The sequence below is a fragment of the Centroberyx gerrardi genome, chromosome 13 (assembly GCF_048128805.1).
Source record: "Centroberyx gerrardi isolate f3 chromosome 13, fCenGer3.hap1.cur.20231027, whole genome shotgun sequence".
Classification (NCBI taxonomy): domain Eukaryota; kingdom Metazoa; phylum Chordata; class Actinopteri; order Beryciformes; family Berycidae; genus Centroberyx; species Centroberyx gerrardi.
The window spans coordinates 14,753,297-14,879,629 of NC_136009.1; the positions used below are offsets into that span (position 1 = coordinate 14,753,297).

Sequence of the window (126,333 nt, forward strand, 5' to 3'; positions counted from 1 at the left end):
GGTTGGAAGTTGATGTTTTGAGCGAAGGACCTGCGTAACCAGAAGAGATGAGATGATTTCTCTTTCATTCTGAGGCTGTCTGTCCAAACAGCTCATAGATAACCAGCCGTGACAACTAAGTTAGTGTCATATGATCCTGCTGGCTTCTTGGCTCAAATCAAATTACACAGAGCCATCGCATGCACCACGGCCACACAAATGAAATCTATTCATCTTTTTTCCATTCTCTCTCTCTCCTCCTTTTCCTATACAACGCTTCACTCTGACTTTGATTTTTGTTGTTAAAGTGTGTGATCTTTGGCCTAGGATGAAAAGAATAACAAGACTACTTAAGAGTATGATGAGACTGGGGTCATGTCCTGTGTCATGGATTCCTGGGGGAGGACAGGCTGTGAGGCCACTTCCCTGACAGTGTACCATCTTTCTACATGGTTAAGAGGAACTGTGTGTCTGTTGCAACACTTTACAGATCTGAGGTGAAGTTACCGCAAGTCAGGAAGTGCCCCACTCATCCACCCTTCCTTTCCTCCACTCTAAAAAAACACAACACAATAAGGGTAGAGCCTCAAGCACTAATGTTAACGTGTTACATGTTATAGGCATAGAGGCAAAATGGCTGAAGACTAAATGGCTAAAAGGTTAAGGGTTGCAGATAAGCTGAATGGCAAATTGGCTTTGGATAATTGGTGTACATGTATTGTACTGCCTCAGGCAGTTCATAGAATTCAGGATATGGCAGTAGAGTTTCTCTAATATTGCAATAAGCAGAACATATTATACTCCAGGCCCTGGGGTGTAGTAATATGGCGGCAATAATGTAATAATATTGTAACTATATGTTTTACAGTTAGAGTAGTATGGTCAAAATCCTAATTGCTCAATTTTTGCAACCGCAGGAAGTTCAGCAGCTTTTTGCTATCACAGAATGGGAATTAAGGCATGCGTATTTCCAAAAATTAGCAATAACCAACAACACAGGAAGAAGGCAGGCTGCATGTGTAGTGCCCAGATGAATGGACCTCTCACTAAACATATTTAGGGATGTGGCAGTTTTCATGAGGTGATACGCAATCCAGGTCAGACCAAATTCATGCAAGAAGACATGCTTTTGCTGATTTCGGAGGATGGAGTAATCAGAGATTGGCTTGCATGTGATAATTACCCCTTGCCTCTCATTCACTTCACAATGTCCTTATACCAAGCTGACAGTACACTGCTTGGTGTCACCAAGATTAACCACTGGTGCTGGTAAAGGCGAGGGGCTAACATATTCCTATATAGCCTCTTACATCAGCAATGCATCACTGATGGGATTTTTCTAGATGCGGAGATATACGGGGGTTATGATGTATATGGTACTATATGTCTATACAGTATATAGAGCATGTCATCATGCATTAGACAGAATGTGAGGGTTACTGGATTCATCCAGGAAGCTCCACCATGCTGATGCACACGCCAAGTCACGTGACTGAAGCCCTGCAGGCGTGGAACCCATGTGAGATTCATGGCCTGATGGAAATTCTTGTGAGGAGGAAGATACAGAGATTAATACTCCTTAACCTTTGTTTTTCTCTCTCCGTCCTGCTAACAGACTTAACATTCTTGTATACTATGCCTACATCACAAAATAAATGTGCAGAACATGTTGTCATTAGGGTACCACTCCATTGTACAGCATCCCCTCTCCCTCCCCCACATTATGACCTTATATGGTATCTTTATGTAAAGCCCTGTTTTTTCAAGGGACAAAGGTGCTAAACAGTATCAAATACTGATTTATTGGCTCATATAACAGTGGAACCACTTTTGATGGAACATATAAATACCAACTTTTTAAAGATATTTTACGACCCATTTACAAATGGCACCACACAGCACCATCTGAGACAAATGCTATATTATTCCCTTTAATTCCCTTTTAGTCTGCTGACGACCTATTGCACAATCACTGAACCACAACCCATAAATTTAGAACTAATAGGGACTCGGCATAAGAACATTAGGCTACTTACCCACCCTAGGTACTCAATTCCGGTCCTCGAGGGCTGGTGTGCTGCAGGTTTTTGTTCCAGGTAGATACAGACCAGGTGTGGCTCATTAACCACCAGGGAGGAACAAAAACCCACAAGACACCGGACCTTGAGGACCGAAATTGAGTACTAGTGGACCACTTGGTTCTATAAGGAACCACTAGATCAGGTTGTCAAACCATGTGCCATGGAGGGTCCAGACTATGCAGGTTTTTGTTCCAACCAAAAGATTACACCAGGTGCAGGTGATTTCACTGCTTAGCTCACCTTTAGCCAGAGAGGAGGGAACCAATCAGTGAAACCACTGTAGCGATCGGTTGCACCTGGGATGCAAGGAGAACCAGGTGAACACAGTTAACTACCTGGTAGGATAGAAGACCAGCAGTGTTCTAGGTCCAGGACCAGGATTGAGAAGCACTGCCTTAGAGCGTCTTCAAATTGCGATGGTTTTCTAAAGCACCATTTTGCCATATCTGCGTGTTATCAGCTTGTTTTGTTGTCTGTTCCATTGTCATGTTAATGCTGAGTGTTTGCCAAGCCATCGCTGAACACTGGAAAAAATAACTAATCTGAATCTGAGTGGAAATGAGTGGAAACAATGCCTACATTGAACCTCTGTAAGAAATTACTCCACCCAAACAGTATAAAATTGAGGCAGAATGCAATTACCAGTAACTGTTCACACTATTGTGCTGTTTTTTTTTAAACTGCCAGTGCCCTTTTTTATATTTAAAATATATGGGGAGCGGCCACAAGGCAGATGGAAAGCAGCCTCTTTGGAAAAAGTACTGCACCTGGCTTCTTTTTAGGCCGAGTGGAGCGCTTTCTAAAGTTGAAAAAAGTTCTGAGCTTTTTAGAGCACATGACGTTGACCGCTTTTTTTGTGAGGCAACCAATCGCAATGAAGAAGATGCGAGAATTCTCACCATGAAGGCAACTGACAGTTTACTACAACAAACAGAATGAAAATGTAGAAAGTAGCAGTAGTAAAGCTGGTAGTGGTTGTAAACAAAATACAGTAAACTCTGATCATAAAGAGTCAATATAGGAGCACATTGGTGGAGTTGTGGGAGTTTCTGCTGAGTGTTTTAGAGTTGTACCTAACATTGTTTGCTGATAGTGGCAGCACCTTTTCTACCAAAAAGAGCAATAGTGCAAACATGCCCATAGGTTGAATTTGGCAATTTGACCTTGGCTCTGTGTGGTTAGGGGACACTTCAGGCTGCAGCTCATTGGCCAGTCTGAGGAACGGCTTACAAATGCCTGTCTATGTATGGCTGATTGAACTTGGCTGCAGACACAGAAAGCCCTCTCTGTCCTCCACTCCACCACCTAGAAAACATGCGGCGGGAAGAGGGAAAAAGCTCTCCGCAGCTAAACACACTTACTGGAAACCCTGCCCACTACCCAAACATCTGGACTGAGAAGTTTTCATTCGCTTGTGCCATGATAATTTACTTAATAACTCACCAAGTCACCAAGTGCCATGCTCTCACTGCTAACAACTGAAGTCTATCATAGGATGAACAGAGAATGTTAATGGCTTGTGATTATTTTTTTTTTGACAGTTGTCAAGTATGGCATCTATTACCACATCTATTACCACATGACATCTGAATACCAACATTTAATCAGTCTTTAGTTGTGTGTTTGAAACAAGAGCGAGTTCAAGGATAAATTGGCTCCAAATAATGTTTCATTTCAAAGCAGCACTAAAGGAAAAGTAAAATGTTTGCTTTGTCAGCACAGAAACAAGCACAGCACACAAGTGTTACATAAAATGCTTTTTGTATTAAAAGTCTTTCAAACCAGACAGGTGGGTGGTAGAGGGTTTGTCCAAGGAGAAAATTACAATAAAGTCAAAATGTCACATTTTAGAAAAACAAAAAAAACAAAAAATCTAGACAACACAGACATGGCTTGCCATTCAGTGAACCAAAATCCTAGTGGGTTAAAGTTTATTGTGTTGTTCTTGGTGGACCAGTACCTCTAGAAAAGAGAAGGCCTGATTTTGACCTGAAACAGTAGGTCTGTTACGAGCTCAGCTTCCTGACTGCAAGAGAGTAAAAAAGGAAGAGGCTTTTTTTTTTTTTCCACTTTGACCCCAAGTGAAAATAGATAGGTTTAGTGAAAACTGCGAAAAAGTTCTGATTGCCATCAAGACGCACTGCAGAAGAAGTAGGGCTCATCAGTTGGCACAGTCACAGGAATTTTTCTTAGGAAGGCACTTGACATGGGGTCCTGGCGTTCCCCATGCAGCGACAGCAATGCACCAAGGTCCTTGTTTGTGCACACTGAGGAGGGACACCGTCAGCTAAGTGCAAGTTTCGTAATAAATCCACTTTCACCAAACCAGAAAGGAAAAAAACTGTATAGGCTGAATGCAACTCCACAGCTTGAAACACAGTTATTTTAGTAGCCTCTTGGATCATACTCGCTCTTTGTGAACTTGTAGAGCGTTCAGATTGGATTTGAGTGACCTATGCAAGGCTTGAGTGGTGGTTGATAAGTTTATGTTTCACAATACAATGCAAAGAGTTTCGGGCCCCCTCTCTTTCATTTCAGCCAAAAAAGCAAAAAAAAAATAAAAAAACGACGACCCTAAAAAGTGACCAATCCCAGCTCTGCCAGGGGGAGTTGGCAAACCCCATCTCCAAGACAGATGGACCCAGCCCAGAAGATGCAACAGGACAACTCAACACTAACCAAAAAGCATTACACGTTTCCATGAGCAAAAACGAGAAAATAAGTGTCTCTCTTAGGTTTCACAATAAGACATTCCCATTGAGGCACATTTCCAGAGAAGTGTCAAATACAAAGCTATATATATATATATATATATATATATATATATATATATATATATATATATATATATATACATACATACATACATACATATACACACACATACATATATATATATACATACATACATATATATATGTGCATATATATATATATATAAAAAAAAACAAAATCCGAAACATTCAAGTACTTTGTCATGTAAACACTTTCCAGCCTATTATACATAATCGATTGTTGTCGTCGTCGATTTTGTTTGTGTGCAATAAGACAACAGTGTGAGGAGAAAATACTTGCAAAAAAGCCTGCGGTCGATTCAGACAGCGCATCATGGGTTATCAACAAGTTATGAAACAAGGCTTTAGGAATAGTATGCTTGGATTCAGCCCGGATACACAATGTTGTTGTTGTTTTTTTATATATACTTTTTTTTTTTTTTTTTTTTTTAAAGCAGGACACATGAACAGCACTGGTCGCCGCCACTGGGAACAGTAGAATAGTTCATCTGCCTGACTATTTCTGCGAAGAGTTCGTCGACCGATCCTTTATTTTTGGCTGAAGTTTCCATAAACGGGCAGCTCCAGTCCTGGGCCAGCGCCTTGCCTTCCCCGGAAGAGACCTCCCTCTCCCCCTCCAGGTCCACCTTGTTCCCCACCAAGATCATGGGCACCCTCTCGTATCGTTTCACGCGGATGATCTGATCCCTCATCGGCTTGATGTCCTGGAAGCTCTGCTGGTTGACCAGGCTGTAGACCAAAATAAACCCCTGGCCGTTTTTGATGTACAGGTCTCGCATGGAGGCGAACTGCTCGGTCCCCGCCGTGTCCAGGATTTCCAGCACCGACGGAGACGAGTCCACCTCGATTTCCTTCCTGTAGAAATCCTCTATCGTGGGGTCGTACTTCTCGATGAAGGATCCCGTCACGAACTGGACAGTCAACGCGGATTTACCGACTCCGCCCGATCCCAAAACAACCACTTTATACTCCCTCATGGCTGTTCAGCAGAGCAGACACCTCCTTTCCACGAAGCCTCTTTCCCACCCGCTGGCCGCCCCGATGTTTTCAAACCAAGCTGGCTGGGAAGGCAGCCCTCTCGCTCGGATAGGAGTCAAATCCCTCGCCGGCAAATCTTCCTAGGCTTGTCTTCGGTGCCCGCGGATTACAGAGCTGAGGAGAATGGCCGTTGCTGGACATTAGCGGCGTAAATTAAAGCACATTTTGATTGCACGTATTGTGCAATGGTGCTGGGAAGCGTGATCGCTTCTCCTCTCTTGCTTGGCGTTTCCTGCCCACATCCTCAGCGCGTCAAGAGCCGAGGCTCAGTTCCGTTTTCTTAAAGGCGCAGTCATCCAAAACCTCAGTCAACGCAATCAGATCACCAGCTCTGCGCATGCTTGTCTGTGGCCTGTCTGGCTGACCTCTCCTCCCAACAAGAGGCCCTGAGCTGCCTAATGTCCCACCATAATCACCATGCTTATTTAAACATAACAGTTATGCTAATTAGATCATCAATTCAGCCAATTAATGCATTAATTAGCACATATTTCTATGTCAGCATACTTGTATTTACATAACACATGGGCAGTATTAATATGAACTCTCTATCTTAAAGCATTAAGATGTTCTAGCAGTTTCAAGGAAACCTGTATTTCCTCATTAATATGCAAATGTATGCAGCAAGGTGCTCCAAAATCTAATCTGATTATCTAGGGGAACCTCACCTGTGGTGTAAGAATTAAGTTTCTAATATTTATTGCTCTTTAGTTATTGTGTTCACAATAATGTGTCTACACACACACAGCCAGACGCCACCATGATGCCCCACATACCGTGTGCCATGGTGGCAGGACATTACAATGATAAAACTACAACAAGTTAACAGTAAACATGTGCTCCCCCATGAATGATGCAGTTCCCTTCATGACTAATCAGCAACAAATATGCCACCTTGTTTTGACCTGATTGTCTCCCAATCACTCTCGGCCATTTATCTTTATAGGAAAAAAAAAAAAAAAGCATATCTTGAAAAGTATAAAGAGTATCAAAAAGTTGAATACATTCACATGTCTCCTAAAGTACATTTATTGTTGGAATAGTATTTAACTGAAAGTAGGTAGAATGATACCATAACAAAAGTATCAACATTAAAAGTAAATCTTCAATATACTGTCAAGGTAAATCAGAGCTAACTGTGTGTCTCATCTTCAAAACATATTTTGGAAAGATTAAATAGGTCAGCAGTCTGTGATTATTACTCATTGTGATGACTTTTCTCTGACCACATTTTGCATGCTGTGTCTTTGTCAAAGTAACAACAGGTTCTTCCATAGTTGAGTAAATGATAGCTATTAGTTTTGTTCAGAGAGATGAGGGTATAAGGCTTCTTAAAATGGAAATACTGTCTCCAAATGAAGTACAAGCACCTCAATCCTTACTTAAAGGGACTTGAATCTGATCAAGTCTCTCCAAAAGCCAGAAAATAGAGAACTAACACCCATGGTGTCATCGAGTGGAAAATCTGGAACCGCCTCATATGAATGGGAGGCTGGTTTTGTTGAGTATCATCAGTTCTGACCCAGATAATGCATACTATCTGCAGGAAATTGAATGCAATCAAGATAACCTTTCTCATCTGTCCTTAATCATTCTCTATGGAACCGCTGCAGAATTAATGTCTTGATGACATCGCACCCTCAAGGTGAAGACGGTTGTTCATGGTTCATGATCACAAATATCAAATAGATTGTCCTAGATTGTCCCCCTACATGAGAACTGGGCCAAATAATTCTTAGCATTTTAACCCCCCCCCCCACACACACACACACACACACACACACACACACACACACACACACATACACAGGCAGTGACCACACAACTGTTGCATGAGCAAATCAAATATTGTTTTATTCAGATTTTTTTTCATCCATACAGCAAGAGTCAATTATGGAAACAATAAAATGTGCATAAACAAATCTGAAGACAGAATAGTACATTATTGTGTGGCAACTATTAGCAAATACGTAATTGGTGGTTGCACTTACAAGTAAAAAGCAGTCAAAGCGTACATGTGCCCCCAGCAGGGAAGAGAAACCTTGGTTCAAGCCAAGAGACTGAACATCTGGTTTAGAGAAAATGGTGCTTTGGTTCTATAGCAACTATACAGCGACCTCAAGTCAGAAACATGTTGACCTTGACTGGAGACTGTTACATTCATTTCAAAGACTAATTTGCCAATATGCATTTGGTATGGTGAGCCTTCACCTGCTGAGTGCACAGCTATGATAGCAGGAACAATTTCCTGTGAGTCAGTGTCGACTGTAATTATATGGCTATGATGAGAGAAAATATCTGGGGTGGATGGGTGCTAATATCTTGTCATTCTTTAAATAACATGGTTGCTTGGAAAATATTTTATCACACAAGAGTAAGATGACTTGTTTTTGAAGTATTATTTCTCCCCACTGTGGATGTTATTTATCTACTGTATGTGTAATTTGAAAAATATATTACTGTGTACTTTTTAATCTGAATGCGTTATGTTTCCTTACATATCTATGCAGTTTTTTTTGTTTACATGTTTGTTCTTTTACATGCAGTCAAATCAAACTATAGTAGAATACAAATTTTGATAGTTTCATGTATCAACTGTACCATGGGAGCAGCAATACTGCGTGACCAAGTCCAACAACTGATATATGGACATCATCTGATATGTCGTCCTACAAGAGTGGTGGAGTTAGCATGACATGGGGAAATCTACTCCCCTACAACATTCCCTGGCAATACTAGCCACTGATAAAATAAGCCGAAAAGCGCATATAGCTTTCTCTGAATGCATTGGCCAAGAAACTAGTGCCCTTCTTTGCAAGCAATTTTTTAGCTGGTCTTCTAATTTAAGAATTTAAATTAATCTAACAAAATTCCTTATAATTATAGATCTTTTTTATTCAAAATAATATCTCAATATGATACATGTTTTTTCTCTGTTCATTTGACTATATACAGAAGTGCAAAAAGTCAACCTTCGTCCCTTAGGTTAGAACTCATCATCTGCAGCATTACTGACTTCACCCATCTGGGAAAGTCTTTGCTTTCTCACACCTCATCTCAAACATCCAAAGACCCGTCAATCTCACTGTTCATTTTGGCCTGACATTCAGGGCAAACTTAAGAAATATTAAAACAAAAGTACATATCTTTTTGAAATGGATACAGTAGAAAATAATTTTTACTCTAAAACATGGACAATCTATATTTCAATACAATATATTTTCAAACATGATCTTGACATGTTACAAGGAAAATTTAAGTTGGTTAAAACATTAGTCTTTTTGTCTACTCAGAGTTGCTGCAGTTGCAGCAAATTAATTGATCTCATTCCTTGTATCAAAAAAGTCTTTCATCAACAAAATTAATTGATAATGTAACATCAACTGAAAAGAGACATCCAGCTATATGAATGAAGTGAATATTTAAAACTGACTCAACACATTATCATTTATATGGTTTGAAAAAAGTTATGAATGTCATACTACCTCAAAATCTACAACGGCTATATCAATGTTGTCAAGTAATATATAGTAAGGCAAAAAAATCTACAACTACATACCTCAAATAGATTCAAATCCTTAAGTAGTACATAACACATAAGTTCAATGAAATTTAAGAGAGTAATTGTTACTTTTACATAGAGAGAGAAAGAGAAAGAAAAAGATCATAAGCGGCATGTGAGAGAACTATAAAACATCATTGGTGTTCTTTACCTGCATGGTGATTGAAGGTACATTTGATTGGGCTGGGACCCATAATTGTAATCTAAGGCTTTGTTAGGTACATTACAATCGGTAAAGACACACTACACACCTCTGCAAAAATGGAAAAGGGAAGTGATAACTAACAGTTGAATGAAAGACATGTTTCCCTAATTGTTTTACACCTCTTAGGACATGCTTCAGTAACCCTTCGTGAATACGATTGAGAGAAAAACTGTGCTTTGGTTTCCATAGTCAGACCTACAAGTGAAGGAGAACCTCCGTGTTTTGCTAGGAAATACAAGTCAAAGCGATAATGCGTTGTATTTCCTCGAAAGTAAAAGTTCACATAGGATGGGTTGTGAAATTAGAGCAGGGTGACCAGACAAAACAATCATTCAAGTGCACATGTGGTTTAAATGACCTAATAGACCTTTGGGTCTGCTGTTGTTGTTTTTTATCAACACATGGTTCAACAGTGCTTCTTACAGACACAGTTTTCCCTCTTCTTTAAAAAGGGGGAACAAGGTAACACGATCTCAACTGAAGCTACACCCTCCACTTCACCAGGCTTTAGAGTCAATGGACTTGAGCAACAACTTTATCTCAACAGATAAATACGACATTTACTGTAGTCTATGCAAAAGAAGCGAAACAAAACCCTTTAGAAAAAAGAAAAAACTCAGATTTTCTATTTTAGTAGGAGAAATGAAAAAGAAATGAAAAAAACCCAAAACATTTAAAATTTTGGAGAGGACCCCATTTCTAAAACTGATTACTGAGAGAAATGAGAAACGTTAAAAAAAACACTCACAACTGAGATTCTGCAAAGAAAATAATATAAAAAAAGAGCCATACAAAACATTTACCTTCGGTAAACAGAATAACACTGCTGAGATAACACTCTGGTTTTAGCTGTATGGCCTTGATGGCACATGACAAGGTAAGAAAAGCTAGCCTGGCTGTGCTTTCAAGGTACACAGGTACGTTGGTTTACCCAGAACATTCATATGTCCAAGACCCTCATTTCAACATCTAGTTTCACTAGTAGCCGTAAAAACACAATACTGTACATGCTTAATCATTTTGGCGAATAAAATTCCTGTTAAAATCATTGTGCCTTTCAGATTTCAATTCAAATTCAAGGTGCATGTTTGCATTTCGCTTGTAAACCATGAAATATGGCTATCAATTAAAAAAATAATAAAGCACAACAAATAAAAAAGGAAAGAAAAATCTTTCTTGGTCTACTAACGTACCAGCACTGTATGTTGCTATGATGCAACCGCGGTCTTGACCTTCTGTGTGTGCAGTAATGATAATAATTAGAACAATTTGAGTGCTATGATTTAGTCAGACACAGAGGTGTGATGTGAAAGTCCCACAGGGGGAGAGACACACAGACCCTGGCACCAAGATGTCCCCTTCTCTCGGCTGGACGTCGACTTTGACAACAAGGAGGTTGGTGAGGTTGGCTCTTCTTGACGATGATATGTGGGTGAATGGCACAGACCATGTGTTGCACCCTAGATGTTTCCATGCGTGATGAGATCATCATTGTGGACCGGCTAAGAGATGGCAGACACTCCTTGTCCCATTGCTTGACATTCTGAACGTTATGTACATAAAGGCTGAACTCTTTTGGCTTGGACGGCGCCAGCACACATTCATTTGATCTGCAAGAAGACAAGAAGACAGGTATTTCACTTGAAAACCCGCAGCTGTTTTCTGCATTAGACTTCAGGATGAGAGAGACAATAAAGTATAAGGCCTAGACTCTGTGCGCACAAAATCAAGAAAAGGTCATATTCTAACAACAGGAACCTGAATCTCAAGCTGGTGCGAATATGATTCACACAAAATGGACAATCTTTATAATGAACAGAGAGAGAGGATAGAGATTAAAATGGGAACTCACTGTTCTTGAGAGGAACTACATTTGAGTCAAGTACTTGTGACTACTCAGATGATCTGCAGATATTATTGGAATCTGGGGGCAGAGACAGACAGAGATCAAATGAAATATCCCGCACCTAAAACATTTTACTCGGACATTGGCCGACAAAAATATCTAACACAAATCAGCACATTTTTTTAACCACGTCCTCTCACAGTGAGATGTGCTCATTGCTGTAAAAGGATGAAGATGACAAGATAGAAAAGCAATTTGGTTACAGTTGTGCCACAATTCATCCAGGCATGTCACAGGAGATATTATGCTAATACGAATCAACATTCACTTCTGGAGAGGAAGGGAAGGGGAGAGGAGGACTGAAGGGAAGGGAGAGATGAGGGGCACAGAAGGTAACAGTCAGTGAGGTGGCTTCCCCATGCAAATCCAAGTCCTCCAGCTTGTTGACCTGCACCCCTCAATACAATGCAGAAACCTGGCCTTGGACCAACAATAGCGACATGAAGATTTATCATAGCAACTCTTTTCACTGGTCATATTACTCTTATATAACTGTGTAGCTCTGCTTACAAATGCCTTTAAGAGACTTGAAATTGACTTGAAATCTTCTTACAGACTGTAATAATGATTTTGAACTTTTCTGACTGTGACAATGATGAGTATGTCCAGCTTTTAAACACTAGGAATGTGGTAAAGCTATGCCTTATGTGCTGGAAGCGACAGCAAAAAAAGACAAAAGCCAAGCACCAAATGGCACAGATAGCAACTGTTGCACAAACTGTGCGAATGGCTCTTAAAAAATGGAACAAAAACTACCTCATACATACCAATTGCATGTATTCGTTGGTAGTCAACTTTGATAAGGAAGAGTCCTCAAAATGGGAAAGGACAAAAATCGAGGTTAAAATGAGGACAAACATTAGGTGGAATACAGTATGCTTCTCTAGAAAGATTAGATACAAGTTAGATACACCAATATTGTGCTTATACTTTAAAGGATATCAATTTTGGAACTTCTCATAGTATGAAATGTGTATACATGACTCTAATACAAAAGTGTAGGCCAACAAGAGGGAGTACCGCCCTTTCCCCAGCCCACCCCCAGCTGTAAGACACAAGCATCCCCAGATCATCCATGTGCATTGAAAGACAGAGATGAGAGAGAGAGAGAGGAAGAGGGAGAGAGAGAGAGAGAGAGAGAGAGAGAGAGAGAGAGACAGAGAGAGAGACAGAGAGAGAGAGGGGCAGTAGAGGTGCAAACCTGATTGGTGGAGGCAGTTGCGAAGGGAACGCTTGTGGCAGATGTGGTGGCTGCAGACACAGTGGCTGGAGTACCACCGTGCATCATGGGAACTTTTTTGGAGGGAAAATCATGTAAGCAAAAATACACAGAGGAGCAGTGTAGCCACATACGTACCAGGCAAATTGGGAAGGAGAAAGAGGGAAGGGATCAGATAGGGGTTCAATTTAACTGGTTCCCTTCCTTCCCTCTGCCAACGTTGACAAAAGCTCTTGTGACTTGAAAACTTGACGTAGCTGTAGCAGTCACTTGTCACATTTGTGTGGATTAATAATGAGGTGACCAAATAGTTTCTTGGTAAACAGCAGATAAGAGCTTCTTTAAAAAGTGCTAATCCTGTCATAGGGGTCTTGAGAATGGAGTCATCAAGGCAGAGGAGATAAGGGGGGGGCAGGTTATAATTGAACTCCCTCAGCTTTTAAATGTTTTCAAAGGGGTTTCAACAGGTGTCAGGTTAAACCAGCCAAAAGCCAAGGTGGTCAAAAGAGTTGAGAATGGGCAGAGACGTGGGGTGGTCAAGCAATATAGGTGTACATAGAAAAGTAACAAAATGAAAGTCAATTAAACTGACATTATATATTATCATGGCTGTTATAACATACAACATTTTACTATCGCAATATTTGTCCCTGGACACTTTGCTTATGCATCAAATCACACATAATATCTTCACGCAACCAACACTGTGACTCTCAAGTCACCAAAACCCACATCAAAACCGCTAAGTGGTTGTGTCAGAAGCTAATTCTGACACACAAATTTCATCGGGTGGCTCAGGAAATAAGTAGCTGCCCCTTTAGATGTGCCGGTTAGATTTTGATGACGTGTGAGTCACAGACAAGAGGTTACAGGTAACTGAAGAAGGAAAGCTGGAACCTACCAACACTGGCTGCAGGTGTCATGCACAATATTGAGCCTGCCCATCATGCAGTGCAACAGGAAGTGGATTGGATAGGGAAGAGAAATCAAAACAGCCCATCACAAGGTTCGTTAGAGTGAGGGGAGAGATAAGTTGGAAAAAGGTTAATATCTCTTGGTCAACACAGTCATCAGTGATTGGACAAGGCGAAGTGGTGAACTCATAATAAGGTCATCTGTTAATCAAATGATAGATTCTGAATCTTAACTTTTGTCTGAAGTGTAATGCATATGAATGTGTAATACACCAAGAGGGATAGTGGTTATGATTGTAACTATCAAGTATTAAACATTACACACACACTCTAGACAGAAGTGAGAAGAACAGCAGCTGTGTACAGAAGCCAGACTCAGCCTACCATTTGCTGCCAAACTGATGCATTGGGTACAATTAACCAACCCATCCAGCCCCGTTCATCCCAGCCCAAGCCAAAGCCCCAGTGATAGTACGCCATCAAAATCCGAGTGACCACACCGTCAACATTTCAATCTAACTCTATGGAAACAAATTCTATCCCTTTCTCTTCAAAAGATCCATATCTTCCTCACTCATCCTGCATTTACTAGGAGCAGTAAAAAGCCCTATGGAGCGATGTAAAGGCAGTTAGTAAGCGAAGAGACATTCTACCCATTCTATACACAGAGTGGCCATGCAATGCCATACAAAGCGCAATGCACTTTGGGTTGAAGCTTTTGAAGCATTCTCAACTATAAATTTGAAACTGTACAAAATGTACAGTACTGTATCCTAGAATCAAATCCAGCTAGAGCTTTCTCTCCTGTTTCTCTTACTCTGTCTTGCTCTCTAATTTCCCACTGTCTAAAGAATAAAATACTAAAGGTGAGTGGACTGTCTATTTTCTGTATAACAAACTGTACTGAACTGCAGTCTAGTACTCTATGTCCACCCAACCTCAGCCGAGCAGGAGCCGGGTTACACTGATCTAGGATCCTCTGGGTGGTCAGAGCCTATCGGTGGTTGGAGTCGGAGCCATACCTGACGGGAGGAAAGCAGCCTGCTGCTGAAACTGCATGTTGGCCAGGGCCTGTTGGTACTGGAGCATGCCGGTGTTAAACACGGCAGAGGCCCCGTTGGCCTTCTCCAGGGCTGCCCGCTTTGGCAGGGGAGCCATGACACTATGGGGGATGCCCTGCCCAGCCAGACGGAGGGAGGGGAGTGAGAGAGAGAGAGAGAGAGAGAGAGGGAGAGAGAGAGGGAGAGAGAGAAAGAGAGAGGTGCGTGGAAGACAGAGAGGGTGTGTTGGAGAGAGGCAAAAACGGGAAAGAAAACAAAAAAAAAACAAACAATGGTACATACGTTAGAGGACATCATACAAACAGCATCACAACATCCTTGTGTGTACAACAACAACAACAACATAATCATCAACATTATCATCATCATCATCATCATCATCATCATCATATCGTCATTAGCAAGCAAGCAGCAGTCTGACACAAGTACTACACAAGCAGGAGCATGGTGCCTACTGGAGCTACTGGCTAACAAGCATTCATGTCATATCCATCATTTTATCAGGAAGCTTACTGGGATGATTACTTTGTACTCCTAGGGCTGACTAAATGCAACAGAAGCAAGCATTAACTATTAAAACAATAAGGCTGCTAACAAGAGGTGGAACAGATAGGAAGCACAGAGAGAGGGAGGCTGCACTGCTAGCTCCATGATAAACTGTGTAAGCCATGTTTAAGTGATGGTTCACTCCCAGACAGATGTCAAAAATGGTCTCAGGCCAAGGGGGTGAAGCCAGCCGTCGAAAATATTTTGCCAGTTGTCAATATTTACACCATAAAATGCGCGGTACATGGATTTTATCTTGGCATGAGGCCATTCTTGAGGTCTGCGTATCTGTGACAAGGTTTGATGATGGAGTGAACTATCATTTGAACTGTAATCATCTGTTATGGTGGGATCACTCCTGTATGATTTTACAGACTGTTCCCCTTTAGCCCCACCCGTATCCATCTGACATGCACTAGGAACACATACATGCACACAACTGATTGAGCCGCTTCACAACACTGAACATAGACTTTGGACGTAAGACTAAAGCCATGCCACCAGTATAAAAGGTCTACTTCCCTAGCCCTCACTGACTGTTGTTAAATAAGCTAGAGGTGATGAATTGATTGTGGCTCCTATCACAAATTCCATATTTGAATTCGTGTTTTTAGGTGAGTTTTACATGAACACGGTTGTTTGGTGTTGGATGCAACCTAAGCCTGAAAGCCACAATCACTTTATCACTGGCAATAATGACAGAGCAACAGGAGGAAAAACAGACATTGCACTGAGACAACGACAACAAAAATAGCTAGGTATCTTTGGTTAAAACATTGCTCTACAACAAAGCCACATGCCAAGCTAAAAGGTGAAAGGTCATAGTACCAGGTCAAAGGTTGCGTCGAGGGGTCGCTTCAGTGATTTGACAGCCGACTGAGTCTTAATTAGCAGGCAGCGAGCACATGATGGCAATGGGCCAATGGGGTTCAAGCGCATTAACATAAACCAGCAAGCAGAGGTGCATCATGGGGGCAGCAGTGCAGTTTGGGTATAGGTGAGAAAAAACAAAAACAAATAAAAAAACAAATCATTGGAATGCAATATACAAGGGGATAACAGGACTAAGGCATGCACAGTGTGGACACTAGCTCTACTGCTCAACAGTTATATGATCATCAATAATCAATGATTACTATCAAATCTACATTAGTTACTATCACACAAAGATGAATGTAATATAGCAATGACAAAATTATTCAATCAATACTTTAAGTGGATCTCACTAAGCGTATTTGACAGAAAATGATATGAAAGTACAATTGACAGGTTTCTTTTTCACTGTGCACATCATGGTCAGTGTCACATTACAATGATTCACCCCAAGGTCTCTGCCTTGCTTTATCAATAAGAGCATGTAGAAAACACGTTGATCAACAGACAAGTGTAACTGTACTAGTATTCACAGGTGCTGTTACTGTGCGGCAGGACACTCTGTTGCATACTGAAAGCACAATGAATCCATTTATTTATGTCAAGAGGAAGTGGAGTAATGGACAGAAAGGATGGTGTCACAGATAAGACTGGTAAGACCAGGCCATCAGAGAGACAGAAAGGCACCCTCTCTCTCTGCTTGTGGTCTAGGATGAGATGAACAAGGAGCAAGACGGTGATTCTGTCAGACTAGGAAGAGAAAAGCTGAACGCACTCAATGAGATTCATGACCGTTACAATGTATCATTGTCCGATCGTTCTTCATATCATCCCGCTCTGTGGCAACTGGTCTTTCCCTGCTGTGCGTTCTACTCCGAGCGGATTTTACCCAAATCAACATCCCATTCAGACCTTGGGTTAAAGTGAGACCTGAGCAGAAGCAGAACTGGAAAACCTACATAACACCGACCAAGAATTTGAGACACTTTCAAAGATCTGTTGAGTGTGATTCATGAAACACATTCCTTACTGGGTGATGGAATTTACAGTAGATTAGTGTCTATGGGAATCACAGCCCTGGTGTGTAATTGTGCTGATATAGATAAACCACTCTCTCAGTGTTAAGACATGATTCAAAATGGTGTGTGGATGTGTATGAGTGTAACCATGTTCTAAGATGGTGTCCAGGCTGCTCACCATGGCCGCGGCAGCTGTGGCCTGGTTCACCTGGTGCTGGGCGGCCTTAATTTTGGCCTGCAGATGGGCCGGGGGGTGGAAGTACTTGCACTTTTCCCGGGAGCAGCGTCCCTTGATGTAGTCCATGCACACGGTGACTGTGTTGTCGTTGGTGTCGATCATGGTGCTGTCTGCGGGGTGGGCGAAGCGACAGTCGTTCTCCCCCCGGGAGCAGTTGCCCCTCTGGTACTCCCGACACACCTGGAGACAGATGAGAGGGATAATGAAAAGACGTGGAGTCGCTTAAACAGACGGGGACGCTGCAGGAGGAGAGTGGTGCCACACGTCTCCTTTGTGTACAGGCAAAGCGCTTTGTGTATTTTGTGTCTGTATGTAGGACACCAGAGGGCAGCACCTTCTTTCACATTAGAGGTAGCATGCACATTAGTTTTGTTTTCTACCCACTCTGTTTATCTGCTCTGAGCATGCCAGCAGTGCGGTGTATGCTTGGACGTGTATGTACACTATATAGAACTACATCAAGGAAACGCATCGCATGAATACTTTCCTCAGCGCTGGGGGCTCTGCAATGTGTGGAATGCTTTTCCTGGCATGGTTTTAAAGGGAAAATCCTAAAATCCTGAAACACTTGCATTTCTGGGCCCATTTTGTTGTTTGGTGGCGCATTTTTCTTATTCCCGCAGATAACTGGCCAAACAGAAAAATTACATTATGTCCCATTGAGATATTTCCAGCGCAGCAACAACAGAGTTATGTTATTTACGTTATGTGTCAGTCCCTCAGAATCAAAAAGCAACAGTTTATTTCTAGATCATTTTGCAGCAACATTCAACAATCATACAGGGAGAAATCCATCGTAGAAGAGGAACAGATACCAATTCCTCTACCGACAGTGGCCTCAATAGACCAGAATGCAACACAGCTGCAAGACAAGTTGCGTTTTGAGTGAGGGCCGTGAGTCTCACTTCTTCCAAACCAGAAAAACTCGCTCTCTTGCTCTTACTATCACTATCGGCATCGCTATCGCTGCTGCTCTCTGCACCGACATGTAAAACCAGCGGCTGAATGCAACAATTTCAGGCCTTCTGGGAAATGTAGGAAATCACTAACTGAAGCAGAAGTACATGAGGAAGGTTGAGGGAAAGTGGGCCCACCAAAAAAGTAAACACTTCGTCACAAATTAACTGTTGAATTGCACAGTCACATATTGATGATATATAGCAGTGTAAAAGTACAGGGACGGGTCACTGCTTTTACTATTATGATTCAGTGCTCTGACACAATTTAGGAATGTCCCGTAAATGCTCAATGGGGATTGTATCTGATCGCGTAGAGATAACATAACTGTTATGCTTGTTAAGCCACTTGTTAACAACTCTCGCCTTGTTTATAGGCTCATTATCATCCTGGAAGACACCGCTCCCATCAAGAACAAAACACAACATGGAATGAAGTTGATTAGAGTTTGCCTGGGGCGCTTATAAGGATGATTGGATTGATTCCATGCCATGTAATGCATCGTTTCCACAGTACAAAATGTGGAGAAAACCTTTGCCAGCCTCTATGAGCTGTCTGTGAGTCAGTCTGTTACCTCCAGTCTATCTGTCCTCAGCAGTTTCTGGGCGGCGGCGGCGGCGTTGGGGACCTGGCTGATAGTGGGGCTGGAGGCCATGAGGACGGGGGTGCTGGGTAGGATCTCCGGGGGCATCAGGCCTGGTGACACGGGGCCCAGGTAGGGATTAAAGGCCGCCGCTGCTGCTGCTGCTGCACTGGCGTTGGTGGCCAGGCCTGGGGTCACCGAGAACACGGGCTGGGGGTTGGAGGAGGGCATTAAATAAAGCTGGAGGAATGAAATGACAGTGAGTAACATGTACACATCAAGATAAACTGTAAGCTTTTTTGTCTGGGAAGAGACAAGGATCAGCTGAAAGACAAATTGCAAGGCTGAAAGAGCCACGTAGAACGTAAAGATGCTGTATCTTTTCACGCATGAATGTGTAGAGTGACTTGTCAGAGATAGAAACGTGTGAGCAGTGTATGTGTGTGTCCCTGTACATGTGCTTGGTCTCACCATGGGCAGTAGCTGTGGTGTGTTCATACGTGTGTGTCCTCTCACCATAGGTGGTAGCTGCGTGCCGGGCATCATGGCATTGGCGAGCTGCATCTGCTGGGCCAGCATGGCCATGTTCTTCTGCTGGATCAGGTTGTTCCTGCCATTGATCTCCAGCTGGGTCTTTAGGTGGGGAGGAGGGTGCAGGTACTTGCAGTTCTCCCTGGAACAACGGCCCTGAGGGGGGGAAGGGGGGGGGGGGGGGGGGGCAGAAGAGGGAGAGGATGGGAGAGAGATTCATGAAGGTAAGAGCTGATTCAGGCAGAGTTGAATTGTTTCGGTGTCTTCTAATGACAAACCCATTTCACCTTTTGCTATGTGTAATATTCCAGAGAAAAAGATGCATAATGCTGGAATGTGTGCATGTGTGTATTAGAAGTATGAGTATAGGCACAAGTAGGAGAAGTAGGAGTACTGGCACAGTGAACGTGCCTACCTACTCTGTTTATAGCTAGCTCAGTGCCACAAACTCAAATTCATATTAGGTCCGGGCTGAGTCGAGTGCTAATTGTTAACGGCTTGCTATTTCGGTCAATCCTGGTGGGGACGTGTGTGTGTGTGTGTGTGTGCGCGCGCGCGCGTGTGCACTAGCCCCAAGGAGGTCGTGACTGGCACTGTGGGACTGATCTCCAGACGTCCAGCTTGGCTACATGTCTGACAGTCGCTATAAATACCAGTCCACTCATATGATCCATAGATATTGTATCACCAGTCATCTGGAGGTCACACTTCAAAGCCTTCAAATAATTATCTAAGACAGGGATCCCTTTTTGCTGCCTGCTGCGAGTATCCAATTATACCGTCAGTCTGGGGTCTAGGAGCAAGCCTAGAGGATTTAAAGTCAAGATGGTCTGACACACACATACTCACGCCAGAAAGAATGCATACACACAAAATGCATGCAGACTGGGGTCATGTTCATGTAACAGGTGGCTGACATACATCTCACACACACACACACACACACACACACACGTCTGTTCTTTAGGAAAGACGTGTATTTACTTTCAGCCCTGCGGCACAGCTGAGCTGACTGTGGCAGCCGGCGCTCTCCCTCGCTGACAGAGTTGTCCCCACTGGGATTCACCTCAATACCCCATCATGACTTCATTCCCCTCTCCCATCTCCTTCACTTTCACTGACACTGGAGCACTAGACAGGTGCGAGGCAAGGGGAGGGAGGGGGGGTGGGGGGGGGGGATAAGGAGGGGAGGGACACTTAAATGGCTGAGGGCCTCTCTTCAAGACACAGATAGCGTGTCGGTCCAGGAGTCTGAAGTGGCTAGCTCAAGCTCTCTTTGGATTTCCTTCATTTTCACTTATCTCAGATTGTGTAACACAAGGCCGGAGACAGCAATGTGCACTGCATGGAGCGGGACCACGACCTGCCAGAACCTTCTCTCCCATATCGGCTCTACTCTGTGTCCCTGTCATCTTTCCTACTGTCTCAGTAACGGAAGAAAGGGAACTGTTTGCTGTCCTTTAAAAAAAAATGGAGATTATTTCAGTGGTCTGTTTGCACATAACATCCTGGGTGAAGAGCATGACAAAGAGCTGACAGGGACTAATGGGGCGCACATGTCACTAAATATGAGGGGAGACGTTACACAGCAGGGCTATGTGTGTGTGTGCGCAGACATGGAAGAGACAGAGAAGGCAAGACAGAGAGGGCAGTGTGGAGAAAGAGAGAGAGAAAGAGAGAGAGAAAGAGGGAGAGGGAGAGAGAGTTGCCTCGGGACCAGCTTGTCGAGGCTTGAGAAAGACACCCAGAGCCAAATGCTATCAACTCGGTCAAACCTCTGATCCCTGCTCTTCCACTGCCTGTACCATACAGTACATCGCATTATTTACAGTAGAAGCAACTGTATGAATAGCGAAACTGAGAAAAATGACATATATTATTTCATCTCTTGTCCCACCAAAGATTGCAAATTACTGGCACAGAAATGGATAGCATATAATTTAGTAGCATTTACAGACACAATTTTTGCTGATATTAAATCCAAACCGTGGTCATAACCTTTGAAAACAAAGTAGTTGTTGCTGCTTGCCGTTGTAGGGCTGTACGCTACAGTATATGATCATAAGTGGACGACTGATAAGAGCCTGCAGATTGAAGAGACAGATTAATGACTTGCGTTTAAAATGTGCACACAGAGGTTGATGGATTCCGTCCTCAAGGCGGTGTAATAGCTCACAGAGTCTACAGCAGGGCTACTGTGTACTAGCAAGCCGGCACCATGACGAGAAGCAGCGGCGGCTAGTAGCCTACTGTAAACTCCTCTGACAGGTAGACAGGAGAATGGACTACATTAAGCCATCTGGCAGAGACTTGTATACGGAACAACACGTACTGTAAGAGTGAGCTGAAAAAGGAGAGTTTTCCAGCATGTTTTCAGTGAAGGGATAAACTCTTCAGACCTTTTCTAACGCGGTGGCGTGTCTGCCTGCATGGCGGAAATATTTACACTTTTTTTTTTTTTAAAGCAAAATTCAAAAGAAGCATAATTTTCCATGCAGAGGTTTCCTGTTAACGTACATGACTGCCCAGGCTGTACGCTAACCACACATCCCCGAGCCGAGCTGAGCTGGCATTCAGAAGCATTCTGACACCGACAACGCTGAGAGCTGTGTGTGTGTGTGTGTGTGTGTGTGTGTGTGTGCGTGGGCGAGTGTGTAGGTGCATGTGTGTGAGACGAGGGGAGCTGAAAGCAGGTTCTGATAGCACTCATCCAGAGAGTGGCAATGGCATGCAGCAAGGGGAGGGTGTGAGTGTGTGAGTTGTGTGTGTGTGTGTGTGTGTGTGCGGGGGTGTGTGGGGGGGGTGGTTACGGAGGCATGAGGGATCGTGTTGCGCTCACCCCACCTGACCCCGTCCGTTGACCGCTGGATTCACCACTGCAGCGAGGGTGGTGGAGGGGGGTGGAGGGAGGGGGGCGGGGTGTAATCGTGTGGTAGTTTATGAGGAAGAAACATGTGGCTTTGACTCGAGCTAACTGCCGTTGCCATTCTGCCGAATCATGCACAAAAACCCATCAACCGACACGGGCGGCCATTTTGAATAAAGAATCAGGTCCCAGAGGAGGAAACGTCAGGCTGTATGAGTGGAAGAGAGAAAGAGAGAGAGAGAGAGAGAGAGAGAGAGAGTCATAGCGGCTGTGTAGCAAGAGCCTGGCTGCGTCAGGGAAATTTTAGAACTTGCAGGAGAAGTGATTAGTGTGGGTCACCCCATGCAGGGAGGAGAGAGAGAGAGAGGGGGAGAGAGAGAGAGAGAGAGAGAGAGACAGACAGACAGAGACAGAGAGAGGGACAGAGAGAGCGAGAGAGAGAGAGAGAGAGAGAGAGACAGAGAGAGAGAGAGAGATGGAGATGTAGACAGAGGGTATGGGGAGGAAGACGCTCGCTCTCACATGATGTTTTCTGGCTGCTGTTGTGACATCAGGGGCCTTGAGGAGCAGCTAGCGACGGTGTCCACGGCAACAGAGCAGCCCGACACTCCCGTTCTAACAACACACAGATTCCTGGAATCTGCCTGATCACTGACAGATACAGGAAATCGGCAACAAAAACACTACAGCCGTAACTACTCCTACAGAGGAGCGGACACGCTATTCTACACACCCAGCCTTTCTGCCTGGTGTCCTGACACACAGGCCTTTCTTACAGATGGAAATATGCTAACATGCTAATGCTGTCATTACAACCGTGACCGTGTCATGGTCATTGCTGAACAATAGAGATACCATCTTAAACATTTCTTATCGCTGACTGGTGAAACGCAACCCTTTTGTCTTCTTTTGTCCATTGAGGGATTCTAAACTGAAACAGAAAATTTGCATTATCTTTTTTTTTTTTTCACTGACACGGTTTAAACCTATTTTCTAATCATGCAAATAAAAAAATTGGACGCGCTGTGAAGGCCATACAATGATTCAAATCACATTTTTCATGGCACTGTGGGAAAATATACCTGGTGAGAATCTGATTAGTGCACAGACTGATTTGCCGCTGCTCTGTGCTTACGCCAGATATTATGAAAACACTGAAGCAAGCAGTTGCAGAACCATTCACTCACACCATTACTTTATTCCCTAATGTCAGTGCAGATACAAGAATGGTGAGCATACAATAGATTAAATTGTAGTGTGTTTTTGGAACAATTTTGCTACTACAATTGATATGGCAGATATGATGTTTGAGTAGCTGCCCTAAATGTATCCTTAAACCTAAACCAGTAAACCTTAAGTAAATCTTACATATAGTATTTTGTCTAGGGCTGGAAAAAAAATGGACAAAAAATGGATGGACAAAATTAATTATCATGATAAAGAAATTATTTTGATTTTGAAAACCTATGCAAAATCATGTTAAATAAACAAATTGATGATTATCGCATCGAACTGCATGGTAATATAGAGTATGATCACTACTTGAATCAAGTCCCTCACTCTGTCCTCACTTACAGAGACATTTATTATATTTATATATAGAGCATATCATACTCTATTTATGAATATACATGAATACAGAGTATGATAAAACTCTAACACTAACAAATAATATTCCCTAATTTGTTGCATAAATTGAAAAGCAAATACTAATTAAAATCTCACAAAATGAGATCATAATTAGTATTTGCTTTTTAATTTATACAGCAGAATCGTGTATCACGATAACTTGATATCATGACTTCTTCACAATGATTCTATTTGAAAGACACTAAATGATAATATTGAATTATTTCCCGGCCCTAGTTTTGCCTTGTCATTGCACAAAATATTATGTTGCATCCTGCAATATATCACGATTAAAAAAAAAAGCTGATCCAAATTGTTGCCTCGTTTTTAAATAGCAAAGTGAGCATTTTTGCGAGCATCACTTTTCTGAACGTCCCCCCACTGCTCCACTGAACTTGCTCTGCCTTCCTGAGGCTGGATCCAGGGTGTGGATTATATTAATAGCAGGAGCCTGTTTCTCCTAGTCAGATCTGACTAGCCTAACTCCAGGCCATGGTATTTGGACAAATAGGGAACAATAATCCCACTGGCTACTGTGCAGTCTGATTGATGATAGGTTGTAACAACATGTCCCACCCTGATCTCTCTCTCTCTCTCTCTCTCTCCCTCTTTCTCTCATATACACACACACCCTGCTTTTGTTACTGTGTGGGATTTAAACAAACAATGAATCAATGTATAAAGAATGCTGGGTGTGGCTGCATCCCGTCCTTTGGAGGAGAGGACATGGAGCATGAGACGAGATGTGTTAATGTGTGTGTGTGTGTGTGTGTGTGTGTGTGTTGCAGTGAAATATATATCCAATAAACTATCATTAAAAATTTCCTACGGGTCTCAAACTGTGGAAGCAGACTTTAGCATTTAGCAAAAATCCCTGGATTAAGCTACTTGGAAAAAAAAGAAGAAAAAAAGCCGAGCAGCAAAATCATTTATGTTGCACTAAAGACCACCAGCCATGTCTCTCCATCACCCATTTGAAGTATCGCCCATGAGTGTATATCTATTTCTCAAATCATACATTTATCGTATCACAATCAAAACACACTAAAATCACAGTTAAGGTTTGCCCATGTCTTGCTTTCCCTCCCATCTCTGAGGCTCCAGCGCTCCGCTGTGTTCGATTACAGTGTAGATCTGCTCTGCTCGCTGCCCTGCGTTCCAGTGACTTCTGTCTAAACATACACAGAGATGAAAGCCCTCTCTCCTCACACACACACTGTGAATGAAGCTTTGTTCTGCTGCAGAGAAGCAGAGACTCAAAGGGCCGGGCCCGGTGGTTGGTCTCTTTTGTCTACTGTGCGCTCAAATATAGCATGAAATATAAAAACATAATAAGCCAGCCCATATATGGCCTATGCGCTGTTCGTGGTACATGACACCCACACTGCTGTATTTTCCTGATATTCAGTACAGGAGTAGTAGTACAGTAGTATCATTACATAAAGCAATTTACGATATATACATTTGCGTGGCGTAGTCTTATTGTCAGTAGATCTACAAGCAATTAAGCTGCCAAAAAGGTAGACAGCAATTTACAATCAATAATACCCCTATAAAGTACTATAGATTTCCATTATGTTGGTAGCCACTTAATTGGCAGTAATTCTCAGTTAAATTGGCAGTAAGCTTTTTGCAGTGTATGTAGAGGATGAAGAAGAAATTAAGCATCTAAGCAGTCTTATTTGATGCAGGGTCGTTTCTGTACTGCGGCCTGCATTTATATATCAGACCTTGAACGCACTCACTCACACACACATACTGACGCACACAAACAAACAACGAATATGCACTCATCGCAAAACCCTCTCTCTCATTCACACACACACACACACCCCCGTGATTACGACTATATCTCTCCGTTGGGTTTCAATGTACACAGTGATCCACACAGTGGAGCTTAGTGGTCAGGGAGTTGATGTGACCGGGGGGCTTATGAAGATATGGAGGCGGGAGGGAGTGTTAATCTATGATAATAGTTATGATATGCCCCCTGTGACGCATTACTACCCTCGCTAAACAATGTGGGAGAGAAACGGATTACGGGCCCGGGCGAAGCCACGCCACAGACCGCATAGGGAGAGATAAGGTTAGCCAGATAAATACAAAAGTTTGTGGGAAAAATTTGGGGAGGAAAATGTCATTGGATCTGAAAGTGCAGATTCTGGGAATATCATCAAATGAAACACTGTGCAAAATTCCAATGGTAGCGGTTAGGGATGGGACGATGTGTTGAAATTCAATATTCAAAATTAATTGCAATATTAGTTACATTTTATTCTGCTGTAGTAATCAAAAACGAGACGGCTTGACCATCACAATTTCACAAGCTCTCCATTGAAATTATATTATTATGCACTTTGTAATGATATTTTTAGATTGTTGTTTACATTCTAGCAAGCCAATGCTATTGCTAGAGAAATGTGTGGCTCAGAAATAAACTCTGCAGTCATACTTTGTTGTCATTGAACTTTTATTTATTAAATCGGTTTGTATCGAATCGTAAACCCCATATCGCGTATCGAATCGTATCATGAGACAAGCAGCGGTTTTAACTGGTGTTCATAAACACACACATATGCATGTGCAGTGAGCACCGATGCGGTGGCACAGTAACAGCCACACAGACCTAGATATAGACTTAAACACACACCTGACACACACTCACACACCCACACACACACAGTTATTCACACTTGAGAGGGTGTTGGTTCTCAGAAATGCCTAAGGTCAGATGTCACGTACACAGGAGCCCTGGATCTAAACTTAGACCCTTCTGTCTTTGCCCCCGCCTCTCTCTCTCTCTCTCTCTCTCTCTCTCTCTCTCTCTCACACTCACACACTTTCATGTCACGTTATTCGCACCAATATTTCCCTACTGTCTGTGTTCAATACGACGTTGCTTCTTGTCCTGTGAGAGGTAACGAGGTTAGTTCCGTGCTGTTCATTATCTGTAATAACAGAGCAATGACGCAGCTATCGATTTGAGCTGCAGCACTTTATGAAAGCCATCCAATACTCGCAGCGCAGGAGTACGTGGCGCGGCCTGCGAATGTTCATTTAATCATCTCCAAGCTCCACCTCCCAGTGGGAGAGAGAGAGAGGAGTCACTGCACAGAAATCACACGATCCACGCGGCAGCGAGGCGTCAATAACGCCACTGTTGTTTCTGAAATGATTGAGGCGTTCTCGTTTCAGGGTGCAGAGTGAGGATCAGAGGTGGGAGGAAATGATTCTGTATCCATGAAATTCTATTGACAAGTGGATGCTGAGTCTCAATATTGATAACTGATACATAATACCGGTGAAAATTATAAAATTATCTTTTTGAAATTGAGAAATAAATTACCCATCTTGTGCTAGTAATTGATTCATAGATTTTTACTCAAAAATATAACTGATTTTTTGCAGTTAAAGGAAAGGGGAAAACAACAGAATAGTAAAACACTATACTATCTAAAGGGAAAATTTTGTGTATTGCAACACATCTAGAATTGCTTTTGTTATACAATGCAAAGCAAAGCAATCTGATTGATCCAAGACAAACCGTGCTGGTGCAGTAATTCCCATAAAGCACAGCTAGCCATGGCATGCCAAATCTTGTGGCCACCAGAGACCTAGACTAGAGGTTGTTCTTGTGTTGTACTTTTTTAACTTCATGTATGTATATGACAGGTGTTGGAAACCGATTTCTAAAAGCCATCGCACCCTTGAGGACATTTATTACTGTGATTATGGTAATTATGTAATTACAGTAAAGAACACCTTCTTCTTCTTGGGTTTTACATTGCTATATTACTGCATTGTGGCCTGTGGTATTGTATCAGGATGCCTAATACTAATAAAGATTATTTCATTGAATGTCAAGACTATTCACTGGCTAAGCTTGAAGTACTACTAATAAATATATCAACAGACTGATATGAGACAGCCTGTCTTGTTAAGATAAGCAGTGCACTACACTCCAATACTGTCCTCAATAATAACAAACAGCAGGTGAACTTTGCAGCTATCACTGACACAGACAGATAAGGCAGAGAGGAAGAAACTCCTACTGTATAGACCTCTGAACTCCACCGATCAATGGAGCGGTCGGTGAAGGCGGAAGTTACAAAGGGCATAGAAAAAAAAAATATCCATGGACTTAGATAAGAAGAGGGTTTACAATACGACTGCCCCATCTTTCTGTTTCTCTCATCTTTTATGCACACTGCAGCCTTGTTTCTGCAGCTTCTGCAGGATGCGGTAGCTTATCTGAAAACTTCAAACGCTGAAAAAAAAAGTTTAGAGGGATGTCTCCATTCCTTTTCTCTTTTATATACCTTTCTTTGATCTCGGCTTTCTATTCTCCCTTTCCAGCCCCCACCACTAGCACGGCCATCCCTACAGTGTTCAGCTCCTGCGCAATTCTGCGACATCTGAATAATAGAAAGGCACACCGATAAGTCTGCTCCATCCGTAGCCAGATAATAAGCACAGGGCTGATGATTAATTTGGTCTGCGGCGCTAACCGATTTAATCTGGCATGTATTACGATAATCTGATCTCACAGGCTGTAATCCTGTCCACGGGTCTAATCCCACTGTCAACTGGCATAATCCTGTTTCTGCATGCGATTATCTCCCTCTAACTTGGCACCTGCTCGATCAGTATGCTTTCACCCCCTTTCTTTCTCTCTCACTGCAAAAAAAAAAAAAATCCACTTTAAGGAGCGATTTAATCTGAGATTTACTCTGGTATTTTTCTTGAAACAAGTGAAAAATTCTGCCGATGGATTGAGATAATTCAATTTATTTCCAAGGCAATTTGACTCATTTCAAGAATTCTCTAGAAGTGTCAATATCATGACACAAGGTGGGAAAAGGCGGATCACTCCACCATCATCGAGAAAATGACACTTGATCCGAGACACTTATCGAAATAATTCGATTTGCATTTGTAACGGGTGAAATTATCTCATCCCACTGGCAGATTTTTTCACTTGTTTGAAGAAAAACAAGAGATTTCAGCTCAGTATTATGTTATCATATTATGGCTTGCTGAAATGAATGATTTCTGCACTCTTTTGCTGAGATACGCCAAGCAGCTCTTCCCTGACCTACAAAGAGCAGTAAGAGGAATCAAGAGAACGTGATAGTGGACACATATAAAGTGGAAAAGGAGAATGCTGTTGATTGGAGAACGCGATGCCACGGGTTTGACAGGCCCAGACACTGATGGGGAGGAGGAATGTGCTTGATCGAGAAAAAAAAAGAAAGAGAGAGAAAGACAGAGAGAGAGATGGACAGCTATTTCGTTCCTTCTCGATTATCCCTTCACATCTTCGTATCGTTCACCCGCCACCCCCCCCCCCCCCCGCCCTCACCCTCTGGCTCCTGGCAGCGGCTCTCTCACGTTAGGTAGCAACAGAGAGATAAGGCCAGGGAAAACCTGAGTGATGGACTAAATAGCAGACGAGAGGGAGGGACAGTTTGAATAGGTGTTGAGAGAGCTGAGCTAAGTGAATAGCTGTGCCCTCAAGCTCCTCTCTCACCTGTCTAATGGCAGGATAATGGCTCTGCTGACTGACTGAATATGTGACTGTTAGCATGTGAGAGGGATTGAAAAAGCACACGAGAGAGAGAGGGGGAAAGTTAGAGGCGGGGAAGAAGAAAAAAGAGTAAAAGGGAAAGGAAAAGCCGGATCAATTATAAGGCTTAAAGTGAAATATATCCAGTGAGGGAGCGTGACATGTAGCCTATTGGTTTCAAACTGTTGAAGACAGAATTGTCCACAGGATGTACTGTAACTTCTGGCTCTAAATTCCTCTGTGACAAGGCTAAACAAAATTGAAAGCTGAGTGATTACCTCCGCTAAACTAATTTGTCTGAAGACATAAAAAGAAGATGATGAGGGTTGATTGGTTTGTTTACATTATGGGTGGAGAAAAAAAAGCATTTCTTACAAATTGTAAAACTTCTCATAAACTCGTGCTCTGTAATAACAGCCTGTCTCTTGGAAATCTAAATGTTTTAGCCAATAAACACCTGTATCCAATAAATCCCTGGAGATAAAACCACCATTGATGTGACTGAGTGCAGATGCAAGTTAGATTTGATTTTTCTGTCACTTTGTTTTACATTATTTAGCGTTGGAATCTTGGCTTAATGTGCAACTTCAGTTAAAAAAAAAAAAAACCTGGTCATTTTTGTTGTTGAAGCAATCAAACCCCCAGGCTACTGTTGAAGGTTTTATAGTATGTGTGTGTATGTTATCTCTGAGAGAGAGAGAGAGAGAGAGAGAGACCCATCATTGTATCAGTGGTGCTATAAAGGGGCCCAGTGTGATGGAGGGACAGGGACGACTGACACTGAGAAGAAAGACAGGCTGTTGTCGTTGATGTGCCGTCACACAACCTCACACTAACGCACAGCCGCACTGATCTGAGCAGGACCCTGCACTGCCACCACAGACAGGCGTGCACACACCATGGAACGAGCAGGCTAATGAATGTCTCTGTGTATGTTTGCGTGTGTGTATGTGTGTGTGTGTGTGTGTGTGTGTGTGTGTAAGTCAGGGTTAGATTGTTCCAGATACAAATCGCTCAAGCATGAAAGTGAGAAAGACATAAAAATAGACAGATCAACACCGGGAGACAGACAGAGAAGATTCTACCCGCTAAAATAAAAGCCCCTCTAATACGATTCTTATCTAGTGAAACCTGCTCATTGTCTGCTGCTACAGAGAAGATTGTGCCAACTAAACAGAAGACACTGTGATATGAACAGCTCTCTTTTAGTAAAAGCCGCTTATTATGGATGGCTGAATCCATGCCTTGTTAACTTAAAGGTGTGAAATATTCATTGTGTTCTCTCGGAGCGTTGGATTTCTACCAGTGGATGCACCCAGCAGATATTCCATTAAAAATCCAATTAGGATGGAGATTCCATCCGTAGACGATAGACGAGGAGGCTCGTATGGATCCACGTCTGATTAAGATGGAGTCAGTGTCTGTCTGTGTCTGTCTGAATTATATCATCACTGCAGCACCCTGCCTGGAGATTAACGTGATGTCACTGAAAACAAAAGCTTGCCGTTCGCCGGTGCGATGGCAGCATAATCCTTAAAACACATTTGTCATGGTCAGACTTTATGACACCGTGCAACAACGTCACGTTTGTTCTTCTTTCCTTGAATATTCAAAGTTTTCTTTGGGCCAATAGTTTTTGGCAGAATATCCAGTGAAGGAAGCAATGTGAGGAAGCATACTTGTTATCCATTTTCTACTGCTGTTCTTCTGTGCAGCTTCCACAAGCCCATCTGTGACTGTTAATTACCGATAAACAACGCATCTAGATTGTGCCTAGATGTGGCACGAAGCGTCCAAGGATTTGTGTCTTTTTCCATTTTTTTAAATCTATTTACACTCATGTTTAATACATCTTGGAACTCTATCTAGACAAACTCTATTTACTGTAAATGCAACCTCGACGCATCTTGTGACTGCATGGGGAGTCTAACCCCCAGCTGTAAACAGAGTTTAAAATAAGACTACGTTCAGCTAAATTAGACACTTGGAACAAGCTAAGCTGTGCTCTTCTGCCTCGGTTAGACCAGCTCATCACTGGACGTCCCACACTAAAACTCCTGTCTACGTGTGGCCGTGTGCAATGTGTGTTTGGATGTTCTATGCAGTGTGTGACAGCTGTGTCAAATACACATTAGCCTTCTGACCTCATAACCATGCACACAAACACACACACACATACACACACACACACACACACACACACACACACAGTAAGACATGCAAGGATTTTACTGACGAGAGACTGGTTGGAAGTTTTGTTTGAAATTAGAAAAAACACTGTCGGCTAGCAACGCTGCTAATATTTACCTCACATGTCTGTCTGGCCAGCCACCACTCAATGTGTGTGTGCACGCGCGGGCACGTGCGCGCGAGTGTGTGTGTGAGCGCGCGCGCATGTGTGTTTAACCCAACTGTTCCGACTAACCACTGAACATAAACACGCTGTCAAAATACAGTCAGCAAAATGAGAAGAAAGAGATAGAGAGAGAGAAAGAGAGAAAGACAGGAAGAGAGAGAGAGGGAGAGAGAAAAAGAGAGAAAGACAGGAAGAGAGAGAGAGAGAGAGAGACCAAGACAGAGACAGACAGAGATAGAGATAGAGGCAGTAAGATAGAAACAGAGAGACAGAGAGAGATAAATAAGAGGTATTTACCCGCCCTCAGTTCAGCAGGAATGTAATCTTGGCTCAGAACATAGTAGTAACACTAAGAAACACACTGCAACAGCACCACTAACAGATAAAACACACACACACACACACACACACACACACACACAACGCACAACGCACACACTTGGTCTCTCTCAGACATTATGACAGTGGGTGTGTCAGGCGAAGAGCTGGCAGGTAGACAAAGTACAAGGTCTAGTCTGTGCGTGTGTGTGTGTGTGTGTGTGTGTGTGTGTATGTGTGTACGTGTGTATGTATTCAGACTGTTACCTCTCCATGCTACACCACTCTCCTTTTTTATGACAGGCACGGCGGTGTGGGGGGGTAAACAAAGACCTGCTGCTGCTGGGTTCACATAGGGTCACGGTTGATGTCACTCCAGCTCACACCACAAAGGCCTGTGTGTGTGTGTGTGTGTGTGTGTGTGTGTGGGTCTAACAGGATGTAATGTGAACCATCCTGTCCAGAGATGGGTGTGGCCTGAAGTAAATGAGGTGAAAACCAGACTGAGCGGGAAATAAGGTAGACGGAGCTAGCAAGATGGGAGGAAAAAGAAAAAACAAACAAGAGAGAAAAGGAAGAGGAGTGGAGGGGGAGTAGACTAGAGTAGGCTTGCATCAAACTAGTACGGTACAGTGTGTCCCACAGGTTGGCAGCCACAGTCATTGGTTGGCAGTTTACCTTGGCGGGGGCGTGAGGCTGCATTGTTACAGTTGATTTAGTGAGCTATGAGCCCGGCATCTCACATTTTTTCAGACTAAAGTCTCTCATTCTAGTATAAACAAATGAGGCTGTTAGCTAAGTTGGTACAGCAACATAAGCTGACTCTTATACTCCCATTTGATTATCGCTAGTACAACATACAGCTGATTACAAATACCTTACTTCTCTATTGCGTTTGTGTCATAAACAGAGCGACTGTCTGACCAATACCAATACTGAGCTGCATCATAGGTGCAATGAATTATCGTCATTGCAGTTCACAGCATTAAATGGTTTTGAAATCTACACCAACAAGAAACAACAGGTTTGAAACCCCCGCTTTGTGCATCACCGCATACAAAATGATTCTAAACTAACTCTCTCGGCTGCTAATTTACCTGAACTTGCCGCCGAAACCTCAACCCTATATGGAAAACACAGTGGTTGCGAAAGTTTCCCACCTGCCTCATTAGTTATTCTCTTTGCCCTCACATTAGTGTATTTCTAAACATTTAGTTGTAAATATGACCAGTTTATACAGATTTAGAATCTGCGTATCTCACCTAACCTATCTGCTTACTAGTTAATCATTAATAGAGAAAGTTCCAAAGCTGACTTTAGATCAGGGAGTGCAGGCAGCCATTATCCCTCTCCAAATATTTACCCCACAGCGACATAGCTGAGCTATCTGCTCTCTACCAGCCAGATACACAGCCAACAGACTGGGCTGCACTCTGGGTTTAAGGCCAAGTGCAAGGCCAGTGCACACCCACGCACATGCATGTATATACGCGTGCACACACACACACACACACACACACAAACACACACTCAATTTTAATTCTATTTATACCGTGGCCTGGATGAAAACTTGGTTCTGATTGCCCTGCCTGATTGATTGTCTTGCCTGGGGGTATATTACCCTCATCTGATTGCCGTCTTGAAACATCTTCCCATGAAAAATTGAGATTTAACTGTTTCTGCTATTTCTGGTACAAATATATTCCCTGCTCTAATTCCCCCAGCATGGACTCTCCCAGCTTGGTTTAGTGCCTGGTGCATGGTGTTTGTGTGCGAGTCTGTGTCTGCATGTGCGTGTGTGTCTGTGTGTAAGTGTGTGTAGCATGAAAAAGGAGGCCAGAGTGAGTGGCTGTTGGGGAAATGACAGGGTTTGGGTGTGACCTGCTCAGCTATGCACTGGTGATCATGTGAGACCTGTTCTAATTATACACTTCTCAAGAAGAAGGTCGATCCTCTCTCATGGGCAGAAAGTGTGTGCGTTATGTGTCCATGTGTGTGTATCCATGCGTTTGTGTGTGTGTGTGTGTGTCTGCAGTAATAGAGAGCAATGTGGCTTGGTGTAACACAACTAAATGGCAAATGAGATCTTTGTCCTATTTCAAACATTGAACACTCAACCAGTTTGCGAGTGAAGTAGGACAAGCGGTTTGTAAGAGAGAAACCTTAACAAAATGTGGTGCACATGTCTGCGCCTGTGCATGTCTGTGTATGTGTGTGTGTGTGTGTGTGTGTGGGTGGGACTGCGCTCTTATCTACTGGTGTGTAAATGCAGGTTTACAGCCAGCATATCAACAGCCATCGCATCTGATTTCCTCCTCTCTCTCTCTCTTTCTCTCTCTCGCTCTCTCCTGCCGTTTCCACTGAGATTTCCGAGACCTGCTCTGTTTTTCATTACCAGTGGAAAAAATGGGGCAAACGGTTAAAAAAAAAGTATCGCCCGTCTCCTTTAATACACAAGCCCTAGTGGGAGGAGAGTCCAAACGACTAAAACAGGCCCCTCGGTTCCCCCAAAAAGCCTCCCTGTCTGCCAGCCGCTCCTTTCCAACGGCTGACCTTTACCTCGGTGTGAAAGAGAATGTTGAAATATCGTTTTGCCACGTTCACATATCTCTCTCCCCCGGCTTCCTCACTTCCCCCCACTCATCCCTGCTTCCCCTCCTCCGCTCTTTCATCCCTCCGCCTGCGGATAACAGCTCCTTTGCTTTGTCCGTGATCGTCTACATGTGGTCGGGCCCTTGCTATTAGGTCACTGTGCTGGACGAGGGCCCTTGGCAGCCAGATAGTCAGGAGAACACTGTACTTTTGATCAGCGTCGTCTGTGTGTGTGTGTGTGTGTATGTGTGTGTGTGTCTGAGTGGGTGTGCACATGTGCCTGTGGGCGCATGTGAGCGACACTAAGCCGTTGAAGGGTTCACTTTAGCCTGTAACTGTTAAACTCACTATTAAACACAAACACACACACACACACACATACATGCACAGGCATTAGCGCATTGTGAGGAAACTTGGGAAGAGTTCAGCGTGGGCCAGACAATGTTCCTCTGTCCACATCTGGCTATAAACAGTGTTTTCAGAGTCAGCTCACACACGCCGGCCTAATCCTAACCCTGCCCTGCTCTCACTGCCAATGACCACGACTCAACAACGCCTGTAGGGGCAGAACACAAGCCGAGGGAAAACTAATATCTTGAACTACTGCTATATAAACTAAACACACTGAGGAGCTGTGTATGTGTGTGTGTGTTTGTGTGTGTGTCAGGGCAGGGACAGTGAAGGGAAATTTAGGGTCGAGGTCCACCCATCTCTAGAGATCTTGTGTGCTGATAGAAAGAGAGATTGTGAGACAGAGAATGAGAGAGAGAGAGAGAGAGAGAGAGAGAGAAAGAGAGAGAGAGAGAGAGAGGTGTTTGCTTTCCTGCTGCCACTTAAAAATAGATGGAAAATTACTGCATACGGTGCCCCCACTCTGCCCCCAACCTCTCGCTCAAACACACACGCAGACACACACACACGCACACACACAAACACGAACCCCCCCTCTAACTGCCCCTAGGCCTCCGCAGAGGAAGTGGTTTGACTGAGTGAGAGCTACAAGATGACGCGAACGCTTCACTCCTCTCTGGCTGCTCAGTCGTGTTGTTGCTCAGGGCGTCCATGTGTGTGTCTATGTATGTGAAATGGTATTTGAACAACCTCAGGTATCTGCGAGTATTTTCCTATTCAACGACTGGCTAAGCTCTCCACGCATCTGTATTACACAGAGAGACTGTGACCCTGAAAATAGCACTCAGCCGCCTTCACCGCTTCCACAGTGTGAGAGACTGTGCCGATGTTAGGCTCAAGTAACATGGAAATTCATGCGACTGTGTTTATGTACGAGGAGTTGGAAGTGTGACTGAAACGAACGCAATAAACACTCGCCAAAAACCTTTAGCCCGTCCTAGAAAATTCCACAGCGCAGTGTTACAACGTCTGACTTCTGCTTCCTGAATCTAAGCAGTTGCAACTCCCCCACACCCCCCCCCCCCCCACCCCTCTGTGCCCTTGGTCACATGTTCCAGTCACCTGACCAGAAATAGGCGGGACCAGAGAGAGCACATGCCGAAGGCAGATGGTGCGCTGTTTTAAACCGAGGCCATGTGGGAAACCCTTTACTGCTTGTTCACCTACACTCTAGCATGATATATAGGCATGTAGACCACAGCTATCCTCTGCTTGTAACTCCATATATTCTCTCAAACTGCCTGTTGGTCTGAGTGTGGTCGGTCTCTTGCCTGTGTCTGTGTCTATTTCCCTGTCCGCCTGCCAGATGCTGTCTATCTGATACTGTTCAGTATTCTTACCTTAAGTGAGTCGAAGCAGGCGATGACCCGTCCGTTCTCCACCTGACAGCTCTTGGCCGGGTGGGCGAACTTACACTCCTGGTCGGAGCGTGAACACGTGCCCCGCTGGAACTCCCTACACACCTCCAGTGTCAGCCACTTTGTGTCACGCATGTGCGCAATGTTCATCGCCATGGCAGCAAGTTGGCAAAAAAGTATTCCAAGCTGAGATGGGTTTAAGCGTGGTGGAAGTGCCCCTATTGTTTTTAATCCACAACTTAAAAGTTCTCTTTTGCTTTATTTGTTGTTGTGGTTACTATCTGTGGATGTTTGTGTTACATGAAGTTGAAATGAAACATTCAAAAAACAAAAGACGGTTCCTATTGATTGAGGAGACTCCTACTCCAAAAAAGGTGAAATGTTGCAGGACGTCGTTTCTCTGTGAATGTTAATGGGTCATTTTCCTGTTCAATCCACCACTGAAGAAGGGAATAAATCCAGCAGACAATTTCACCTGACAATTAACTTGTCACTTTCTGCTTGACTTGTCTCTCTCACTGTTTATTGCTCTCTTACCTACAGCATTCACAATCCAAGGCTGCAAACAGAGGGTCAGGCCAAACCAGAAGCCCTCTGTCCGGGTGCAGTGAAGCAGGCAACACAGAGGCGATAGTCTGGGTGTAGTCTGCTGGAGGTGGGTTAAGGACACTGTGGACCGAGTGGAGGCTTAGAGGGTCGAAGGCGAGGAGGGTTAAAGGCAAGGCGGGTGAGATGCTGCGTGGGCCTGGATGTGGTAAGGCTGGTCAGTCTGGTGAAGAGGGCTGAGGCTGGAGCCTGGCTGCAGTGAGGGCAGAGAGGAGTGGAGGTGGTGGTGGTGGTGGAGGAGGAGATGAGCGGGCGAGCGGGTCTGGGCGTAGGCCGCGAGGAGGGTGTGGTCGCTGTCCTTGTGCTCGCGTTACCGTGGCAGCAAGCGAGCGAGGCAGGGGGAGGGTGGAGCTTCAGCTGTAGAAGCAGGTCAAAGCTGCAGCAGACGTCAGGGAAGGCACTTCCTCTGGGGAGAGAGAGGGAGAGAAGAAGGAGGAAAAGAAAGAAAGAGATTAATCTGATGATATCCCACCAAAGAATACATTCTGGTTTATTTTTTCTTCCATGTAGCCCTCACTGGAGGTTCTGTTTTTGCTCCACTCTGACCTGGAGCGCTACTCCGAGTCATTCTAGTCATGCCACCGCTAAGCTATGCAGCTGTGGGAATGAAGAATATGTAAAAATGTCAGCAATGCAGGGGTGTCAGCTAAAACAAATAAAACTTTCACCCGCCCTGCGCTCTAAACACACATGGTGCGCACACACGTTCATCACGCCACGCCACACACAAACACACTCTCACACAGAGACAGAAGTGCACAAAGCAGCCATTCACCACTTTCCACCACTTCTGGTCGAAGCAGGAAAATCAAATCAAATCCCATATCACTTACAGTTGAGTACGGCAAAGCCGGTCATGGCAAATCTATTTAGAAGAGAAAGAAAGAGAGTGAAAGTAAGGGGAAGTGGAGGCAGGGCATGAGGGAGAGGAGGTTAGTCATTTCCCTTCTTGCGAAGCGGTGTGCGAGTGGGGACCAATGAGAGCCAGCGGAGTTGCAGCAACATTCTGGGCTGAGCGCCAGGTGAGAGCAGGGGGAGGAGCAAAGAGGAGGTTGACCTGCCGCCACCAGGGAGAGCGAGAGAGAGAGAGAGAGAGAAAGAGAGAGAGGCCGAGACCGAGATAGTCCAAACTAATCATTCTCCTTGCTATGACAACTACCTGATTCCTTGCAGACAGATGGTAATACGATGATAAATGTCTCTCTTAGCACAAACAACATTGCACAAAATATCCTGGCAAATATTATTCATTGTGAACTCAAACATTTCCAAATGAGAAGATACCATCGTCATCAGAGCAATACCACGAGGGTCTCAAAGAGATGTGAACTCGCCTGCTGTGATAATATCATGTTTATTATTCTGCTTTCATAAACCAAAATTCCCATTTGTCACCATCACACACAGATGAGATCATGGGTGGAAAAGGTTTTTTTTTTTTTCTTTTTTTTTTTCTTCATGGTTTTGTAATGTTGCCAGTGTTTTCTATTTTTGGTGAAACCATTGTACAGGGTTTGCTAGGGGAATTTGAATGATTGGGATCCCAGGGGCCCATTCCTCTCTTATCACAAGGGCAGGGTAACTCACCACGCCCTATCTAGAGAAATCGCCTTTCCCAGAACAGCATGTGCACCTTCAGCAATGCTACGAACCACCACTCACTACAACACTGCAACACTGTACAGTATATCAGACCCCTGCAGCAGCACTGCCCAGGTCATGATGACCCAGCAACATGGATTATGTTTACAGAGAGAGGCAAGGGAGAGAGAGCAGGAGAGAGAGCGAGAGAGAAAGTGAAAGAGAGAGAGAGAGAGAGAGAGAGAGAGAGAGAGAGAGAGAGAGTGAGAGTGAAAGAGGAATCGGCCTAGCTTCACCTTGGATGACCCCCAGGACAGCAAAAGTAGCGTTGCTGCTAGAAATGACCTTTGGAGTGCAAGCGTAATGGTAACATATACACTCCATATACACACACCCATGTGTACACACACACACACACACACACCAAGTTATCTCCCATGTCATGCACTCTGGAGCAGACACCAGACCATACAAGAAAATAAACGAAAGGTTCAATTAAAAAAGCAACAACTATATATTCACTTTGTATATTGCCTCACTGCTCAATATTTTTAAAATACAGATAATGACATTGTTTTAAATTTTGCTATTTTTTTATAATAACTTCAGTAATGTTCCTTCGTCAGTTTTACAGCACTTTCATGCCAAAAACATTTTGAGTGAGAGTGACTGGATTGGATGTCTTGCTTTGGAATGAGAGTCCTCAAACACAGACCATGCCATTCTTTGTTTACATTACTAGGGGCATGTTTCTATTCCCATGAACTTGCTCATTCATCATTTCATCTTTATTCCTGTGAAAATGTCAACTCAGCCAAGTCTAAACTCTCTGTGTAACTCGGTATGCCCCGGGACGTGTGATTTTAATATCACATCATGTTGATGTTACATGTGTTTATTGCTACAGCGCAGTCTGATAGAGCTGATTGCAACACACACTTTTACAACCCAAATATACTTTTTAATGAGATGAAGTACAAGGGGGCAACGCAGAGCAAACTAAAACTACATTTAGGTGGACTATCTTTGACCTGATCAGACAGAACTCCAACCACAGCTGGAGAGGAACTAATGAGGTGGAATAGTAGCATCCATTATAAAACTAAAGGCGCCATGGGCTGACTTCAATCAAATGAGAGAATGTGATGACTTGATGCATGAAAAGCTGATGCCCCTGTGTTCTGGCTGACTGCCTAATCTGTTTCTATGGTTTCTACTAGGGGGGGTATAACTTAAGGGGAAAACTGAATTTGAAAAAACGTTGTGTTCGTACCAATCTTAAGAGTATGTGTATTTCAATTTGTGGGGTGACTTTGTGGAATGGTCTTGATGTAGAACTCAAGCAGAGTAAAAATATCAAACAGTTTAAGAAGATGTACAAAAAAACAATTTTCGCGAGGTACAGGGATGAGGAAGGGGCCTTGTTTGTCTCAAGAATGTGACGCTCGCTGATGATGACGTTGTTGTTATTGTTTTTTTGTTTTGATTTGTTTTTTTCCCTTTGTTTTCTCTCTGTGAGTGTTGGGACATGCCGGATGGGCACCTACAAGTTGATTATGTATAAAGAGGATGAACAGAGAGTATGTATGTATAAAGACGATGAACATAGAGGTTGATTATGTATGTATAAAAAGGATGTACATAGAGATTATGTATGTATAAAGAGGATGTACATAGAGATTATGTATGTATAAAGAGGATGAACATAGAAGTAATTATTTAAGTTGTGTATGATGGACACTGGGGTGGATAGTTGGACTATAAACATTAAGTTCATTGATTAAGTTTAGAAAAGGGGTAGGACCAAATAAGTATTTTACTTCTTCCTACTCCATTACGGACATGTAATATTTATTTATTTATGTTGTTTATTGAGAATTTGTTGTATATGTTTACTGTTAATTTTATTGGTTATTCTTGTTTTGTTTTCTTACGTATATATATATATATTTTTTTTAACATGTTCGAAATAAATCTATTCTATTCTATTCTATTCTATTCAACTAAAGTCAGACGAGCAGATATGTGCCTGCGGACAGAGAGGCAGTATAGCACGGTATAAGACAGTGCCAAAGTGTTAATGGGCCCTTATTATGATCCATCATGCCTGGACATGGGCATCCTTCCCCTATTGATTGCTTCATCTCAATGGTCTTTCATGTCAGTAAGCCACTCCCTTTATCTAATTCCACTTAAAATGTCTGTGCCATTTGTCTCCAAGGCATCCAACCATTCATTTCAAAAAGATGGCTTTATTTACTGTGGTTTGTCTACTCTTTTGCTTTAAAGTCACACTGCGATGTATTTCGATGCGATGTATTGTTGAAGTGGGATACAGATTTGAGACGTTCGGTTCCGGAAGCGGCCCCCAGCCTCATAGGGATTTTCATTTTAGCGATAGCCGGCATATTACACAACACAGATCCCAGGGAGTCTCCGAGATTAGAAAACAATACTCAAGGTTGCTGCAATGATCTTCGGTACAAATGTTTCAACTTCGTGCGAAACTGTGTTTTTTCTGTTGCTTCCGTGTTTCAAACGGCACCAAACACTACAATATCCATGACCCTTTAAGGCTGTTGCTATGGTCACCGACTGAGACGATGGAAAGCAGTAGAATAAAGTGCAATGTACACTCCTGACCAATGGGTACAAAACACTGGATCATGTTCTTCTTGTCTTAACACTGTAATGCTAGGTCTATCTTGTATGACTAGCTCTAGATATACTATGTCTCTTCCACCTGACAAGATGACCATGCGACAAAGCTTATTATGCTCTCCCAGCTCTGTAATTGGGGGACTTTTATGGCGCAATTCTCTCTGGGATGAGCAGTTTATTTACCCCCTAACGGCCATATGTACACAGCCTTGTACCTTAGCTTTTTTCTCCATTTATGCTAGTTTTTTCAACGCAGCTGCTATTCGTTGGAGCTGATGGGTAATTTCGTAGCGGTTCAGGTCATTCAACTTTTGGAACACTCCAAATGCCGTGTCACGTGACAATGTGAACGCAAAAAATGTATAGGGTTGTTGCTTCCTGGAACTTGGAAATAGTCACACCCATGGGGAGGGATCATTCAAAAGTGTAAACCAATGGGATATCAGTTAGGGAGGGAGTTATTTGATGGGAGGGGCGGGACTGTTCAAAAGTGATGGTTTTCTTGGTTGGAATATTTATGTACGACTCCTGTTACACGATGAAGTCACCACTAAAGATTTTCCATTTTCCAGGAAGTAAAAGTAATGAGATTTTGATAGAATTTTTTGTCATTTTCTTTGGCATAAATTGTCAATTCGGTGTATGGTATGAAAGAATGAGCTGAAAAGGCAAAAAAGTCATTTTTCATTTCAGTGTGACTTTAAGTGTGGAATTCATACTGTTTTAAGCTGTGGATAGCACCGTTCCTCCACTCCTTTAGTCTTCCCGTTCTTTCCACCCTCCCCAGCGCTCTTTCTCCATCCCTCTGTCTTTATGCCCTCAATATGACTGTCTGGCCAGCGCTCTCTGCCAGCATCCTTAGCAGCACTCCCTCAGTCTCCAAGGTCTCGCAAGTTGGTGCAAGGTCAACAACACTGGAGGATGGGAACATGGAGAGAGAGGGGGAGAGAGAGAGGGGGAGAGAGAGAGAGAGAGAGAGAGAGAGAGAGATACTGTGCTGCCTGTTTCCCTCTCTAGGACACGTGGTAGGAACATGACGTGGCTGGGAGAAGAGAAGAGGAAGTAAAATCAGCGAGTCCAAGGAGGCGTAATTAGCACATCACCATCAGCTCATGGTCATGTGACAACAGACGCTAACATATGCCTCAACAGCACAAACAATTTCTGAAATAAAAAGCAACACTGCCTGACTTTTACTTTCTCTTGGTTATGAGTCAGAAAACAAATCTGTTCTGAATGAGTCAAAGACGCTGTCGGAATCCACCCTTCACCTAGACCAAAAGTGCAGACTATGCATAAAATCTGGCAGTGATTTGCACAGTGGACTGTGATGGATGGCGCTCAGACATTATGAGGTATCCTTGAACACAGAGAGGTGTTTTGTTATGAAGGCATGCCCCAACCAATGGAAAGTTACAGCAATGGAGGCGAGGTGCTAGTTGCTAATCTGGGCTGGTCTTGGAGTTGTCATTGTGACTAACTGCTAGAGCTGCTCCCAGACAACAAGAAAGAGGGTGTGGTTCACAGTTATGATAAGGCTTCCTGGGAAATGACTGAGTGCTACATTATTAGTCTAGCCTAGCATAGCCTGACATCACAGGTCATGAGTTACTGGAGGCCCTACTCTGCATAATCACCCTTCATAACAAATGGAACAGGGGGTTAATTGATGTAGCATGGGTAGAAATCAAAGCAGAAGCAAAGTATAAGATGTTTACACTTTAAATAGGCTATACTAGCACTCACTGGTCATACAACCTTTGCTATAGCAACCTAGCTAACAAACCATAGCTCCTAACCAAAGCTTCTATTTTCTGCTTTGACTGCAGAGAAAGAGGCGGCAGTTTATCGCCTTTGGCTTGGTGTTCTTCAGTAAAAGGAGTGGTTTCAGCATATTGACAGAGGTGGAGTCAGGGTGACAGTGTGCTGAGACAGGTCATCACAGTGGAGGACGTTGGAGGAAATGCAACACCACAGCCCTCGCTGCCGCTGCTGCATGTGCTTTGAATATCACACGCCAATACTGCCCTCTCTGACCCTTGCTCATACATGCATGCGCATGCACACACACATACACACTAATGCATATATGGACATGTGAGCACGTTCTCTCCCTGTCTCTCGATCTCTCTCTCTCTCTCACACTTGTGCACACAGAGTGAGAGCTGCTACTCTATCCACCATGTCTTTCCTGTGACACGCAGCCATACATCCCAGAGTAAACAGCGTCTCCTTGACGATAGCACCTCCCGTGTTGGTTGAGAGATCAGGTTGAGAGTTAGGTCTGGATGAAACGACCGCAGTTCAGGCCGAAGACAAGGGCTGGGGCTACAGCACACAGCCTTAACACAGGCAACCAACATAGGCTGGAGCCTTATAAAGAATTGATGCCAGCTTCTCATGGATACACGATTTATTTATTTATTTTGATTTTTTTTCCCCGTATGAATAGAGTTTGACTCAACGCAGCTCACGTGGACAGGAAGATGAGCTCCACAGGGCGCTGCTGAAATAAAATCTCTGCCACTGCGTGCTCATCCAAATATCCTCACCATAGTCGGTATTGTTACCATCCTCCTCACCGTCCTCATCATCATCGTGTCCTCACCTTTTCTTAGCTATTAGTTTAGCTGACTGGTTTGTCACTGGATTAAGTAATGTGGCAGTGAAAGAGAGTTTGTGGCTAGGAACGCACAACAAACAATGCCTATTGATTCCTCTTGAGAGCAAACCTCTGGAGACAATGAGATCTCTTGTGTAGCACGCACACACACACACACACACAGGCCTATACAAACATACACAAACCACCATGTGTCCTGTGTACAGGATTCTTAGGTTATGGTGAATATCTGACTGTGTGCGACACTGCATCTGTGTGTTTTTCTGTTTGTGTGCCTGTGTGTATCTGTGTGTTAGTGTGTGTGTGTAAGGATGTATTAAACTCAATGGACAGTGAGGATAATAGCTGGCCTTATGGTTTAATGAGTGGGTCATTGGCTCACATTTATGTTGTCTGAGTCAACCTAATGAAACATAGTCAGGCTCCACAGCTCAGTGGCTGCTTTCTAAATATTGTAGGACCTAGTTGTGTTCCCTGGTGTGTGTGCCTCCTTCAGCGCCTATCAAACTAGTGAGGTAACACTCTTTTAGAAAAAAAATTAGAAAAGACATCATTGTCAACACATTTCTAGGTGTCATTTGGTTCACCATGCATCTTTTCTTACTTCCAAACACAGCATGGCATAAAAGCAGTTGTTTTGTGCAATTACAATGTGCTGAAAAGTAGCACTCACTGATGTGTTACAATGACAAATCCTTTTCAAGAGCACAGCTTGGCATCTATCAGAGAGGAATCGACATTGCCTAGGACAGAATGTAATTCATTCCTAGACTTATACACCGCATTATCTAATCACGTATGGAATGCATACAAGGGACGTACAGTACAGTATGTTTAGCTTCTTTATCAGTGTACTGTGTGCAAGCATACTTTGCCACTGGCCGACTTTATCTCCTGCATTAGTGATCAATATAATTTTCATTTAGTCAATCATTTTCATAGAGGACAGACTGTGCTAGTGCTTATATCATATCTATTCCCCATTGAGTGTTGAGGCCAGCTTCTAAATTACCAGACGCAAGACAGTCCCAATGCAGTCCCAATGACAGAAACAATGGCAGAGGGAGAGTGGGGCGATAGAGAGAGAGAGAGAGAGAGAGAGAGAGAGTGAGAGAGAGAGAGAGAGAGAGAGAGAGAGAGAAGGAGAAGCAAAGAAATAGGGTAACAGTGGGTATCATTAAATGTTATAGCCTTCTGTTTCTCTCCCTCGGAGGTGGCTAGGTTTAAGATGTCTGGGCTGCATGCAGGGGCTGATGCAACTGGGGTCTAGAAAAACAAGGACAGGCTTGTGTTGACACATGTACCACCTGACAGAACAACAATGAAATAACTAAGCACTTAGAGCTGACTCCGTGACCAACAGCACAGACATGTCGCCGGCGTTGCTTATTAGCGCTGTTCCATGGTTCAGTCTAGCGCCGGACACTCTGTCACTGTTTCCTCGATATTGCACTGCCTGACAAACAGACGCTCTGCCTGGTAAACATTACTGGTTGGTGATGGCAAGTTCGAGACTCATTCAATTGAGAGCATTACCGGTGCATGGGACCACAAATTAACATTAGCCTGACTTGGAATCAGGCTAAGAGGCAGGTCTCTTACATAGCAAGTGCCATCTCAGACTGTGCTCTGATGCACATGTGATTTGTCGGAGGCAGCGCATACTCTGTGAAAGACTTGTTAGAGAGCACATAATGTGGGTGGTGACATGTTGAAAAAGGGTTGAAATGTGGTCGTAACACAGTAGGAACATATAGAGAAGCACTCCTGTAATGAAGGATTAACCTGTCAGCAAAGAAGCAACCACGCACGTAATCCTGTCTGTAGGGCAGATCCCAGATCCTAGGATACACACACATACACACAAACACATGCAGATGAGTTTGCAGCTGTACTCAAAACCCATATACAATTTTGGACATACACAAACCCACATAAAGAGCCATCTCTATCTATCTAGCTAGACAGGAATTGATAGTCTACCTGCACCACAGCTACCCTTGGGGTTTTAGAAAGTCTCAACAATGCACTCAGCCACACATCTGTCCGTATCGCATACGCCTGTATGTGTGTATGTTTGTGATTGTGTGTATGTGTGTGTGTGTGTGTGTGTGTGTGTGTGTGTGTGTGCTACTGTCTGAGCCACCCCCAATCCCTCTAAGTCACAACAACAACATTCCTCATCATCGCCCCAACCACGGACACACCACCAAGAGGAAACCCAGGGCCGAGGGGGGGAGGAGGGAGGAAGAGGAGAGGAGAGGTGGGGAGGAGAGAGAGAGAGAGAGAGAGAGAGAGAGAGAGAGAGAGAGACAAAGAGGGGAGAGGAGAAGGAAGGCTAGAAGTCTAAGGCTCTGAGGATCCAGTGGCTTTGTCACGGCAGCGAACCGTCTGCATTTTACCACGGTATTTCCACCCCGAATGAAGTCAGTCCCGCTGTTATTCAGACGGTTCAGGAGGTAAAGGCTGAGTCCACAAAACAACACAATGCCTGCAGAAAAAGTATACGTTTGAAATCTTCATACCCCATTTGAGTCTACCAAATGGCCAGCTATCATCCTAGGTAAAGGAAAACACTCTCGGCCCATTTACCTTACCATGATCACACAGGCAGACTTAACTGTCGAGACACAGAAAACCATTACAGGACAATCTCACTCCATCTCCCGATGCCTTAACAAAGTACGCAATTACTTACTTTTACTCCAGTTCAAACACGGACAAGTAAAAACCCTCCATTTACTGGCTCTCTTTCTCCCTCTCTCTCTCTTTCTCGTTCTTCCCCTCTCTCTCCTTCTCTCTTCAACTTTCCTCCTCTCTCTCAGTTACTCCCCCTCTGTCAGACGCATGCAAACACTCACTCGCGCACACACACACACACACACACACACACACACACACACACACACACCCACAGACAGAGCCACCCTCTCACACACTCTCTCCTCCCGCGACCCGGAATGCTTGGCAAGGTTCTACTGTACTGAAATACTGTGCTCACCATATAAGGTAGCGGCAGCTTCACATGTCACACATAATTTACATGCAGCGGGGCGGGAGTTCACCTTTTACAGCACACACGTAGAAACAGACACACACATGCAAAACCATGCTGCCCCCTTAGGCTGACGCGACAAGGGGGGGGGGAGAAAATTTAACAGAGAAAAAGAGAGAAAGAGAGAGAGAGAGAGAGAGAGAGAGAGAGAGAGAGGGGGATAGAGAAAGTGGGGAAGACAAAGAAATAGCTGTAGGTAAAAGAGAATCAAATTTTAACATTTGCCTAGTTAACCAAGCCTTGCAGGATAACTCCCAACATGTCCAATGTTGAGTCAGACGGAGGGAATGAAAGCTGAGTGGGCGATCTATTGATCCACTTCACTGCTTCCTGGAACAACCACGGCCCTCCAAACACACACACATACACACGCACACACGTACACACGCACACACACACACCAGCAAATTTTCTTGCTAACTGGCGCTACCCTCAGGAAGTAGCTATTGTGTGACTGTCTGCTTTGAGCCAGGAATGTGCCTTGCTGCTGTGTGTGTGTGTGTGTGTCTAAAAAACAAGCCATAACAAATAGATGTTAACTGTGAAACTGTGGCCCTCATACTGAACACACACACACACACACACACACACACACACACACACACGGCAGACACTAAAGCAAACAAACCCGATATCTCTACCTATGCTCCAATGCACAGGCGCTTACTTTGGAAAGTAAAGACTGCAGCACACAGAGGAGGAAAGATCTAGATAAACCGATGAGAGACCCTTGGGAAAGACAGGGAGAAAGCGAGAGAGAGAGAGAGAGAGAGAGAGAGAGGGAGAGAGGGAGAGGGAAAGAGAGAGATAGAGAAAGAGAGAGATAGGGAGGAGGGTACAAACCAAGCCCTTACCTCTCACATCGCTCTTCAGTTTGTGTGTGCGCTTCCGCGTGTCGATCGACTCTGCGTGTGTGTGTGTGTCTGTCTGTGTGTGTGTGTGTGTTCAGACAGGCCGCGACAGCAGACCCCCAGGCACCGGCTGGACCATTCTCAGGCAGGCAGGCAGAGCGCAGCAAGGCAGAGCGACTGGCAGAAGAGAGCCAAAGCGAGTGAGCGAGTGATTCAGCAGCGAATGAGTGGAGGAGCTGTGCGGAGCCGAGCACCGGAGTGAGAGAGAGAGAGAGGAGGAGTGTTTGTCTGTGTGTGTGCGTGTGTGTCTGTATGTGTGTGTGTGTGTGTGTGTGTGTGTGTGTGCGCGTGTTGCAGCGTTGGCTGTGTGCGCTAGTGTCTCCCCTCCCCTGCTTCTTGAAGTGGCTGAGCTGGGCTGTGCCGAGCTGTGCTGTGCTGAGACGGGCTGGGCTGTGTCTCTACGGACTCCCCAGCCTCTGGATCGTCTGTCTGCTGCCTGAGGAGAGTGCTGCTCGCTGGGCGGCAGTAGCAACAGCTGTGGAGGAGGAGGAGGAGGAGGAGGAGGAGGAGGAGGAGGAGCGGGGGACAGGAGAAGAAGAGGAGGAGGAGGGAGCTCTGACTGCACCGGGCATACAGATCCTGCAGTCCCCTCTCCCCCCCTCCCTTCCTCTCCGAGGGCTAGGCCACGCCCCCCTGAAACAACACCAGGAAGTGCTGGCTCAGTTACAGCAACACTGGCCTTGCCTATCCAGTCAGGCTGAGGAAGGAGAGAGGGAAAGAGGGAGGGAGGGAAGGGGGGGAAAACACAGCAAGAAGGAAAAGAAGGAGAGCGAGAAGGGAAACGAGTGACAGGATAAGGCTAGGAGAGGGGAAAGAACACAGAGAGAGGGGAAGTGAGTACAGCCAGAGAGGAATGGGTGAAACAGAAACAAGGGGGAACAAGGGATGAAGAGAGGTGGGGGGAGGATAAGGAGAGAAACAGCGGTGGAAAGGAGTTGGAAAGAATGAAATGATTAAGGGGAGTGAAGGAAAGAATTACGGAAAAATTTACAGGGAGCTTGCGACAGATTAGGTCTGGCTTCTGTCCGGATCCCCCCGCTCTCTCTGTGCTTTTCTGCTGTGGCATGCAACCCTCAGACACCTCAGTCAGCCTCACACTCACACCCTGCCCACACTGTGAAAGCAAGTCACACTGACCCACACTAAACTGAACTTTACAGGGCTTCCCTAGTGTGTGAGTATACATCCAATATAAGGTAGAGCTTGTAAATATTCAGGGAAGAACCATTCAAAAAGGGAAGATGCAGACCAGTGCAGTACAGTTGAAGGTAAGCGACATATTGTAAAAAGGCTAACTGAGACCACATTGTGTTTGAACTAAAGCAGACGCTGCTACCACCTCTCTTCTATTGTTGTTGACTCAAGGCTTCCGCCTCCACAAACCTCTCCATCCAGGGGAAAGCCAGAAGAAGAACTGGATTTGGACCTGATGCTGCAATATCCGGTAGCCATGGAGATAGCGGCCTTGGCATCTGCAGGAATCTAGACAGACTTCTAGCTGTGTGCTGATTCTAGTTTTTTTTTTAACTGATCCTGGATATTGTCTAAGACTCAGTTCATTTGGTCTTGATTAAGATAAAGCTAAAGGAGAGAGCGCTCGCATTATGCTGCCAGTTTGGAATCTTGTAAAATGGATGGGTGAGCGCTTCACTCTATCTTTTCATTTCCAATGTTGCGGCATGCCAAATTCAACACGCTGCAGTTTGCCTGAGCCCAGATCAGTTCGCACCTGCACCCGTACTGCCGTGCACATGCTGATGTTACGCCTGGCGGTACGGAGATGTACAGTAACTACTCTCTTTCTCTCTCTCTTATATTTATTTGCATAGATAAGCCGGCATGAAATTAACAATGGCTCTTGCATATAAAACTTGCTCTGTCACCCCACTGTCTCTCTGCTCCACCGTCTCCCTCTCTCTCTGGACCAGTGCGTACTGCTGCGTAGCCCTGTTTAATACAGAGCCGGTGATAAGTCATCTCTAATTTACACAGCAGGCCTTTAAACCCTGGGTGACAATCTGTGGTCGAGCCCCAGCTGCAGCGCTTACCCTTTACCTAGCCTATGTTCTGGCACAATGTTTTCTATGCACCCAGAGAGAGAAAAACATGCCGTATACCTCAGACAAAATAAAGGACTTCTCATAGAACCATTTTTTTGAGTTGATCAAATTTTGATATATAGTGGTATTAGCTACAACAAAGGAGCGCATGCCTTGATCCATGTCCATCCATTATATATCTGATGGAAGGAGATCAGACATCAACTGTGGAAACAGCCCTGCTAGAGCAAAAAATGTCTGTTTCAGATTAGCTCAGACTCTGTCGAGGACTGCTGATCAATGGGAGCAGCAGGTCGCTCTGACCCCAAAATGGAGTTTGCTTTGACCCATAATGGAGAAACATAGTGATTGATGCTGTTCTGGGCTGGCTCCACAGGACACACATTAGCAACGCTCCCGAAGATCTGGGCTCTCTGCGAAACTCAGACACTGACGTGGAATTTCCCCTCTTCTGCTGCTGCTGACATCATGCCAGTGCTTCTCTTTCTCTCTGTCCCTGTGTCTCTCTTTTTCTCTCTGCCTTGCTAGTCCCTATTTCCTATTCATTATCATTAATCTTACACTATCTCCGAGCCGCTCTCTCTCTCTGACTATATCTTAATTCCCCAAAATTTCCCCTAAGAACCACAACCACTTGTCTATTTGTCACTAACCACACAACCATATTCCCCTAGTCCAATTAGGGGTGTGAGTGTAGAGGAAAGCTTTGCAGTTACCAGATGGTTTGCTCATTCGGTTCTACAAGTCATATTCTCAAGTGCCATTCTGCATATTTCATGATCAAATGTAAAACGGGAGCCCATTTTATGAGGAAATTCTCTTTTTCAAGTCCCTATTTCTTCATCTCAAGTGAAATCAGCTGTATGTTTTTACTTCTTGCGCCACATGTCTTGTACCTCGTAGATAAGAGGACGGCGTGACCGTTGCTCTAGAGGAGATCAATGAGGCCATGGAGAGGTATTTCAGTATGAGCAGAGAGTATGCAACAGGAACCGCCATACTGGGGTTGAGAAAACTGTTTGCTGCTAATTCTGCTTTCGAAACCAGTGGGTGGTCACACAGATAAACGTTAACTGATAGAGAACAGGAAGAGGCGTGTGTGTGTGTGTCTGTGTGTGTCTGTGTGTGTGTGTAGTGTGGTTAAGAAAGCACCTCAGAGTAAAAAAAGTACAACTCATTTTATAGGGAAGGTCAGAATATTTTAGAACTGACTCAGAGTTAGACTAGCATTGTGATCTTTATCTGTCTTATTAACCCTGTTTCCAACATGGTCAGGCAAGGTCAACCTCTCTCTCTCTCTCTATGTGTCTTTCAACCTATCAAATCCTCCTTCGCTCTCATCCTCTACCCCTCTCTTATTTTCTCTCCGTCTTCCCCGGCGAATTCAACTTTCTGCCCTCAGCCTGCCTATCGTCTCAGCAGTCTGCTATTTCCCAGCCTTCTGTAAATGACACTGGGTGGCTGATGTGAACTCTCACTCCACTGAGGAAATGTCCCAGAGCCTTTGTATGCCAAGCTCTGACGGCCCATCTATCACTAAGGCCACAAATACACATTACACTCCCATTACAGACCATCACAGCGGCAACTGCAACAGTACACAGCCTTGCAGAAAGGCCCGCAGCACAGCGCTGCACAAAGGAGCTGCATTCAATGTCAGCCATTTCACAATAGTTTGTGTTGGAGGTTACAGAATGAGACAGCAGAATGGAGACTGGAGGTAATTTCTACCCTTAAAATGGCTGCTGGTTGTGTTACACATCTTCTTATTTTAGTGTAGAGTGAGGAGCACCCCAAGTCAAACAAGGTAGATATACTGTATGTCTGATTGATGAACTAAAAGAGAAAACTGGCAAAGTTAAATCTGCAGAACCAAAGCAAGACAGCCAACTACAGAATAGAGACATTTGAAAAAAAGATGTTACATATTACTAAAATGTAGGTAATAATGTGGGACGAGTAGCAAAATGTGTGTAAATGTTGGCAAACACTCCTTTTCTACTATACACACATTTGCAATTGTGTTTCCTTGCAGCATACTGTGTGGTTTTCTCTCTTAACTTTTTTTTCCACTTTGACGCAGTGAGGGGAAGCAGGTGCAATTCAAGCTGTCAGGTTTGAAATACGGAGAGAGGAAATAGCATACTGTATTGTCCCCATCTGACACCACTGTGTGAGTGTGCAGCATTCGAGCTCGAAGCTTATCTTGGAGATAAAATGAAAATGAATGGAAACACCCTTTGCAAAGAGGCCTTTCACTCGAGCTTCCAGCAAAGTTTCTGTCTTAATGTAGCCTGCATATATACTGCTGAACATAAAAATAAAATAAGCTATGAATGAAATATACTTTCCTAACCTCTCAAACACTCACAAAAGCACTCATATAGCCTTCACTGTAAGTTAGACAACCTTGTATGAACAGCAAAATACTCCATATGTTGGCTTTTCTATGGCACAGAAACTTTCTTTCATCGCAAACAAAACAAATATTTTTTTTGAACAGTGTAAATTATCAGCAAGTACATAAGCAAAACATCAAGAGGAAAACATTGAATAACAACATCTACTGCATGAGTCAAAGTTATCTATTAAGCAGTGATCCTAGAGACGCTGGACTTTACCTTACCTGTGTGTCTGTCTAGCGCTGACGTGCCACTGGGACAGACAAAGCTACTTCAACACAGGTCACGCTGACGCAATGCATTGTGGGACCAACAAACATCTTGATGTCTGTCTTCCTCTAGTCCTCTCTCTCTCATAATAGCGCCTTTTGCTTGGCAACGGCCATATCACAAATGCGGTCAGGTTTACAGCACACCATCACTGCGCAACACCATGTCGCCATGACAACCACTCCTAATCTCATTTGCATCTTCTGCTTGCATTATCTACTGATGCCAAATATGGTCACCCCTGTATTTTTCCCCGCCCCTTTTCTGCGTCCCCTTTTATAACTTCCTCTTTCCCTCCATTTTCATAACTGTATGTGTGTGTGTGTGTGTGTGTGTGCTTTGTGTATGCGCACATGCCTGTGTGTTTGTATACTTGCAGTCTATGAGTGTGTGAAAAGAGGAAGTGCTCATGACATCTGACCAGTTTGCAGCCTCAGAGATAAGCAGTGAAACAGCTCGGTAAAACAGGAAGCGGGGTGTTGTAGAAGCTGCTGTTTGGAGACTTAAAAAAGGAAGGGCACCGAGGTTACCACAACACCCCTGTCAGGTACAATGTCACAGGGTTTCACTTACCCCCCTAGTTCCTCCTCAGTAAGGCTGGTGCGGGCATGTGGCCTCTTCCTCCGCCCCCAGGGCCGTGTCTGTCAAACTATCACTGGAAGGTTGAGACGGGCCCCTGGAGCCCACACACACAGCAACACTCAGCAGCACTCAGCACCTGTCTGCAGCTGCCAGCGCCGAGAAACAGACACGGTCAATCACACAGGACAGCGCAGCAAAAGGTAAAGAGCAGAAAAGAGTGGGAGTGGGAGCGAGAGAGACAGCGAGCATTATATCAGCAGAAAAAAACAACGTTCTGAGCAGGTTGCATGTTATGTGCAACACATAATGCGATGAATCGAAAGTTTAGTATTTAAAGGTGTTGCATTAAAAATCAATATTGTCAAATTAATTGTGAAACCTTGGTAGAATTATCGTAAACAAATGAGACCATGGTCGAGACATTTGGTAGCCTCTATCTCATGCCCATGTTGGTGCTAGTGTTTCTCAAAATTAAGACCATATTTCCCAGTAACCCTGTGGCAGAGGATGTTGCTACCATATTTGCCAACCTTGAGAGTCCAGAAATAGGGAGATTTTCCAAACCAAAGCGGGGGTCTGGTGGTCCACACCCAGATTCAGAAACCGTACTTCCTGCATTCTGGTGACTTTTTATGTATAAAATAACAATGTAAATATAGTACAAAGAAAAAAGGAAAGATGTTGGTTGCACTCAGACGAAGGTCAGTTGGTCAGGTGCAAAAATCTAATTATTGTACACAAGGAAAATAATTCTGCACACTGCAAGTAAAAGGCTAGTGTGCAGAATTATTTTCCTATTTTTCTAATATATTATTAAAACATCATCTGCTTCTTTGCAGTATTCATAGTATTCTGTTACATCACCACACGGCCATCTTGGTAGGAAAATAACAGGTGACTGTAATAAATTAGCAGGTGATCTTAATCAAATGATAGCCACAGCCAATGAGCTGTGACATCATGGGAATACTATGAATACCTTTGGCTCCAACTACCTACCAATTTACTAACTACTGTATGTAACCATGGAGATGACATTTTTGGTCATCAACGCATTTTGTTGACCGTGATAGTATAGAGAGCCTAAGTCCCTCCCCTTCCGCTGTCCCCCATGGGACCTTATTTCGGAAAAAATATGTACGGTAGTCAATGGCGAGAGACAAATAATTGTTTGATCCCGTTTGAATTGTGCCATGAATTACACATATGATGTTTTGTCAATTTAAAAGATAATTTTGCAAGTCAAGAAAGTCGCAGTTTGTCGTAAAACAGTAAAGTAACGTTTAGTTTTGTGTGAAACCGCTCAGTGAACTACATCTCTCGTCTCGCACAATATACGTCACCAACACCAACATGGAACGAAACATACGAAACACACAGGCATCGTTAGCCCCCACTGTACTAAAACTATCCTAAACCAGTTTAAATCCGTTTTTACTGTCTACCTTCCAGCTGTGTATAATACTACTGCTATCTGAGAGGGACTTATATTAGCTTCAGCGGCTCTGGGTAGCTTGTGGAGAGAGAAAGTTATAACGTCACTTACGCGACTTTTGGGTGTGTAGTATTTCTAATTACATATTTTCACAGTTTACAGTTATACTTCAACAGTTTTACGACAAACTGCGACTTTCTTGACTTGCAAAATTATCTTTTAAATTGACAACACATCATATGTGTAATTCATGGCACAATTCAAACGGGATCAAACAATTATTTGTCTCTCGCCATTGACTACCGTACATATTTTTTCCGAAATAAGGTCCCATGGGGGACAGCGGAAGGGGAGGGACTTAGGCTCTCTATAGGGCCTAGATTTTTTGTGTTGCTATTTTGAACAAATATAGTAAAATGAGCAGATTTTGAAATTTGATCAAAATATGTAAGAAAATCAGGAGAAATGACACCATCGGAGAATGAGTCTCCCAGGAAAATCGGGATAGTTGGCAAGTACGGTTGTTTTGTGCCACAAATCAATATCCCGTTGTGCCGTAAAGCAATATAGTGGATTTCCCGCGAAATCCAACCCAGTGGCGCCCAATGTAAAATGCAGTGTAAAGGCCATAGAGGCTGTCAATCTTCTCAGCGATGGTCTCGTTGTTTAACAGTAATTATGCTAATGTCTCAAAATGAATGTGGTAATGATTTATTGATGTTAAAATGCTACACATAGCACCTTTAATGTGAAGGCTATTTCACTTTGCTTTTCCAGGCACTCCAGAGTATTATCAGGAGATTTGACCTCTCATCTCAGGCTTTCTAAGCACATCATCTCTTCCTCTGACTCTAACTTACCCAGGCAGCATCTGGAGTAGCTGTGAGGCAGATTCAGAGGCTCTGAGCACCAGACGGCCTCCCCTCCTGTAGGCTGCAGGGCTGCTGGGACTCGGGGGACTGGAAGTCAATGAAACCAGGCCTAATTTAGCCTCCCCTCCTCCACTAGCTGCCAGGAACCAGAGTGAGACTCCTTCCCTTTTTAGGGCTCCCTGGACACTGCGGTCTGCAAGTGGCACTACTGCATTCCAAGCTACACTAAGGAGAGAGACAGAGAGAGAGAGAGAGAGAGAGAGAGAGAGAGAGAGAGAGAGAGAGAGAGGGAGAGAGAATGAAGAATCTATTTACTTAATATACAGTTTATTTTATTTCATTTTATTTGACTTTATTTCTATCTCATTTATGTTTGAATCTATACTTTGGCAACATGTGCACATGTATGTCATGCCAATAAAGCTGACTGAATTGAATTGAATTGAGAGAGAGAGAGAGAGAGAGAGAGAGAGAGAGAGAGAGAGAGTGAGAGAGAGAGAGACAGAGAGAGAGAGAGAGAGGGGAGATGTGAAAGTAGAAGTTGTGATATGCAAGCATCATTTTAATTATTATCTGTGCAGGTCTGAAAGTCATAACCTAGCATTGTAAGAAGCACACTCATTTAAGCCCTCATGTCTTTAAATTACTCATACACCAAGCTTATTTAACCTGTCAGGTGGGAAAGGTTTACAAAACCATACGGTACCATCATACCTTTACACCACCGATAAACACTTTGAACAGACACACAGACAGCCTGGTGTTGTGAGTCAGACACCGGCGTCCAGTGCCCACTGTCACAACAGCCTGCCATCAGATCACACCACTAATTAGCTGTGAAGAGAAGACTAATCAGGGAGCCTATACTTACACTATCCACTCAGCCAGGCCCCGACACTCTGTCATGTAATGTTTAATAACCCTGCACTGAAACTAGAGGCTGCCCGCCCCGACGTGGGTCCTGTCTGCATTGTGATCAGGCTGCTTTTCATCTGAGAGAGAGAGAGAGAGAGAGAGAGAGAGAGAGAATGTTGACACTCACCATCCAACTTGAAAATGTACAGTATTTGAATACATTTTTCATTTGGTATTTAGGTTTCACAGTAATATATTTTCTTCCCAACTTGTTTGGTATTAATAAACTGAGACCTGAAAAAGACCCGGAATTGAATTATCACCTAAATGCATTTTGATCAATGCAAAAAAAACAAATCTGATTAAAACAGCACAATAAAACTCAATGTGCTGATATATGTCCTCTTTGAAGACCAAGAATTGCACTGAAAAGTGAAATTAAAGTTATTTCAGCAGGGCAAGCTGGAAATGCCACTGTGCAAGCTTATGAAAATGATAGACACGTCACTATTTATTAACCATGGCAGCCCATGTATTCAAAATAAATGGATTAGATGAGGATTACTCATTGCGCCTCTATTCCCTTCCCATCCCAGTGTTTTCTACTAGTGATGTGACTACACATGTATTATTTAAGACAGTGATCACATAAGCCATGGTATGAATACACAATAGGATTATCTATGGTGGAGTGTTAAAGTCTCATCTTCTGCCCCCCCACCTCCCACCCCCTTTGGGGAACTGACAAAACGTGGCTGCCGTTTTACTGCGAGTGTATGGAATAAGCCCGATTCACACTCACATAATCCCATTAGTCCCATTCATGGTCCCTGTCTGACCACTCTGCATAATGAGGAGAAAAAGACTACTAGGACAATATTTATAAGTAACTATTTTCATAAAGGGGAATTCCTTATGTCAGTGTAACATAGACAACAATTTTTTTGTTTCAGGAACTCCCTGGGTTTCGGTCAACCCCTTCACCAACTACTGTGATGGTCTATAAGATTTTTTATCCTGCTTCTTCTATATTAAAACCCTAGAAATCCAGCCTTCTCACTTCACCTCTCTTCCCCATATTCACAGTGCGGTCTACTGATGTATCTGTAATGGTGCGAGGTGTTCCACTATCCATCATCATTTATAGGGGCGATAAGATCAGCAACTGTCATCAACCCAATCTGCAATGATATTAAAAAAATAACTTGGTAGCTAGAGGCTATTGAAGTTAAAGTAACATCAATAAAACATGAAATGTGTTGGAGCTGGACTGGTCCTACCGGTTCAGACTAAAGCTAACTGATCCAATGCCACAATGGTATTGTAATGGATTATACTGGTAGTGATTATAGACAACTGAACGACAAACCAGGAACTAGAGTGGGTCATTCTATGCCATGTTATGTTGACTTAGCCCTGTGTCAGCCAAACGAGCGCTCTGCTATAAGCATTAACTACCGTGATAGCAAGGGCTGAATGGTGGCTGTGCAGTACACACTATACATCAATTCCCTTGACATAACTTCATAATAGGCTAGGATTTGGATTCCATAGGTCTTATAGAGCTGCATTCATTCATTGGAATTATTATATTGCGATTGGGATATTGCAATACAGTATACAGGCACAGATTTTCATTATTTTAGATTTTTCAGCAAACAAACATTTTTAAATGTTTTATATGTTGCTTATGATTTGCTCTGTTTGAATACAATGAAAGTGTAGTTTACAGTGTACTATTTATGCGCCAGAAATTGAGCTCAGCACCACAATACCATGTTTGAGTCCATTTTGAGCACCCAAAACTAAATAATTAAAATAATTATAATAAACAATTGCAACCTTGTGCAGTAGTAGTTCATGTTGTGAGTAGTTCATGTTGTGATTTTCTGCTTCCTCTACATTGGTTCCTTCAACAGAAAATTGCAGAACTAGTTTAATCAACTAGCCTGAGTCAAAGTTTAACATCAACAGTTATCTAATGCCAAGCTGAATCCATACTATGATTTCTCAGGTGAGCTCCTTTGCCACCAAACACGCTTTACATGAGCAACTCTCTTACCAGGGCTGAGGGTAAATAAGGAAAAGGGTCCAACCACCAAACACAGCTCTAGATCAAAAACATCTTCTATACACTAGAAGACCCTCCACTTAGTAACCTAGCAACCAGTGAACTCAACATTGCACCTATTGTAACTCTAAAACTAGCTAAGCTGAGCACCAGACATAATTATATCTCTCCTCAGCCAATCACATAAGGCCCTGGGCCATAAATAACAGACTGCTCCCCTACAGAGCTCCAGTCTGTGCCGAAAAGTCAACAAACACTTTCTCCAGTAGCGGCATTTGCTCACTATTGGATTCCTCTTGCTCAGAGGAAGACAAACAGAAGGGGAGAGAGACAGAGGAAGATATAGAGGACTAGAGAGAGAGAGAGCAATAGAGAGAGAGAGAGACAGGAAAAGAAAAACAAATGTAGCCTATGATTACTGAGTCATAATGAAGGCTGTTAGATGGGACTGGCTATGAGCTATGTCATTAAAGACAGTTGAGTGGCTGGAAAGCCTTGCAGGTCTCTATTTGAAACACTGGCATGCTGGATAACAAGGACACACAGGGCAGGAGACAGAGAGCCCTCACAAATAGCTTCTTCAGCCTTTGATTTTCAAAAAGTGATTATAACATTTTGCAAATATTACACTAACGCTGCTGATCCAAATTGGTTCTTAATAGCAGTTGCCCTGTTGTAAATGGCCGGGGCTCCGTTTTCAAGCCTAATTACCTTGTGTGTGTTTTTGCCAGACAGCTACTCCAGAGCTCTGCAAAACAGCTCGGTCTCTGGGGCCTTATATTTAGATTTTACGACCAATATTGAATTCCGACCCCAGATATTTTCACCAGGGTGATTTAAGGTGTCACTTCGATGGGGCAACAAGTTATGACCGTAATTACGATCAGATCACATCACATGGCTGAAAGAGGGCTCTGGTACAGTTGTTCCCTCTGGGTGATGAGAGATGGGATTGGAGATGTGTCTCCATACAGGACATTACTAATGTGTTACGGAGTAACAGAACACACTTTTATGTCTTTTACTAAGGGGATTTGAGAATCCATCTAACCTCTTAGCTTCATATCATCTATAGCTCCTCCTGGTGACAAGCCACAGTGATAAAAAAGGCTATAGGTTATATGATGACCAAGCAATTTCTAAAAGATCAATGTCTATGCTTCCTTTTTAAACTCTCTTAAGGGCACTTTGGAAAACATTAGCTTTCATGGTACTTGATCACACCAACAGAGATGCCAACTACATCAAAATACGACCTCCGTAATAGGATCATCATGTTACATATTCCCTGAGATATGTAAAGAGATATGTAAACATGACTGATGGAAGCACCATGAGACATCCTTGGCACGTATCAGATAATAAAAACAGATGTGTCCTACATTTCTCCTGTCTTCCTGTGCTATTCCTTTCATTTGGCGCCTCTCAAATGGGGAGGCGACACTTTCTAAACTCCAATGTGACGTGTCCAGTGAGTCCTGTGCCTGTCCGTCTGATTTAAAGCTCATGGAGGTGCATGTCTTGGGTTAGACCGATATATCGATTTGCCGATATTGACTTTTTATTAAATATCGGATATTGGCCACCAGTCATGTCGTCTACTACTGATATGATGGAGGTTCCTCCCTGTCTATAAACAGTTTATACATGCAATGAATAGTTTGTACAATTGCTGCTTTGAAATTTTCTTTTTATTTAAAGGCTTGTATCCCCAAATTCCTCTTGAATAGACTGGGTGAGTCATCCTGCCTTAAGGCTAGCCCTAAAAGAATTTCATTATCCCGGGTTTTAATGGAGAGTTTTAGCATCCCATGGTCTCTATATGCTGTTTCAGAGGCTTTTTCACCCTAACAAGAATAACATTTTGTCAAAAACACTTAACACTTGTCAGTTTTTTGATTTGCTTTGGCATGGAAATTGCCTAATTTAATTTGAATATCCTTAAATACAGACACAAAATATTAGCTATTGACAGCTTCAATCCAAGTAAAATATTAGTATTGGCCTTGGGCGAACCCTGGCCTTGACTGTGATGTTGCAATTATTCTTGACTTTTACACATAGGATGTTCTGTGACTTTGATGACATTACATTTGGTGAATGAATTATTGACCGGTACCATTACCTTAAAAACTGGAATAGACAAATGCATCCCTCCCAACCTGAAGGACAAAAGTGGGCCTAAAGCGGCGAGCAGCCTGTCTTGGTTGTTACTGATGCTGGAGGCAGAACAGACTGACCCTCTCTCAGCTCCCTGGACGTTTTCTTGAAGCCTGTTCTCGGCCTATTGGGATTCTGGTAGCCTACATTCCCTGCTTCAAGGTCGGCACCAGTGGCAAATTAAATTACTGCTCCTGTTTTGTTGTGTTGGCGCCGGGTCAAAAGTAACTTGGCTAAAATGATGAGTGCGGGATTCTGAAGGGAGCAGCATTTGTCCTGACCCTCCGGTGTCATGTTTGCAAAGACAGTAGCGGCGATGAAAAGAGCTCAAATCAAAAGCAGTGCATTAAATTCTGCTTCTGTAATCATTTGCGCGTAAAATCAATTACCTTTGCTTTCAAATGCACCGCTTTATGCTGCTGTCCTTTGAGTTTACCTTGCTGCTGGCCGACGTCATGTGCCTGCATATGGAGTGAAGCCTCACGAGGCCGCGTCCCATGAAGCTCACGCTACACTGCCATCTGCTGGGCAACTTGGGTATTAACGTTATATGTGGCAAATAAGTGTTTGTTTTGTTTTGTTTTGTTTTGTTTTGCTTTGCTTTGCTTTGCTTTGCTTTGCTTTGCTTTGTCAATAAATGTCACTTTCTTTTCTTATTGTTGTTGTTGTCGTTGTTGTTGATGATAACGATGAAGATGAATTTGTGTGCTGTGTGCCCAACCACAGTAACATGACAATTAGTTCAACCTCACAAATTGCAGCGAGAGTCTCACTTTGCACTACTCACTATGAGTTTTTGTCACATCTAAGCGTCCCGTGCTAGCTCTCTCTGCAGCAGGGAGAGGAGTTTATCTGTCAGTTGCTGAGGGGGTCGTTATCAGCAGGCAAACAGCTTACACACCACTCTGTGAAATGGGAGGAACTCAGAGTATGTAGTGCAGTGTTGAAACACGCCACTCACAAACAGGCGACTGCACTTGGCTGCTCAAATGTGTGCCATCGAGATCTGTTTACAATATCACCAAGCGAGTTATGGAACAATGAGCGCAACATGGAGGCAAAACAATGAGGAGTTCACGGTGACACACAGCACACTATACCAGATATTGGATACAGGTGTGCTGTACCTCGTCTGTGCTGTTTGCCTGTGATATGTCATTTTCAGAGTTAGATGCACTCTAACTGATGGGCTTCATTTTCAAGGTGGCTGACCTATGGAGGCCCTTCTGATCTCCCACATAACACCGTTGACACACTATCCTGATCACTCTAATAGGTGAGAACCTATGAATCTTGTGGTGGAAGAGGATGTTACCTGAGAGAGGGATTTTGTAACTTATTGTCTTTAATGTAGCCTATTATTGTCATTGTCTCAACCATCAAGACAGGCAATAGTAAAATGATTAGGCTACTTTTCATTCACAATGAATCTCAAGTACTACTTAAAGTACTACTTAAAAACAAAAACAAACAAAAAAATAAATAAAGAATAATAATCACTAAACAAAATTTAACAAGAAAAGGAGTTCCTGAATAAGATGATGATGTTGAAAACCAGAACCTCCTAGTGACCTAAGGTTACAGGACTGATGATGTGTCCAACTGCATCAGGAGTTGCATGGAAAAACCATATGAAACTAAAGTCTACCTGATTGAATTCAAAATAATAAAACTTAAAATGCTTTCACCCATAACTCACTTTCTTTCTCCCCTTTCTGTCTTCTTTCTCCAGTCTCCATAGACTTAAATAGCCCCATCCATCCTCCTGTAGAAGATCGAGGACAGAACGTACCGTCTTCCCTTCAATATTGCGCTCTTTTGTATTTGTTTCTATATGCAACACAATACTGCTAAACACCATGTCCTCTATTTGCCTGCCTCCTCTTAATGAATCATCTTTTCTCATCCTTACAGTCTTTTATTACTCAGTATGCACTGATCTCCATCAGTGTCCGTGTCACAGAAGCCGTGCAAGAAAGCAAGAAAGTGTGAATCCCACTGTGACAAAACCGACTGGCAGAGTCCAGTAAGTAGGCTAGTCATGGGGCTGGGACTGCAGAGTGGACACTAGAGAGCAGCAGATACAAGAGAGCAGCGCCGTGCACACTCTTCCTACATCACATTCATTCTTACAAATATGTAATTATAAAGAAGCACACACACACACACACACACACACACACACACACACACACGCACACACACACACACGACAGTCATCCATTACACTTATCTTCACAGTGTTTGTTTTTTTGTATAAACTAGGATTGCACTTAAAAATTAGACACACTGGAAAAAAGGCTTGCAGCCTGAAATATTTGTTATTTACTCCCCTGCTGCTGTTTTGCAATAAATGATTTAAAATTCATTTTTGAGTGCAATCCCCTGATTTTTTCATTGATGGTTGCTTGGTGGATCCAGCGCCAAGCTAAAGTGCTGCACAATGACTTTGACATTTTTGAGTGTAAATCAGGACAAAGTGATACGCTGGCTTTATAGGATTTTGTATGAAATGCTGCTGTCTGGAGGCCTGATCATGAGGATATCAGTGTGGGAATTGAGAAGGGTGTGTTTGACATCTGATCCGCTTGCAGTAAACAAGGTCGAGGAGAAAGAAGAAGAAGAAGAAAGTGATGGTTTAGATAATAAAAGGTTCTTACACAAAAGCTAATAACTTCTAACTCAGTCTTTTTAGATTTTAGTTACACTCTCTTGGAGAATTAGTGTGAGTTTTGAAGGCGAAGCAGCTCTCCCTATATCACCTTGCAATAGACTATGTTAGACCACAGGCTATAAGCCAACGCCTCACTGTCTGGATTGCCTATTGTTGCTTTACGTTGACAGAGTACATGAATATTTAACAGGAGGAGGGAAAGTGGAAGGCATCCGATCACGAAGAAGAAAATAACACTCTCCCCGTCACGTGACCCGACTGTCAATAGTCTGATGACAGCTAGATTGCTTCCTTTTGATTGGTTGTTTACTTTTTTTTTTGTTGTTGATACGATTCAATTCTCCGCTTTGGCCAACTGGCAGGCTTTGAAATCACCGTCGACTAAAAAAAAAAAAAAAGGAAATAGAAACTGTTGCCTTCACAGACAGTCTGTGTGTTTACAGGTCAAATGGGGTCGTGTGGCAAGTGGGGTGCCAGTGACACAGAAGCAGACGCGGTGGGAGTGTGTACAGTCAGCACCATGGACAGCGAACAGAGGATCATCCAGGTGATCCGGGAGATGCGCTCGGAAATCAGAAAACTGGAGCTGGAGAACATGGGGCTGAGGAGGAGAGCTGGGGCTAATTTCCGAAAGAATGCAACAGTTCCCATCCTGGCGGCAGAATACAGAAGTAAGCTAATATACTTTTTGATGGCTGTTAAGTCTGGCAGCTGTTATGGCAGACAAAACTCTAGAATATTCCTGTAATATTCCTATTGGGATTTATCAATGGTGGCTTTATCATACTCCATGGTATTTTTTTTAAAATCCTCTATGGTATAATATTCCAATTATAGTTGTATATCATTCCTATATGGACTTAGTTTTGCTGTAACATTTGTATAGCCTACATAGATCCTTTTAAAAAATTATAGTTCTTTTTCCGCAAGAGGTGAGACAGTAGCCTCTCTCTTAATTCTGTTCTTTCTCTTTATCGGATTATCCAGAGAGCATCGTCATGACAGTGAGAAGATATTCAGTCTTCCAGCCTTTGGTCAGTCATCGGTGGAATCTGCAGCTGGCCACTGCAAAGAGTGAGAGGTGGCGCATACAGAGGATCTCTTCTGATAACGACACTGCGCTACTGGAGAACAGCAGAGATGAAAATGAGCACGGTCAATCTGACATTGACAGTATGGCCAGCAACAAGAGTGGTCATGATAATTTCTTTCTCTCTTAAAAAATATTCTAGCTTGGGTTGGTTTATTGGCCTTCAAGTCACCTACTTATTCTGCAAGCTCTCGATATGGTGGTCTGATCTAGGCTACATGTTTTGATAAATCTAGCTGGGCACTTGGGAAGTACAAACTCACCAAATAAAGTGTTTCTATCATTGGTCTATTGCCTACTGTCTTGTCAATCCATTTCAGGCCAATAATTAGTCAGTTATTCAGTCAGTTATTTTGTGAAAGCAATTATTAAAGCAATCTATTGGGGAAACAACAACAACAAAAAAAAACATTTTCCTATGACTATTAGCCTACACAAATACCAAACCTAAGTGATAGCGATAATCGCTAATTGGTGTAAGGATTATGATTTTTTTTTTATGATTATTTTTTTTAATTTACTATTTTATTACAACAAGTATACATACAACAACAATATCAACAAGTTCTCAACACTGTATACAACTTGATGATTATGATTATCAACCTGTAGAGTGCACCTGTCAGTCTCGTCACTTTCCTCTCGCGAGAGTTCGGCGTTGCGCAGTGGAGTATCGCTGTCCGCCATCATTGCACACAAGCTAACGTTAGCCAAAAAGACTGAGAAGAGAGCGAGTGACAACAACACAACAGAGATACAGACGGACCTAATTCCCGAAGGGGAGGTCAAAGAGTTTCCATACGACTTCCCATTTGCTAGAGAAATTAGCAGCCGCCTTTCATGTAGTCTTTCAAGTTAACTTAGAAACGACAGTCGTTCTAACTAATCATGTCCAATCTCAAAGGCGGCACCAAGAAGGACACCAAGATGAGGATACGAGCCTTTCCTGTAAGTATTTACCGGCTATCTGAGCGCTGAGACGCTAACTCTGAGACGCGAGTACCGGGGATGACAGATCCTTATGCTAGCAAGTGCTAGCTAGCTAGCTGATCAAACCTGAGAGAAAAGCCCGTCAGTGTCAAGTTATGTCATTAGCTAGCTAACTTCCCTGCACAAAATTAGCTAAGTTATTCAACTGTTCAGTTAACGTTAGCTAGCTAGCTTCCTAGTTTCAAAATGTCATCGTCATTTAGCATTAGCTAATGTTAGCATTTGTAAGGAAACTTCGTTAATGGCAGGCTAGCAAATAGCAGCTAGGTAGCAGGCCTGTTAATGTTAGCTAACTTGACGTTAGCTAAGTTGCAGCCAGTCTGCAACTAACGTTAGCAAGCGTTATGGTAACGGCTATCTTTAGTTGGCTAACGTTAATGTTAGCATCCCATTCCATAACTTATTTAGCTAAAGCTAGCAAGCACGTCAGTGAAAGTAACGTTATTGATATTATGATAGTAAGAAATTGTGACTTAGATGTTAATGTTAGCATGTGAGCTAACGCAACTTCAGCCTAGACTACGTTAAGCATGCCGAAACTAACTTGAATTATGCTTGTTTACGCTATGTTAACGAGAAATTACGTTGGCGTTATTTTGATTGAACATTGCAAGCTTGCTTTGTCACCTTGCAGACTGACCTGCCAACCCAACTAACTGATCCCTCATTTGTCACAAAATATAACTTCTCATCCACAGAACACCGGTTTAAGTTAGTGCCTATGCGATCTGACACTCAATTTATCTGTATGTGAATAGTCAGTTGAGTTTGTAAGGTGTGGGATATGCAGGCCTGTCTGCATAGCCACTGCAACATCCTGTCATTGCTGACAATTAGGACTGTTGGATTGAACCATAGACAAGTGCTTGTTTCTTCTGTTGGATACCCAGGTTTGTGAGTGGGTGGGTGGGTGAGTGAATGAATTAGTGAATGGGGGAGTGCAATTCTTGACTCAAATGTTGAGCTTAAATGCTTGTACATGATCAGGATTTCTGTCCATTAGTTACCCACTATTAATCGTCCGGTGTTGTAGTCACTGCCTTAAGACACTGAATATAGGAAACTCAAATTCAGGGCTGAATAAATTGACTTTCTTACCGTTCATAGTACTTCAAGTAGCCATCAAGACATTCCCATTCTGTGACTCTTGAGAAAGTGTTACTTGAACAGCAATATACTGTAGTTGTAATACATAGTTAGTACTCCCTACAGGGCTGTGTGTTTGTGGCAGTATAGAGGTCTTGCCTTCAGGTCAATTTCTGATTTGATTAAAGAGTAGCCGTAGAAGAGTACACTGTGCTTTTGCTAAGCTAGATGTTCAAAGAAGACTCACAAGCACCATGTTCTCTCAAGCACTCTCATTTTGGGGTTTTTCCATTCTCCCATTACATGATGCTTTCTTCTTCATTAAATTCTCATAAATTATGCTAATTATATGTTCATAGGCAGGGCAATAAAAACCATAACCAGTGTTTGTTGTAAGACAAGTTATGAATTATCATTATGGAATTTAGGCCTACATGCTATCCTTCATATTCACATTTTCATTCTGTGTTGTTCAAACATGTTGTATAGACTTGATCCTATGTGTTAATGTTTTTTTTTTGTGTTTGACTGTGTGTTTTCTGTCGCTTCACACACATCACTACCCCTACGTCTCAGAACAAGTACTAGGCCTAAGTCATTTGGTTGTTATTTTGGCCTGACACAGCAATATTTTAACCAGCACTGCAATATCCTATTAGCTAGGGAGTATTATATTTATTGAAATGTTTTAGCAACTGACATATGATTCACTGTCACGCTCTCTGAAGTCATCGATGCGTACACAGGCCATGTCCCTCTCATTGTTATTGTCGGGTATAAGGTGAGATACCCTGCCTGATGTAGCTGCAACCCAAAAAGCTCTGGACACTGTCAAATTGAGGGTTTGACACAATCCATAAACATGAGTAGCCACAGGGCCTCCAGGAACAGTTTTGGAGTCTTCTTCAGTCGGCCTTTAGAAACATTAAACAAGGGTGTAGCCTAAGTGAGTTCCGTGTGAGTGGAAGAGAAGGTTGCCAAACTACATGATGAGTTTAGTAACAACTTATGAGCAGGCATATGATGCATATGTGTCTTCCTCACCAGTAGTACTGGTTTAACAACTTGTATTCACAAAGATTAGGCCTAAGACTTTGCTTGATGTCACTGTCCTCATCTAGCTATGCCAAGAGAAAACAAAGGGGAGTTAAAACTTTCTTCATCCTTCTGTCCCTCCTAGATGACGATGGATGAGAAGTATGTGAACAACATCTGGGACCTTCTAAAGAATGCCATCCAGGAGATTCAGAGGAAGAACAACAGTGGGCTGAGCTTTGAGGAGCTGTACAGGAACGCCTACACCATGGTGCTCCACAAGCATGGCGAGAAGCTCTACACAGGCCTGCGGGAGGTCGTCACCGAGCACCTCATTAACAAAGTAAAGAACTATATCCCTCACTCATGCAGCTCTACTGGCTACTACTGGCTAAAATTAATTACAAAACACTGAGTAGACCTGTCAAGCATAAAAATGAGCTAAAATTAGAGAATTCATTGCCACTGGTGCTTTTTCTGTTATGTTTCCCACCCTTAGAGTACTGTCTCTGATGGATTTAAAAATCTAAATTTACCTATGATTTGTATACATTTCAATGTAAAACTGCACAATTTTATACAGGCAGATACGGGAGGAATTAAATAGCCTAATCCATCCCCTATGTGTTGCTCTATACTCAAAGAGGAGTTTGTCACAGTACTTCATGACAAACACTAACTCTTGATGAGATAGACACCATATACACACAGCAAAATGCCACTCAACATAAACAACATAAACAAATAGTGGCAAAATCTTAGCTCGACTGAGAGGTGCTTGGTCACCTTTTCTCTTGTCAAATTGTTTTTCAGCCAGGTTAGGTGGATCTGTCTGAAGGATGTGGCACTCTAGTTTAGTGAGAAACAAGCCTAACAACCCATATCCAGACAGCTACAAGAAGCAAGGGGTTGTAAACCTCTTCTCTACCTAAAGTCATTTCCCATTTGTCCTAGAGCCTAATTTTGATTAGTGAGTGACTTGTTCCTCGGATAACTTAATACGGCTTCAGTTGTGGATAGCGTTTCTGTCTCTCGTTTCAGGTACGGGAAGATGTCCTAAAATCTCTAAACAATAACTTTCTGCAAACACTGAATCAAGCCTGGAATGACCATCAGACTGCCATGGTTATGATCAGAGACATCCTCATGTACATGGTAGGTGGGCTGCTGTGCTACTTTTGTCATACTCATTTTGAATAGTTTACTGGTAGTTACGGATTATTTACATAGCCCTTTCTCTGCCTGCAGTGGCAGTGCCTTTTTATTTGTTGGTTGTGAGTGGGAAAAGACTAAAAGTTATAATTTTGGGCTCCATCATCTCTGCAAGTGGATTTTGGTGCTCTTTCCCTGTCCCTGTTTGTGCTTTTGAAGGAATGGTCTTTTGTGTCCAACTTTTGTGGCCCACCCTCATCTAGACTACATCCTATCCTGGACTTTGACTATAAGACGCTGTTTTATTTGTGAGCCTAACAAAGAGCCTCTGTTACTTTATTTATTCATTTTGTTGGGCATCTGGCAAGACTAGTTGATTTACTTGAGCAGGCAACAAGCCCAAAGTATTTGTGGGATTGTGTGTGTGAGAGAGTCCTTGAGATAGGTACAAGCAAACAATGACACAGCCAGTATTGAGACTGCAGAGCTCTCCTGGGGTTCTTTTGTTCGCTACACTCTCTCCTCCTTCCACCTTGTTTTCCCCCTCCCTCCTTTACCCCTGGACAGTTGGCTTTCAGTTGTTTAACTGCTGCATAGTTTAGGCTCACCGCTTTTTTGCAATGAGTGCAGCCTGCTGTTGTTGTCTGTCGCTGTCTGCTGACGTCTGGTGGAGAGCGAGACATAAACACATCAAGTGCAACTAAGCTGTCGTCGCCAGATGTATTTACTTGGTTGTAAAGCAGCATCTCTCCAAGACTATGGCATAAACTTATGTTTTCAGGGAAGATTTCAGACATCTAGCATTCATTTATTCAGCAGCTCTCATGACCTTACAAACGCCTTACAACCTTTCAGTGGGGTTGTAATGTTCAAAAGCTTTGCATGCATATTTACTCTTGAATAGACTTTAGCCTATTTTTCTAAAGTGTCATAAAGCTCTGAACATGCATAAATTTACATAAATGTAAATGAGGCCGATTTTGGCCATGGTACTTTATTCATACATATCTGATGTCATTTTTTTTTTAATCAAGGTCTTTTTATTAAAGATTTTCACAGTATACAAAGTACAAACAGTACCAAACCCCTGAGCCCGCCCATACCACCCACCCCTCAGACCTGCACCAATGAAATAAAGCTAGTCATATTCCAAAATTATAGAAAAAAAAAAAAAAATGAGATACAGAATAATAATCTGATGTCATTTTTCATCCCACACTCTCCTCCAGGACCGGGTCTATGTCCAGCAAAATAACGTGGAGAATGTGTACAACCTGGGCCTCATCATCTTCAGGGACCAAGTGGTGCGCTACGGCTGCATTCGAGACCACCTCCGACAGACCTTACTTGACATGATCGCACGCGAGAGGAAGGGGGAGGTTGTAGACAGGTAGGCAGGAGTCCTACTTCAGTGTTTGACAATAAGGATTGCCCGATGGCCCGGGCAGTAAGACGTTGAGTTCGGCCAGTTCAGTGTTTCCTCTGTTTTCATGTAGCACTGGTATGCCACTACAGCAAGGAAATTACCACCACTGCAAGAGAAAATGTGAAATCAAAATTAACATTGTAATTTAGGCTTACTATCATCTAAAACTAAAATAAGTATAGTCCAAATATTGGTAATGATTTTATTATGATTAACAAAACATTTTTAGTACTACATCCTCAAATTGAAACATAACTTGGACTCAAACTAAGACAGATATGGGACAAAACTAGAATTATCCCCCTAAGCAACACAGCTGCATAAAATTACAGAGGCAACACTGCAGTTGATTGGTCAGTCAGTGCCTGAAAAAAAGTTTCTGGCCTTACTATTTCTCACCTGGTGATAAGCCTGTTATCTTTGCCATTGGCCCACTCTCCTCTCTGCTGTGCTTTTTGTGGCCAGTCAGACTGAATGCCACCTCAGAGTTGGTGTAGAGAGTTGTGGTGCGGACATGGTAGCAGGTACTTCAAATTACAAAGCAAAGAAGAAAAGACTTTTTTTTTTTAGTCGTGGAAGCAAGATTCCTGAGTTGAAAGTGATGAGTCAATACCATACTGTTTGCACCGTCTGTCGGCAATTTCCAAGTAAAGCAGACTTGGCTGTCTCATTTTTAAAAGCACAGACAATTGCTGTGAGCACACATTCGATGCCCATGACAACAGCTGTCAGTACCAAGCCTGTATGTTGTCAAAGCAGCTAGCTGACAACCTCTCATCAGGTCCAATTAATGTATTGGTAAGATGGATGAATCAAGACTTACCAGCCTCATTAATGTCCTGGGTTATTTATTTTTTTTTTTTTTCCTATGTTACTGCTTTTTAGATACAGAAAAGCTACAAGTTAGTTATGAGGGCTTATCAATGAATAAAATACTGTAAGTGCAACAAGGGCCAATTTATTATTTTAATTTTATGAAAAAGTGGCAATTTTCATTTTTGCCTACTGGGCCGGTGAAAGTTAACAGGGGCATGTATACGTCTGGCCTGCTGGCCTGAATGGACAAGTGAAAAACTTCTCAACATTGAACCCTGTATTTCTTCACTGGATATATAACGATTTTATCCTCAACACAAAACAATTTCTGATCATTGCAGGGGGGCGATCAGAAATGCCTGCCAGATGCTGATGATTCTTGGCCTGGAAGGCAGGTCTGTATATGAGGAAGACTTTGAGGGCCCTTTCCTAGATATGTCTGCTGAATTCTTCCAGGTGAGTTGGCCATGATTATGTTGGGCTCCTTCTAGGTGCTTTTGTGTTTTTGCAACCACTGAAAGCCTTTTGTCCTAAAACAACCAACAACATGTCTAAATCCCCTTCCTCAGATGGAGAGCCAAAAGTTCCTAGCAGAGAACAGTGCCAGCGTCTACATAAAGAAGGTGGAAGCCAGGATCAATGAGGAGATTGAGAGAGTGATGCACTGCCTGGACAAGTCTACGGAGGAGCCCATCGTGAAGGTGGTGGAGAGGGAGCTCATCTCCAAACACATGAAGACCATCGTGGAGATGGAGAACTCTGGCCTGGTCCATATGCTCAAGAATGGCAAGACTGAAGGTAAAAGACCTCTGCATTGCTGCATTAATGTTATCCTTGTGTTGTTGAAATGATCATTCAAATAGTAGCATGCAATTGCAAGCAAGGAATTTGTCTCCTTTTTTCAGCCTTTTTGTAAGTCCTCTTCAGCCTATTTTTAAGTTTTTTTTCCCCCATGTCTCCCTCTTAGACCTGGGCTGCATGTACAAGCTGTTTAGTCGTGTGCCAAATGGCCTGAAGACCATGTGTGAGTGTATGAGCTCTTACCTGAGGGAGCAGGGCAAGGCTCTGGTGTCTGAGGAGGGAGAGGGCAAGAACCCCGTTGACTACATCCAGGTATGCTTTTCCTCAGGGACAAAAAATGCAGTCCAAAAATCCAGCTTTACTTTTATTGCAGTTCATGTCTCAAAGGATGCATTGCAACTTGGAGAAGCCTGCTTGAAATTGTAACTGGAAGAAAAATTGATTGTTTTATTAAGTGACATACATTGATGTCAGCTCTTTATGATTGCCACCTCACCACACAGGGCCTGCTAGACCTGAAGACACGATTTGACCGTTTCCTGCTTGAGTCCTTCAACAACGACAGGCTCTTCAAGCAAACCATTGCTGGAGACTTTGAGTATTTCCTTAACCTCAATTCTCGCTCACCAGAGTACCTGTCGCTCTTCATTGATGATAAGCTCAAGAAGGGAGTCAAAGGGGTATGTGGCTACTTTGAGCACATATAAAAACAGCAGTTGGCCATGTGAGCAGATCTGTAGTACTGCAGCTTGAAATGACTGCAGATTTACAGTGGATTGATTTTATTGCGGTGTCACTCCAGGTGTTCAGCTTACAAGATACTGTACATCCATACATCATGTTGACTTTTGTGTTGTATAACAAATGTATTCCTAGGTATTATATAAAGTACACTGCCATTTTGCCTGGCTTTACAGCTAGTACCACATTGAAGCCATTTTTGAAACATATCTCAATGCTTTCAGAATTATCTAACCAAAAGAAACTAGAAAAAATAGAAAGTCATTTTGCTATAAAGCATACTTCTCAGCTCACCATATATAGGATGATAAAGCATAAGATTTATTTTATTTTCAAGTTCTCTCAAACTGCATAACAAATACTGTCTCCACATTTTCATACTCTGCAAGAAAAACATATTTGCAGGTGTTTGTGCGACTGTACATTGCCTTATTCTTTGTCTCCCTGTCTTGTAATATGTCCAGTTGACAGAGCAGGAGGTGGAGTCGATCCTGGACAAAGCCATGGTGTTGTTCAGGTTCATGCAGGAGAAGGACGTGTTTGAAAGGTACTACAAACAGCATCTCGCCCGCAGGCTGCTCACCAACAAGAGTGTCTCTGACGACTCCGAGAAGAACATGATCTCTAAGCTCAAGGTAAAAGCATGAGAACGTTTCTAATGTAGGTGTGTGTCCGTGTGCCTTTTTACTGTTCATCATTCACTCTCCCTCTGTGCTCATGCAGCCCAGTGTCTGCCCATAAAACCTGTATAAATCCCTGTCAGCAGATCCAACTCATTGTTCTCTCCTCTTTGCAGACAGAATGTGGCTGTCAGTTCACCTCTAAACTGGAAGGGATGTTCAGAGACATGAGCATCTCCAACACCACCATGGATGAGTTCAGGCAACACTTACAGTCCACAGGGGTAAGGCAGCCAAACATCCTACTCAGCAAAACAATCCTATGTCTTAACACGGCGCACATAGGAACTAGAGCTGAACAATTGATCGAAAATGAAAAATCTAAATAGCAATATGAACCTCTGCAATGTCCAAATCTGCAATCTGCAATTAATTGCTTAAGAGAGAGCTGGGGCGTCCAAAATGAATTTCTCAACAAGGTGTTTTAGTGCTGCGGGTAATCTTTGGTCCATGAATCAAGTACAATATTGGTGAAAACATACTCAAGCTCAATAAATCCTGCACACTCACATCTATTTTCTTTTTAACAAAATCACTTTTCTTAAAACAATTTTAAAGTTCTAAAAAAATGTAGAACAAGGAACTCGGTGGGTGTCACAAAAAGAGACCTAGACCTGTCCTGTACAGATCATGTTGGGGTAGAGGTGTAATTACTGGTCAGTCAGGTTGTGTAGTGAATTTCTCATGGTGTGTTTTGAAGCTCATTCTTAAAAACCTGCATGTGCCTCTCTCTGTGTCCCTCTTTCTCAGGTGTCTCTAGGTGGTGTCGACCTCACAGTAAGAGTCCTCACTACAGGCTACTGGCCTACACAGTCGGCCACGCCCAAATGCACCATCCCCCCTTCTCCCAGGCATGCCTTTGAGGTCTTCAGAAGGTAGGAGCTCCGAGTTGTCTGAAAAGTTTTACTACACGTGAAGGCTCAAGGCAGTTCCTTGTGCAGTCGCTAAGGAATTTGGTCCTGGCTACTTCTTTTTACAGGTTTTACCTGGCCAAACACAGTGGAAGACAGCTCACACTCCAGCACCACATGGGCTCAGCAGACCTCAACGCAACCTTCTACGGAGTTGTTAAAAAGGTAGAAGCAATGCCATTATATCAGCAACACTGAAATCCAGCTGATGGTTGTAACTCACTGTTTTTATTTATTGTAGACCACAAATAAGAAATATGATCTTATTATTCAGACTGAGATAGAGGAATGACTTGTTTTTGCAGGGCAGCAAGACAATTCATGGATTTAGTCTCTACTTTACTTTATCTTCCTTTCTACACTATCTGCAGGAGGATGGTTCGGAAGTGGGTGTAGGAGGAGCCCAGGTGACGGGCTCTAACACTCGTAAGCACATACTGCAGGTCTCCACCTTCCAGATGACCATCCTCATGCTCTTCAATAACAGAGAAAAGTCCACTTTCGAGGTAGGGACACCAATAAGCACCTCTTCATCTGGCTTCCTCAATCCCATTCTCCCATTGAATTGTTTTGTCTACGGCTGTTGTAATTCCTCTTTGCACTTAAGTTTGTTTTTGCTTAGTGTATGACTTCGGGCATCCTGTTAAGTGTGGAAACCACTTTAATGTGAACTCTATTATCTCCCATTCTCTTCCTGTCTATAGGAGATCCAGCAGGAGACAGACATCCCAGAGCGGGAGCTGGTGCGGGCGCTGCAGTCGCTGGCCTGTGGGAAGCCCACACAGAGAGTTCTCACCAAGGAGCCCAAGTCCAAGGAGATTGAGAACGGCCACGTGTTTACAGTCAACGATCAGTTTACTTCCAAACTGCACAGAGTCAAAATACAGACAGGTATGTGTTAAGATAGTCACTATTTATATAAAACAGTGCCTTGAAATGTCGGTCTGCCCCATCTCGTTCAGTCACTGCATTGAACCTCATCTTGTCCCTCTGTCTTATTTCCAGTTGCTGCTAAACAGGGGGAGTCGGACCCCGAAAGGAAAGAGACACGGCAGAAGGTGGACGATGACAGGAAGCATGAGATTGAGGCAGCCATTGTCCGAATCATGAAGTCCAGGAAGAAGATGCAGCACAATGTCCTGGTGGCAGAGGTAGGGAGCTCACACAATTACTGTGGCTGTGTGTCCTTAAAGAGTAACTTTGCACCTAATTTGAGCTTCTCTCTGTCTGCTGGGTGATTTTGAAAAATGCAAGAAAGTGGGCGTGAAGAGCGGGGGAGAAGAGGGGGGTTTGGGTTTGGGCTGCTTGGTGAGAAGAGGAATGGGGTTGAGTGTCTCAAATATACCTTTTATTCTTGGGGTGGTAACATTCTTTTACTAAATGACGTGTCTTAGGAAAATTGTCGTTACAAGGCTGCATTTCCAGCTGAACACTGGTTGCTCATTTTAACCACTGGAGGGCGAACTGAGCCAGGTTTAGTGAGATAAATAGAGCACCGGCACATTTGTGTTCAAATGCTGACAATATGACCGGCATGTGGTAATTCATAACTACTACTTAAATACCAATTTAGTTTAGTTACTCTTTAATAAGCAGCAATTTTTATCCAATAATTTTCCATCTTCTTTTTTGATGCTGCACCTTCCAAGTATTTTGATCATGACTTGCTCTACAAAGAAGCATAATAATTTAAAGAGGAATCTTTGGGCTTTTATTGTCAAAGGTGTGTTTTCTTACATTTCGTGTCTTTCTTTCCTCAGGTGACTCAGCAGCTCCGGGCGCGTTTTCTTCCCAGCCCCGTGGTTATCAAGAAGCGTATAGAAGGACTAATAGAAAGAGAGTACTTGGCGAGGACGCCCGAGGATCGTAAAGTCTACACCTATGTTGCATAGAGAGAATATTGTGGATGTGAGGAGAAAGAGACTGGAGGGGGCAATGGGATGTTTTTTTTTTCCTTTGGACTGTTTCGCATGGACTGGAAGTTTCTTTTAAAGATAAATGCTGGGAACCTGACTCATCGTCCCTTACAAAAACCAATAAAACCGCATAGAAATGGGGGAAAAAATGTCAATGCAGAAAAACATCCATCAAATGTAGATGATTTTTAAATCAGGCCCACTCTTCCTTTTCCCTGTGAGTTTTAACATGGATGGATCCAGCTTCAAGCTTTTCACTGTTTTACCCTTGTAGAGATCAAACTTGCAAAGAATCCCTTGGGAAAAATGTGAATGCACCACATTATTTTTTTTTTTGTTTTCAATACTGTATAAAAAATGAGAAAATTATTAAAAACAAAACAGCAAATGTGGATTGTTACAAAACGGAAATAAAAATATTGAGTATTGATGCTCTGTGGTTTTCCACCAATTATCTATTCTTAAGATGCTATCCATCAAACAACTGTAAGCTACAGAAATATTTTGTTTGTCTTCCACATCTGATGAAGTTTTTATGCATGATTTTCACATTATATCCATTTGACAAAGGCCATTTATGTCCCATTCTGATTACCATGTGATGCATATCTCGGGTATCTTCTTACAGCTGTATAATTGCTATATAGCAGATTGCTTGTGCTGCTTAAGTACATGGAACTCATTCACTTAATTGCTCTTATTTTCAGCGGGCACCAAGGGGAGCAGCATCTCCATCTTAGATGTAAGAGTGCGTCAGCACTGTCTCCCACGCAAACACCTCTCTTAATACAAACATTCCCTGTGTGAGCCATGAGTCAGAAATCAACATTCAACAGACAACACAGAACCCTGTTTTATCAGTTTTTTTTATCTAATACAAATAGTGACAGGCACACTTGATAACTGCCATTAGGTATTCAGTTCACTCCAAATGAATCATTTAGTCATTGAATCAATAGTTCATGAAATTTTCAGTGCAAGAACGCAGTAAACAAGGGTGTTGGCATGAGGTACCACTACCGCTCACAGATCATGTCAGGTGACTTGGAGCTATACACTGCCCAGAAAAGAGCTGCCTTAAATGTTAATGGGGAGAATTAGAGGTACATTAATCAGAACGATTACACAACATTTATTATGACCTAGTAATGTCTTTGGCCTTTTCCACTCATTAATCTGGTCATTATTAGTCTTTGGATAGGTCGATGAGATGCAAGGCTTAACATTTGTGTTAGACTTGAGAAAACAGTGTTGAGGCTACACCTGGGCTCTGGGGGGGGCCAGCGCTCCACTAAGCTGTGTGTCAGGTTGAGACTGGGCAGCTTTGGCCAGGCTCTCCAGCTGGGCCATGAAGTTTTGAATCTCTCCAGTAGAGCTGTGGGTCCAAGCCAGAGGCAGGTGGGCTGGGACAGGCTTACGATCTGGAATACAGATGTGATGACAGAACACAAGATGATGGCAATGTATGCTTACTATGCGCATTTTGTGGTAAATCGGAGGTGGTTGGAACTGTCCTACGTGAATGGAAATGGAAGGAGTGTCATCTCGAGTATATGTGGAAGTAACGGTCTGATTTCATACAGCTCACCTTGAAAGAACTGTCCGCTAGGCGTCCTGGCGGCCACCCTAGACAGAGCCAACCACACCACAGTGTCGGCCCCTTGCTCTGCACTGCGCAGCCGCTCCCCCATCATCTGGTGGAACTGAGGCATCGACGTAGAAACAGCTGCAAGTGGGAAGGAAGCAGTCGAGGTTAGTGTGTGTGTTAAGGGTATTAATACTAAGTAAAACTGAGCTACTGTTGCTTCTATGTGTCAAACTAAAATGAAACTGATGGAAACAATGCTTCCAGTACCAACAGATTAAGTAAAAATCATCAGGAATTATCTTCAGTTCTTCAGTCAAAGCCAAACTGAAAGTGCAGTGTGCATTAAGAGTGGATCCTCCAGTAATTAATAAGGCACAATTTAAAAACATGAATAAACTTTAATCATCCAAGAGAAAATCTCCAATAATGCATACTTGTGATTTTTTTTTCCCAGCACTGGAAACATAAAATATATACATTAATATAACCCTGGCTATCAAAATACTAAACTTGAACCTATTCCTAACCTCTAACTGAAGCTAAAAAGTAATAAATGCAACTAATGCAAATCCCAGAACTATTTTAACTCTGGTGTGTGTGTAACAGGGAGAGAGAAAGAGAAAGAGAGAGAGAAAGAGACAGTACCTGGAGTATCAGCCCAGCCTGGATGCATGACAGAGAAGTGAATGACAGGATTGGCTTTGGCCCACTGCTCTGTCAGCACCACCTGCTGTCTCTGGTAGGAAACGACACATTATCACCTCGTCTTAAAAATATAGCTCTAAGCTCTGTCTTTCTCAGTACTTTAAATGTATTTTGCATCACCGTCATGTCTTCTTTTCCAGCTCACTGTTAAACCAAGTGAGACAGAATTTTGACACAAACCCGGAGCTAAATATTTATTAACCCTGTTACTGCTTCTCTCTGATTACCTGGACCACATTCTGCGCTCCTACCTTGTTCTGGGCGTAGACCATGGTGCCGTCAAAGTAGCCCCTCTTCGACTGGAGGTTGTCGACACAGAGTTTCTGGACCAGCATGCCTCCTGAGGACACAGTGATCTGCGAGAAAAGAGGCGCAGTGTGTTTAGAGAACGGCCACTGCAGGATGGACAACAGTGGCATTATGCTGTCCTGATGATGCAGATGAGCTGTTTGCTTGTGTGTGTGTGTGTGTGTGTGTGTTTGTGTGCGTACATACCACCCTTGGATCCCGGCTCCTCTGTATAAGTGGTATAAGAGTCTGGGTGAGGATGTACATTCCTGAGGGGGGTAAAGAAAAAAACCCATAAAACTTCAGCATCTTTCACCAAATGCAAAGCGGCAGCATGCAGCTTGCTGACCAGCAGGAGGAAGAAGTCTCACCCAGAGTGTTGGTAGCAAAGTTCTTCTCCAGTCCCTCTGCATTCGCCTCTCTCTTATTTACCATGCACCCTGCATTGTTTATCTGCCACAAAAAAGAAAGAAAAATCAAGCGGTTGCATCCAACGTATCAGTTTGCAAAGAGTGATTTGAAAGTATTTTGTTCAACTTTAACTTGTTATGTGTGGCGAAGAGTAAAGGAGATGTCCGATGCCTACCAACACATTCAAGGAGGGATGCTGCCTCTTGAAGGCCTCCGCAAACTCCCACACCTTGCGTGTCTCTGACATGTCCAGAATATGGATGTATACCTCCTAGAATAACAAGATTAAGTAATCATTCAAGCCTGACCCCTCCCTCTCTCTCTCTCTCTCTCTCTCTCAAAAAGTGTGGCATTTGTCTCTTCTTTCACATCCTTAGTGTCAGGCATGTGCAAGGCTAACACACACACACACACACACACACACACACACACACACACAGAGACTCACTGTGTTCCCAGACTCCCTGACAATGTCTGCCCTGGCCTCCTCGGCCTTATCTTTGTTCCTACACACCATGTGCACCGTACCGCCTGGAAAGAAAACGGGTATCATGAGTGTTTAATCTACATATCAATATAGCGCATTCATCTTTATCTTCTCCATGTACCTTTCTTTGCTATGGCCATGGCGGTTGCTTTGCCGATGCCACTGTTGGCTCCGGTGACCATGAAGGACCTTCCCACCACAGACACATCTAGGTCCTTGGCCTCAAAGGTTTTAAATGCCGCCTCATATCCATTCCTGAAGGCAACGTCAGTACATCAAAACACACAGACAGGCCCACTAATCCATCTCTGCCTGCAGACTTGAATTAAATGTCGACAGAATTCCCCAGATTAAGTTTTACTAATGTTTTTTCTTTCTCCAGATCTTGGCTCTAATAAAAATCAGTCAGCTGTTGATGTGAGTGCCATCTACAAATGACTAGGCACTTCAGCTGTCAATGGCACTATTGTAATTGTAGTGAAAAGGCGTGTGTATGTGTGTGTGTGTGTGTGTGTGAGAGAGAGTGTGTGTGTGTTGCTGCAAGTGCCATACAGTGATCAGTCCTTTGATATTACTCTCTTCAGTAAACTCTAGACTTCAATAAATGAGATTTAGTGAATAATTCCCACATCTAAACAGCCCTGATGAAAACTCACTATACCACTCGCCTACACCTAACTGGAATTCACAAAGCAGATCTCTGAAAGCAGTTTCCCTCTCCAGTAATATAAAATGACTTAACAGCTAAGCAGCACATCAAAGCGGCAAAACTCAAATAAGTGTCGACTGACCTTGTGTATTCGTGGATTCCTTTCAGAAACCAGATGATATTGCGGTACAGAGACATTGCTGCTTCTCATCATCAGTGAACTCCCCACAGCGCACTGGCAGTGTGGGAGAAGGGTCAGCAGCTTCCCGGTCACCGCTGTGGCAGATTGACATCACATGTGCCATTCACTTACCGCTCTCTACCGACTCGCATGGGAATAACACGAAGTCAGCCACAGTCAGCTGAGATCAGGACAAACTTTTATCACTTCATTCATTCATGTGTAACATCATGTGGCAGCTCCTGAAAGGAAGTGGTGGGTCGGTCAGATCGTGCGAACACCTTTTTGTCTGAAGTCTATAATAACCAATCCAGTGGCGAGGGGGTGGTGACGCGGCCGCGCACCGCTCCACTGCTAATTTCTAAGGGGGGAGGAGTTAGTTTACCAACTTGCACATTGGAGGGGTCGACAGCTATGTGTTCGGGCGGACAAGTTGACCCTTTGTGAGGGTTGAAGTGTTTTTAGAAAATATTTTGTGAGCGTTTATAGCACTTGGCATCGCGTCAAAATGGTGAGTTGTTTTATTGTTATGTGTTTTTTTTTTTTGCATGATAAAAGGATAAAGTCAGTCTTCCCTTAAGTCTGACGACGGTGACAAAGCTGTTCACCTGTTGTCGGTGACAGGTATATGCAGCTTTGTAAACCTAAACTACACCACAGGACTGACTTTTCCAACAAAGGCCTGCTTGTTATACTTAGGCCGCCTGAGTCCACCTGCATCGCTGTGTATTGTGCGTTTTCTGTGTCTTACCCTACTTTAAGCGACAGTCGGAAGTAGGGTGTGCATTTCCTCAACCTGTCCCGTGGTCCCTTCAGTAAAACAGGTTTCGTGACTTTCCATGGAGCCCGCCCTAGTGGCAGTTTGGTGCTTTTCATATTCATTTGCCTACCAGGCTGACCAGGATATCTAGAAATACCAGTATGAAGACTCGCTCCGTCATCATATGCAGTGTTTTCTCAAGCCTAATGGTTTTAGTTAAATGGCACCGAAACAATCATAGTAAAGTGCCTGTCATCATGTTCTAAGCATTCTATTAATTGTTTATTTTATGTCCAATTTACATACAGTGAAGCAAGATGATTCAGAAGAGTTTTTCCCGACCTAATGAGTAGGCCTACATCTCTGAAGACCCTGTATTCCCTCGTTTTGTTAAGACACCAAGTCCTCAAAATATGAATGAATTTACAAACTTGGCTCAGCTACTGATAGTAGCTCTTATTTGTAGTTTTGCTCAGATATTCCTCATATAGCTTCTCTGAAATCAACAATGAGAGGAAGACCTAAAGGAAACAGTGCGGCAGTGTGGTTCCTATGAGCCGGGGGGAAAAATTAAACACCAATTTCAGTTTTGATATGTAGCCAAACAAAGCTAGGAAACACACTCTCTAAACATGCAAAACACAACTGCCCAGCTCTCTTGAGAAAGGGAAAGGAAACCCCAAACACCTTTTTCCTCAATCATTCATTGACCTTTGCATGTGTCCCTCTCAAGCATTTTTCTTTGTCTTGTAGTGATGGTGTTTGGTCAGTGGAGTTACATTTTAATGAACCGTGCCAACAGCAAACCACAACTTTAACCCCTGGTGTGTGTGTGTGCTTTTGGAAATAGTTAATAATGTTCTGTAGAATGACTGAATCAGGCTCTGTGATTCTGTGTGTGTGTGTTCATGAGTGTGTATTTGTGCATACACACTTAACTGCTGCACTCTTGTCACATAGCCTACATGTCAAACCCCCCCCCCGCATGCATCACTCTCACCCCCCCCCCCCCCCCCCCCCCGTCCCAACCCTGTGCTCTGTCCGCTTCGTTAGATGCGCTTCCTGCTGCTCTTCAGTCGCCAGGGGAGGCTGCGTCTGCAGAAGTGGTTCACGCCCACGCCGGAACGCGAGAAGAAGAAGATCATCAGGGACATGACCACCCTGGTGTTGGCACGGAAACCACGCTCCTGTAACTTCCTCCACTGGAGAGACCTGAAGATTGTTTACAAGAGGTGAGTGCTGCCCCTGCAAGCTTGTTTCACTTGTCTAAACACCGCACTCTCGCATAAGTATCTCTTTCTCAGCTCCTTAGGCAGCAGTGCAACACTTATCCCAATATAATTTATACAATAGGTATTTAGCTAAAAATCATTAGTTTGTCCCCTTCTTCTCAGGTATGCAAGCTTGTATTTCTGCTTGGCCCTGGATGACCAGGAGAACGAGCTGTTGGCCCTGGAGGTCCTTCATCGCTACGTGGAGCTGCTGGACAAATACTTTGGCAATGTATTTCATCATATTTCTCCTTTTTGTAGCATTCAAATTTGATGGCAGATTGAGTTGTGTGCAAATTTTTTCTGGACTGCCCAATTGTACAGTTCTATATAGATGAAACTGACCAGCTTTTTTAAATTTAAAATGCTACAAATCTATCTACATACTGCACTGTGCAGCATTTTAATATCTTTTCTTGAAACCTAATTGGCATTAATCCCAGTCGTGCCGCCCCTCAGGTGTGTGAGCTGGACATAATCTTTAACTTTGAGAAGGCCTATTTTATCCTGGATGAGTTTCTAATGGGAGGGGAGATCCAAGAAACCTCCAAACAGATTGTGAATCGCTCCATCGAAGCCTCAGACATGTTGCAGGAGGTGAGACGCACTCTCACGCATGCATGCACACACACACTCACACATGCACACACGGGGCTAGGCATCTGTGATATGAGTACATAACATCTGTGGTAGGAGTCACCCTTATAATTAATTAAAGAAGCAGTGACATGTTTTGAATCAGTGCAGACATCAAGTTGATTATGTCTTTTTAATTATGGCTGTGGGGAACTTTGAATTGTGGAAGGGCCCAGATGCCTTAAATAGATTTTATTGTGCTAAATATTAACACTTACCATGAATTCTTTACCAAGCTCCGACATGGAGGCTTGATTCTTTTTGATTTGTGTTGAGTGTGAACTTACCAGCAAGTGTCGCAAGTAGTCGGTGTCGTAATGAGTCCAATTAACAGAGGTGCTGCTGAGTCCCTAGTGTGTCCTTGTCTTTCTTGTAGCTAATAGGCTTCTTTGGACGACCCATATTAGCTGGTGCTCCTTTTTTATAGATTTGTTTCTGTGTTGCTGTCTTGCTATCCCTCCCTTTCTCTCTCTCTCTCTCTCTCTGCCAGTGTTAAGTTGCAAGTGAGAGACAGATTTCCCTGGAACTTGTAGTTTGAGGCTTTGGTTGACACTTCCTGCTTTCCCTGTAGGTGTTTGGCTCTGTGTGGTACAGTAGTTCAGTAGCTGACCTGGGTGTGTTGTGCTTCACCCTCCCCCCTGTGCTTCTGAGGAGGGATGACTAACACTGCGATCTAGAGTTCGATGTGTGTGCAGTGTAGCCTCCCATTCATTTTGACCATTATCGCTTCAGGATGACAACAGTGATTGGTATGAGGTGGAGCTGTTTGGATGACCTGAATGTGGACAGAAAGGTTAGAGGCTCTGCTTGTGTCAGTAAACCGTGTGTAGTTGTTCTCTGCACTTTGAATAACGGGTGGTGTGTAGATGTGTGACTGAATATTCATTGCAGCTTAGCACACTTTTAGGAGACTTGAGTGTTTCATTTCTGCTCTGTGTGCCCTTCTTCTAGACCATGGAAGAGTATATGAGCAAACCTGCCTTCTAACCCGAGGAGGACGCAACATCGGGCAGGAAGATGGGAAAAGAATGTACTGTAGATGAGTCAAAGAAGTTTCTGAGTATGGAAATAGGATCGGCTTTGATCCTGCTGAACTTTAAAAAAAAAAAAAAAAAAAAGGGAAGTTGAACGTCTGCTCATCTTCTGTCTGAAGCCTTGTGACTTCAAATGCAACTTTATTTGAAAGTAACTTTAATACTAGTTCATAGTCCCCTGTTCAAGTGAAGGAAGGGGGAGAGATGCTTTTACATTGATTCCCTTTGTTCAAATTCAATGAAGTAGGCCTAGATACTGAAGATCAGGGACATGACAATCATAACCATGAAGTGCTTTTTAGATTTATAAATGTGTTGATTTTTATATTTAAATCATATATTGTATTTAATATATTGGAAGTGAATGGTTTCATTCCAAAAACACTACATATTCATTTTGGGGAAAGAAAAGTGCTATCTGAAACTGATAAGTCAGTATTTCAAAAACAAGATGATTCAGTCCTTAAAAACATAACTTTTTTTTTTTTTTTGTAACTGATAGTCTTAAGATGACTCATAACTTCAATATTAACCCATAATGGGCTTTACTTTCATGCCAGCAAATATTTTGTAAGAGAAGTCGTTTTTCACTCAAATAGTGGATATCTAATTTTGGAATGAAACTGCTCATGTAAAATTATTCACTGTGTTTATGTAGCCTAGATAACCTATTCCACAGCGTGGCATGGGTGGGACCATTAGTCTTAAAAGGGAGCGGTTGCTAGTGTGGGTGTGAATATCACTGTTTTTATACAACGTGCAATTTGTGATGTTGAAGCCTCTGATTAAAATATGTATTTTGATAACTTATCTGCTTTGACTCCTCATTCTGTCATGTTCTTTGCCGTGTATTTGATGATTCATTCTGTATCGACTTGAGCCTTCCAAGTTCATGGAATTCATTGTTTACCCACATCATTATCAAAAACAGTTTCTTGATTTTCTTCAAAGATTTCCTCTGCCTGTAAACCCTGGCGGTCTGTTAGTGCACTGTGTGATTTAATAAGGCAACACAACTCAGCAAGAAGAAAAATAATACCGCTGATGCTTTATTTATCTCTGATTCATCACACATTATTGAACATGTACAAAATGGTTTAAAAATGAGCATATATAGCACAACAACTGGTAGGCCAACAATACAGAGCTTCGCAGTATGAAAGGGTTGGAAGGCAGGCGACGGTCTAATCTTTAGATTTGTAAATAATGTTTCCATAATTATAACATTAAATCCACGAACCCTGAATATATCACGAGTCACAACAACACTCGTTCTTAGCCCAGCACGCTGCCCTAACGAAAAATCCCCATAATATTCCTATAGTATTCCTACAGGGAAGTGATTTTATAGACATTATCATACTTTATTATATTTTTCTCAGTTTCCTACAGTATCACTATAATATTCCTATGGGGAGTGTGATAATGGTAAAGTACCCTTCTAAAATGTATTATAGGATTGCTATCGTTCTTTTTCGTTAGGGTGATATTGATAATGCCGGCTATATTTCATATAATAGAAATTGGTAATGTAAACTAGATCACGTCCACCAGACTGGTTATTTTTGAGACAGTATAAACATTATATTCATTATGTCGTGCGTCTTGCAGGGGGACAGGCTACATCCCAGCCACTGGCTTCCCACGATGCTCCTTCTCCTCCTCTTCCTCTTCATTCGCGGTCTGTGGAGCGGAGGTCTTGGCCACTATCTCCTCTTTCCCCTGCGTCTCTGTGGGGTTTACCCGCTCCTCTGTGGCGACCTCGGTTTCCCTCTTGGCCACCGGGCTTCTATCAGTGTCCACTTGCCCTAAGTAATCCTTCATGGCTTGCTCGTACAGCTCGTACGGGAACTGTCCCTTCAGCTGCGCCTGGGTGTCCCGCTTGGCGATCGTATTGGGATACTCTGTGAGGATTTTGGCGGCCAGGTAGGTCGTCACCTCGTCTTCCACATCGTCGTCGTCATCGCCGTCGCCGACGTCTGTCTGCCGTTTCAGCGGCATCTTGTTGAGCTCGGATAAAAATAAGTTCTCCCTGCGACCAGAGGAAGATGGGATTTTAGCTGGAGCCGGTGCTGGGTTTGCGGCTGGAGCGGACGCCACCGGGACTCTGTCCGGGGATGAAGCGGGCTTCACGGGTCTCTGCATCACGGGATACTCGTTACTGATAGTCTCCACGCCGATGATGTCTAAAAAGTCCTCTCTGTCCATGTCCTCGGGGACGGTCTTGCTCTTCACCGGCAGTCTCCGGCTGAAGTATCTGATCTTGGGCGTCTGGCCGGTCCTGTAGTGAGTGGCGGCTTGGGGGTGGCGGTGTAGCTTTCTGAGCTCCTCTGTGATCACCATATCGATTAGGTCCTGGGGCGGGATGTGGAGCTTTAGGGAGAGCTCCAGCAACTCTTTCACTGTCCGAGGATCCACAAGGGAGGGGCGGATCAGTCTCTTTTTCTGTTCTCCGGTCTTATCTCTCTTCTGTGTCTGGTCGCTCATCTCCAGCACCTTCAGAAGGTAGTAATCCACCAGCTTGGTGTCATCGTCAGCCTCCTCTTGGTTCTGGCTCGCGCGGCGTTGCATCTCCTCTCTCTCCACCTCCTCCTGGTCAGCTGCGTCACTCAGCGCCCTGTCCATCTCTTCGTGGCTCCCGTTCACCACCTCCTCGGTCTCCTCCTTCTCCTCCACGGGGACCCAGTCCTCTCCTCCGGCCACATCCTCGTAGGCCAGGTTCCTGAGGCTGAACATGTCCTCGTCATCATCCTCGTCGTCCCCGAAGACGTCTCTCTTCTGGCCGGTGGTGGTGGGCATCCTCCCCAGCTCTTCGAAGATGGAGCGTAAATTGGCGAGGCTCTGGGGAGTGTACTGTTCGTCCAGATCCTCCGTGGCCCGTTTGTAAGCGTCTCTGTTCTCCTCGTCCTCGAACATCAGCGGGTATTTCTTGTGGGGTCTGGGGAAATTACCGTAGTCTACCGGTGCGGTGCCGGGGTTGCCGGGGCTGCCGGTGTCTTTGGTGCGGTGCCTGTATGTGCGGCGGTCGCTCCTGGGCGCCGTTGCAGGACTGGGCCTGGCGTCCCTCCCGGCCTGGTCCTGGAGAGACTTGAGCAGGGCTTTCACCAGCTGGTCAGCGGAAACGTCCGGTCTCTGCGCGGCGGGGGGAGACTGGCGGTCCCCGGCGCCCTCGTCCTGGAGCGAGGCGAGTTGGAGCAGGACGCGGAACTTGTCCACTTCGTCGTAATCCACGGGCTCCTGTCGGCCCCCGTTCCGCTGCTTCAGGTTTTCAATGTACTCCAGGGCTTTGATCATGTCGGAGCTGGGTGGGTAGGCAGCCGGCAGCCCCTCACTTTCCCCGCCTCGGAGCCTGTGGTGGCGGGGGAGAGACGCAGCCTGCACGGCGCATTCATGGAGGAGGAAGGCGAGCAGGACCACGGCTCCCCCGGCGGGCAACTTGAGGTGGAAATGCAGCATTATAGGCTATTACCTGTAGATTAAGAGAGTAAGCATGAAATGTTAGTGACAGCTTTCAGCACTGCAAAACCAAAATTATCCTAATCCAGGAGGATATGTTTGTCGCAATTATTTTGGCAAATAACTCATTTGATAGCCACGGGTATAAGCATAGCCTAAGTGAGTCTGTTTTGAAAGAGGATTTGTATGGCTGTCAGGGAGTTACGCTTGGCAAATTGAATGCTACGATGCCGTGCTTTAAGTGATACAGTCTACATCGCTGGATGAGTCACTCCCCGCGTTGTTATGGGCAACCTCAGCATCCGATTTCCTTTTCACAACATAAACCTCCATTGGAAAACCCAACGGTTTTAATTAGTTAGTTTAATTGGTAACAAATTCCTCACTACTATCACTCTCCGCTTGTTGATAATGCGTTTTATCACACTGATAAGGTTCAAACATAAATTCCCAAGATCTGCAATAAGCCAGTGTAGAGACTAGAGACTATTTTCCAATCCGATACATCTGGATATTGATTTTAGGTACAAATCAACAAATGCTTATGGGAATGTGTGTCTTACCTTTGGCAATGAAGCTCAAACAGCAGTGAAGGTGTATGGCATCTCCTCTGGAGCGCTACTGTTCTGTTCTGTTTTCAGCACTTGGACAGCTCCCCCGTTATATGAGGCAACACCTGACTCCCGCGTCATCGCAGGACACACGCAATAGCCCGTCGTAAGAAATCCATATAAATGATTTAGGTTTATGATATGGCATGCTAAGGAGCCCAGTGTGTTTATAAATAGCTCTCGACGCCGTCTGTTGCACAGTGCCGCTCTCTACATTGACTGGAGAGACCTTTTAAAGTCTAGATGCAGATACACTGGCCTCAGGGTTGCATCCCTTATCTCCCAGTAATGTGAGCGATATTTTACGTGAATACCCATTCATTCATCAGGCTATTTCAACGATTCACCATGCACGAACACAGCAAAAAATGAGTTCCACGTGTTTAATCTGGAACTACACATTTATTTCCCCTTTTTAACGCAACGTCTGTAAATACCAACACATGTTGACACAACATAGGTTTTTATTAATCCATGTGATGTTGCAAATCAACTCAAACGTGTGTTGTCCCACACTAGAGACGTGGGCGTGCTGAAAATGACCCATTCGCAATAGCGCATTTTGATTCATCAGGGTGTAGACCAACATGCAGCTGCACCATCACGGCCAAACCTTATCTGATCCAGTTCTAGTCGTCGCGGCAGACGAGGAGTTAAACCCGCCAGCGATGACTCACAGGCTAAAACCACCACGGAGTTGCTGTCGCAGTTCAGTCCTCTCTCTGCGGACAGAGATGGTGATAAACGCCCTCTCGGCTGGGGGCCAAAGCTCCGGCACTCCGCGGGGCGACAAGATAAAGGGGCCACAACAGGAGACCCGCCGGGAAAAGGTCACGGTTGGGTGAAGACAAAGTTGCTGGCGAGATCAAAGCCTTATCAAGCACTTAGATGTGTCTATCGCCATCTATCAGCCGGTGGCCACCATGTCAATGACTAGTGTGAGATCAGAGATTTATTAAACAAACAGCAACAACAGTCTTCATCATAACTCTTTGGACAAAGTTACAAGGTGTTGTGAATAATAAAGAAATATCATCAAACTCTCAGCTATAACAAGATTGCTACTGATTCCACTCCATTCACAAACCTTATTAGATTCCCTTGCTTATTATAATCTCTATCCTTAGGAAGGTTATTGCCCTGATCCCAATTGCTTGATCACCTTTTCATTTTAGACATATTTAGACTTTGGAACAGTCAAAAGAGCTTTATATGTAGATCTAAGATGAAGCTTATACATAGGAAGGTATAGGCCTCCATAAAATAAAGTGTGGCCAAGTCATTTGTTGCTTTAAAATGAATCAATAAATTCTTTAATTCCAACATTTGCATTGGAATACCCAGGAATGGTTGTGGTTAGCTCATTCGTGGATTTTTTTTTTCCATGCTTTTCATTCATTCATTTTTCTTTGTTGGTAATCCTCCTACAAGATTAAAATGATGTCATCCCCACTGATGCTCCAGCAACTTCCCAAGGCTCCCACATGCCCTCTAAAGTGATTCCCGCTATTTCACTCGCTGCCCTCTGACACCCCATATCCGTAAGTGCTCTTCAAATTCAGCCCTGCTCTGCCCCCCATTTTCACTGCACGTCCAATCGCATCACATGTGCCCCTTACTTACACCACGTCGCCATCCTTTCACACCCATTAAAGTAGTAGCAGCATAGAGTGCCCACTTTATCTCTTCACTCCGCCCTCATCAGTGTCTGACATACAGTATCTCATGCGGAGGAGACCTCGACGATGTTGGGAGGTGCCTTTGTCTTATATTTGCCGTCAGCTGCCTGCTCTCCGGGGAGAAGGAGCAGCACAGAGCCTCCTGATGTTAACAGACACATCCGTCTGCTTGGTGACATTGGCTGCCGCTGTCTGTTTAAGTTCCTCTGGGCGTATGTGTGTGTGTGTGTGTGCGTGTGTGTGCGTGTGTGCAGAATAGGGAGAGAGGAGAAGAGTGTGAATCACAGAGAGAGCAACAGAGAGAGAGAGAGAGAGAGAGGGAGAGAAGTGGCGTTGTTAGAAAGATGTGTTGTATAATCCCACAGCATCATTCCTCTGACATCACATCTCTCCATTCATAAAAAACACAGCCTCCGCCCCGAGGGACATCAGTAAGTCCGGAGGTCACGACAGCCAACGCGCTGCAGTATCAATCATTTAAAGGTTACGTTCTGTCGCGTCCTCATTAGGAAATTAATGTTTGACGGAATGAGCTCATTTTCTGCTATCAATCCCAGGGTGGACTACTGAAAATGAGCGAAAGCGCGAGGGCTACATGAAGATGAATTCAAATGTTCAGCTCATTATGTGGCCCGGGGCATTGATTGATGGAACTCTCATACTTATACTGTGGACATAAAAGTGAAGGTAATGGATGTTGTACACAGAGAGAAGAGAGTCAAGAGGAAGCAGTTTTAGAGCTTTCATGTCTAGATTAAGGGAATATTTGTCCAGCTGACACACACACACACACACACACACACACGCACACACACACACACACACACACACACACACACACACACACACACACACACATTTGCATGTGTGTATCAGTAGGGTAAGCCTCTCAAATGCTGCGTATGTCATTGCCACACCGTCTGCTAAAAATAACTTGTCATATGGTTGCTGTGATTGTGAGTGTGAGTGAGTAAGTGATCGTACATCATAACAAACTGAAAACAAATGCTTGTACAAACTTCTCCTCAGTGGATTTTCTCATGCATTAGTGGGAATTAGCATTTTAGTGGGAATTAGGTATTTCTCTAAGATTGCCCCTGCCACTGCCTGAACATTGGATCAAAGTCCTATATTAGCATACTTCTAGTTTTCAATGAGCACTAGATTCCAATTCAATTCCGTTATTTAAAGGCATTTCATATCATGTGTCATCTTAGTGGTGGCTGTCTATCTATCTTTCTTTCTCTCTGTGAGTCTATCTATGTATCTGTCTTTGTTTATGTTATGCCAGCCCCCCCCCTGGGCACTATGATTATTCTCTGTGATGGATCAGAGGGTTTTAAACTCAATTCCCAGCAGGTCCCTGGTGGCAGCAGATTCACTGGCTGAATCTGTGATTTCTCTCCAGGGCGCGCCATGTGCTGTCTGTGTGCATTGTTCCGTTCAGACCTACACAGTTGCTTCACAAATGCAAAACACCAGACACATTAGCAGTAGTGGGTGTTCTGCTGCCGTTGCTAAGCTGCTATATTTTACTTCGCCGAACAATGTTTCCTTTACAGATGCCACGGAGCATCATCTCTTCATTAGTACAACATTTACTCAGAGTCAACATTTAATCAACGTTTAATTTAATTTTATCACGTTGGCTCGATTTCTAACTTATACTTCCTCTCGTTCCCCCCATTCATCTCATTTTTAATAGGAGAAAGGCCAAATGATGGCTTTTTTTTATTTTAGGTCTCAGCTTTTTTTTCAAAACCTCAAGACTATCTGTCTGTCTGTCTAGATTATACTGTATATATAGATATAGTTAGATGATAGATAGATAGAGATGTGTGTGTGTGTGTGTGTGTATGTATTATATACACTATGTAGTGCATACAGTATATACTGTATGTGCTGTGTGTTGCCACATTGGAGCATTAAATCAGGAGAGAAGGGAAATCACAGTAATTGGATGAAATGTGCTTGATTCCACTCTCACTTTGTCTCTGTTTCCTGTTTCACACTCCTGTGTTTAGTTTCTCTCTCTCTGTCTCTCTCTCTCTCTCTCTCTCTCTCTCTCTCTCTGTCTCTCTCTCTCTCTCTCTCTCCATCCTTTTCTCTAATTGCTTCTCGTTGATCATTTCATAACCTCCGCCAATATCTCTCCCTCTCCTCCTCCTCCTCTAGATGTTTACAGCCACAGCAGTGAATAGGGACACTGCTTCTGTTTACCTTCATGTCAGTCAAAGCTGTAAGGAATCGGCTCAATAAAGGCTTGTGTGCCTCGCAACTCATAGCGGCACAGAAACACACACCCGTATGCTCACATGCGTGTGCGATTACACACGCAAGCACTCACAGCCACATGCACAAGACACACACACACACAGACTCACAAAGCTCCATCTCAAGGCTTCTTAATCCTTTGTGTGTGTGTGTGTGTGTGTGTTCAGGATTCTTCCATTTATACATTCATGTCAGCTCAAGGATGCACGACTCTAAGCCAAGGTTAGAAAAGTGTGAGCGCTTCAGTTTAATCGTTTCAGCTTTGGATTCCTTCTCGAATGGCGTTACATTCAAATGTATTATGCTGTGACGCCACCCCGCATAAAAGCTTGATAAGATGATCATGCTGAAAGAGAGGGAAAGGTGACAGGGTGGGAGGGCACATGTGATATAGCTCTTCCCTCGCTTCCTTTTGTTTGTTTTCATCTGCCTCTCCCTCCCTCTTCCCACCCCCCACCCATCATCAGGACGTGGGGAGAGAATAGCACACCCGTTGTCATGGCTCACCTTCTTTTGAACTAACGTCTCCATGGTGATGCTGCCTCACAACCTCTCATCCATTTCCACCTTCACCCCCTTCCCACCCGTCGCCATTCCTCCTCTTCCTCCCTCCCTCCAGACGCCTTTGTCTCTCGGGCTCGTCATCTTCTTGGTGGCTTACATTCTTTCCCTTTTTCTCCGTCCGCTGTCCCCCACGTTCGGCTCGCCCCCCCCCACTTGTGCCAATTACCGCGGCAAAGCATGGTCCTCGTCTTCAGGAGGACGGTGGTTTTTAATGGGGAACATAGATGGGGGTGATTAGGGCCGGGATGTGCTGTCTGAGCCATTAGGACGGAGGAGGAGAGAGCAGAAATAAGGAAGAAGGGTGCTGTCTTGGGCAGTGTGGTGAGGAGAGAGGGAAACCGACGGAGAGTAGGAAAGGAAAGAGGGTGGAGAAGCCTATACGCACTTAGCCTTTTTGAAAAGGGCACATGTCCACATAATGCCAGAGGAATCCAACAGAAGACCTGTGGGAGTGGGCTGAATTTCCCTGCATTAATGAGACTGAGTTTGCCAGCTGAGCCTCTATTCCTCCTCCATTAATGGTCATCTTTTTTATTTCCTCCATCACCCCTTATTCAAAGCGTTTGTATAAATTAAAGCTTGCAATTTGTCACTTCCCAAGTTCACTTTTACATTCTCATCCACGTCTCTTTTTTCCCCACATTGTCACCATTTCACTTCACAGCCACTTGCTTGCCTCCAACATCCGAAACCTCGTCCCCGCTCTGTCTTTCTCATCGCATCGCCCCTTCTTTTGCCAACTTGCTTCACTCTTTCCTATCTTTCCAGAACTCATGTTCAGTTATCTTCGCTTCAGTTCCTCTCTCGCTCACTCCTCCTCCCCCGTCAACCTCTATTTCGCTCTTTTTCGCTTGTTTTTATTCCCCTCCATACCCCCTGCTTTTCTCTCCTGAGCATATTAATGGGTGTGTGTGTGTGTGTGTGTTCACCTTGGTTATGTCTGACTCATCCCTATTCAAGATACTTTCTGTGTGGTTGTGTGTGTGTGTGTGTGTGTATCTTTTTATGCGTGCATGTGTATAGGAGCACACATGCGCATATGTTAGTGTCTACGGCGAGGGACGCAGTGTGACGCACTGGCTGACGTCACCAGAGGCAGAGGCAGGATGTGTTTTTTGATGAAGAAATCTTGCCAAAGATACTGTGTCAAACCAAGCCAAGAGAGCGTAATGAGAAACAAAGGTCCACCAGGGAGGTAACGATGTTGGGGGGAATGACATTACCCTAAAGCTGAACACATGTGCCAATTAGCACGAATTACCAAATTCATTTATTAATCTGTCATCCGTTTTTATGGTACAACTATATCTCAAAGAACCCACTCCTACCATTGAGAAATACTTCACATTATGTCTAGGAAAAAAGGTGTGAGTGCATTCACACATTATAATGATGCTGGGTAAAGCTTCAAAGCTGCTCTGTTCTCTCCCTGATTGGCTGAGCCTGTAAAGAATGGTCCTATGTCTATATAAACTGCTTGGGATGTTCAGTGTCTAGGCAACTGCGGTGATTTTTGTGTTCATTAAAGCCACCTTTCCCTGTCCTCCTCCACATCGCTCCATCTGGACAGCCAGCGTCTCGGTGTGAGACTGTAGGGTAGTGTGTGTTTGTGTGCATGCGTATTCTGCATGTGTGTGTGTGTGTGATGGTGTTGGTGGCACAGACACTTGACCGCACAGGAGATCTCTCATTATATCTCAGTATGTGTGTGTGGATGGTGGCATCTGTCCATAGGCCTGCTATTTACTGAAGCGTACACACATGTATGCTAACAACACAGCCGTCACTGAGCTGTGCATTGACTGCAGTGTGCCACACCCAGTGCATGCTGGGGAGTTGTTTTTGTGGTGAGATACACACTCAAATACGCTCCTTCTCTCGTGAGCCCTGTTCTATTTTTGCCTCTCCTCCCTTTTCTTCACAGTTCATCCCTCTCATCTGTCCATTGTGCTCTGTCTCATTCATCTACCCCTCCACCCCTCTCTCTGCTTGCCTGTTTTCCCTCCTCCTCCTCCTCTTCCTCCTCCTCTGCTTTGTCCCTCCCTCCCATCCCTCTCTCCTTTCTCCTTTATCTCTGCAGTCTCTCTCTCTCTCTCTCTCTCTCTCTCTCTCTCTCTCTCTCCACCACTCCCTGTTGGCAGTGTGATGCTGCTGCCCTGGCTGTCATCCCAAACCGCTTGCCCCCTCACTCCTCCACCCCCACACCTCTCGCCACCCTCCCCCCCCCCCACCCCACCCCCCTCCCTGATGCTATAAATACCCAGCATCGGTGAGTCATCGCCCAGACGTATCAGTTGCTGCCTCTCCCCAGCTCTGCCTCTCCATCCCTCCCATCCTCGCCCCCCCCTCTCCCTGGCTCTTCTCCTCTCTCAGGCTCGTTACCAGACCTCACACGCGCTGCCCACCTCCACTTTGGCCCTCGCTGCGAGTGCATCACGATGACCCGGCTGGACCGAGCCGAGCCAAGGCAAGCCGGTGCCTGGCACCGCGCAGTGTTACCAAGCACAGCCAAAGGTCAGCTTGGCTCAGTACAGCTCCACCAATAACAAAATCAGCAGGGCTGCACACGTTATGGGGAACACGGAGTCAACTAAAAAGGAAGAAAGGCACTCCTACATAAAGTACATTATATTGGACAGAGGGGTAGGGTCACCTGTTTAATTAAGGTACTAGTTACTAGGGATGGGACAATATGCTTATCTCACAATATGATCGATAGGGGGTTCATGATTCAATACAACCATGATGCAATGTAATAAATAAAAGGTCAATGACAACAAAGTATGACTGTGCAGAATTATGTTTATTTCTGAGACACAAATATTTCTAGCAATGGTATTAGCTTGCTAGAATGTAAACAACAATTTAAAAAGGTCATTACAAAGTGCAAATAATATAATTTGGATGGAGAGCTTGTGAAATTGTGATGGTCAAACCATCTCATTTGTGATTACTACAGCAGAATAAAATGATAAATAAAATAATATCGTGATTCATTTTTCTGCCCCATGATACGTATTGTCACATTTTTATATTGCGATATATTGAATTTCAATATATCGTCCCATCCCTACTAGTTACTGTAATGATGTGATGGTAAAAATATCTTGATACAAAAAAACATACAAGAATGACATTTTAAGTGGGCGCTTTGTAAACACCGAGGCCTGTATAAAAGATAGGGCAGGGAAAAGATAAACCAGAGCCTCCTTTGGATCTTTGGTGCTTGAGTCTCAGTCTAGCACCTCACCTTTTCCTCTCCACTCGCCTAGCTGTCACCCCACATCCAAGCACCATAGCTCAGACCCAGCCTAAGCCCTGGACCCTACAGTAGCTTAGTCTGCCTTATGTATTCCAGCTCCATCCCTTCAAACAGTACACCGCAACCTTCTGCTTCATATCTCAGTTCCGGTCCTAGCTGTAATACCGCCGCTTTCAGCCTCAGATGTAATTATTCTCGGTTTCTCCAGCCAACACCCACCTCTCCAGGGTTGTGAGGCAGCTCCAGTTCAGCTCAGCTCATCCTTGGGTAAACTCCAATATGGCTTATTGGCTCACACTGGAGCGTGCGCATACAACACAAACACAGATAAAAGTTTTTGAGCACTTCTGAGTCATAAATAGAGAGACAGAGAGAGAGAGAGAGAGAGAGAGAGAGAGAGAGAGGAGGAAGAAAAAAGTTGGAATGAAGAGGTAAAGAGCAAAGAGTGACAAGCACAGAAGCACACACACACACACACACACACACACACACACACAAAACCACATTCATACAATGTGGAAGATGTCCTTCAGTTTTGTGCTGCTTGGTGCCGTTGTTGTCTTTGTGGTCGAGCCACTCTGGTGTGTGTGTGTGTGTGTGTGCGTGTGTGTGCGTGCGTCAGAATCAGTGGGCTAATGCAGGGAGCATTATGCCTCTGACTCACACACTGGTCCCATAGGGTTGGATGGAGGGAGAGGAGGGGAGAGAAGAGGCACTTGTCTCAGTTTTCTTCTTGCCTTTCACTGCTTCATATTGAGTGATATGCAGATAGAACCAGCGGACTGATTTTTCACCACCCATGTTCTTTCCGATCGCCTGTTCACCAAGGGAGGTTCTTAGTAGTCAATGAGGCGAGCGAGTCAATTGCTTTTCTTCCTAAAGAGAACAGGGATGAATGTTGGGCACTGAGCTTTGATTGCATTGTAATTTGTATTATCTTCGTATCGTAACTTCGAAGCTCCAGTGCAGAATTTATTTGGCAATGTAACCTTTAGGTATATTTAGGCATTTTGACTATACAATTAAAAAAAAAAAAGAAAATAAGCTTTTCGCATCTTCCATAACCCACTGGAATTTAAATTACAGGTCAGTTTAACCTGCGTGTTTTCTTGTTAAGAAAAACTCAATTTGAAAGAGAAGAAATGTCTCCAATCAAATGAATCAAGGTGGAAACAAAGCCAGTGGTGGGGCTACAGTGTTTCAGTCATAGTGCAATTGAATGTAATCTATCAGGATACACATAATAATATGGACTCTTCAGTTTGCCTTCAATAACTGGTGCTACCCACGCAGAGTATTGTTGACACCAACAACGACATAGGATCAGGGCTACGTTTCCAAGAAGAATTGACGTTCATCTGTGTCTCAAGAAACACAATCATTGTACCAACATGCTGTTAGGGGAAGCAGGTTTGCTAGCAGGTGGAAGTCGAGGGAGCGGGGAGACAAGTTTATTTGTGTCATAAATGAAATTATTTCACAGGTGTATGGTGCGATGTCTTGTGGAAACACTGAAAGAAAAACCCTTTGTTTACAAGCTCTGATAGGAGGTTGACTCCCAGAACTGCATGTTCTGTTTGCGTCGACGCGCCACACATCACAGTCCACACACACTCTTTCACAAACCAGATTCTCTCACACACACACTGGCCTTCGTTGCCATAGAAACTCTGGTTTCAGGACATGATTCTAATCAAGTCACTGATCGTATTAGTCACACGTTGTGCCTGACAGAATGTGTTCAGGTGTTCAACACACGCATGCACGCACACACGCATGCACGCACACACACACCTCTAAAAAAGAAGGAGCCAAACAAGCACCAATTACAACACAAACTTTTATTTTCATAACAGAATTTTCAAGGCCAAATTACAAATAAATAAGGAAGGAGACACTTGCAATAGCCCACCTCGCTGGGCCACTTACCCACACAAAACAAGGAGGAGACCCCAAAAACTGGTCAATAACAAAGATTATTAAATAGGTTCGAAAGAGGTTTTACACCTGTACAACTGGTAGCTTTAATGAACTTTGATCATCGTTCTCTCCTCTCCCAACCTATTTACAATGCGAGTAAAAACAATAGGAGTGGCGGAATTCATCTTTACACCATCCACCCTCTTTGCCTTGTCCATAGTGAAGTCAGTAGTTCAGATGGATGTCACTACTAAGACATGGCATGCGCGTCCTCATTAGCGAAACACGGGGAGCACTTCACATTCTTATGACCCGTGAAGACAACTCGTGTGTGTCAGAAGGCAACTAGCCACCTCTAGCCAGGCAGAGGAAAGCAGCAAATAGGACAGTAAGGTATTGACTTTCTACTGAAATGCCAGGAGAGAGAAATGTAAAAAAAAAAAAAACACAGGAAGGGAAGAATGGGTTCCCAGTTCATCATGACAGCACTGTCATTTTTACATGCTAAAATAACCCTTCTGCATGAAGCTATCAGACATCTGATAAGAGAAGTTGTTAGAGTATCCGACTGTACCTTTAATAACGCTATACGTTTTTTGTATAAGCAAAGCAGGACTTGCATACCAAAAGGGCGGCTGTGAGAATATAATGCTGTCACCGTTTTTTCAGTGGCTAGAAGCTGGGGAGTGAACTGCCCTAACGAAGGACCACTGACCAAACACCACTTAATCTGCTAGAGATGAGTTAGACTGAAGCAGCTCAGGCTCCTGATGAAAAAAACAGGAGCCAGAGTGTCGCTCTTATTGATGCCATTCACAGAATATCACCACCCATCCCAAAACATAATAAATGTGTATGTAATCCATGTGTTCAAATACATGGCAGCTGACAAAATTCAACTACTGAAGATCCTTTTTAATATACATTACACATACAGTATCATACACATAAACCAATCTGAGGATGAAGTAATGTTTATGCACTCTATGTATGAAAAAGTCTTTGATTTCATGTCTGCGTGAGCTTATACTGTATATTCTCACATTTACATAAGGAGTGTATTCATAAGGGATTATGTTTCATATTCAATTGTTCGACTGGAGTGCCATTCAAATATCTCTCTCTATATATACTGTATATATATATATTCAAGTGCTTTGGTAAAGTTGCACATTTTTCTTTATCATGCAATTTTTACAATGCCAAATATTAGATTTTCACTTTACAGTCTTTCATGAAATCACATGAAATCATTTACCACAGTACGTTTGAATCCTTTACAAATGGGCTACATCTAGACTTCCCTATCAGTGTCTGTCTACCATTCTCTTCTCTTCTCTTCTTTATACCTACATGTATTCCTATGCTTCTATTCCTACAGGCTTTCCTTTATACATTGAAGTGGAAAGTAACAGGCCCAAACATTCATACACTGTGGAGGGGCTATCTGTGCGTTTTTCCTTCCTACATACTTTAATTTAAAATTTGTGTATAAATATTGCACATTCAATTTGCATTTCATATTTATAGATAAAAGTAACAGTAACTAGACCTATGGCAAAAAAGGAGAACATGTACAGTTGTACCAAAAGTAGTTTGGAGAGCAACTAATGAATGCCTAAATGCACAGCTAACTAATGTTACTACATTTCTGGGGTAGGCGTAGTTCCCTTGGAGACATCCATACGGTGCATCGGTCATGACTGGAGGAATACGTGGCAGATGTGGTAGGGCTACGTCAATGAACCCACAAAGAACCAAAGGAATCCAGAAAAAGAACAAATAGGACAGAGGTCGCGAGGCATCCAGGGGCCGGTCAGATGTGGAGGAAATGAAGCTCAGGACAGAGGGCCGAGATGGGAAATGGAGGCTGCTGGCTGCAACCCATGGATGCCTTTCCCATTGACGTTCGACCCTGTTGCAAAGGCCGAGAGCAGAAGGGACTCCAGACTGGACTGCTTCAACTAGTCCAGTCAGTAAACACACACTCAGATATACAAACTTTGGGACACAGGCAAATGAGGGGAACAAGACGAAAGCTTGTAAACAAAGCTCATTAAAGTCCAAAAAGCAGAAACAAAATGCCAATAATAAAAAAACAGGAGAGTAAAGAAATAAAAAACCCTCAGAGTAATACAACCATAAAATAACAGTAATAAAAACATTTAAAAACATCTTACGTTCAATCTCTCATGGCTTTGCGACACTGATTCCTCAGAGACAACAAGATACTCGACATGATCCTCATAAAATGGGTTTCAGAGATGACAAATCAAATTGAAACAAGAAGAGAACATAGTGACAAAGATTAAAAAAAAAAAACCCATCACCACATCATTTAAAGATAAAAAGAGATCCCTGCATCGATTCCAACCTGAATGTTGACTTAAAGCCCAGGAGGGATCCCTCTTCCAGGCCCTGGTCATGCCGTCTCTTTCCCTACCACGAATCTGCACTACAAGCAAAGTCCAGGACCATGCTAAACTGGTGGAAGGCTCCAGAGAGCAGGGGAGGAAGGAGGAATGGAGAAAAGCAGAGGAGAGGGCGCGCTGACATCGATTCACATACGTCCGGCGTGACATTTCTCACATCTCGAGTCGCGCAGACATTTAAACTTCATGTGCTGCCTTGGTCGTCATAGCAACCCAAAGGGCTAAAACCGTCAGAGAGGAGCGTCTGGCTGGTTCGGCTACCTGTAAGGGCCCTTCTGCCTTTTGGTCTTGACAGAGAGTTCTGAACTGGATTCAAGTGTTTTCCCCCCCCTTTGATCGAAGCTGGTCGCAGGGAAGCCAAGGAGGTGGTGCTTGGGTTGCTTTGTGTGTCTGTATTAATGCATGTGTGTGTGTGTGTGTGTGTTTTACCTGTATCCATCAATTCCTCTCCAAATAGTCCTGGTAGCGGCTTCTGAGCTCCTTGTGCATGTGTGTAAGTATATGCGTGTGTGTATGCCTGTGCTGTAGTGTGTTATTTTCCACCGTACATCCTCTCAATGTCTTCCTGGTAGTGTGATTTGAGCTCCTTGCGCTTCAGTTTGAATGCGTCGGTGACCAGGCCGGTCTCTGGTGTCCAGGCCTCGGCACTCAGGCGGATCTTCTTGGGGATCTCAAACCGCTCCAGTTTGGCTGGTCGGGGCAGAGCAAAACCACAAGTCAGAATGACAGATACCAGTATAAAAACAAAGTGGGGTAGAAAGGCAGGAGACACTAACGCACCATGGCTGAATTGCTAACCTGATAGAGAGGACCTCAATTTGCATCACTTTGGTTTATGTTGTTTTATCGGATGTTCTTATCTAAGAGCGACTTACAATGAGTGTAACAGTAGAAAAGGCTTCAATTCTTACCAGTCAAAAGTTTGGACACACCTGATTGAATGTACTATGTTTTTCTTTTTCTTAAAGCCATTTTGATCTAAAGGCTTATGCTTAAATGCTTGACATGTGTTTCTTAGACAGATATAAATAGTGAAGCTGATGCCTATGTATGAATTTCTTTCCAAAGCCTTTGCCTCTCCATCAAGGCAAAGGGCGGCTACTTTAAAGAATCTAAAATATAAGATAGTTTTGATTTAACACTTTTTTTGGTCACTGCATAATTCCATTTCAGAATCAGAATCAGCTTTATTGGCCAAGTATGTACATATATAAGGAATTTGACTCCAGTTTTTCGTTGCTCTCAATGTACTTACACAGAATAAATATACAGCTAAAAACAAGGACAACAAAATGAACAGAGGTAAACCTAAACATCTAACTACTATGTACAAATATGCAAATATATAAAAAAAGTATATATATATATATATATATATATATATACACACATATACACATACATACATACACATATGTAAACAACACTAGAACAATAGTGCAATGGTGCAGAGTGCAAAGATGCTGGAATAAATATGAGTTGTTGGTGTAACAGGTTACATTATATATATGAGATATTACACATTACATACATTATATACACAAATTATATACACAAATCAGATATTGTACAGATGATGATGATGGGGGAGGAGTAGCAGGAGGAAATCCCTGGTCTGGGCCTTTCACTCCTGCTTTTTTGGAACGGGGGGGGGGGGGGGGTAATTATATACATCATGATGATGGGGGAGGAGGAGCAGGAGGAAATCCCTGGTCTGGGCCTTTCACTCCTGCTTTTTTGGAACGGGGGGGGGGGGGGGGGGGGGGTAATTATATACATGAGGTAGGTGTTACAGGTTTATTGCACAGGGATAGTTTCTGTCACTGTATGACTGATTAAGTGTTTGTGTTATTTCATTGTTTTGATGTCTTTCACTATTATTCTAAAATGTGAAAAATAGTAAAAATAAAGAAAATTGCTTGTGTCCAAACTTTTGACTGGTAGTGTATGTAATTTCAAGCAAAAATAAGGACTGCAAAGGTCAGGACCTTAGTGTCCTTACAATATTCCTGTGACCACTGAATGACATAAGATGCAAGTGCTAGGAAAAGAAACAGAATAAAAGTAAGAAAGTAAGAAAAAGTAGAGAGATGGAAGGGTTCTTCTCCATACCTGAGACAGCAGCCTCAGTAATGATGCGGAGGACCTCTCTCTCCATCTCAGGGTTGTTGCAGATCTCCTCCCAGCTGCCTCTCACCTGCCTCTGCTCCGCCATTGCCATGAGCTGCTTGTGGTTGGGCACCACGAAGCTGATCACGTACGACTGGTCACTGAAAAACAGGAACAGGATGGTCCACAAGTTGGCTTTTTTTGTTTTGTAAGTTGCAGTTTTAGCAGCATTAGGGAGAAAGAGATCAAGAGGTGAACTAGAGAAACAGAGAGAGACAGGAAGAGACGGAGAGAGTATGTGCAGGGTTTTACCTGTTGGCATAGGCACAGATGTTGTCTATGAGCGGGCAGTTCTTCAGAACAGCCTCCACTTTTCCTAGAGAGACGTACTCGCCCGCCTGCAATTTCACCAGGTCCTTCTTACGGTCTACAGGGAGAGAACACACTTTAGAATCCTAACTGGCGTATCACCCTATACCACACACACACACACACACACACAAGTTTATTATTCCTCACCGATGATCTTGAGGCATCCGTCAGGGTGGAACTCTCCAATGTCTCCGGTGCAGAACCATCGCTGGCCATTCTCATCCACAAAAAAGTCCTCGCGGTTCTTGGCTTCGTTCTTGTAGTAACCCATGGTTACGTTGGGCCCGCCAATCACAATCTCTCCCCGTGGGTTGGGCTTGTCTGTACTGTAGTAACCACCTGGAGAAGCACAGAGCTTATTAATAAAAAAAAATAAAACATTAAAGATATCATCATTATCTCTCTCACTCTCTCTTTACAGTCGGGTCGTTCCCATCCAACTCACCCTCTTCCCAGTCCTTGAGTGTAATCTCTGAGCAAACTAGCGGAGCGCCCACTCGTCCTGTGCTATAGTCCCAAACTGAAAAAAAAAAAAACACCACACACACACTACTGCGTTACCATGGCAAATGTAGGCAATAACTGCACATCAAATATGCGATCTTTTTAATTGCTTCTCTTTTCATTTCCCACTGGGCAGAAAAAAACATTCTCTTTCTCACATTTCCTCCCTCCCTCATTCCTCCCTCATTCCTCTCCCTAAAGCCGTTCTCTTACTCTCACTGATGGTGCCAGCTCCGCAGGTCTCCGTCAGGCCGTAGCCTTGCCCCACAGGGCAGCACAGACAGATGTTCATGAAGCGCTGGGTGGCAGCCGAGAGGGGAGCTCCGCCAGACAGCAGCACCCGCGTGTTCCCTCCCAACAGCGAACGCACCCGTTTGAACACGATGCTGAGGGGGAAGGGAGAGAAATAAGACAAAATATACAGCGCAGAGATGGAGAGATGTAGAGAGGAAAAGGAGAGAAGTGGAGGAGAAAAGAGTTATGAGAGTGGCTAAAGGTAGAGGCACCCAAGACAAAAATGCAGCAAGTCATTCAGACCATTCCAAAGTTAGTGATGAATCTATATGGAATCCAGATATTGATTCTTGGCCACTCCAAAGGTAATATTAAATCAATACTAAGCAATGATTCATATGTGCTAGAGAATCATTCCCTGTTGAATGTCTGCACTTTCTGTGTGTGAGTGTTTAAAAGGGTTAGGTTAAGAATTAGGGCTGGGTTAAGATTAGCCATGTAGGTTAATGTTCGCTTATGTATCGACTTAGAGGGAGTGAAGGTAGTCAATAGAAGGAGCCTCGCTCTAGATCCAGCCCATGTATACAGTATATGTGTGTGTGGTGTGTGTTACCTGTCACAGAGAGGCGTGTTGTAGCCTTTGGAGATCTGCTCCATCTTGTAGTTGTAGGCCAGCACAAAGAGCGTCTTCTGAAAGCTGCTCATCTCCTCCACTTTGGTCATTACATTCTTATAGATTCGGTCCATGATCTCCTACACAGGCCAGGCAGAGAGACGGGGAGAAGACAAAAAAAGCATGTAACTCAAAATTCCATACTCTCTCCAGGCTGTAATTTCTTGACTGGATTTGAAGGATTTTGGTCAGTTTTTAATATGTATAATGTTGGTTGGATGACTGTTAAAGATTGTCAACATGGCCATATTACTCTAAGTTCATTCTTCACAACAAATATCATAATGTGAAATGGAGAGTGTGGTTAACCATTAGGTACAACTACATGAAATGCGTTTAAGTGTCCTCTCAGCTCAATGAAGTACTGGAATGTTAACAGCCAATACCATCAGAGCTTCTTCCAGGAACAGGCTTGGCTGTATCAGATTGGATAGATATGTTTATGCGGTGAAGAGACTTACTGGCACAGCAGCCATGAGGGTAGGTCTCAGCACGCTGGTATCTCCTTTACTCCCCTTCTTTATCTTGGTAGACTGGACAAATGAAACAAGACAGACACCGGTGTTGGCTCTGGCAGCATCGCTTAACAGCATCGGTGACGGTGTACGTCTCAATAATATATGATCTATGACTGTAATGCATCCAGGAGAGAGAGCTTTAAGTACACGACTGCAACAAAAGTGAACTGGACACATGGTGCGTGCGTGCGTGTGTGTACACTGACCTGGTCGGCTAGCGTCTGTGGGGACGAGTAGCCGATGCGACAGCCGTGAGAGATACACACCAGTTCAGCACTGAGCTCTAGAACATGGGCCAAGGGCAGGTAGCCAATGTAGGTGTCTGTTTCACTGCCAGCACAGAAATGACACCGGGTTAATTTCCACTATACAGACAACAAAGAAACTAAAATACTGGGGTAGTAGGACACAAAGAAACTGCAGAGGTTAGAGAAATGGTAGGAGAATATATATGTGTTTTTTCAGTCAAAGAGAGGAAGCAGTACACAAAGGAGCATGAACCAGACAATGGGAAAAGAAAATAAAGCTGAGAAGAGGAGAGGAAGTGACAGAGAGCACGTGATCTGGAGAGGACAGTGAATCTGATGCTGGCATACTCGAGGTTGGGGATTCGCTCGGCCATGCCCGTGATGCCGGCGATGATGTTGCTATGGGAGATCATGACGCCCTTAGGGATGCCTGTGGAGCCGCTGGTGTACATGATGACGGCCACGTCGGACGGCTCCGGCTGCCTGCGATCCACTGCCACTGTAGAGGAAGAAGAGCGGAGGGAGGCTGGTTAGAGAGGGAACGGACCACACACCTGCAAATGCATTATTAGCAATAACAATATATTAAGAGAGGAAGCAATGTCTTTTCACTAAAATACAGATACCGATAACATCACATCACCGCGTTCACCATCGCTTACCATTAAGGCTGCAGTCGTCCAATCCAAAGCATAATAAATCCAAGTGAGAGCTCCTCAAACAATTGTATGCTATGTAAGGCTTGAAGGGGATTTAGTATACTCTTCAAGAGTAAGAGAAAGGGTACTTGTTACATGCTGCATCTTCATTTAAAAAAAATACTGTTTGATAAGGCCATGTAATTAGAAAAATTGCATGATTTTTGAGCCCTATCCCCTTCTTCTACCAATCTTAATGTATACGCAATTTTTAGCATCCATGTGCATGTATACTATATACTTGAGGAAACTAATTAAATAAACTAATTTTGGAAACCAAAATTTTAGCATATTTCAGATGTTTAATTTCTTTATCAAAGTGGAAAAGTATAAGCATAACTCAAGTCTTGCTACACATGACAACATGTTTGTTTGCATCTGTCTCAGCCCAAACATGATGGGTATCCCTATGTCTTTTTCTAAAGAGCTTTCTCTATTTCCTCTTGTTTTCCTGAAAAGTTGGCCAAAGCATTGGGAGGATTTTTTTGGCAAGTGGCGAGTTCACCTCTTGTTGACTCTGTCATAGCACAGCACAGCAGAGCACATCACACACACATTACACATCAGGCTGCTGGCTTTGTATAAGCCACCATTAGTGTACTTCCGGCTCCCTGACAAAATTAGAAATCCTCTTTTAATCACATTTGGTGTCACTGGAGAAGATGTGATTGAAACACATTTTGTACAGCACTTGTCACTTGAGTACTTTGCACTTTATATTCTGAAGAGCACCGTGGATCATCATCAGAAAATATATTTTTCCCAACACCTCAGTGAAAATGATCTTTTTTCCCCCGAAATGTTGAGCAGTGTGCGGATTCTTAATCACATTGCAGCAATACTTACTATTTTCAGGCCTGGAGCCCATCTCTTGCACAGTGTCCATGTTGTAGACCATGATGCCTCTGGGGACATCTGGCCAGCTGGTGGGCTTCTTGTCGACTACAATGATATGCTGCAGCCTCGGCACATCACACAGTATGGCCTGGGAGATGGAGTTGGGTGGGGGTGGGAGGGAGGGAGGAGGGAGAGCGGGATGAGAAAAGTAATTACTAAATGCAAATAGAGTTGAGCTCTTCATCAAGCCCTAATCTTGCACGCAAAACACAAACAGTGAATCAGTGACATGTCAGTGAAATTAATTTAATCTAGTTTTAAAGAGAGGAACTGCAGGGCCTTGTGCGACACAGTTGACATGACAGAGATAGATAGAGACAGAGAGAGAGTCATAACCGTAGCATAGCAAGGCAGCTACCTTGAGACGGCCCTGCAGGAGGTCTTTGCTTGTGATGATGTGTGTGACCTCTGTCTCGTTCAGGCCATGGGAGATCGCCGTGGGTCCAAGAGTGGAGTACAGGGTCACAACTGTCATAATAAAAACCAGTGGAGTTGGTCAATCACATACAGCAGGAGGGAACATCATGTAAACAGATTGTCTGTATGTATTTGTATGTTTGCTATTTTTGTGTCTGGATCCTGTGGCACGGCTAGGTTATATATATATGTGCGAGAATGTCTGTATGAACATGCTTGTCTGTCACTCACGTGGAAAGTTGTACATGAAGCAGGCCTGCGCTGCTATGATCCACTCTGCTCTGGTCTCACAGAAGATGGCAATGTTACACTGAGGCCTCTGTCCGAGACCTGCCAGACCACTGCCAAAACACTTTGCTGCCTGGTAGGCCTCCTCGTATGACAGCCAGTTATAGTCCCCCAAAATTACCTACACACATCATACATAGGCAGATATTCAATTCAGGGTTATTTATATAGTACATACAACCAAGCCAAACAGTTTCTAAATAGGCTAGGCTGTACTGTACAGGCCTGGGTAGTCCAAAAGCATCTGAGCATCTTTGACAATTTTAGGTGCAATTTAATAGAACAAAGATGATCAGAACGCTTAAGTGATTTGGGGAAAACCAACCTCGCACCCAGTTTAACACCCCAGTTGATGGAATGATACTGGACAGGCCAATGTGAACAGGAATAATCTCAGGCAGCTTAATATGAGCATGCTCCTGCATTGCGATATGAAAAGAGTAATACGGAATCTAGCATACCAGGGACTGAGCCCTAGTCTTGGGTGCTACAGAGACTGCAGGCATTAATCACGGCTGCAATACTGAAACCTTTGAATCTGAAAGAGGTCTGACGTTATTACCATTCATACAATAACATCATTCATACCCGGTCAGTCAGTGCCCTCTATGGAGCTTTTGCAGCTATGCAGCTGAATTTTCAGCTGTGAGACAAAGGGCCAGTGAAACAGCACTGTGACAGTGCAGAGTACCGCTGCTCCTCCACCCACATTCCTCACACTAACCACACTGGCAGACTGCACTGCAAGCCTCTCAGACACAACCAAACTCCCTGCAATTTCACAGACTCACATAACATTTACACGGCTGCAAGCTAAGATGAGAAGATGAGATGCAGGGTACAACCTTGTGGCTTAAAACAAACTGAGGTTGAATCCCTGTTTCTGAGAATAGGCTAATTTCTAAAAGACTCATGAAACAAGGAGATGTATGATCTGGTGTGCGTGTGCCAAATGGGCAAGCGTACCAGGAACAGCAATACACAACAATTCTACAATGTCCCTCACCTTCTTGAAGACCTTGCCGTTAGGCTGGAGCTCATCCTCCTCACTGAGCACCTGCCTGGTGCCCAGACAGTCTCTCTCTGGGAACCTCCTGGCTGCGTATTCAAACACCTTGTCCAGGGAGTCCACCCCGGGGTGCAGCCACCCCACTAGCTTCTGTTGGCTGTTGATGGCCCGGTAAGGCCCTGCTGGGTGTCCGCTTATTGAGCGTGCCTTGATCCGGCGCGCCCGCTCCAGGTTGGTGCCAGCCCCGGAGAAGAAGTACCAGGGCAGGAAGGTGATGACGGAGTAGACCCAGACCACAGAGCGGAAGACCTGCAGCAGCAGGGGGTTCATGTCCTCCTTCAACTTCATCTTTAAGCTCAGGGGTGTGGAGCTGGGAGGGCTGGAGGGGAAGGGGGACCAGGGGTGCAACAAAACACCTCACTCCTCTCTGCTCTTTGAGTGAGAGGACTGCAGGTAAAGGATCTTGACTTGCTGCTGAGGCTGAGAGAGGCTGAGAGAGGTTGCGGGCGGCGGTTCTTGTGTGGAGCGGTTCAGCCAGACCTGCAAGACAGAGACGCCACATGGCATTTGTTTAAAATATGGTCTGCATTAGCATATTCTGAAGTATAGAGTGACAGAAAATGTGAGCACACGCACACATAACTACCCTCTGATAAATCAATGCTTGCTTGGAGACCATTACAGCCTATTCTTAGCCTGTGCCTCAGTCAGCACTATTTGCCCCCTAGCCCAAGAGCACAGACGGCAGCCTCTGGGGTCGATGTGTCGAGCAACAACGTACCTTACAGAGGAAGCATGATGCTGTAACACTTAAAAACATTCTTTGGGCTAAATATTTCCTGGATGATCTAAGCCTAAAAGGCCATGGTATAACCAGAACATGTGTTTTTTTAATACAGTTATTATTAACCTGCTAATACATAAAGCTGAATCAAGCAGAGTTTGCATCTTAGCAAAGACAACACTGGGCTTACACCCCTTCTGTTTAGCCCACCAAAGTTAGCAACTGCGCCATGAGCTATACATTTGCGATGGCAGGATTATGCCATTTGTGCTTTACCCATTATTGCTCCTGAGTCACGCTCTTAGTTGTCTGGCTATCCTGCAAAAGCCTTTGGGCCAGCTCCGTGTCCCAGACAGTTTGGCTATTTCTAGGGCATCCTGAGGGCCAGAGTGTAACTGACGGTGCAGCACTGTAGCCACTGAACCTGAGCATGTGAGGAGCAGAAGCAGTGACACACTCCACTGCTCAGTAGGGAAGGTCTAGAGGTCAGGTGGGTGGTTAGCCTCACCTAGCCAGCTAATGTGACAGTGCTGAGAGGAATCTAACACTGACTGATGAGGTGGGCTGCTCCTGGCCTGGGGCTGATGGGGCCACAGCAAATACTGAACATTACTCACCCTACCTGTTCAACAGCACCTTTTTTAACATTTTAGAAAGCTATAGAGACGTGTACACTACCAAAAGTTTGGACACACCACAGTTTTCTTTATTTTTACTATTTTCCACATTTAGAATAATAGTAAAGACATCAAAACTATGAAATAACACAAATGGAATTATGCAGTGACCAAAAAAGTGTTAAATCAAAACTATGTTATATTTTACATTCTGTAAAGTAGCCACCGTTTGCCTTGATGGAAAGGCAAAGGCTTTGGAGAGAAATTCATACATAGGCATCAACTTCACTATTTATGTGTCCAAGAAACAAATTTCAAGCATTTAAGCATAAGCCTTTAGATCAAAATGGCTTTAAAATAATGAAAAACAAAATATATTCAGCCAGGTGTGTCCAAACTTTTGACTGGTAAGAATTGAAGCCTTTTCTACTGTTACACTCATTGCAAGTCTCTCTTGGATACCAAAGCGATACAAACTGAGGTCCTCTCCATCAAGTTAGCAATTCAGCCGTGGTGCGATAGTGTCTCCTGCCTTTCTACCACACTTTGTAATCAGGTGTGTCCAAACTTTTGACCAAAAATGAACTGCGGCTAGACTAATTACCCAGTGAGTGTCAGGGCCAGCTGGACTACCTAACACTGCTCACCTGCACTGCACCACTCTCTGCCTCTGCACCCGCCTACCGCTCCAGCAAGGACTGAGACACCACAGCCAGGAGAATCCTACACTGCAGGAGCCATCTGCTTCCACACAACAATAGTCACTTGGCTCTTAGTGTATGGAGTTCATTATAAACTCTAAGGAGCGTGTGTGTGTTTGTATGTGTATGCCAGCTTTTGCTCAAAAACCAGCTTTGACACAGCTGACCAGAAGGAGTGAGGATAAAAAAAAATGGTATGCAGTAATATGATACCTTCCTCTCAAGAGAACTGTATCAATATGCTGGCTACAAATAGAAAACAACTGAAAGAGCACATAATGGTGTTCCATCAAATCATTTTCTTGCAATTGATTTGTAGCTTCTAACTCGTAAGTAGAATTGCTTTGAGATTTCAACTTTTTACTGCCTTATAATAATATACCATTGCCTAATATACCATTGCAAAATCTAGGCTGGTTTATCAGAAAACAAGAATTACATTTTTTTATAGGCCTATATTTTTCCCTATAAAGAGGAGAGTTCCACTCACCTATCTGGTCACAAATCTTTGAATAAATGTAAGCGAGTCAGATAAAGCTGAGCTGAAACAAAGTATGACCAGTCTTGGGAACTTCAAAGCTATTCAAAGACAGTCTACCTTGGGTTAAAGCCAGATGTCATGTTTGCCTTGTGTTCCCCATGCTTTTCACATTAAATGGTGTTAATGACTTTGCCTCATGAATGCTTCCTTATGTTTCCTTTAGTATGTTTCCACTTCCTCCTATATTTCAAATTCCTGCTTGTGTTGAGTATAACAAATTTCCACAGTAGTATTATGAACTGATTTCTGCCAAAGACTTAAGAGCCTTATCTTTAAGTCTTGGAATCTTATCTTTGCTGATAATACTAAGATGACTTATCACAGCTGAAGTGAGAGCTTGGGTTGTTCCTTCTTCGTCTGGAGACTTTAGAAAGTGTAGATAGTAGATAGTAGTGGATAGTGTGATTTTTCACCTCAGAACTAGGATACAATCTCTGTATCTATGGATAAATCTGATTTTCTTCTAAAAGTCTCCTCACTCCACGTGGGCCAATTCAATTGTCTCTGGGACCAACCCTAAGGATGAGAAAATTTACAAAGGATTTTATGAGAATGCAAATTAACAACTCACTCAGCTCTGCTCCCCTGAAAATAGTAAGCTGCCTCTGATATTTAGTATCCATCTAAAGACTCATTACCCTAAATAGATTCCACCCTGCTGGTGAAGGGGGATAAACAAGTCTCACCCACAGCCTTCACAATACAACAACAACAAGCCTATAAGAAGTCACAAGCCAAGTCTGGAAGGTAAAAACTAGACTAAGCCAAAGACAAACAGCCAAATCGCTCATAAATATTCTCATCTTCAAACTTGAGACTTGTAATACAGGTCCAGTTACTTACTGTGTACCGTACGTTGATAATAGTGAGTACTTCCCTCCACGAGGCCACAGTGCACACACCTGATAGCTCCCAGTCATTTTTTTCCCCCATCTCAACAATATGACTCATGATGTGAAGAGTTTCGTTTGGCAAGAGAGCTATTGGCATGTTACAGTGCAATTATAAGGATACAATAATTAGACTTAAACAATAAGCACTTCACGATGGAAGAAATATCAGCAAAATTGTGATGCCAGCCATATGATAATAAAGATGGTAGATGGTAGTTGCTGAGAGGATCTATGCGGGTTGGTCATACCATAAGGCTGATAGTAAGTCCATGTGCTTGTGTCTGTGGCAGCAGCATTAAACACACATCCACACCCACATGACCGCCTTTGTTATGTCAACTATGCAATGCCCAACAATAGAGAAAGTGATACTTTTCAAAAATCCTTACATACAGCAAAAAGTCCATCCATACATCAACACTTTCTCTAGGCCAGGAACAGCCAAGATGGACACCACAGATTAAGCTAGCAGGCCTACTTCAGTGAGTACTACAGCTTTCAACCTTAACAGTCCATAAAAGGTTTTTATCTAGTCTTAATATGGAATATATGCCAAATCCCAATATCCAAGTGAGCATCACAACGCCAATATGATGCTAAACTACCATCTTACCCAGCAGGATCGTCCTAATCTGAGAGATAATGTTATCACTATAGTAAGATAATAAAACATTACTGAGAACCTGAACATCTATTTATGTTAGACATAATGTGTAACGTTATCAAAGCACTAGATAACGTTTTCAGGCTAGCTAGCTATCAACCAGAGGCCATTTTCTACTCAACAGTGAATCTGACTGAGGCTAAATAGCGCAGCAGCATACAGATAAAGATTACTAGCTAACGTTAGCAGATAGGATAGCCCAATAGCCCACAGACGCACCAACACCAAGCAACCGGCGAGCTAGCCTTAGCTCACGAGCTAACCATTGCAGCTGTTGGCCCGCTGTTGTTGTAATAAAAATTATTTATTGCGCAAAAGTCTCTTTACTATACCAGGCAGCACCACGTCGTATTGAACACAAATGAAAAGCTTATTACAGGAGATGGGTCATGCTACTGAGCAAACTGCCTAACAATGCAATTTCTCTCATCAACATCTGCAACGCGTTTACAGACAACAATGCGTTCTCACCTCTTTTCTCAACCGCTACTTCTGAGTTGCAGAGGGGCTGGACCAGGTATATTCACACGTTTTACCAAAGCTCCGACATGATGTTGTTGTAATCTATGAATACTTTGTATCGGGCTATAAATCACGCTTGCCAGTCTGTTTGAAAAAAATATATAAAATTGAGTGAAACAGTAAATCTGTGAGCATCACCGGGCCCGTGCTATCAGCCCGGAAGTGATTGATATGACGTCGAGAAAGCTCTCTGTCTGCGATTGGATCGCTGAAGGTGGCGCGTGCTTGAGCAGCTGTGACGTCAGTGAGGTTACTATCGGTCACAACCAGCGGTTGAAGATTCGCTGAAGTTAGTTGTTAGTTAGTTAGTAGAGAAATTGTATTTTGACCATCAGAGCACTCGAAATTCAGCTACTCTGTTATTGTGGACTAGTTCGTTTTTTTACAGATTTGTTGAATTCAGGTTCGGAAACAACCTCAGGTAGCAGTAGTCCTCCAGACTGGGTCATCTGCAAATTGCATACCGGAGCTCCAACACTGCATACCACCAACTGGAACCGTGTCTGTCTGAAGGGGAGGGCAAGTGACAACTTAGCGCTCCTGCTGGATGCGTTCCTGCCTGAAACAAAAAATCCTATTCACTTTCCCATTAACAATACAAAACAATTCGGCATAGATAGTTAGGAGCATGAACTTGATCAGAACATGTTTTGAATAGGCCAGTTAAGGTTATACATTATAACCTACAATAAGCTCCTGTAAAACATAATATCCTAATTCTTTGCAATAAAATAAATTCATATAAAGCCTTTCCAACTACATTTTGAATGCAACCACCGACTTTGACTTTTCCTCCCCATAAGATTTTGAAATGAAATAAACAAACAACTAGATAGATAGATAGATAGATAGATAGATAGATAGATAGATAGATAGATAGATAGATAGATATAGCCTATAGATAGATAGATGGATGTAATATCATCAGATTTGGTGTGGTCTAAGTGGCCTTCAATTTCATCCCATTGTCATATGGTCATTGAACATAAAAAAAAAACCTCCCTGCCTCCATATTTTGTGCCTTTACTGTCTTGAAGAACAACAAGTAAGGCAGTGTTAAGTAGCCAGAGAACTTGGATGGATAGGTAGCTTTTTTTATTTATTTATTTATTTTAATCAGTACTCATGACTGGTAATTTGACATGTCTAATTAGAATGGTTGCCATATGTCAAAAGCCGATTTGTTACCATGGCAGAGGCACCATGTGACTGAACATTCCAGTTGTAATTGTACTGAACATCTCACAGTTGAATGTCTCATGCACTGTCTACATGGTCAAGTACTTTCCATGACAGTAGCTAAGGACACAAAACCAGGGAAATTCAATTGTATGTGTGTGTGTGTGTGTGTGCGTGTGTGTGTGTGTGTGTGTGTGTGTGTGTGCGTGTGTGTGTGTGTGTTTTACTCACATAAAGAATATTTTAGCTATGGTCATCACAAATTTCAAAACAGCACTGATCTAACTGAGTTTGTTTCCTGGTCATAGAAATCAATGCAGTGTGGTCCCATGACAGTAATTGGTGTCTATTTTTCAAAATGGACATGACTGGGGCAGAATAATATCCTAGAGCAGTGGCTCTCAAACTGGGGTCAGGACCATCCAGGGGGTCATGAGTTTTTCTACTATACAAATTAATTATCATGTGTAATTTTTCTGATTTTTCTCTGATTTTTTCTTTTTTCTTGTGAAATACTGAATAGTTTTCAGCCTCTCGGCCTCCTCTTATAATGAAATTCCCACATGAATCAGAATGCAAAGGGTCATACTGCAGAGGCAGCAAATGAAAAGGAACATAGATTGATCTATGATTTTATTTGTTGAGTTCACCATCCATGACAATAAATTATGTAATCAAACTTTTCAATCAGTGGTTCTGTATGACTGCTCTCTGAGACTGAACCATAGGCCAAAACATACAGTAGGTGGCAGTCCATCTTTTTCCCTGCTGCACTCTCACTTTTATACACTAGGGGGAGACTGAGTACAAAGCATGTCTTTGATGTAAGCTTTGCACTCCTGCTCTCTCTCTCATAATGCCTCTTGTTTCAACATGTGTGTGCCTGTGCCTGTGTGTGTGTGTGTGTGTTTGTGTGTTTGTGTGGTAAGGAAGCGAGTCTTTATTTTCTCCATGACATCTGAAGAGTGACATGAAAGTGAAATAGCCAGGTAAGCCGTGTTTGACACCATGACCCTGGACAATGATCCCTACTCACTGATCTTCATGGTGTTTGCATGCTTGTTAAGCCATATGTGCATACAGACATATACTGACAAATGCACACACACACACACACACACACACACACACGCACACACCAACACGCTGACACACAAATTCATGCCTTCCCCTCCACACATACACGTGCATTTGCAGAAACACACACACACACAAGCACATGATCACATGATGAGTCCGTGTGTGTACAGGGTGGTGATAATAGCTGTCCCCAGGCTGTGTCTTGGAGGTCATCTTGATGGGACACAAACCATCAGAGGGCAGATGTTATGAGCAAAGGGAACACTTTCATCTCCTCTGTGAAATACGTGTGTCCAATGTGATAATGACACAAAGACACACTTTGCACACACTTAGGGATAACCATAAAAGGGAGACCCAGGAAGAGAGGAAATATATGGTATCCTGGGACTGTCTGTTTCTGGGTGACCCCTTCTTCCCTGGCAACATGCAGAATGGCTAATGGACGCTCCCTTGGGATTCTACCTATAACAACCACTCGACTGGTGTCATGGGGCTTGCTTGATCCTGAGTGATTTATCTTCTATCTTGACTTTTGCTGTTGTCCTGTGAAAACCATGTAACTCCAGTTTTGGTGATTTTCATGTTTTCACTTCAGTTGAAGGATTACAAGCTCCTCAAGAGGGTTGAGGAAAATTCTCCGACCTCTTGGGCTTATGAAACCAAAAGGAAATCCACAAGATGAAGTCAAAAATGCACTGTGATCAAGCTAAAACAAGGCTGTTTTTCTTAGTTCCTGAAAAGTTGACATTTTGGAGATACAAGGTTTTTACCTGACAACAACGATATGGAAATTACAAAAGAGTTTCTTTTAACTTCTTGCTACTCTCAAAGGGAATCCTGGACATTAACAACACTTAGTCGCAAATTAGAGAACTTAAATGTGTGTACTTTAGCAATAGGTGACATGATAGGCTGCAGCATCATTGGTACATTCCAGACTTTTAAGAGTGAAGTAGGTACAATAATATAACTACTGAGCCCTTGGCTGATCATGAAGCCCCTTGACGTCCAGTTGGACTTAAAAATATGCCAGAGGAGGGGAAGGGGCGCAAGAGGGGGGGATAGGGGGGCGTGAGGGGATTAGGGAACAAAAGGATCCTTCTCTGTCATCAAAGAGGATCTGCTCCCAACTCATCCCCTGCTCTCTGGCGGCAGGTTTTTATTTTTTGAGAGAGGGGAGTGACGGCTGGAGGGAGGGAGGGAGGGAGGGATATAGGAGGAGAGTTTGATGGTGGGGTGGAAGGAGGAGTGCAGATTTCAAAGTAATCTTTAACTTTAAGCCCTGCAGTCTCTCTGAAATGAAGCCCTCTGTCCCAGACACAGTGTTGTCTATGGCTCCCAGTGGAAGCCTGCCACCCCTTCTTTCTTCTCCAGCTTTTGTCACGGTGGCGTTTAAGTGGCATTATTCACCGGCTGGATGACCAAGTGAAGGAGTCCCTTTGAGAGACCTGAAAGAGATGGATTTTAACTCCTGAGACTGGAGTCCCCTCTTAAAACAACACTAACTGGAGACAAATACCCACTGTGTTGTTGGGATTCATTCACAGATACCTTAACCAAAGGGAGACATCTATATGAATCGTCACAAGTGATAATAACCTAAACCTAGTGAATTAACAGCAATACTACTGTCATCATATTTTTGTCAGAGATAGAAAAAGATGTAAAAAGTGAGGGAGAAAGAGAAAAGAAAATATGTAATTGCATGAAAAGACACACTAGAGCCATTATACATCAGTGCTATGTGCCTCTGTGTTTTTAGGGATAAATTCAATTAGTCATTCTTTCATTGTGAAAGCATACTTCCTAGTCACCTAAAACCCCTGAGAGTGATTTTGGGGTGAGTCATTTTGAATCATTAGTGAATCAACAATGTGCTACATTCATGATGACTTTCCCACAGATTTTGCTGCTTATATGACTTGGGAGAGCAAACTTAAGCCCATCGGATGATTTAAGACCCCTAGGAGGTCCTCTGCACCTCCATTGTCTCTCTACTTTACAACACTGCTTATTTTGCCCCCCTACCCTCATCAGTTATTTCCCTCATTTTGTGCAGGCTCATGTCCCCTCAGGGTCATTGGCCTGGGAACCCCCTGCAGACCTAGCACACCCCAAGGGGAGTCAATGTAATCACACTGGGACGGTCATGGGGTGAACAGGTTCTGTCATTTGCAGCAGGTCCTGCTGGTAGAAACAGTGGTGGCACAAGAGGAGTGGAAAATCAGGTACGCACACACACTTGTGCTTACGCAATTTGTCACGTGAAGTAATGAAGTTGTGTATTAAAGGAGATATAAGAATGTTAGGAGCCCTGGCCCAGTCTTCATAGACCTGATCACCTGCAGGTGGAGATTGTCCCCACACACCACATGACACTATGCCCACACCCTTTACAAAACACAGAGTGAGGAAACAGCATCCTTCTTCAATGTTCAATATTTACAGCTTTCAATATTTACAATATTTACAACTATTTACAACAAGTTTAAAACATAAGCTTGTATCTCATGTTTACCAGGGCAACAACATAGCCTAAATTAGTGTTAGGGGAGATTTTGGTTAGTTGACATTTAACAGAAATCCATGTTTAGGCTGTATGACAGTTTCGGTGTAACAGACAAGGTTTTAATCCTCCGCAGTCATTTAGGCTTATTGACTTGGGCAAAGTGTCACACTACTCAACTCCAATGGGTGACAAAAACTCTCAAGAAGGTAACATGGCAAAAAATCTTATTTGAATGCAGGTCTCCCATTGACAAACCGCACCATCTCCTAGTAAGCAAAGGGAAATACTACAAGAGAGATATTTTAGAGTTACGATTCAGACAACACTACTGTACAGCACAGGTTTTATTAAGCCCTATACATAGTATCATATATAAATGCTATCTGACAGTGGTTTATTTCAGTCTGCCAACTCACATAAACAGATTATTGAGAATTAATGCATATATATATATATAGTACGGAGTATGACTAGAGTATGTATCACGTGACTGCAGCGTGACTCGAGTTGTCTGCCTGAACTATAGCTTCTCAGGCTTCGCTTCATTTATTCGTTAGCTGCTGCAGATATGGTTGCATTTTAATATGGACAACAGACAATACAGTTAAACAAGCAGGCCAACACACAGTGTTGTACAGATATGCTTGAGGCAGGAAGTGCATACACCCTTAAAAAGGGGCAAAAATGAGAAGGGAAAAGGTGCATTCCATGGAGGAAACACAGATAATGCATGGGGAGACATTTGATCTTACTGACTTGGGCAGGGTCTCCCACTACTCAACCCCATTTGGTCTCCATTCGCAAAACCCAACATCTCCTAGTCGAGACAAAAGGAAATCAAAAGAGATATTTAGGCCTAGACAACACTGTTGTACACATAATATCACTTATCAATACACAGGATATCATGTTACTATCCCTTGTGTCATAATATATATAGGCCTATATATAGAGGCCCAATGCAGAGTATCATTTATCCAAATGTAATCTGATAGTGGTTTATTTATGCTGCGGATGCTGCAGATGTGGCTGAAATGTTATATGGACGACAGACAATACACAAACAATTGTGGCCAACAGTTGTACAATTATGCCTGAGCCGTTGAATGCATACACCCTTCAAAAGGGGAAAAAGTGCCTGGAGTACACAAAAGGCACATGGCATTGGAGAAAAATCAAATAATGTATGGAGGGTAATCGGTTTCAAAGACCTGGCTGGGATTCTCACAGTGAACAGTGATGTTGGTCTAATAATCTTTAACACTTCAGTCTACATTTGTAACCATGAACAAGTCTCCTTGAAAGCTAGAAAGAAGAGAGCCAAAACTAATCTGTGATACTATCAAGGCTCTCTGAATCTGCACTGACCAACTGACAGTAAATTAGAGAATATGGAGCTCATTTAAATATGAATGCCAAAGATATTCTATGAGTTCATAAAATCAGTGTCCAACTCATTGTCAATGAAAGCAGTTCAGACTGTGATCAGCTTAAGCCTCTTGGTTTTCTGGTTTCTACCTTTGGCTGTCATTTGTCCATGGTCACAAATATGGACTGAGCTGTCTAGATCACTGGAATAACGCGACCTCTATTTTAGGGATTTTCCCATTAAAGCTTTACAACACGGTGTGTGTTGTTTTGCAGCCAGGGGGATTACATTACATTCCCCCTACTGACATTAGAGGAGGTGGAACTGAAATGCCCCGTTTCAGATTCGGGTCGGTATTTCACCAAGCACACAAGCCAAGTGAGAATAAGCGAGAGCAGGGCGAGGACGCTGGCCACAGACAAACAGCTAGGACCGACGGACAACGCGGTGTCATTGAAGTTATGTACAAAGATGAGGCCCAGAAATAGCAGCACGACCATGGAGAGGAAAGAGAAGATGGCGCACACACAAGCCGCGGTCACAGCAACTTGTTTGCACGTGTGGCAGCTCTCGTTGCTGTCCTGGGAGGCGGCAGGAGAGACGGCTGCACCTGCCTGGCCGTCTGTATTTCCTCCATTCACCAGCTCATCTAGGTGGCGCGCCTGCTTAATGTCTAGCGGGAGCGCATCAGTCACCGCGGTGTTGTCGGGGAGGTTGTGAACTTGATATTCCGGTACCGGGGTGCGATGGCGGCAGAGAGGGCAGCCGATTCTCCATCCTCGACCATCCCGCAAGTGGAGGCTGTCGAGACACTCCTGGCAGAATGTGTGTAAACAGCCCAGTATCTTGGGAGTGTGGCGCTCCAAGTCGAAGTAGTTGTAGCATATTTTGCACTCGTATTCCTCGCCGGGAGACGAGACGGTAATTTCAGGCGGAACACTTCCACAGTCGCTTGCGCTGACCGCCTCCTCCGCCATGTTCCGCCTAATTAACTTTATTTGACTACCGCTGTCTGCAGCTCCAGTTTCTGACAGGGTCTGAGTCTGTCATTCTGACTGGACGATGGTCAAATTCCCGGAGCAGTGTAGGCTACTGAGTAGTATTGCTGGAGAAGGTAAAACCGGTGATTTATTCAAAGAGAAACGCTTTCTCAGCTGAAGGTTGTCGGTGTGCCTCGGCTGCAGTGCCCGGTATGACTCACATCCCGATGAGTGCCGTTCCTCCAACCGGTTGCTGGCATCACCAACTTGCTGTGTAACTGGGGCACAACCCGGAGACAGGGCAGGATTAGGCTTCATCACTATCAGATTACTAAATTTAAACCCCGTTCACACTCTGCCGCAATAATCCAGTCTATAGAAAGCTGCCTCCAAACTTCCCAATTTCGTCTTCACCTGGTAAGAAGAAATTGGGTAAATAAGACCATGGGCTATATGTCTATTCTAAGCAGTAAATCATTTTCTTTATCGCCTGCAAAGAAAAGGGTGTTTTGTACGCTCAGTTTTTCAGCACCACTGGTAGTGGACAGCGCCCAACAGTCCGATCAGCAAAATGACACCTTCAGCTCTCTTCCTCCAACTCAGTGCCGGTTCTGACCTGTTGGGGGCCATGATGTCTGTTTGTTTTGCTCTCCTTGATAATTTTGGGACTGGTGCGCTCTAACTTAACATGAAGGAGGTGGACCATTTGCCCCAGGACAGGCTGTGGACGCTACGAGAGCTGCCAGATTTGCAAATACGTCGGTCTTTCCTCTCGATGCCAGTGTTGTTATTTCTAGGCCTAATCTTTGTACATAATTTAAAAAATCAAAATCGTCGGCAATCAATAAATGTGACCACATCTCAGTAAAAACACCATTCTCTCATTCATTGTCAGTGGAGTAACCCAGACAGTTTAGATGGTATCACATGTTACAGTTTTGGCTCTCTTGTTTCTATCTTGAGAGAGAGAGAGACCTTGTTCATGGTTACCAATCTAGACTGAACTGTTTCAAGATTATTAGACCAACATCACTGTTCATTTTGAGAATCCCAGCCAGGTTTTTGAAAAGGATTAGCTTCCCCATATTATTTGATTTTTCTCTACACACTGAGCCTACATGTGCCCTCTTGTGGCTGAATGTATGCATGCATGTATGTCCAGTGGACCTTATGTGTGTGTATGTATGGGGCTATAAATGGTACAATCAACATGAGAAAGAAAATCATTCTCACTTGTCTTTTAATAAAACGCCTTATTGTGCAGGGAAATATGTTTTAATATTTTAATATACACAATATTTGGTGCAATAAATGAATGCAGTTTGGTAAAACGTTTAAATATTTCTGAATTCCAATAACTTCTGCAAAAAACTACATTCTGAAAACCTTTGAAGGCCATAGGATAATGAATAGATAAACTTCAAACTGTTTTTTCAAACTGACTAAATGAAACTACTTTTTTATAAATATTCAAGAAAGATATTCAAATATTTGACTAAAATGTGTTTATCTCATATGTGAGCTGGTTCTGTTCACCAACATCAAGTCAAAAAAGGTTCAAAATGCCTATATATAAGCCACACAAAACATATTATATATCCAAATTAAATGCTGTACCTGTGGTCACAAAACATATGTAATTAGTTGAAAACATATTAACTTATTTAAATGATGACAATTAGAAATAGATTTGAAATTACTAACAAGTTTAAACCAGATCTGGATAGAGACACATTATTGTTTTTTGTTATTTTGCAAAAAACACTGACATGACACTTGGTAAGTTTAGGAGATCCATGCATATACTTCCACATCATCCCTCACATAGTATTCTTCATCCTGCTGTGTTTCACAGATGAAAAATATTGTACTGGATTTCATCAGAAAGCATCGCAGTTCCTGTGGCGAGGTAGGAAATCCACTTGAAGAACTGTGAAGCTACAATACGAGATAACATTTCTTGGAGATCAAATGGGTTGATGTACAACAAACACCGTGTATCCCCTTCACACACACACACACACACACACACACACACACACACACACACACACACACACACACACACACACACACATCTTAGGAAATGTTTTACCTGAAATAATGAAGTAGTGTATTGCAGGAGAGATAATAATCTTACTGTGGGCAGCATTACAAGTTCATCATGGGGGCTATAAACTATTAGTTGACTGTTTTCAATGCTCATTTGCTGACCTATTACAGTAACCCTGCATGCCCCGAGGCTATATGGTTAACAAATGCCCCGCTTCTCTTTCTCTTTTCTCCGGCTCACCTGGGTGCACCTTGTGGACCTTTTGTGATGATAAACTCCACTCAGTTTGAGTTCCCACTTGAGTGTTGTGGGTCACATGTAATTGCTAACATCAAACACATCAGAAAACAGTGCGCCTTTTGGAGGTACCTTGTAAGCGGCAACATCCCAAGGCTACTAATTAGAGAGCGGATTTCCTTATTCTGAAGATGCAATGTTTCTGAGATGCTTATCTAAACATCGGCCCAGGTATTCTTCTAATGTATTTCTCCGTTCTCTAACAATGTGCACTCAGTAGTCTTTGTGATGCTAAATTCTCTTTTGAATTGTTGTCACTGAACTACTTCAGGTTAATGGAGACAAAACATCAAACATAACCAATAATACCACAGCTCAGATACAGTCCAACTGTTTTGGAAAGATATTTTAAAGTCACTTGCATATTGTTTTCTCATTACTATCCACTATGCAATGTTAACCTAACACAAAGAGGGTTACATTTGGGCTGATCGCATAAAGAAGCAACAACATATTCTGTAAACATATTCTTTGGTGTGGGGTTGGCACATTGGAAAAATAAGTGGAAATCCTGTTGAATAACATGTGAAGACTTTATCTCAATGGATTGCTCAGTAAATTGGTTAAGACTGCAGATTGGCCTCAACTTTATTTAGGAACTGTGTCTGTGTAACATGTGCCAGAGAAATACTGTTGCCAAATCTCTGTTTACAATATATTGTAAAGGGAGATTTGGCAGTAGTAATCATACACTGTCAAGGCCTCAAACAGACTTAGACCTATACATGGGAGACTGCAGTATATCAGAGCTGCAGCAACTGATGTTATGGCACATTGTTTTAAATCCCCTTGTAGCAGCGGGAACTGCTCTCTAAAGACAAATAAAGTGGTTTTGCATTTAGGAGAAACGCTGTTTTACAGCCATTTGTTATTTCAACATACATAAACCAGTATATAAAGCCGTTCAAATTATGTAAATTAGGATTATGAAAGTATATATAATTTTAGTTGTCACAGTATATATCTGAGCAAAGGTCTCTGTGGAGCTCTACTGCAGGGCCTCATATCCTACTCTTCTTTATGGAAATAAATAACTGTTTTATCAGTAGTCTGAATAGGTCTGGGTCTAACATAGTCTACTTATCGCCAATGCCACAAAACTGCCTGGGTTATTAGGCTATTAGACTAACCTTTTTCTTTGGGGGAGGGGTGTGTGTGTGCGTGTGTGTGTGTGTGTGTGTGTTGTTGTTGTTGTTGTAGTTATTTAATGTGTACGGTTTCAGAAATACAGCATCAAAAGCCCCTGGGTTATTCTGGGCGTGTGCACGATAAATGCAACATACTATTTCTTTTCTAAGCCATTTTGGTCTTTATTTTCGATGCATCTTGTGCAGCAGCAGAGCACATTTCTGACTTGGCTTTCCCCTCTAATTGATTTGACATGGTAGATCCAATGTCCTTTTCATGATAGTCAAACTTAGTATGATAACTTTGTTGCTCTCCCATTTCTTCTTTTATGGACATATAAAGTTTCCACAAGTTCTCTGTGTCCACTGGATCTATTTTTCTACCAGGAAAAGATCTCACCTCAATCCTATAGGAGGAAAGAAATTATCAGGCCGCATGCTGTGGGTCACTGCAATGAAAGAGACAGAAAACTAGACAGAAGAATGATACTTTTCTGCTGTTTTTGAAAAATTGGCTTGCAATATTAATAGCAAAACAAAAACCAAAAATATTTTTGATAATGTATGGAGCATAGAGTATGCAAGGTGACGTAGTCCTGTATATTTTCTTTTTACCTGTGAGTAAACAAAAAATAACAAAAAAGTGTCATATGAGTAGCAACATCAAAGATAGCTCATATTTTCACATTCTACTCTTTCACTGAACAATAACTCAAGTTCCAGTTGGTGTTGGGTACACAAGGTTGTGATGATATAGTCGTTTTTGGGTCATTGTTATTATGTTTACAATAATTATTTAGCAAGCACTGAAAAGAGAAATGTTGACAAACTTGATCAATGATCACCAAATAATAAACAGAGCTACCTGCCACATGTCAGTTATAGTTGTGATGATGTATCAGTTCATCTTATAGAGTCCATGTCCCACCAGTCATTCCAATTGATGGACTCTACAGTTTGAGGAGATAGGCTCCTATTATATAAAAAGCCAATATAGCCTTATTTCTGGGGGAAAAACGGCTATTAAACACGGCTAATTATCAGAACTCTACAAGGCTGCAGAAAAGTCAAGTGATCCCTCATGTGGTTCTGTGTGTCAATAATCGTCCATTTGCACGGATGTGTTACACTAGCGTGTGGCTGAACCACGGGTCCTGGTAGCGCCTTTTGTTGAATTAGTGCAACTATTAGATGACTGTGGAGCTTCTGCGTGGGGTGTGGTGGAACTCGTGAAAAAAACATTCCTCCTTTCCACGCTGAGGATCTCCCGCATCCACACCATATTTCCCTCCTGCCCTCCATTGTCTGTGCGTTCCGGTGGAGAGAAAACCTTCCCAAAAAGCTCTCTTTGTGTGCTTACCTATTTCCATCTCTATGATGCTCCATTTAACTCCTCTACATTTGTTTGTCTTTATATTTAAGGTGATGAAAAAGTAGGTCAGTCTACTTTTTCGAGTCTACTTTTAATGGATAATCAAATCTAAAATCATTCCAGGTTTGCGTTGATAAATGATAAAATAATAGCATGATAGTAAGCACGAATAATTAATGCTTACAAACTAATAGGCTACTTACTTAAATTAAATCAACAAGCAAGAACCTCTATTACTATAGTTACTGCTCTATTAAAATAATAGGCTAACAATAGTATAAAAAAGTCTAATTGAAATTAATCTGCAAAAATAAGTAAAAGCATTAACATGACATAGACTATGCCATTCAGTGAACACTTTCCTTCAAAGTGCTTTACAGTAAGTGAATGAACACATTCTTAGCATGATGGCCCCAGTGGGAATTGAACCCCGCAGTGTTAGAGCACTCAGCACTACTGCGAAATAACTAGGCTACTACACTGATTACTATTATTGTTATCAATATAATAGGCCTAATAATAATAATAATAATAATAATAATAATAATAATAATAATAAATGACATTATCATTATAATTTCACATCAAAATCAATAATTATAATATATGGTTAATAGCTAGGCCTGTATAGTAATAGCCTAGTAAAATATTTGTGTCTCACCTGTTGCACTCCCTCAAAAACAGTACCAGTATAGTTTCTAGTCATAATTATGCAAAGCTACTTCGCACGTCCATCGACAGGCAGGATAACTGGAGTTATCCCAGCAATGTCACTTAAAACTGAAGTTATTGATCAGCATTCTCCCATGTGCTGCTGCTTCTCGGCGCCCTGCACCGACTTTAATCTGGTTAGAGAGCACCTGGGACGCAACGCACAATAAGAAGAGCTTATTAGGACCTGTGGCTCAGTATGCATATTGTTTCCAATAATGTCTCGAGCCGAATAAAATCTCGACCTGCAAGAGAAAGTTTCAGTTGTTGTCTTTATTTAGCTTATACCTTCCTACTTTATGGACAACTTTACACAAGAATGGCAGAAGAATTATTGGGTTTTTTTTTTTATAGCCTACCTTTTTTTAATTTTAGAATTATAGCGGTTATAGAGGCAACAACCTATTTAATAAGAACAACCAATAATATCATATCATATCATATCATATCATATCATATCATATCATATCATATCATATCGTATAATATTGCCTAATACGGATTTTCTTGATGCCTTTAACTGAATGAAACGTTTAATGTGCAAAAGATTGTGTGCGTGTGTGTGTGTGTGTGTGTGTGTGTGTGTGTGTGTGTGTGTGTCTGTGTGTGTGTGTGTGTGTGTGTCTAGGAAGTCTCATCAAGTTATAAATAACGTCTGAACACATTTGTGTTTTCCTGGCTTCAGACAAAA

General features: G+C 43.3%; 8 protein-coding genes, 1 long non-coding RNA gene and 1 pseudogene across 42 annotated transcripts; 4 read left to right on the forward strand and 6 right to left on the reverse strand.

The window, feature by feature from the left end:
* Window positions 1-3,804: 3,804 nt before the first annotated feature.
* Window positions 3,805-6,209, reverse strand: LOC139932908 (ras-related protein Rap-2b-like). Its single transcript, XM_071926868.2, has one exon. The coding sequence runs from the start codon at window positions 5,830-5,832 to the stop codon at window positions 5,284-5,286; it is 549 nt and encodes a 182-aa protein (XP_071782969.1). The 5' UTR covers window positions 5,833-6,209; the 3' UTR covers window positions 3,805-5,283.
* Window positions 6,210-7,721: 1,512 nt separating this feature from the next.
* On the reverse strand, window positions 7,722-52,857 carry mbnl1 (muscleblind-like splicing regulator 1). 30 transcript variants are annotated; one of them, XM_078287594.1, is made up of 13 exons: window positions 46,773-47,047; window positions 38,043-38,074; window positions 36,586-37,615; window positions 19,448-19,663; window positions 18,968-19,216; window positions 17,377-17,616; window positions 16,135-16,188; window positions 14,722-14,875; window positions 13,687-13,722; window positions 12,768-12,859; window positions 12,334-12,378; window positions 11,513-11,584; window positions 7,722-11,270 (listed from the first exon to the last, which is right to left on the reverse strand). In XM_078287594.1, exons 3-12 carry the CDS (start codon window positions 36,757-36,759, stop codon window positions 11,528-11,530), a joined length of 1,317 nt encoding a protein of 438 aa, XP_078143720.1. In that variant the 5' UTR covers window positions 36,760-37,615; window positions 38,043-38,074; window positions 46,773-47,047; the 3' UTR covers window positions 7,722-11,270; window positions 11,513-11,527. The 30 variants fall into 30 exon arrangements, with proteins under 30 accessions (XP_078143720.1, XP_071782953.1, XP_071782952.1 ...); XM_071926852.2 differs by lacking the exons at window positions 38,043-38,074; window positions 46,773-47,047 and adding an exon at window positions 52,727-52,857; XM_071926851.2 differs by lacking the exons at window positions 38,043-38,074; window positions 46,773-47,047 and adding an exon at window positions 47,984-48,779.
* Window positions 52,858-53,475: 618 nt separating this feature from the next.
* Window positions 53,476-64,800, forward strand: LOC139932938 (uncharacterized). Its single transcript, XM_078287786.1, has 3 exons — window positions 53,476-53,554; window positions 63,865-64,092; window positions 64,409-64,800. Exons 2-3 carry the CDS (start codon window positions 63,870-63,872, stop codon window positions 64,639-64,641), a joined length of 456 nt encoding a protein of 151 aa, XP_078143912.1. The 5' UTR covers window positions 53,476-53,554; window positions 63,865-63,869; the 3' UTR covers window positions 64,642-64,800.
* Window positions 61,531-63,392, forward strand: LOC144542140 (uncharacterized). Its single transcript, XR_013507120.1, has 3 exons — window positions 61,531-61,863; window positions 61,951-62,023; window positions 62,480-63,392. It is a non-coding gene; the product is annotated as an uncharacterized LOC144542140 (long non-coding RNA).
* Window positions 64,801-65,208: 408 nt separating the features above from the next.
* LOC139932901 (cullin-3-like) lies at window positions 65,209-76,495 on the forward strand. Of its 2 annotated transcripts, none has more exons than XM_071926842.2 (16): window positions 65,209-65,459; window positions 67,768-67,965; window positions 68,664-68,777; window positions 70,004-70,164; window positions 71,358-71,472; window positions 71,586-71,814; window positions 71,984-72,129; window positions 72,321-72,497; window positions 73,023-73,193; window positions 73,355-73,462; window positions 73,989-74,113; window positions 74,218-74,314; window positions 74,521-74,655; window positions 74,854-75,040; window positions 75,155-75,300; window positions 75,910-76,495. In XM_071926842.2, the coding sequence occupies exons 1-16, from the start codon at window positions 65,400-65,402 to the stop codon at window positions 76,039-76,041; spliced, it is 2,301 nt and encodes a 766-aa protein (XP_071782943.1). In that variant the 5' UTR covers window positions 65,209-65,399; the 3' UTR covers window positions 76,042-76,495. The 2 variants fall into 2 exon arrangements, with proteins under 2 accessions (XP_071782943.1, XP_071782942.1); XM_071926841.2 differs by having other exon boundaries at window positions 74,218-74,313; window positions 74,517-74,655.
* A 478-nt stretch (window positions 76,496-76,973) lies between these two features.
* On the reverse strand, window positions 76,974-80,664 carry dhrs12lb (dehydrogenase/reductase (SDR family) member 12-like b). The gene is made up of 10 exons (XM_071926873.2): window positions 80,336-80,664; window positions 79,666-79,799; window positions 79,506-79,588; window positions 79,233-79,328; window positions 79,018-79,099; window positions 78,854-78,915; window positions 78,610-78,714; window positions 78,299-78,389; window positions 77,654-77,791; window positions 76,974-77,486 (listed from the first exon to the last, which is right to left on the reverse strand). The coding sequence occupies exons 1-10, from the start codon at window positions 80,389-80,391 to the stop codon at window positions 77,323-77,325; spliced, it is 1,011 nt and encodes a 336-aa protein (XP_071782974.2). The 5' UTR covers window positions 80,392-80,664; the 3' UTR covers window positions 76,974-77,322.
* A 71-nt stretch (window positions 80,665-80,735) lies between these two features.
* On the forward strand, window positions 80,736-84,885 carry ap1s3b (adaptor related protein complex 1 subunit sigma 3b). Of its 2 annotated transcripts, XM_071926875.2 has the most exons (6): window positions 80,736-80,885; window positions 82,188-82,366; window positions 82,529-82,637; window positions 82,865-83,002; window positions 83,774-83,834; window positions 83,993-84,885. In XM_071926875.2, the coding sequence occupies exons 1-5, from the start codon at window positions 80,883-80,885 to the stop codon at window positions 83,813-83,815; spliced, it is 471 nt and encodes a 156-aa protein (XP_071782976.1). In that variant the 5' UTR covers window positions 80,736-80,882; the 3' UTR covers window positions 83,816-83,834; window positions 83,993-84,885. The 2 variants fall into 2 exon arrangements, with proteins under 2 accessions (XP_071782976.1, XP_071782977.1); XM_071926876.2 differs by lacking the exon at window positions 83,774-83,834 and having other exon boundaries at window positions 80,737-80,885.
* Window positions 84,886-85,580: 695 nt separating this feature from the next.
* Window positions 85,581-87,531, reverse strand: scg2b (secretogranin II b). The gene has a single exon (XM_071926922.2). The coding sequence runs from the start codon at window positions 87,529-87,531 to the stop codon at window positions 85,696-85,698; it is 1,836 nt and encodes a 611-aa protein (XP_071783023.1). The 3' UTR covers window positions 85,581-85,695.
* An 11,256-nt stretch (window positions 87,532-98,787) lies between these two features.
* Window positions 98,788-113,105, reverse strand: acsl3b (acyl-CoA synthetase long chain family member 3b). Of its 3 annotated transcripts, XR_011785575.2 has the most exons (16): window positions 112,912-113,105; window positions 108,238-108,780; window positions 107,175-107,352; window positions 106,885-106,994; window positions 106,476-106,614; window positions 105,280-105,430; window positions 104,890-105,013; window positions 104,627-104,698; window positions 104,106-104,245; window positions 103,472-103,644; window positions 103,200-103,274; window positions 102,902-103,093; window positions 102,695-102,809; window positions 102,386-102,543; window positions 100,703-100,963; window positions 98,788-99,805 (listed from the first exon to the last, which is right to left on the reverse strand). XR_011785575.2 is itself a non-coding variant. In XM_071926828.2 (15 exons), exons 2-15 carry the CDS (start codon window positions 108,586-108,588, stop codon window positions 100,806-100,808), a joined length of 2,136 nt encoding a protein of 711 aa, XP_071782929.1. In that variant the 5' UTR covers window positions 108,589-108,780; window positions 112,912-113,105; the 3' UTR covers window positions 98,788-100,805. The 3 variants fall into 3 exon arrangements, 2 of the variants coding, with proteins under 2 accessions (XP_071782929.1, XP_071782930.1); XM_071926828.2 differs by having other exon boundaries at window positions 98,788-100,963; XM_071926829.2 differs by lacking the exon at window positions 112,912-113,105 and adding an exon at window positions 111,727-111,813 and having other exon boundaries at window positions 98,788-100,963.
* A 6,281-nt stretch (window positions 113,106-119,386) lies between these two features.
* On the reverse strand, window positions 119,387-120,079 carry LOC139932898 (RING finger protein 228 pseudogene; annotated as a pseudogene).
* Window positions 120,080-126,333: the final 6,254 nt, after the last annotated feature.

What these genes read in the sequence shown, in the direction of transcription:
- LOC139932908 (XM_071926868.2), bottom strand. Translation starts at nt 5,832, where the DNA reads ATGAGGGAGTATAAAGTGGTTGTTTTGGGATCGGGCGGAGTCGGTAAA.
- mbnl1 (XM_071926852.2), bottom strand. Translation starts at nt 36,759, where the DNA reads ATGGCGATGAACATTGCGCACATGCGTGACACAAAGTGGCTGACACTG. An exon ending in GGCTGCTTTCCTCCCGTCAG is followed by an intron (nt 13,723 to 14,721) that starts GTATGGCTCCGA and finishes CATGATGGGCAG; the next exon opens with GCTCAATATTGTGCATGACA. An exon ending in GACACCTGCAGCCAGTGTTG is followed by an intron (nt 12,860 to 13,686) that starts GTAGGTTCCAGC and finishes CCTCCAAAAAAG; the next exon opens with TTCCCATGATGCACGGTGGT.
- LOC139932938 (XM_078287786.1), top strand. Translation starts at nt 63,870, where the DNA reads ATGGGGTCGTGTGGCAAGTGGGGTGCCAGTGACACAGAAGCAGACGCG. An exon ending in CCTGGCGGCAGAATACAGAA is followed by an intron (nt 64,093 to 64,408) that starts GTAAGCTAATAT and finishes CGGATTATCCAG; the next exon opens with AGAGCATCGTCATGACAGTG.
- LOC139932901 (XM_071926841.2), top strand. Translation starts at nt 65,400, where the DNA reads ATGTCCAATCTCAAAGGCGGCACCAAGAAGGACACCAAGATGAGGATA. An exon ending in AACACTTACAGTCCACAGGG is followed by an intron (nt 73,463 to 73,988) that starts GTAAGGCAGCCA and finishes CCTCTTTCTCAG; the next exon opens with GTGTCTCTAGGTGGTGTCGA. An exon ending in ACAATGTCCTGGTGGCAGAG is followed by an intron (nt 75,301 to 75,909) that starts GTAGGGAGCTCA and finishes TTCTTTCCTCAG; the next exon opens with GTGACTCAGCAGCTCCGGGC.
- dhrs12lb (XM_071926873.2), bottom strand. Translation starts at nt 80,391, where the DNA reads ATGTCTCTGTACCGCAATATCATCTGGTTTCTGAAAGGAATCCACGAA. An exon ending in CATGGCCATAGCAAAGAAAG is followed by an intron (nt 79,589 to 79,665) that starts GTACATGGAGAA and finishes TTTTCTTTCCAG; the next exon opens with GCGGTACGGTGCACATGGTG. An exon ending in TAGCGGACAGTTCTTTCAAG is followed by an intron (nt 77,487 to 77,653) that starts GTGAGCTGTATG and finishes TCTGTATTCCAG; the next exon opens with ATCGTAAGCCTGTCCCAGCC.
- ap1s3b (XM_071926875.2), top strand. An exon ending in CTGAAGATTGTTTACAAGAG is followed by an intron (nt 82,367 to 82,528) that starts GTGAGTGCTGCC and finishes CCTTCTTCTCAG; the next exon opens with GTATGCAAGCTTGTATTTCT. An exon ending in CCTCAGACATGTTGCAGGAG is followed by an intron (nt 83,003 to 83,773) that starts GTGAGACGCACT and finishes TTATCGCTTCAG; the next exon opens with GATGACAACAGTGATTGGTA.
- scg2b (XM_071926922.2), bottom strand. Translation starts at nt 87,531, where the DNA reads ATGCTGCATTTCCACCTCAAGTTGCCCGCCGGGGGAGCCGTGGTCCTG.
- acsl3b (XM_071926828.2), bottom strand. Translation starts at nt 108,588, where the DNA reads ATGAAGTTGAAGGAGGACATGAACCCCCTGCTGCTGCAGGTCTTCCGC. An exon ending in ACGGCAAGGTCTTCAAGAAG is followed by an intron (nt 107,353 to 108,237) that starts GTGAGGGACATT and finishes TGATGTGTGTAG; the next exon opens with GTAATTTTGGGGGACTATAA. An exon ending in TACTGAGGCTGCTGTCTCAG is followed by an intron (nt 100,964 to 102,385) that starts GTATGGAGAAGA and finishes TGCCCCGACCAG; the next exon opens with CCAAACTGGAGCGGTTTGAG.